Below are 129195 nucleotides of genomic sequence, written 5' to 3' on the forward strand. Positions count from 1 at the left end.
TTCTTGCCACCTTGCTTGCTTCGGACTCAACTTCTTTTGTGTTTGAAAGTAGCTTGTCGCTACGTTGTTATGCAGAAGCCATTCATCTTGAAGTGACGAGTTCGCTACCATGATTTTGGTGGATTCTGTTTTTATCATTGAATTATTTCTGAGAGATTATTACCCTAATTTCAGAACCGATGATGATCGCATATTTGGGAAATCAGAGTTAAGTCTCTTGGGCATAGAAATGAACGATGACTTGTACTTGCTGGAAAATCAGCTTCCCTTATTCATTCTCAATGAGTTGTTTGATCTAGCCAAAACCGCAATTTATCGCGACATTTACGAGGAAATTTCCTTCAAGACTATTACCCATGCATGGTTCAGTAGTGATCCCATTATTCCAATAGATGATATGAAAATCGAAACTCACTTTTCAAAAGCTCAACATTTTCTTGATCTGCTCGTACTCTGTCTCCAGCCATCCCCCCAGCCACGTGAAGACGGTGAATTTGCAGATTAAAATATTCCGGGGATAAAGGAACGACTATGCCTGGCTATCCCCGATATTTTAACGACTATATTGTGATCATGAGTTACCTTTTCCGCGCTCCAAAAGATGCCGATTTGCTGATTCAAAATGGAATTATTGGGCGTGCTAGTAGTGAAAGATTGTCGACGACTCTCCAGGGCCTTAGAAAAAATTCTCTGGTGGGTCGTTCTTTCAGGTCATGTCGCTAAAGATCTGCAGGCCTACTGCAAATCGCCATGGCACAGTTGGAAGGCAAACTTGAAGCAAAATTATTTCAACACTCCATGGGCATCTATCTCTGTAATTGCAGCTGTTATTCTCATTCTACTCACCGTCACACAAACAGATTGTTCTATCATTGCATTGTAGATAAATTTCTATTATTTTCGATAATTTTTCACTTGTATGGCTCTTTTTTCTGCTTTGTGTATCTTATTCATCAAAGAATAAGAGAGATCGATTCGTCATGTAGTTGTACAAGATCGGTTTGGTACGACTTTCGTTTATAACAACTTAATGATAGGAAAAAGAACTGAAATTGTAATGATCAATTGAATTCTAATTTTTGAGTATTCAAAAAAAGATCAAGAGCTATACCATTCAAAATCCAAATTTCAACTTCGAAAATTACTCCCAAGCAGCGACCTGGTGATTTTTTTGTAAGGTAGCTAGCTGGCCATTAAAGGAGTTTACTTTAGATGAAAGTTTGTGTTTTATCTTTCATAGTCTCAATCGACCAACTCCATATAGCCCAACAGGTGCAGTTATAGAGATTCTAAACACAACTCAACCCAACCCGAATTTGCTCTAAACCAGCCCAACAAATTCAGTTTGGGCTGGATTCAGTTTGGATCGCTAGTGTAGAGTTTTTATTCAACACACCTAGTTTCTCCTAGGATTTGCATCTAAAAACTAAAAAGGTTCCCTTGTTCCACACCTGCATGAGATTCGTATATATAATGGAAAATGATCATCTTATATATCTGAATTTTAAAATATTTTTTTGATATATATGTACTTTTATTTATTTATAATTAAAATTTACTTATTTATTATATTCTTATTTATTAATTATCAATCATGTCAATGTATTTATTCAACAGGTTGGGAGAACATGTGTCTCCCGGTTCGAGTGGGGACTTTTAATTTAGGTTGTGGTACGGACTTAAAAATGTCTTCCACAGTTGGGGCCATTTCCAATATACCTTGTGGTTAAGACCAAAAAAAAAAAAATTGTTGTGCAAAATGAGTTTAGTTACAAACTCATGTAAACTCGACTCTCACACGAGTTTAAATTATGCGGGTTTGACCGCATAAACTAAATATTTGACCACATTACAATATAATTGCCAAACATAGTATTATAACACTCCAATACTATGAGGGATCCTTAATACCTGTTAATGAGGAGCGCCGAATCTGCCCTGAGGCACACACTGTTTGTGACACGGTCAATATTATAAGGAAAATAACAGCTGCAATGACGGTCAATATTATAAGGAAAATAATAGCTGCAATGATGGAGATAGATGCCTATGGAATGTTGAAACAATTTTGCACAACTATTATTTGCAAATCAATTTCCATGACTTCTCATTTACCGAACCAACTCTTCCAAATCCCTAGAATCCTCCATCAACAAAGAACTCAAGACCATGAAAATCGAAAACCCAGCTAAATTCTCCACCAAAAAGTCCAAGACGAAAAAGGTCAACCGCGTCGAGACCAGCCTTAAACAATCCAATCGCGATTTGTCCTTGTTCAGGTTCAAATCTGATGCCGTTATCGCCTTCATTCTGTTCATCGTGTTGTTGCGAAATTACCGTTCAAGCCCTTTAGGATTGTCATGAAGATTAGCCATCGCGGGTTGCAAGGCAATGATGGCGTTTTTGTATTTTTTGTGCTCGATTAGTACCCACGATGACTCGGTATCTACCTAATGATGCAGAGATTGCATTTTAGATTCCAAAACGATAAAGCTTTTCCTTTTTTTAAAAAAAAAATTCTGAGGATCGGTTGGCTAAGATTCAAGACATATGGTTGACATAATTTGTGGAACATTATAGTATTGCATTTAAAAACAAAAAATCTCCCAATGAATTAGTGAATGAATGGCTTTCGTCTGTGCTATATTTGGGAAATGCTAAAAAAATAAGTAGTATGAGGTCTAAAATTTTAGAATTTGTTAATTTTAAATTATAATTTTTTAATTTAAACTAAAAAATAATGTTAAAATTTTAAAATTCTATATTTAGTGTTTTTTTCTAAACATTAATTAATATTGTTTTCTAAATATATAATTTCAAATAATTACAAAAAAATTAATACAATACAGTTCAGTATCAAACATAGAGTTAAAATTAATATAGTACAATGTAGCAATAAATACTGTACAATATTATTATAATACAATATTAATGTAATATATTATAATACAATACACCTATATTGAAATAATGTAATACAGTATAATGCAATATAGTGTGCCAACGTACTATCATTGCATTATAGATTAATTTATACTATTTTCAAATTAGGCGCCAAATGATGTTGCATCAACCTCAGAATTTAGTTCCTGCTTTTGCGCGATTAAAATATAGAAATCATACTCCTCAAGCGTACAATATTGAAATCATAAACCTCAGGTGCAAAATATTTTGGGTATTTTAAAGAATTACATGCCGTTAGAGTTTCTTACGAGTATGAAAGGATATTTTGGGTCTTCTAAACATCACCAGCTTAAATATAGTTCTTTCAAAACTAGTTCTTCTTTTAGTTGCTTCTCTTTGTCACTTGGAATATTATGAGAAGTGTACTATTACTAATTAAATTTATCACAATATGACTTGTTATTTATTTATTTTTAGTATTTTTGGTAATCTCACATTCGTTTTAAAGTTCAATTATTATATCCAACATTCGTCAACTTGACGTTAAAGAAATGATCCACATCAATTCCTTGGATCAATCTTTCATCATAAACAACAATAGTTTATTTTTTGGGATTAATGACAGTGTATGCTGAGGGAGCAAACACAAAGCAGTTGATGGTTTGGATCAAATTGATTGTTAAAGAAACATAAACAAGAGCAACATGCAGATAGTACTAAAGGGTAAATCTTCTTTGAGGTATATGTTTTATGCTTTTATATTTTTCATGGCAATCAAAAGCGAAACGAACCTGCTTTAATTTTTATATACTTAAGATGAGGTTAAGGAATATTCAATGCTTTATTCTTAAAACTCTTCGACGGAATTTATCGTGTTAATTTAATTATTTGTAGCGGAGGGGTTGATGTAGCTAAGTGGATCAAGGTAGTAGATGGTGAATCCGCAAGTTCAATTCCCGTCGTTCGCTCACAGTTAATAACTGCATTTTGATTTTTGAGAGTCTATCAGGATCAGATACCACTCGTACTAGCCCACCTATCCAATATGACCATACCACCCATACTAACCCACCTATTGAACATGTGACATTGAATTGCTCTAGCAAAAGCGTGTGTCCCTCCGTAGTCCTAAGGGTGGTCGCTGTCCCTACATAAGACCAATAAATGGGAATCAGGTAAAGCAGCCTGACCTTCATAGTCCTGAGGGTGGTCGCTTCCCCCCATAAGACCAATAGATGGGAATCAAGTAAAGCAGCCGCTTGATTGAATCCATAGAGCAATTCAGAAAAACGGAGGAAAGTTATAATTATGTCCTGAGGCAAGGAATTAATTATTTTTTAATCAATTCTGGACGTCTATAAAAATGAGTTGATATTTGTGCTGAAGTATAATTTTTGAGGCTGCAGGAAAATCTTTGAACGGTATGTATGCAATTGCAAATTTCTCCTTTATTTTCATTTATGTTCAGCGTTCTAGGATATTTGTGGATGCTAATTAGTTACCTTAACTAGTAACACTTCTTGATGGTGGTACTAAAAGATTATGATCAAGCTCCGCTCACATGAGAGAAATAGTAGATTGATTTGCCAATTCATCTTTAATGATCCTGGAAATGTATTTTATTAATTAATTAAATCCCTTTAAACGTATCTTTATTTATTTATTCATCTATAATAATCTTGTAAAGTCCAAATCAATTTTTCAATCCTTACCTCTCTCAAATAAGATTCAAACTTAGGTAGTCAGTGAAATAAAATTACCTGAAAATTAATCGACCAAGCTCCTACAAATATTTTGGAAATGTAACTTGATTATTCTATTATTAGTAGCTAGAGATAGTTTCAGTTATTGTTCCTAATGCTATTTTGTGAATTTTCCAGTTTCATATTTTTTGTATTTTGGAAATGTAACTTGATTATTCTATCGTTAGGTAGAGAGAGTTTCAGTTATTGTTCCTAATGCTGTTTTGTGAATTTTCCAGTTTCATATTTTTTGTTACTACTGCAGCGAGCGAAGGAGTGTAGATGGCAAGGACCATGCAGCGATTGATATGGAGAAGTTAGCAGATTCTTTGAGTGGTAAGTTCAATACTTACATTATCGAGAGTGCGAAATTGAGTGACTTGACTCAGATGAATTTAAGTTGGGCTTGTTTTATTATTATTAATGATAACGACTGTACATTTCTGAGACTCGAACTCTGAACCAACTGCGTTATAAAGAAACTGCGCCTTACCCATCGGACAAGACCTTAGCCACTATCGGATAGATGTTGTGTTGCTTGCTTTAATAAATGAAAGGGGAAAAACAATTTATTAGGCTGTACAAGAGAGCATCTAATGTTTCGTTTGTAGTGATGACTCTTTTTTTTTTATTTTTTACTTAATAAATATGTTGTGAAAAGAATTAACACAAGTCATGATCAGGAATTAACTACTTGACTAGAAGATTTTTATACCTCAATATAATATTTTCTTTTATATGTAGATAGCTAGCTAGACTGAATAAATTCCACGTGGCTAGAAGATTTTTGGATTTCTTCCATCACGGCTTCGTGGTAATGTGAGTTTTCTCATTCTTCAATCTTCGTTTTTATTAGCTTGTGATAGTTTTATTCTTTATGATCAATGTTTTCTAATAAATTACTGTTGCCACATTTTGTTTAGTTCTTGAAGATGGCTAACAGCGAGCATGTATCAGTTGATGTGAAAAAAATAGCAGCTTCATTGAAAGAAAACTTGCAGACCATGCATCCCTTATCCGAAGAGTGTTGCATATATAGAGTTCCTCAGAAAACAAGGTGTCTAAATGAAAGCGAATTTACTCCACAAGTGATTTCCATTGGCCCGCTTCATCATGGTAAAGAAGAGTTAAAAGAAATGGAAGAGCATAAAAGAAGATACCTAAAACATTTTCTTCAACGAACTAAGGTAAGTATCGAGGAGCTTCTTACGCTTATAAAGGATAAGGAAGCTAAACTGCGCAGCTATTATTCAGAAAGCATTGAACTTACAAGTGACGCATTTGTTACAATGATTTTAGTTGATTCCATCTTCATGATTGAGCACCTCCTCAGATTTTCTAATCGTAAGTTGGTAACTAATGATGATCGTGTATTTGGAAAACCCTATATAGATATTGACAGGGACCTGTGTTTGCTAGAAAATCAGCTTCCATTTTTCATTCTAAACGACTTGTTCATTCTAGCGAAAACCACATCACATGGTGAAGTGCTCGACGGACTTTCCTTGATTGAATTGATTATAAGTCTGATCAGTGATTTGGCTGCTGATGATCTCTTGATAGAGAAGAATATTTTACAGCAACATTTTTCGGAAGCTGAACATATTCTTGATTTGCTTAGACTCTGTCTTGAGCCGTCAGTTGAGTTGAATGATGATGATCAGGAAGAGTTGAATGATGATGATCAGGAAGATACAATCAGAACTCAAAACATACCGAGTGCAACGGAACTTCACCAAGCCGGAGTCAAGTTTCAGTTGGGGTCAACTAAGCATCTGCTCGAAATCACATTCAACAAAGGAATTCTGGAAATTCCATTACTGACAATATATGACACCACCGAAGGTTTGTTCCGAAATCTACATGCTTTTGAGACAGTGCATTGTGCCAGCTGCTATATAAATGACTATATTATTATGATGAAGAACCTCGTTGTCACTGCAAACGATGCGGAATTACTTGTTCAAAACGGAGTTATTGATAATTGGACAGGTGATAGTCAAGCAGTGTCAAATTCTTTACGCAATCTTGACAGACAGGCAACGTTGTATGCTAATAATTTTCGGTATTCGGATCTTGTTCAAGATCTAAAGACCTATTGCAGATACCCATTGCACAAGTGGAAGGCAAACTTGAAGCAAAATTATTTCAATACTCCATGGGCATCTATCTCTGTCATTGCAGCTGTTGTTCTCCTTCTACTCACCATCATACAAACAGTTTGTTCTATCATTGCATTGTAGGATATATCTACTCTTATTCAAAATTCCGTGTTTTATGCCGGTGTTTATGTTTTGTTGAGCTCAATTACACAAAGTAAATTAATAATAATAAAAAGAGTGTTTGATTTTGTAATTTTGATAATTATTTGGTTATCAATTTGTGATTAATTGTTTTTTTTAATTTTATTTTTATTGGTCCACTTGTTTAATTACACTGCAGTTATGCAAACATAAAAGGGAAAAAGCCCCTTAAATGTATACATAGACCCTCAAGATTTCAACAATTATCACACAAACCATTTTATATTATGATAAATTGACGATGACTTTTAGTTTAAATTCCAATCAATCTAGTTTTGTTTATTGTTTTTTTAAATTGTTTTATAGTATTTTTTAGTGTTACAAAGTTGTACACATTTTAATTCCATAAATTATGGCCATGTTTTTCAAGTGGCCAAGCCCAAGCCCGACCCAAGCACTTCTCTTGTCGTGTTGGGTTGGGCTTCGCTCAGGTTGGGCTTGGGTCTAAAAGCCTGAATTTATGTGTTATTTTTTAGTTTTTTATTGTTTTTTATAAATTTTTAATATATAAAATTTTGTTTTATTAGACTAGAATTTAAAAATTGCCCTAAAAGGATTTAAAATTTAAAAATGTGTTATGCCTAGGGCTAAATAAATATTAAAAGGTGTATTTTAATTAAAATAAATATTTTTTTGAGACATTTATTAGGCATTCAGGCCAAGCTCGCGTTTTTTAGGTGAAGTCGAGCTTGGCGTGAGTGGTTAGAAAATATAGTTGGGTTAGGCCAAGTTTGGTCCGAAAACACCCAAGCTAAACACGAGCCGGCTTTTCTATCATCCTTAGTTTTTTTTAGCCTTGAAGAGCCTTTTGTAATATATTTAAAAAAAAAAAAATTATATGGGCACTCGTATGTTATGAAACCATTTTTTAGATGGGTCATTATTGGTTAATGTGTCAAGAAAGGGTAAAAAATAATGGTGACATCTAAACCCCTCAATTGTCTTACCAACCCTCATTTATCAATTAACCCCATCCAAAACTTGGGAAAAGAAAAAAAGAAAACAAATTCTCTATCAATTTGCCCCATATAATTGCCAATTTATCTTTTTATCATTTTTCTACACTTCACTAGCTTAAAACTCCAAAACTCTGCTCAATAACTCTGATCTCATCCAAGCATAGTTTAGTATTTGTTTAAGCACTTGGAGTTCCTCATCAACAAAGAATGGGTTCAGAGTTGATCAGTTTGGTGTTCCTCATATTGACGAATGGTGGGAGTCATGTCAATGATAAGGCCTGTTGATAGTTGTTCGTCAGCTCAGTCCAAGATTTATATATTCAGTTCCTTTGCAACCAAAGGGCCACTTCTTATTATAGTTGCAACAATACTGGACCTACTGGCAGGAGAGATTGAGAACACACACATATATCCATTTTAATAATTTATCTAAGGAAAATATGGAAATTAACATAAAATTAGGAGCTGTGGAGAGATTAAATATCACTAGTCTAAGCGAAAATTACTGAACACTCTAATATAATTTATTTTTAAATTCTTCGGTGCTGATAGTTCCACCTTTCACACTGTGTAAACTCATTCTTAACAATTAATTAACTAAATCATCTTTGAATTTTTTTTTTTTTTACAATTTAAATCTCCTCGCGGTTTTTGAGACTTTGACTACTAAGATTCTGTAATATAAATTTAATTTTCACTATTTTTTATTTTTAATGTAAGTCAACGTGACAGCCAGTAGTTTAGGTCCACGTGTACTTCCATTGAAGTTTCCATGAAAAGGGGTGACTGGTGCAGCTGAAGCCCCAACTTGACCGGGTTCAGATAAACAATCGACGAAAGGTCGAAATAATTCGCCTGACAAAGACCTCAATAATTCAATGCAAGTGGCGGTCCCTTTGACTTTCTTCTTTTATATAATTCATGGCTAACCCTATGTTACGTTGGATGTAACATACACTCAAAAGTAAAAATATATGTTAGCACCCCTACATTTTATGGAAACTATATTAATTGAATTAAAAAAAATACTTTTAAATCTTAAAGAAAAAATGAGAGAAATTAAACAAGAAATAAGAAAGATAAAAATAGAATTATCAACAATTCAGATAAGCCGAAAGAAAAATAAAAAAGTTGAGAAACTTGAAATAATAAAATCAGGAATAATAGGGACAAGCATTGAAAAACATATGACAAAACCTCAACCAGGAAGTTATGATGACTGGTTTATAAAAAATCAGTATCCAAAAATATTAGAGGAATCAGAAAAGTTAAAAGCAGAATTAAAAAGAGAAGAAAAGGGAAAAGAAAAATTAGAGATAAAAGAAAATACACCTAGTGACACAGAATAATGGAAAATACATTAGAAGAATTAACAGAAAAATTTAGTGATATTAACTTTAGTGATTTAGAAGATTTTGAAAAAGAATATCAATTAAAGATGAATGTCGCTGGAGGTCCAGAATTAAAACCTGATATTGGAGAACCTAGCCATAGATATGAAACAAATAAAAAGAAAAATAGACCTTTTTATGAATACTATCCGCCCGTTAAAAATACCCCTTGGAAAAAAGATTACCAACCTAATAATGACCATTTGATGCCAATAAGCAATGCAGGTACATTTTTAGACTTAGATTGTAAAATAGACCCCCGAAAAGCTTTAGTAGAATGGGGAATGCAAATGAAATTATTTTTTATATTCAATGGATCCAAAGATGATTGGAATGTAGATACTGAAGAAGAAAAAATAAATATATTAACAGATATTCTAATAGCAAGTTTTACAGGAAAAGTATTTAATTGGTGGAAAGGATTAAGTGACGATACACAAAAATTAATAAAAGACTCAACCAAAATAGCATTAGGAAAAGATAAAGGATTAGGAATAGAAAGAATAATCGAATACATTGCTAGTGAATTCTTAGGAGAAGATTGGTTACAAAATACAGAAAATGAAGCAAAATATGATAAATTAAATGCTAGAATGAAATTAATAAACCTGACAATCTGTAATATGTGTTTTGTAAAAGAATATACATGTGAATTTAGTAAATATTATTATACACAATTCATGAGTCATGAAGACCAGAACATTTATAAAAATTTGTATTATTCTAAATTACCTTATCCATGGAATGGATATTTCATAAATGAATATGAGAAATATACTAATAAAAGTGATAGTAGAATCCCAGATACATTAGGATCTAGGATTAGATTTTTAAATACAAGATTAAGTGAAATTTGTATCCAAAGAAGTTTAATAAAAAAGAGTAAAAATATAACAAAAATATGTTGTGAAAAAACAGAAATGCCTACCCAATGGGGATGTTATGTACCTCATAAAAGACGCAGGAAATCTTATAATAAAGAAAAGAGATATAAAAAATATAATAATTTTAAGAAAAAATATAAAAAATCGGGAAGAAAATATTATAAAAGAAAATATAAAAACCAGAGAAAAATATTAGATAAGTCCAAATGTAAATGTTGGAATTGTGGAGAAATAGGGCATATAAGTACAGATTGTACAAGAAAGAAAAAAGTTAAACTCTTAAAAGAAGATTTTGAAAATATAGAAAGTGACTTAGAGAAAATAAATAACTTATCTGACTATATAGGAGAGGAAGTTTATATGGCTGAAGAATCTGAAAATGAATCAGAATAAAGAAGAGTTATTAGATAATGAAAAAATAGAAGAGATAGAAGAAATAGAAAAAGAAGAAAACAAAAGTGGATACAGTCTTGTTGCTACTTTTAACAAAGAAAAATATAATAAACTTTTAAAATTAAATATGGAAAAACCAGAATATGGAATAATCCATAGATTTAGAGATATGTTTAAAAGAAAACGAATAATATTACATGAATATTATGAACAAGAAAAAGCTGTGACAATTACACAAGCTGAAGGAAATATTAGATTTAGTTTAATAAATAAAAGATCCATAGAACTAGCACTGAGAAAAATAAAAAATGAGTCAACTAAAGAAAAAATTCAATATGTATATCTCGCTGAGATACAAATCTTAATAAAATCTCTTTTTAAAGAAGGAATAGATAGCCCAATAGTTTTATCATTGCATGATCAAAGATTTACAGATCCTAAGATAGGACATCTTGGAACAATAGAAGGAAATTTATGTTATACTAAATTATTATTTACTTGTCACCCTAGATATTGTGTACACATTAAAGATAAGAACATAGACGAAACATTAAGCTTACATTTTAAGTTATTAAGGAAAAATTAAATGAAAGAAGATAACAGAATAATGACAATACATTACTCAGCCTTATATAGTTTCTGTAATTCAAATTACGGAGAAATATATGGTAATAAACCTTACATCGAGATAAATAAAGATTGTGAAGATATCGTAACATTTATAGAACCAGTAATCCAAGATTACAAAATCCCTATAAATTATGAATTAAATATCGATGATAAAAAACAATTTTTAAATAATAGTAATGAAAACTCCATTATTCCTATAAGCTTTGCTGGAAGAACCTTAATAAGAGGAAGTTCTTCTAGAAGATTAAACACTGATAAGCAAATAATTAAATCGGTACCAACAAATAATGTGGTAAAAATACTTGGACAATACTTTAATGGAATAGATTATACAACAAAAGTACCTATACTATTAGACACTGGCACAAGCCATAATTATATGAATCACACAAAAAATAAAGGACTCTTAGTAAAAGAAAAGGAAGTTCCGTATGAGTATACTGACTTCAATGGGAATAAACATATTTGTAAACAAGAAGTTAAAGTCCCTATAATAATAGAAGGACTTAGAATAATAGTAGCCTGCTATATAGATTCATTCATGACTACAGACCCTGAAAAACATATAGTACTAGGTAATAGTTTTTTAAATGATTTAGAATATTACAAAATTGAACCTAATAAGATAACTTTCTTAATCCAAGGCCAAACAATAATTTGTTACACATGTTAAAACAAGCTTATGTAAAATACCCTATGTCTGTATATATACAAATAAACATAACCGAAAAAGATATAGATACTTGTGCTTTGTTAGACACTGGTAGTGAAATAACTATTATGAAATCCTTTTTATCTAATAAATGGGAATCAAATGGAAAATTAAAAATTATTGGTATTACAGGAGATAAACAACATGTCAATCAATCTATTTTAAATTTTGAAATCTTACTAGGAAGTAAAGTAGTACGTATTAACCAAATATTCCAATACAATAATATGGATTGTGATATCCTTTTAGGAAATGATTTCATCAAACAGTTCCAATATTATCAACAAACACCTTATATGATCACTTTAAAAACCCCTTGTAATCATATTCTCCGCATCCATCGCGAATTCAAACCCTACAGAGTTCAACCAGCCCAGCGTGGTGATAAGTATATTTATGAAAAACATTATTTAATACAAACAGGACAAAGTTATAATATACAACTAGAAACAATAAAATCACAGCTTGAGCAAGTTTATAAAGAGAACCCTTTAGCATTATGGAAACCAGATCATCCTAGAGCAAAAATAGAATTAATTGAAAATAGGATTATAAGACTTAAACCTATGTATACAGAAGAAGATAGAGAAGAATTTAAAATTCAAATAAAAGGATTATTACATTTAAAACTTATTAGAAGCAGTAATAGCCCGCATAATAGTCCAGCTTTTATGGTTAGGAAAAGAGCAGAACAGGTTAGGGGAAAAGCAAGAATGGTAATAAACTACAAAGAATTAAATAAATATACAAAATTTGATGGATATTTTCTCCCAAATAAGGAAGTACTGATAAATCTTGTAAAAAATAAAACATATTATTCAAAATTTGATTGTAAGTCAGGATTTTGGCAAATAAAAATGGAAAATGATAGTATCCCTTACACAGCTTTTAGTACCCCACAAGGTCATTATGAATGGTTAGTAATGCCCTTTGGATTAAAAAATGCTCCACAAATTTTTCAAAGTAGGATGGATAAAATATTTAAAGACTACAATTACATTATAGTCTATGTTGATGATATATTGATAGCTTCAGAAACAATAGAAGAACATAGACACCATTTGAAAGAATTTGCTAATACATGTATTAGAGAAGGGATAGTACTGTCTAGTAAAAAAGCAGTAATAGAGCATAAGAAAATAGAATTTTTAGGAATGATACTTGACAAACAAGGAATCAAACTCCAGAGCCATATAGGAAGAAAAATAATTGAGTTTCCAGATAAATTAGAAAATAAACAACAAATACAAAAATTCTTGGGATGTTTAAATTATGCAGAAGGATTTATAAAAGACCTATCAAAAAAGAGAAATATACTCCAAAAATTATTAAGAAAAAATAATACTAGGGGATGGAATGAGGAACATACAGAAACTGTAAAAAATTTAAAAGAAGAATGTAAAAACCTTCCGACTTTAAGACTACCAGATGAAAAAGATAGATTAGTAATACAAACAGATGCGTCTGACTTATATTGGGGAGCAATACTTAAAACAGATATAAATGAAATTTGTCAATACACTAGTGGAACGTTTAACCAAGCTCAGGTTAATTATCCTGTACATGAAAAAGAACTCCTTGCAATATACAAAGGGATTAAAAAATTCTCATTATTTTTACTCCAAAAATAATTTACTGTACAAATTGATAATTCTCAGGTAAACGCTCTTATTAATAGGATTTTACCAAATGAACCCCAGTATAGAAGATTGCATAGATGGCAAGTTTATCTGTCATATTATAATTTTAAAATTGTCCATATAAAAGGAATTAACAATTTTCTTGCAGATTTCCTAAGCAGGAACATAGAATTTGGAGAATGAATCCCGAAGTTAATAGAATTATCGGGAAAATAGAAGCTGAGGTACAAAGGCTCAAAACAGAAGCATCTGATATAATTGATGCAATAAACTATTTAAAAGAAGCTTCCGAGGCTCATGAAAAAGGAGTAAATTTGTTAGAGTCATACATAGACGACCTAACAAAAGCTCTCTCTATAAACACGAGCCCAATAAACATTAACCCAATAAATATCGGAAGCAGTAGTGGACCCTTCAGAGAAGATAAACCAATCTCTGACCCAGTTCCTAATAAAGTCATATCTATAGAAGTCCAGTCTCCAAAATCAGAACCTCCAAAAAAGTTCATAGAAATAAACAATCCTTATACAGAAGAAGAGGAGAAACCCCTGAATCCAAAAGAAGAAGAATATAAACAATTCTCCACATGGGTGTACTCCACTTGTTCCCACAAAAATACAATTTTCAAAGCACCAGGAAAAAATATGTATCCAAGAATGATTGCTACAAAAGGAGCAGACCCACTCCTTGTTGGAAAGATAGCAAAATACGGGTATTTAGATCTAGTCTATCCAGATATAAATCTTCAGGAAATAGCCAGCCTTGATGACTTATTAATAAAAGAAGTATCAAGGTTCGCCCAAAAAAGACCCATATATCTAAAATTCTACACCATAAGTCCAGAATACTATCAGAACGTAGAATATCAAGCCTTTTATATGATCTCTATAGGTCATCTCACTAAGAATTTCAAGGTCGAAGTTGGGACAGACTACACAAATGTTCCACACATAAATGAGCATTGGATCAGAACACGAAGAGTCAGAGGAATAAAAGCCATATGGAGCATAGCCAAGGATCTATACAAAAGAAATTTCAGAACCATCATCAAATTTCAGAACTATATTCTCATAACCTCTGAAGACAGTCATACACCATCAAACCTGTTATTAGATTTCATCAATGAAATAAGCACTATGCGTTTCCCCAGTAGCAGTAAAACAATGGATCAAGCTTATCAACTCATGGAAGTGGCAGACAACATAAAGAGGATGCCCGACAAGATAAGGCAGACAACATAAAGAGGATGCCCGACAAGATAAGGCAGACAACATAAAGAGGATGCCCGACAAGATAAAGCAGACAGCAAAAAGAAAGATGCTAAAATTAAAAATAAGTGATATGTAACGTCAGCAGTGGCGTAAGAAGCCAAATGAGTGATATGTAACGTCAGCAGTGACGTAAGAAGCCCAATTATAAAAGGGCAATAATGTAATAAAGCATAGGGAATAATGTAAAAGGCCCAAACATAAGAAGGCAAGAATGTAATCTTTTTAGATATAAATAAAAGAAAAAAGAAAAAAGGCTCTCAGAGCTTGAATCACGAAATCTCTTCCAAAAAACTCTCTAAAAAATGAATAACTAAACAACTTTTCAACTTAGAATCCAGAATCAAACCATCAGAAATCATAAACAAAACAACACCTAAGAAAGGAAAGAGAAACCTAAATTTGTTCAAAGTTTCCAAGCACAACGATCAAAATCCATACAGTAAGGCCGCTCGAGTCCGCTGATCCCGTTAAGGCAAGGAGGCTGTTGAGGGAATAAGGACAACCAGGCTGCAGGTCACTGGAAGAGGATCGAAAGGCAAAGAAATAAGAGCAACTCAGGTAATAATTCTCAAACCTTATCTTTTGGTGGAAGTTTGTTGATGATTGAAGATGAGGAGATTTATGGAGGAAGAGCTAATTTAAAACATGAATAACGATATTTTACTTGGGAATTCTAAAGAATATATGATAAACTCTACCACTAGAATAACATATAATGACTATATGATGATAATAGACTTTAACTTAGGATCTTTTAAACAAAGTTCATATCTTTTAAGTAAAAAAGAGCTAGTTAGAACAGAAGATCTACAAGCAGTATATACTCTTAATTTACCAAAAGAAATAAAAAGAAAAATTATAAACCATATCGAAATAGATAATTTAAAACATAATATAATTATGTTAACAATAGAGCAAGGAATTGACATAGCTTTAGCATATATAGAACATGAAAGTCGAGAAATCGGACCATCATATATAAATTACGTAGAAAATTCGGATAACGAAGAACTTGAAATATAGGAATTTAGTAAAATAAAACAAATAAACTGATTGTAAGGTATATCGGCAAGCAACCCATGACGTAAATTGGATAGACGATCCCTATTGGGCGTTAGTATCCTCTGCACTTTGGGATAACAAGCCACGTACCTGTAATCAAGATATTTTGTAAATATAGATACTCAAAGGGAAATTAGATACTATTTTAGTATAATAAATAATAATATATACTTTATACAGATCAAATTATTTTATAATATGACCAATAATCCTGCATATATTTTAGAAACTAATAATAATTATTATGATTTTTATTTTCCTACTCTTCTGAATAATATACCTAGGGTAATATAAGGAGAACAAGTTATTACCTTATATGTAAGAAATAATAGTAATAGTATTGATATGTATACCTTATAAAATAAAGATTTTTAACAATATTGTTTATTGTTTTATATTTTTTAATTTTCTATAATTCTTTATTCTATTATTTTATTTTTCTATTGTTTATATTTTCGTTCGTTACCTTTTTGGTTTGTTTTTACCTTTTTTAGTTTTTTTTTTAGCACACAGTGCAAGATGGTATCAGAGCCATAAGAACAAAATTATGGACCCAATACAGTCAATAGTTAATAGTTTGTATACATTAAAGGTATATAATAAAGAAGAAATAAAGAATTTGGTAAAAGCTTTAAAAACTGATAAAAATAATATAAGAAATATAGAAATTGAATTAACTGAAGAACTTATAGAAAGGAATATAAATACCACAGGAGGAGAAATATTGATAGAAAAGAAAATGAAATTTATTGATAAATTTATACAATTTTTAATATATTGGTATAAAACTGAAACATTATGAACCAAGCAGTTAATACAATACAGGAATTAATAAACAGTGCGGAACATATGCATTTAGGATGGGAAAATATAGTAAGTACATATATAAATTTAATAAATCAAAAAATAGATTTATTAGAGCAAGAAAGAATAGGTTTAATAAATTTAGGACCAGAAATATATTCTGAATTCATAGATCTATATGAGTTTGATAACCACTTGTTGTTATTAAAAGAAATAAATACAACTCTGGAAAGGATAAAAAATAGGTGTAGAAGAGATGGAAGGAGACAAATACTCCCTCAATTATAGAAAATAAAGAAACATCAAGGGACTCAAATGAAATTTACCAAGAAGAATAAAACAAAAAACGTAAGGTACATTGATCGTAACTTAGGCGCTCCCGTAATTCGTATATGACCCTTCTCTCTTGGAATCACACCTCTAATTTTCCAGAGAAAATCACATCTTCTTCCTAGCCAAACACCCACATCGAAAAATGAGATACAGTCGACAGTGGTAAACTACAGACACAGCAGTGTAAGTTTTCATTTCATCCTGATTTCTTGTACATGTAAGTTTCTGATTAGTACTTGATCTTTTATATCTTTAAGCAAATAAGCAAGTTTCTGGAAGTTGTTCTCATTAACTTTGTTGCTAAACACCTACACAGCAACAAGCAATAGAAAATGGAAAACATGGAGCATGCATCTATTGATATGGAGAAGTTAGCAGATTCTTTGAGTGGGAAGTTCAAGACCTTGCATCCCTTATCCGAAAAGTGTTGCATCTACAGAGTTCCTCCCCCCAAGCGGCGTGTTCATCCAAGCCATTACACCCCACAGATGGTTTCAATTGGCCCGCTTCACCATGGTAACCCAGAGTTAGAAGCCATGGAAGAGCATAAAATAAGATACATGGAACATTTTCTTCAACGAACTAAGGTACACATGGCACGTTTCCTTTCATTAATTAAGGAAAAGGAAGTAGAATTGCGCAATTGTTATGCAGAAACCATTAATCTTGAAAGTGATGAGTTCACAGCAATCATATTAGTGGATGCTATCTTTCTCATCGAGTACTTTCTCAGAATTGGTAAGCATGATTTCATAACTAATGATGATCGAATATTAGGAAAACCATGGCTGTTTAAGCACATCAGACTTGACTTATTGCTGCTAGAAAATCAGATTCCACTGTTCATCCTCAGTGACTTGTTTAATCTTGCCAAAACGGCAACATATGGTGACTGCTATGAGGGGCTTTCATTGATCACTATTATCTGCAAGCCCCTACTAAATCTTTTTGAGCTACGTCTCCCCATAGGGGAGAATATGTTCCAAACCCACTTTCCAAGAGCAAAACATTTTCTTGATCTACTAAACCTGTATCTCCAACCATCCCAACCGCGCGTCCAAAGTGCATTAAAAAAGCAACGCATTCCTAGCTCAAAGGAACTTCACCAAGCTGGAGTCAAGTTTAAGTCTGCGTCAAGCAAAAATCTACTTGACATTACTTTCAATAACGGAATTTTGGAGATTCCATTTCTGACAGTGTATGATTCCACGGAGTGTCTTTTCAGGAATCTTATAGCTTTCGAGATTTTGCATGGCCATACTCGCTACCTTAATGACTATGTTACAATTATGAGTTTCCTCGTCGACACTCAGAAGGATGCGGAGTTCCTCATGCAGAATGAAATTATTGGATTGGGAAAAACTGGAAGATTTTTAACAACTTTTCAGAGCCTTATCCCAGACTGCGAGCATAATAAAAATTTCCAGTACTCTGGTCTTACTGCAGATCTACATGCCTATTGCAAAATACCTTGTCATGAGTGGAAGGCAAATTTGAAGCAAAATTATTTCAACACTCCATGGGCGTCTATCTCTGTCATTGCAGCTGTTATTCTCCTTCTTCTCACCATTGCACAAACAGTTTGTGCTATCATCGCGTTGTAGGTTAATCTGATTCATGAATAAAAACATAGGTATATTGTTTACGTGTCACTTGACTTTTCAAATTGTGTGACTAGACTTGATTAATGATTTTAATTTGTACTGGTTTTGGCCTATTCTAGGATCTAGTTGCTAACGTGTTGCTTGCTTGAACAAATGACAGGAAACAAAATTATTCAATTTTACAAGAAAGCAACTTTTTTCATTTGTAGTATAAAGAAAGACTTGGGAGAAGTAAATTAAACTCAATTATGTCTTTATTTAATAAATAAAAAATGCTCAAGAGAAAATAAAGATTACATACAAGTCAGGATCAGATTTAACTACCTCTATCTATATAATAATTTCTTTTATAAGTGGATAGATTTAATTTTGTCATAAACTATTCCAAACACTTGGTAACATTTGATTGAACCCAAAAGAATTAAAAAATAAAAATTTCTATAGATAAATTCAAAGAGGAAGATTAAATCGATCACGGATTCAAGGTATGGGAGTTCTCTTAATCTTCTTCATTCTTGTTTGCTTGTGATAGTTTTATTTGAGCATGTTTTCTAATAAGTTATTGTTGTGATTTTGTTTAGTTTGGTAGAAGATGGCTAACTGCGAGCATGCATCAATTGATGTAAAAAGATTAGCAGCTTCTTTGAGAGAAAACTTGGAGACCGTGCAATCCTTATCCGAGGAGTGTTGCATATATAGAGTTCCCCAACAAACGCGGTGTCTAAATGAAAGTGATTTTACTCCACAAGTGATTTCTATCGGCCCGCTTCATCATGGTAAGGAAGAGTTAAAAGAAATGGAAGAGCATAAAAGAAGAAACCTCAAGCATTTTCTTAAACGAACCAAGGTAAGTATGGAGGAGTTTCTTACTCTTGTAAAGGATAAAGAAGCTAAATTGCGCAGCTGTTATTCAAAACACATTGAACTTACAAGTGATGAAATTGTTACAGTGATTTTAGTTGATTCCATCTTCATGATTGAGCACCTCCTCAGATTTTCTAATCGTGATTTGGTAACTGCTGATGATTGTATATTTGAAAAGCCATATATAGATATAGACAATGACTTGTGCTCGCTAGAAAATCAGCTTCCTTTTTTCATTTTAAACGACTTGTTCAATCTAGCGAAAACCGCAACGTGTGATGAACAATTCGAGAAAGTTTCCTTGATTAAATTGATTATAAGTCTGATCAGGGACTTGGCTGCTGATGATCTCTTGATAGAGGAGAATATTTTAGAGCAACACTTCTCGAAAGCTGAGCATATGCTTGATTTGCTTAGACTCTGTATTGAGCCGTCCGGTGAGTCGGATGATGATGATGATGAAGAAGAAAATACAGTCAAACCTCAAAACATACCTAATGTGACGGAACTTCACCAAGCTGGAGTCAAGTTTCAGTTGGGATCAGGCAAAAATCTTCTCAACATCACATTCAATAAAGGGATTTTGGAAATTCCATTATTGACAATATATGAAACCACCGAAAGTTTGTTCCGAAATCTTCTTGCTTTCGAGACGGTGCATTGTGATAACAGCTATATAAATGACTATATTATAATGATGAGGAACCTCGTTGTCACTGCAAAAGATGCGGACAAGCTTGTTGAAAATGGAGTTATTGATAATTGGACAGGGGATAGTCAAGCAGTGTCAAATTTTCTACGCAATATTGACAAACAGGCTATATTATATGCTGATGATTTTGAGTATTCGGTTCTTGTTCAAGATCTAAAGGACTATTGCAGATACCCTTTGCACAAGTGGAAGGCAAACTTGAAGCAAAATTATTTCAACACACCATGGGCATCTATCTCTGTCATTGCGGCTGTTGTCCTCCTCCTACTTACCATTGTGCAAACAGTTTGTTCCATCATCGCATTGTAGGAATAGGTTAATTTCTACGATTTTTCAAATTGTATGTTTTCGGACGGATTTCATACATTTAATATCCCAGCATTTCTTTTTTGTTTAGCTCAATCACAGTGTTAAAAAATAAGAGTGGTTGATTTTGTACTTGTGATTATTTGATTATGACTTTAGATCTGTAATTGTGCCAAATATTTTGACTTTAACGAAATCTTATTTGTTTTAGAACTTGGTTTTGTTCATCATATAAAATGGTTTGTTCTTGTACATACGCATTGCAGACCATACACAAAGCAATTCTTTTGTATCTTTAATTACTCTGGAAATGGATTAGCTCCAGATAAATAGTTTCAGAATCTTTTTAATTCTAGTTTTGTTTGCTCTCAACGGTTTTTCAATCAATTCTTATTTCTCTGTTGTAGTTTTCCTTTTATTTTATAGAGTAAAGTTCGTTGTATCCCCTGATTGACTGTACTGACTTTTTTTTATTTTTAATAAGTCTTCTTGCTCCGTCCAATGCATTAATAAAAAGATAAATTTATTTTGCATGTGAATAATCAAAGAATAAATAAAAGTGGCGACAACCGGTTTTTGCAACTCATTGTGCTTTAAAATAATAAAATAATAATATAAATTTTATATATGTGTGTGTATGTGTGTGTGTATAGTTAAATTAAAAAATGAAAAATTAAGTAATATTTAAATAATCAATATAAAAATATATACGTGAATAAAAATCGGTTTCATGTTTTATGATAGTGGTTTTTGGTTTAATGCTCGTGATTTCATACTGCCTATACTAGATGTTATATGATTATTAAACGATTTCAAATTATCGCTTAATGATTTTAGGTTTAACGGTAATAATTACAAGCTAATGATTAAAAGTTTCAAGGAAGTTTCATATTTAATGGTGTAATTTCATGTTTAATGATCAAGGTTCCAAATGTGCATTAAATGTCTCCATATTTAATGCTTTGAGGTTTCAAATTGATAGCTAATATTTCAAGTAAATGGTCAAATGTTTAAAGTTAGTATTAATTTCTTGTTTGATCAATGAAATGTAGAATTATTGCTAAGGATTTCAAGGTGTGGTTCTAGATTTGCATATGCATTAGATAGTTTCAAGTTTAATAATTATAATTTTAAATTAATGGTCCTAAGTTTCATGTTAACATCAGTCTCATGTTGATAGTAGAGTTTTCAAGTTCGGTAAAAATGATTCAAGTAATGCATATTAATTTCAAGTTTAATGATTACAATTTTAAATTAATGGTCTTAGGTTTCATGTTAGCATTAATTTCATGTTCAAGTAGAGTTTTTAGGTTAAATAGTAATACTTTCATTGAATCCTCAATAATTTTTAGGTTAGCATTGGTTTCATGTGTAATAATAGAGTTTTCATGTTCAACCGTTATGTTTTCATGTAATAGTCAATGACTTCATGTTAAATTATTACAATTTTAATTTAACGGTCTTAAGCTTCATGTTAGCATTAATTTCATGTCAAGTGGAGTTTTTAGGTTAAATGGTAATACTTTCATTGAATGCTCAATAATTTTAAGTTTATTGATTGTAATTTTAATTTAATGGTCTTAAATTTCATATTAGCATTAGCTTCACATTTCAAGTTAAATGCTAGCAATTTCAGGTTAATGGTTGAAAGTTTCATGTTACATTAGTTTCATGTTCAGTGGCATATGTTGATTGTTTAATGAGTAAAGTTTCAGGTTCTTGGCCCTGGGTTTCAGATGCGCATTAAATACTTTAGATTTCAAGTATGAATGAAAATATTTTAGGTTTCCTGGTACAAGTTTTTTGTCTAATGGTTAAAGTTTCAGGTCAATAGATTAGGACATTAGGTTAAAAATTTTATGTTCGTTGGTAATAGTTTTCATGAGTGCAATGAATAATTTTCGTGTTTGAGAATTTAATACTTTATTTATCGTTGACAATTAATTTTACGTAAAAATTACTTACGTTAATTCTTCACTGTAGTGTAACTCATGTGTCAATGAATATCATTTTTCTAATCGTGCAAACAAATTAATAAGTGACACTTAAAATGCTACAGTTGGGAAATAATTAATATTGTAAATTTAGCATTACCCTTATGAGTATTATAAATGTATTTGGTATAAAATATCATTATATATTTAATAGTTAGAGTAATATTAACAATGCACTTATAACAATGAGTAATGATATAGCCACAAACTCTTGTACAAACTTATTTTGTACAAATTGATGTGGCGTTAATTCATTGGTTGAATTAAATATCTCTTGGCCCACATGATTTATTTCTATTATTTTATATTTTCATTCAACCAATGAATTAATGACACATCAGTTTGTACAAGATAAGTTTATACAATATTTTTATCAATCTTACTATGTGTGAGAGTACCCGAAGTGAGCATTTTAAGAAAAAAAAAAATCACAAAATCAATAATGTTATATCAATCACATAAATGTATTGTTCGTGCATGTTGTGTTGGTATCATATTGACAATATTTTGAGTATCGAATGTGATAATTATTTTCTGTGTAATTTGTAATGAGTTTTGTTATAGCTATTTCATAAAAGTTAATTTTAATAAAATACTAATAATTATAATAAATACTAACTGGCTCTTTAATGTAATTTTCTCTATTCTCCAATACAAAATATAATTCAAATAATGTGTTTATTGGTGGTAGTTTACATGTTTAATACTAGTAATTTCTGATTTATTGTTGCAGATTTTACAGGTGCCCGGATATTCAAGTTTTCAGTCTTCTCAAATTTTTATTTCACTTAATAATAAATTCAATCCAAATTATTGAATCCAACGGTCGGCATCTACCCTTGTATCACACATACACCTGTACAGTAGCCACGCCCTTCAAATATATAGAACCAGTACAACGTCAATTCCTCAGAATTAATTAGGAAGACTTATTCTATTCAAATGGAATAAAGAAACTCCAACAACCAAGACAAATTCGACTAATAAATTAAAGATTAACTCGGGGCCACGTAGCAGATCAGTATGTAGCCACGTAATAAGCCTAAGGATGTACTCAAAGACACATGTTTATTACTCGTAATAATATTTTTTGAGTAATGATACAGCCACAAACTCTTGTACAAACTTATTTTATACAAACTGATGTGGCATGATAAGATTGGTTGAATTAAATATCACTTGGCTCACATGATTTGTTTTTATTAATTTATATTTTCATTCAACCAATGAATTAATGCCACGTCAGTTTGTACAAAATAAGTTTGTACAAGAGTTTGTGGCTGTATCATTACTCATATTTTTTTCCCCCAAAACTGCAGCGATCATTGTTTTGGGCAAATCCAAAGTTGCATTAAACTTTATGTTGTATTTTCTAAGCTTTTGTTACCCGTCTTTAAGTTACGGATGACATTTTCTGATTCTCTTAAAATTAATTATATGTAACAAAAATATTAAAAATAAAACATAACATTTGAAATATGTAACAAAAAACGTGATGTAAGGTATTAATAGACGGTCTAATTTTAATAATAAAAAATATTCTTCTTAATACTCAAGTTATAAAATCGAACCTCAGTAAATACTTGAGGTAATATAAAAATTAATATACCCGAAGTACTGTAGTCTGATTGTCCAAAATTTTGTCTCCAGGTTTCGTCATCCTAAATGGTCATTAAAAATTTATACTTTAATCCTATTTAAGCAACAACAAATTAGGCAGGTTAGGCAGGTAGGTCCTGGGCCCTCCGACATTGGATTTTAGCCTGGTAAAGGCCCCCTTTGGTCTCGTAAAACGATAAGATGAATAATAATACATTTTTCTTACAAAACTCCACTTTAAATAAAATTATAATTAAGGATAATTAAAAATTAAACATATATACATTTTTTTCTAGCAAATTACTTAATTCATAATCAATCATTTTTTTTTAAAAAAAAATTCTATATGTTACTTCCTATTTAACTAAAATAAATTGTACAAATTTAGAATAATCTATTGTTCTCTTTTGATTTCTTATCGATTAAATATTTTTATACTTAAAATTACTTTGAAATTATAATTTAAAATATGTGTTATTTCAGCCAATGATTAACACTAAAAAACTTATCACCCATATAACCTTTTAATTTGTGTGTAGATTAATTATAAAATTGAAAATAATTAAAAAATAGCATAATAATACTTTGAGTTTTAACAATAAAAAAAATCAAATGAAAATTAAGAACTTAAAAAAGTGTATCTAAAAAAAAGGATATTTTTGAAAATAAAATGAAAATAAATAAAATGGGAGTTTTATGAGGAGGGGTGCCAATAGTCCAACTCTAATAATAATAAAGAAACACGGACCTGTCTATGGTACAGTTTCTGTAACAAACATCTCACCACCTTATTTTGCATTGTTTAATTTCTCACTCCACATCCAACGGCTGATGCTGCAGTCTGTAGCGTACAGATTCTGTAAGCTAGTCAAGTCCAAGAAACACTTGTCGATATTAAATGGGTTTTGCTGACGTGGGACTTTTTTTTAAGTGGTGGAAGGATAACATCTTCCCTTTAAATATCTTGTATTATATATATCTTTAAATGGGGTCAGGTTTCAGTGTAACTTGATACCGTGTCACAGTTGCACCAGTCGTTGGATCCACTCAAATGAGTGGAGTCCACTTAAATAAGTGGGAATCCAACGGTTGGATGCAACTATGACACGGTACTACAGTTGCACCACAATTTTATCCCTTTAAATGATATAAGTAAGATTTAATTTTTATTTTTTTATTCTAATCGTAATGGAAATTCACCGAAACGAAGCGGTTAAATTACAATATGCATAACTTTAATTTTTCGTTATCCTTGAAGTGTTTGACCGACAATCATAGTCATATTTGTAGATTAGTATAAATTACACCATATTCACACACACACACACGCCCAGAAATTGTTACCCAATCTATCTATTGCTTGATCTGGTTTGCTCGTGAAAAACGTGTCCGTGAGACCAACCGATCACTTTATCATGATTAGAGAACTCAAAAAATAAAAATACCTGTATGTCAAAATTTTATCGGATGGGTGTAGGATAACTTGATATATCCGTCCCATATAAGTGTATTTCTGATCGTACAGCCTACCAATTACCAACGCTGCAATTGTAAGTTTACTAATTCTTGCTAACATTGTATGCTTCTGATTTATCATTCCTTTTTTTTTTCCTTTAACCAGTCCGGAAATGCATCTTGATCCCTCTGTTGTTTGCTAAAGACAGTTTCATTAGTTTTGTTACTACTGCAGTAAGCAATCGAATGTGGGTTGTAGCGAGAAGTTAGAAGATTCGTTTAGTGGGAAGTTCAAGACCTTGCATTATCTGGAGTGTTGCATCTAAATTAATATCATGAAATGTAATCTAAAGTAAATGCACAAATGTGCATTTCAAAATTAACACTGTGACGCATAAGGTATCCACGTAATCTAATGTTAGGTTCAATCTTTATAACATCTGATCATGCGAGCTAATAAAAATAAATAAATAAATAAAAACAATGCCTATTTATTATGGGTACTCGTTCGAACTGCATACCCATAACAAGTAAATCTAATTAAGGACATCTCTAATAAATTAGTATTTGGTTCATTTAGAAAGCAAATTAAAACATATATATTGACATTGTTTGACCTTATATATTAAAATAAACCTAATTGAAGACATAATTTAAGCCTTCAACAAATTCATAATGTAGGACAAGTTGTTGGATCCTTAATCCAACCTTAGGCTTATATATGAATAATTATATATCGCGAACAATCATATAAGATTAAGTTTAATTAAAATTGATCTATTAATATTTTTGGTAATTTTATCTTTAATGTATCTGATAGGTTGTGAGTTTTTAATGTGTAGAGATTTAAGGGTATTTTCAATTTTATGTTAAGCTAAAATAAAAATACCAAAATATAATTAGAAAGTTATTTATATACGTAGTTTTGGTCTCTAGATTACACTTACCGTTCTATTCTTTTCTGACGTCCTATCATCAAATAGAGTGCAGATAAAAAGTTAAAGGATTTTCTAAGAAAATGTGTTGATCTAAATGGCAAACTGCACCACCCTAGAAACAACATTAGTCATTATAGATTTAGGCATACTTTTACATATTCGATTATTGATTCTTAATAGTATAACATGAATATTACTAAAATTAGGTGATGGTTTTCACCAAAAGTTAATCTCTTAACACAAGTTTATGCCATAATTTAAGGCTAATTCTTTTGGCTTTACGGTCTTTCAGTATATAAAATGTATTCTGGGCCAACCGAATTTGTCCAGAGTACTAGTTACCTAAATAAGGGCAAAATCAGGATTAACGTAAAATTAATTACTTGGGGCCTGATTAGATAAATGGCCAAATATCACCACTCTTATTATTATTAATAATTTCCCCTAAATTTTACGAGATCAGGTAAAATGACTGCATGCAGGGCCGGTCAGTACCCGGTTAAAATGGAAGCTCTTACGGGCTGACTCATACATTAACTACCGAATATGTTAGGACTCATGTGGGATATTACTAAAAATGATAAATATAGTGTAAAATCCTGTTTTAAGATTAAAATTCTAATTGCACATAATAGAAGAAAAGCACATGTGAAAATTATTATCATACGGTCGATCCTCTGAAGAGATATATAATTGTTTGACTGCTATCTAGGAATATATGTTTTGCACGTATACAATAAGCACGCCATTTTTTTTCCCGGCTAAATGCGAGGCTCTTATAAACCTTTAATTTAAGCTCCCAATTCTCTTTAATTGTTTATTTCATTATTTGCATAGCCTGAAGAAACGTCTGAGATTTCCCATCAACCCAACTGGTCAACCGACCATTCCACAAAATTCTTCATAGTTTCAGGCTTATAGAGCGAAATTTGGGGAAAAGAAACAAGTTTTGAAAATCTGCAACCGGGCACTAAATTCTTCCCCAAATCACGACGGCTACGGCTGCCCCAAGGGATGGAAATGGGGCGGGTTCAAGATGGGGATCATGATTCCCGAACTGGAAGCAATCTTTGAACCTCCCCATACCTAAAAAAATTTAATTGAAGATAGTTTGAGGATATCCCAATAATCCCTGAATGGGAGCGGGGATTAAAACAAAGACACGATTCTCCTTTTTTCCCCATAAAAATTATAAAAGTATCCAAAATTATGACAATATTTAATTAGAAATGCCATCATGAATTAATATGAATTTAGTCCATTTCGATCATATATCAAACTAATCATGAACTAACCTTCATTTTTTTTTTTTTTTTGGCTAAGAAACAAAGATTAAATAAAACTATAGGAAATTTGTACAAAGATTAGGAGGATTACAAATCCACAAAAAAAAAATCGAGAAGTCCCAATATAAACAGAACACTTAGAAACTACAAAGATAAAATATCCCAAAACTCAAAAACACTAGCTCACTAAGAGTGCATCCCTGTTAAGATATAAAAGCTTCCCAATTAAGCAAAATAAAAAAAGAAAGAGATGTCTTTGAATTCAGTAGTTATAAATGACCAGAGGGAAGCCCAGAACTTGACTTTGTCCCATAGGTGTGAAGGATCTTCCCCAGCATTATTATCAAAGATTCTTTGGTTTTTTTCATTTCATATAACCCAAAAAATAGTTAAGACTGCACAGTCCCATAGAACCCTTGCTTTTTTTTGTCCCTCTTAAACAAGAAAAATTTACTAATTAGAGGGAGTAACATGATACAGGGGCTGACCAGCTTAGATTAAAGGTCTTATACAAGTTAAATCACAAAAATTGAGCATGAGTGCGTTGTGGAAATAGATGATCAACATTCTCTGAAGCATTTTTACAAACGACACACCAATATAGAAATAAAGCCATATTGGGTCTCCTTCTTTGAACCATGTCATTTGTGTTGATTTTTCTATGAGCAACAGACCAAACCATCATCTTCACCTTGGTAGGGACTTTAACTTTCCAAATCTGGTAAGAAGGAGAAAATAAGGGAGGCCTCAGGGTTATCTATGAGGTTAAAAAAGTAAGATTTCGTAAAGAAATATCCTTATTTATCCAAATTCCAAACTCTCTTATCCTCTTTTAGATTATTAAGAAAAACTCCTTATCGGATCCTGAGCATTTTAGCACATTGTTCATATTCTCTATCATTCAAGTTTCTAATGAAGTTAAAATCTCAACTCCACTGCATAATAGAGTACTTACACATATTGACTATAGAGCATTCATGACCTTGAGAAAGCCTATATAGTCGAGGAAAAAGATCACAGAAAGCAACTTCTTTAATCCAACAATCCTCCCAAAATCTAACTCTCTGGCCATTACCAACCAACAGCTTAATATTAGATAAAAAAAAATATGTTTTTGCTTTTGAAATAAACACCCAAAGACATCTACTACTCCCTTTAGCAACATCAGCTACATTCCAACCATTTTTATGCAACCTATACTTACTTTTTATAACACTATACCAAAGAGAATTAACTTCTAAAGGAAACCTCCATAACCACTTCCCAAGAAAGACCTTATTTCTGTTAATAATATTTCCTAACCCTAGTCCTCCCTTGGATTGTGGTTGAGAAACCACCCTCCAGCAGACCAAATGATCTTTTTTGCCTCCGCCATGCCTTCCCACAAAAATCCCTCATTGCCTTTTCTATCATTTTAGCCACTGACACAAGAATTTAAAATAAAGACATAAAATAAGTAGGAAGGCTAGATAGAACAAATTGGATAAGAGTTAGTCTCCTTCATTTGGAAAGACAAGCTTTCTTCCACCCATCCAATCTCCTCTCAATTTTCTCCAAGACTAGAGCCCAGAAATCGGCATTCTTAAGGTTCCCCTTAAGAGGTAATCCTAAGCAGTTTAGAGGCCAATTCCCTATCTCGCACCCAACTGAAGAAGCCAAATCAATTAACTTCTGATCCTGGAAATTTATGCCTACAATTGAACTCTTCCTCAAATGAATTTTCAAGCCAAAAATTGCATAAAAGAAATCCACAACTTTGGGAAGATTATGAAATTTCAGGGTTGAAGAAAATTGTGTCATCAGTAAATTGGAGATGAGAAACTAAAATTTTATCTTTACCAATTGAGAACCCCTCAACCAGCCCGAACTCTTGAGTCTTGTCCATTAATCTACTGAGAATATCAACCACAATTGTGAATAGGAAAGTAGAGAGAGGGTCCCCTTATCGAAGACCTCTAGAAGCATGAATTTTACCTCTAGGTGTACCATTCAGTAAAATGGAGAAACTAACAGAATTTAAGTAGCCCCTCATCCAACTTCTCCACTTTTGCCTAAAACCCTTAGCTTCCAACACAAAATCTAAAAAGTCTCAATCAACGTGATTATAAACTTTCTCAAAGTCAATTTTGAAGACAAGACCAGATCTTTTACACTTTCTATACTCCTCCACAACTTCATTAGCGACTAAAACTACATCAAAAATCTGTCTATCCCTCACAAAAGCGCCTTGAGAGTAAGAAATGGTCTATCTTAACACCTCTTTCAGTCTAAGAGAAAGGATTTTAGAAATGATCTTATAAAGACTTGTCACTAAATTTATGGGTCTGAACTCACTCAATTTTAAAGGCTCATTCTTTTTTGGAATAAGGCAAATAAATGTAGAATTAGTAGAAGGGTTCACAACACTAGGTTTGTAGAATTCCTTAAATATTGCTAGTAAGTCTTGTTTAATAACATCCCAACAGTCTTGATACACCGCCAACAAAAACCCATCAGGACTAGGAGACTTATCATTACAATAATTCTGAATAGCCATCTTAATTTCCTCATTCTCAAAAGGCCTCTCTAACCAAGATGCCTTGTCAACTGAAATAGGACATCATTGTAACCCTTCAATTACATGCCTTACAATATGCTCTTTTGCATAAAGTTGCTGGAAAAATTCTAAAATTTATTCTCAATGGCAGCCTCATCTTCCACAATGGAACCATCATCAATCTCCAAACTATTGATAGTGTTTTTGCCTAATCTTCCTTTCATAATCTGGTGGAAAATTTTTGAATTACAGTCCCCCTCTTTAGCCCAATGAACTTTAGCCTTTTGTCTTCATATAACCTCTTCTTTAAAAACTATGTATTCCAACTGTTGTTTGGTTTCACATATCTCCCTCCGCCTTTCCCCGTTCAACTTCCCTTCCCTCTCCATTGATTTTAATTCCAGAAGCCTAGTATGCAGTCTTTGTTTTTCCTTCTTCACATTCCCCAAATCTCTTTATTCCACGCCTTGATACACTGTTTTAACAAATCAAGCTTTTTCATAAATTTGTATCCTTCCCATCCATAAACTTGAGCTTCTTCCTACCAATTTTTAAAGCTATTCCTGAAAGTATGATGCAACAACCATACATTTTCAAATCTAGAAGGCACAGGACCCTATTTTATGAAATTTGAGTACATTAAAATTGGCCAATGATCTGAAGTTGCTCTCACTAAAGCCTCTTGCATAAAAGAAGGAAATAGCCCCTCACAACCACTGGAAAACAAAAATTTGTCCAGCCTACAACACACAACCTCTTCCTTTAAATTTGACCAAGTAAGAGAGGTATTAATTAACTCTGGATCTGTCAATTCAGCTTTTCTAATGAACTCATTGAACATCTTCATACTATTAGTCTCTCTACCCCTATTTGATTTCTTAAAAGGAAATCTAATCACATTAAAATCTCCACTGATACACCAATTAGGACTACATATACCATAAAGGCCATCCAATTGCTCCTAAAAAGCCATTAAGGACCATAAATTCCAGAAAACCAACAATCAACACCATTGCCTTTTTTAATTTTAACAGATAATAAAAAATCCCCCATAAGACAATCCGACACTTCCACTATTTTTGTATTCCAAACCACAACCATGCCTCTTGACCTCCCCAAAGAAGGCAAAGAAACCCACTCTTTAAATTTAGAACTCTAAATACTAGCTACATCTTTCCTATCAAAATTTTCCTTCTTGGTTTATTGAATCACTACAATGTCTAACCCTATTTTCTTCAAAATATCTTTTATCATCCCTCTTTTTCTAACATTCTTTAACTCCTTTACAATCTAAGACAAAATCTTCATAAAATATCTAAAACTCCCTTCCCACCCTCGTTCTTAATACACTTCTCGTAATTTATACTAGACTGTAAATTACACAGCTCTTTAACCCCTATAGTTTTCTTACTCCTCCAGAATTTACTACCTTTACTTCTTCCCTTTTTCATAAGAACCAATGACAAATTCATCTCCTCCAAGAAGGACTGAAAATTTCACCACAAGTCTTTATTATAAAAATCTTTAGAATCATCTTGCTCAGGAACTCTATTCCCAACACTAGCCTCTTGGTTTCCTTTTTCTAAAACAATCATTTCACTTTCATTGCGAAAGTGATTTTTCAGTGGTTGATCTTGAGTATTACAAGATTCTTTTCCTCTGCAGGATATAAAAAGCATGTCACTGTTATCAGAAAATAAGGCAATTAGCTCATTTCGATAATTGTGATCTTCCACAACTTCTTGTTGCTTTTCAGCCAACCTCAGTGATCCATCTTGTTCTGATTCAGACCATTCTTATTACTTGAATACGCATACAAGTGATTTTCAATGTCATTAACTCTACCCTCAGCATCCTCCTCCATAGAGTCATTCACCTCAAGAACATTAAAATCATTAGACATCTGGCCATTTATGTTCTCTTTGTCAAATTGACCCTATAAAATTCACTCTTAGAACTAACCCCATCGGCAATTTTTGTGTCTGTTGAGTCATAGTCCATGATTTTTTATTCAATTTTCATGTCATCCTTGTCTTAATCGGAAAATTGAAGACAAGGCTTTTTAGATTTAATGTTATTGGATAATCCATCTTCTCTCGGATTGGAATTTTAGGGTTTAACTCTAAAAAGGTTAAAAAACAATTTGTCTATTTGGGCTAGCCCAGCTTTTTTAGGAAGATGGATGTTTTAAAAAAATGAATTCTTGCTCTTGAGTCCTAGGATTATAGAGAATAGAGATGAGCTTTAAAAAGTTTTGATAACTAACCTTGTCAGGCCCACTTTGTATTCTCTTAGGTTGATTGCAATTCATATGAGTTTTGGCCTCAATACCCAACTCAAACCCATGCCTTTTATCTTTTTCAATCACCTTTAAGCATTTCAAAAATTGAAAATTCTGACACGGATCAGAACCAGTGGATTTCCCAGCTTTATCCACTTTGTTAGAGGATAATTGTACAAAAGGAACTTTATACTCATCTCTAATTTCACTTACACTATATGCACTTTGCTTTTCCTTGTTGCCACGTGTAGGAATCCACAATTTTCTTGCCTTCTTCAACCTTGCCATCACTGGAGGATAGATATGAATTGTCTTTTCTTTTTCTAATTACTCATAGCTTGACTTTCCACTTGGACCCATTTTCTTCAACATCAAAAAATGTTGGAATAAAACCATGCTCACCCTTCTTAACTTTGATCCTAGCCTCTCTAAGATAAGCAAGGCTTTTTGTTTGTCTATTAACCGTAACCAGCCCTCCATATTGCTGACCAATTTTCTCAAAGACTTCTTGTTTCCATAAATGAAAAGTAAGTCCTTCAATGTCCAACCATCCTCCCTATAATAATAATAATCTATCTTCTCTTGGATTAATAAACGTGCTCCATTTTTCCAACTTTATTCTTATATACCCCTCTGACATTAACAAAAGAAGATGGCTTTATCAGACTGATAAGGTTTAAGAACAATCTTTAAATTCACCATCATACTCAAACTCTTTTGGATCTTCCACCAAGGGTCCTTAATCTGCTCCCTAAAGCACACGGCAACTTCCATGTACAAGTTGTTCTGAATATTTGTTGCCTTAACCAAAAGCAAAAGCCTTCAATTCTTCTGATTTGATAAGCCTATTTGACCATGCTTTTAGATTATCTCTTCTATGCCCTGCACTTTTGTTAATAGATTTGCCATAATCACCCCGACTCAGCTTATCTACTACCTCTGCCAAAATCTTTTAACCTTCTACTTTTCTTCCTTGAGGAACTAAAATGGACCTTACAAACCCAGACTCATTATAAGAAATCCATAGGAAACTTCTAAAGGAATTGCTAAATTTCTCAACCCAAACTTGATAAAAGCTCCCTCTAAACATTCTAAAAAACTTATAAACATGGCTATCATAATGAGCCTCATATAAACACCTACTCAGCCACAATGTACAACCAATCTCAAGCTTCAGCACAAACTTCCTTTGTCTATTACACTCCATAATCTTCAAGACATCTAAATTTGAATTATCTAAGGTTTCCAGCAAGAAGTATTTATGATCAATCCTGACCTCTAAAGAGGAATTAGACCAGGATGACAAACATTTGAAAGACCCTCTCACATTCTCTCTCATGACTCAAAAAACTTGTGTAAGCTAGTATTCTATGTTGGTAATGTTAAAACTTCATATTTGATTGTACATTTTTACACTAGCCCTTAAACAGTGAACAAAAATCAGAAAATGCTTCCAAATGTAAGTTTACTTGTCGCCCTACTACTATTGCAAAATTTAAGGAGCCCTAGCGTGGCAAATTTATGAAAATTCTCAGATTATAGGTTTCAATTGCACATATTTAAGTGCTGCACCAACAAAATCATAAATTAGTTGTTTTCAAGTAGAAAACTCACCAAGATAATCACTGGATGTCTTATATATTATTGGAAAAGATAGACCCCCCCCCCCCAAAAAAAGGCGCTTCTCAAATGGTTGCTGTTGAGACGACAAATATTTGATTGTGAAACAAATATTGCTGAAATCTGTTAAAGAGCTTGTCTCAGTCTGTTGATAATAACGATGAATGTAAAAAAAAAAATTAAAGGAATACAAATAAAAAAAGTTTGAGTAAATACATGAAGAAAGAGGGAGAGTAAGGTGGCGTTTGTTTTTTTGTCTGAAATATGAATAGACCTGAATTAGTCTAAATTCTGAATAGATCTAAATGTCTGAATATGAATAATATGTTTATTTTTTTGTCTGAATCTCGAAAAATAAGTATTAAGTTATTTTTTTTCAACTGAAAAAACTGAAAAAATGTATTTTTACATTTGTATCCTTATTAAATTTGAATGTTAAATAAATAATATATTAAATACCACAATATTTTAACATTTATAAATAAAACTATATTTAAGTGAATACATAATTATTTTAGAATTTTAATATATAAAATATCATAAATTTTAAATTTTATCATATATAATATAAGAAAGAAAAAATATAGATATTTTTATGTGGAGTAAATGTCTATGGGTGAGTATGAAAAATAAATTATAAAACATGAATATTTTTGACATTAGTAAGTAATTGACTTAATTCAAATTTCTCCATTAAGTAAAAAGTCAAAAAAATTGGCTTATTTTATTAAGTCAAAATTATCTAAAAAATTTCATTAAGTTATAAAAACAAACACCTCTAGTTAACTTAATCAATTAAGTTAAGTCACTTTAAGTCATTAAGTTAAAAAAAAAATGCCAACTAAGACTAAAACAATTCAAGTATGGTACTGAGATTGTCATAATTAGTTTCTTCCAAAAAATTAACATTTTTAAATTTTTTATTAATTGATTAAATTAAACATTTTTAGTTGGGAGGACTTAAATATATTTTAATTTTAAAATTAAAAAAACATATCTCGAGTTCGGATTCAGGAGCCTGATAAAATCTTTAAACTCAAACTCGAAATATATTTAGAGTTTGAGCTTATTCCTAAAGAGTGGTGCTATTGTCACCCCTCAATAATTCTCTTACAGCCCCTTCCCTAAATATACCCCATTTAATCATTTCAAAATTGACTATTCCTCTTTTAACACCACCTTCAGTTCCCTTAACACCCTTGTTCACTATGGAAAAAAAATATGAAAAAGTCTATGTAAAGGACTGGGTCTTGTAATCTATTTTAAAACCTAAATTTACATCACAAAAGAGGGATTTGAGAAATAAGAAGACAATAGAAGAAATTTTCGTAAAATATATAATATAGTTTATATAGGAAATTATATTTTCTAATATATGGAGGAGTGGAGAAATTTTGGCAAAATAAGAGACTTCCATCTAGAAGTAGAAGGGTGATATCTTTGTTGTGAGAAGATTTCTCTTTCATACAACTTTCTTATTCTACAATGCTTGAAATGGAAAATTTTCTTGGCTGCTTCAATTCAATTGCATGCATCAATAAAGCATTAAATACAGATAAAAGCATAAATAATATGAGACGTGAGGATTTAGAGAGCTTTTAAAGAGAGAGATGAGTTCACAAATATTAGAAATTGACTCATCAAATTTGACTGAACAATTTATAATCTTGCCATAAGTCAGAAAATAATAATAAGAATTTGTGAACATATATAATCGACTGTTTATTATTTAAGTTTTTTCTTCGTTATTTGGAATGGGTGCAGAGAAGAGAAGTTTTGTATCTGAATTCAAACTTGAATTGTGCAGGCTCCTTGCAGGAGTTTCATTAGAGGTCTTTTAATGTAATTTCCTGCATGGTTAAAATTGGAAAAACAAAATTGGGGTTTTGATAGGATTATTGAGGAGTGCCAATAGTGCCACTCATTCCTAAAATGGATTTGTTTTTAATTTTAAAACTTTTTAGGAGACGACCGGATTAATCTGGAGCCCATGGGTGTGGGCCCATAGCTACCCCAATACTTCCGACACAAGTAGCAGCAAATGCACCACTGCCACCTCATGGAGGATCAAACAAGCTTACTTGTAATTCAAAGATATATTGGGTATGATATGGGGTATATTGAGAGATAATAATTATTTAATATTTTTTTAATGGAGTTAATTGAGAAAGAGAGGTTGGTGAGATGGATGAAGGAGGAAATATCATCACTTTTTAAAAAATAATAAAATTAAATATCAAATAGAGTATTGATATTTGATCCTTTAAATTCATCTCTTCAGTCTCAATTCTTAATTTACCCTACTCATTTTCAAAATTACCTTTTTCTCTAATTCTTTTACTTGGTCAAACTGTTCAGAGATTAACCCCACGAATGTTATACCAGTGTTCACGTTTCCTGAGTCGTTGCATAACTATCACAGTTTGCTCATTCGCTGCACTTCTAATTGTGGTTGTGAAGAGTATTTTAATTAAAAACTCCCTCGCCTAAGAAGCAAGAAGTGCACCAATGGCAAGCCAACGAGAAACCCCATAATTACTGATGCAAGAATGCAAAGCATCTAAACATAATATTTAAACAAAATAATCAGAAGCAAAATCAAAGCAAGTTGGGCTCTGGAAGCCATGAATTTGAGAAATGTAAATAAATTTTAATTTGTGCTAAGTAAATTGATTGCAAACTCTAAATAATGGAGACAAATCTGGAACTTTTTGTGGGTATTTTCAAGGCTCTTTTCTCGTTTTTTTTAAACAATGGAGTGACGATGAGGATGGACTTGAGGTGTGAAAAGGGGTGGTGGTGGTGGTTACGGTGATGCTCGAGAGAGAGGGAAAAATATATAATTTTGAAAATTAATAAAATTAATGAAAAGCAGGGATAATATAATAGAATAGAATACATTGAGGGTAACACATCACTTCTTTATCAAATTAATATTAATGGACAATCATTAATTTCAAAGGGGACTTTTTTGTTAGCGGTGAAAATCCACCCAAATCAACTGTGGGCTCGCCATGGTTGGAATTGAGACATAAAAGGCCAATACATTAATTGAGACAGAGACAGGCTCTAAGGTTACGCGGTTTCTTTTAAAATAAAAAAGCGAAGTTAGAAAATAAAAAGATTTTTTTTTTAAATGTATAAAATGACCTTCTATATCAACAGTTAATATGCAGTACAAGTCAATGGCGTGTGGTTCATGCACAAGAAAGTAAATCAATATGATTGAACGTGAGAACAATGTATGCGGACTGTAATTGGACCAGCAAAAATTGACCAGCGAGAAACAATACAAACAACAGACGTATTTAAAACGGTACATATTTCTTTCTTGATGTTTTTTAATGAATTGATAATCCTGACGATTTTTTTTGAGGAAGGGCACTTTATTGAAGTGGCAAACCAAATCAGTATCATCACCGACAAGTCAGCCTACCCTATTGGGAAGAAATAAAATAATAATAAGATAAGTGCTAAGTTACATTTAATGTAACTTACAAAATTTATCTCAACCACATAAAATTATGAGACCCATAATTTATGTGGTTGAGATGAATTGTGCATATTACATTAAATGTAACTTAGAAACTCCCTAATAATAATAGTAATAAACCTACCAAAAAGAAGTAAAAAAAAAAAATTGTTATAATAAGATATATCATACAAACTAATTTATATCAATCACACCTATATGATTATCTCTCTTATTCTGTGATTGAGGTACACAAAACAGAAAAACCGGCAGTATACATGCAAATTAAATTAACCGTTCTGAAAAAACATATAATATGAAAATTGCATAAATCAACCTACAATGCGATGAGAGCGCAAACTGTTTGTACGACGGTGAGTATTAGGAGAATAACGCCAGCAATTACGGAGATAGATGCCCATGGAGTGTTGAAATAATTCTGCTTCAAGGTTGCCGTCCAACCATGCCACTCTAATTTGCAGTAGTGAAGTAAATCTGTAACGACATTGGCATATTGGAAATCAGAACCCATTATACAACTTTTTTTAAGGCTTTGGAGAACACTTGACATTCTTTCACTGTCTCCCAGCCCAATGATTCCATTTTGAATGAGTAAATCGGCATCTTTCGGAGTGCGGATAAGGAAACATAGGAGTGCAACATAGTCATTAAAATATCGGGGATAGCCTTGCATATTCTCGAAAGTTAGAATGTTTCTGTACAGACGCTCTGTCCGGCCTCCAAATGCTGTGAAAGATGGAATTATCAGCCTCCCATTTTCGAAAGTGATGTGAAGTCGACTTTGTGATCTACCTCGCCCTGAGTCAAACTGGACGCCAGCTTGATGAAGTTCCTTTATCCCGGGTATGTTTTGATAATTGAATCGCCGTTTGTCACGTGACTGGGATGATGGCCGAAGACAGAGTATTATAAGATCAAGAAAATGTTTGGCTTTGGAAAAGTGGGTATCTATCAAATTCGTATCACCAATCGGAAGAAAGGAAGAGTCCTTGGAGAAGAAAAAACGGATGATAGTTATGAGGGAAATCTCCGAGTAGATGTCACCATAGGTAGCAATTTTGGCTAGATCAAACAACTCATTGAGAATGAATAACGGAAGCTGATTTTCCTCCAAATACAAGTCAAATCGCATTTGAATGCCCAGGAAACTCAACTCTGACTCACCAAATAAGGGATCATCATCAGTTCTGAAATCACCCTTATATTTTCTCAGAAACAACTCAATGAGGAAGACGGCATCCACTAAAATCATGGCCACAAACTCGTCACTTTCAATATCAATGGTTTCCGCATAACAATTGCGCAATCTCGCTTCCTTTTTCCTTATGGACGCAACGAATTCTGGCATGCTTACCTTGGTTCGTTGGAGAAAGTGATGCAAGTATCTTAGTTTATTATCTTCCATGGCTTTTAGCTCTTCGTTACCATGATGAAGCGGGCCGATTGAAACAATATGCGGGGTGTAGTCACTTGGATTTAAGCACCGTTGGGACTGAGGAACTCTGTAGATGCAGCACTCTTTGGATGAGGGATAATGCAGGGTCTTGAACTTCTTGCTCAAAGTCTCCGCTAACTTGATATCAATTGCTGCGTGGTCCTTATTGATGTCCATATTTCTGTGGCTTGGTGGCTGCAGTAGCAACAAAATTAATATATAAAACATGTAATTTCCAATGCGACATAAAAAGAAATAACTGAAACGATGTATCTAGTTAATTTAACAACAGAAAAACCAAGTTTCATTGAAGCCACATGGACAACACTTGCCTGCAACGAATTCATGCGTGCAAGTCAACATTTGCCTTCAGATTTTGCTACATATATATGATGGGTAAGTTGATTTTCTCTAAGTTTTGCGAGAGACTATAACATTTGGTATTTTACTACATATCCGTGCCTTTTTATTTTCTATTTTTCAGTGTACCAAAAGCTACCAAGTGTTAGGAATGGTTAATGACCTAGTTAAATTCATGTACTTATAAAAGAAATTATTATAGGGAAAAGAACACAGACACCCCCAATGTTTAGATGAGGGACACAAATACCCTAATATTTTAAAAAAGACATTCAGAACCCCATCTTTTAACGGGAACTGTTTTTTTAACAAAAATTATAATTTTAACATATAATTACTGTTATACCCTTCTAGGATATTAAAAAATAATTGGTCACTGTCCAATTTGTTCCTATATTATTAATAAAATTACAAATATACCCTCATTGCCCAATTCCTCTATTTAATTTTTTGTCCAATTTTCTCTTCAAGCCAAAACAATTTAATCCATTACTCAAGAATAAAAATAAATAAAATTGGTTATTAATGTCATAAGAATTAGTATAACAATAAAAATCAATAACAATTCCCTTGGCTCTCTTCTCCTCACTATATTTATGATTGATATATGGAGAATTGTTATTCTTATGGCATTAATAACCAATTTTATTTATTTTTATTCTTGAGTAATGGATTAAATTTATTTGGCTTGAAGAGAAAATTTGACAAAAAATTAAATAAAGGAATTGGGCAATGAGGGTATATTCGTAATTTTATTAATAATATAGGAACAAATTGGACAATGACCAATTATTTTTTAATATCCTAAAAGGTATAACAGTAATTATATGTTAAAATTATAATTTTTGTTAAAAAAAAGTTCTTGTTAAAAGATGGGGTTCTGAAATTTTTTTTTTAAATATTAGAAAATTTTGTGTCTTTTCTCTAAACGTTGGGGGTTTTTAATGAGCTTGACTCCACCGAAGTCTTTCTTAGTAAACGTTGGGGGGTTTTTAATGAGCTTGACTTCTCCCTTTCTTAGTACTACAAATGAAACAAGTTGCTTTCTTGGAAAATTGAATAATCTTGTTTCCCCCTCCGAAGTCTTTCTCAGTAAACGTTGAGGGGTTTTTAATGAGCTTGACTTCTCCCAAGTCTTTCTTAGTGCTACAAATGAAACAAGTTACTTTCTTGGAAAATTGAATAATCTTGTTTCCCCTTTCATTTATTCAGCAAGCAACACGTTAGCAACTGGATCATCGAATAGGCCAAAATCAGCTAAATTATTGTATTCATTTAAGTCAAGTCACACAATTTAAAAGTCGAATGGCGTTTAGAGAGAGGAAAAATTATTTTCTCTCAACAGTCAATTTCTATATGGTACAAGGGAACCTGGAACCGGATTGCAAGTATAGAGCCGGGGAACCTTATTAACCAAAAGAATCAGGTACCCCGAGTCACTGGGCATATGATATATGTAAATCCTAGCAGAAACTTGGGGTGTGCAACAAAAACTCAATAACTGAATCCATTCCAAACTGAATGTGTTGGGCTGGATTTAGAACAAATTCGGGTTGGGTTGAGTTGTGTTTGGAATCTGTACAACTGATGAATCAATCCCTCTTATTCTATGATTAATAAGATACACAAAGCAGGAAAACCAGAAATACAAGTGAAATTTTTTTTGAAAATAATAGAAATTAATCTACAATGCAATGATTGAACAAACGGTTTGTGTGATGGTGAGTAAATAATTTAGATTTTAAGATTTGTTTGGTTTTATAAAAAAAAAACTTAAAAGATATTTTCTTTTTGGGTAAAGTCTTATTTAAAGTAGTTAATTTCAATATATGAATTTGTATTTTATAAGCTGATCTGGGGTATTTTAAAATTAATTAAATTCAAAATAGGTGTTATAAGGACTTTTGTGGGGTGTTAAAAGCTTCACCCTTGACGCAACTCCTACTAAGAAGAAGTCATAAAACACAAGCTCGTGACTTCAACCCATACCACAGCCTTTTTGGACGTGGCAATTTGTGATATATCCATCATTTTACCATTTACAAGTTCGACTATTGGTGTCCCTCTAAAATCCTTTAAACCCCTTTAACTATTTTATAATTTTAATCTTTATCAAAATTATATGTAACGATAAAAATATACTTAAACCCTGAAATTAAACACATGCAAACAATTTTCCTTTTACAAACAAAAAATATAGATTTTAATAGATTAACAGACAAAAATGCATAGTTTCTAATGCATTAAAATCTGTATTTTATTCTCACTAATGGAGTGCAAGACTTTTACAATAACATATCATTTAAAAAAAAATAATCGAAAACTTAGTTGTTCCAAACGTATTCATATATCTAATGCACAAAGCTCATGTAAAATTCAAAATGAAACAAGAAAACCACAAATTAGTAGACATGATATCTAAAATAGATAGACAAACGACAATGCATATGGTTAAATTCCTGGGTAATAAAATATTTCCTAGGTGATCAATAGGGCCTTGCATCTACTTCTTGGCATGGGCGATCAATAACCCCTGTTGGCCAATATTTGAATTTTGCGTTGCTTGCAATTCCTTCGTCTCCACATACCATATTTCACAAAGGCAATTGCATGCATAGGATTGTCATTTAAAGGAATGTCCTATATATTTTTAATAGCATTAGTGATGGATGAGACATTCTCGAAAACGACAGAAGCTTGAGCTTCTTGAACGTTTTTCTTTTCCCCCTCTTTTCGGATAGGAGGCTTTTTGAATGTTAAAACCTCTAATATCATCTTGAATTGCTTGATATCATGGAAGATAAAAATGCCTAGCAATATGAGGAAAAAAATTCTTATTGAAATGGGATAATAATTGGAGTCGTGAGGAACAAGTTTTAGTAAGATCATCTTTGTCATTGATGGAAGTGTTAAACAAATTTTATATTATTTATAAACATTTTAATGGGTAAATAAAGAAAAGGGGTTTAAAGTTGTATTTGGAGGGATGCCACTAGTCAAACTTATCATTGTAATATGAAAAGGAGATAAAGTTAATGAATTGGTATTAGTTTAAAATAATACAACTATAAATCAAGGTATTCATAGTACTTATTTATTAATAATAAAAGCTTTTGATTTACGAGCTCTTTTATTATAAGATTAATTTCTTAACAAAATATATCTTCATTTTTAAAATAAGGAAATGTATTTAATTTTTAACTATTGTCGACTGATATATTCTGTCCTCAAAAAGTTTTTCAAAAACAGATTCTGTGATGATTTGATGTTAGTGTACTAACTTTTTAGAAAGTTGCTAGTTATTTGATCAGCATATAAAAATAATTAAACTTTATTAGTACATTCTTATAAACTATACATGACAAATCAAAATCAAAATTCGATTCAAATTAGTTCGTTTGCTTTCACGTAAGAAATTGAGAGATGCAAAAAATATGTATTGCATCAATATATCACAAGAGAGACTTTTTTTTTTTTACCATATTAACTTATTTTTTAAAAAAAAACTTTAAAGAGAAGTGAATCACATGTGAAGTCAAATCAGCAACAATCAGGGGCGGAATAAGCCAATTTTGGCTGGAGGGGTCAAAGAATTTTTTTTAAAAAAATGAATAAAATTTTTAATGCAAATAAGCAATTATTAATATAATAAAAAATAAAGTACTTTAATCAAAGTTCACATTTTGTTTCAAAACATACAGGCAAGTGAACAAACAAAATTATAAAATCTCCTAAACTTGAGCTTTGCATTCTTTCATGGAACAAAAATCAAGTACAATAGATTTTGTACTAAAGGTTCCTGCAATTTCTTTTTTGATGTGAACAACCAAATAGTTCACAAGAAATCTATCTCTCATCTTGTTACGAACGCTTGTTTTAACAATCTTCATAGTTGAAAATGCTCTTTCTGTAGTTGTTGTGGAAACTGAAAGTGTCAATATAAGACGAATCAATCTGTCAATTAGATGATAATAATGTGATTTTCTTGTTTCCACTAGTCCTTGAAATATTTCAGATAATTTAGATGTGATGAGGCACATCTAGCTCATAATGCTACAACTAATATTTCAAAATAATTCTCTCTTGCTCCGTGAAATCCTAGGGATAAAATTTTTCTGTAAGTTTGTATATATCATCAATATTAAATGATCTAAAACCATCTTTTGGGTCTAAAACTGAGCTAAGAGTAATCAATTCCATTGTTTTCTCATTGAATCTACTATTTAACTCTTGCAAATGAGAGTCAATTGTAGCAGTAAATAAATCACTCTGATAATGATGCTCAATTGTGATTTGGTCCTCTTGATGACAAGAACAACCAAGACCCATTATGTAAAGACCACTCATATCAGGTACATCAATTTCATACTTTTCACAAAATGATTTTGTAGTTTCAAGAAAAGAATCCCAACCGTCTTCTCTCATTTTTAGAATAAAAGCTCTTGTTGTCGACACATGGTGCATAGCATTTAAAATATCTTGAAACTTCTGTTGTAAAGCTTGACAAAGAATATCTGTAATTCCTAGAATCTCCTTCACTACATGCAAGATAAACACAAAATCAAAAGATGTAATAATATTATAAGCTGAATCAACATCACCTCGTTGAGAATAATTGGATCCTTTCTTGACAATGCTTTGAAGAGCTTCACAAGTTGCCTTAAACATCTTTATTAAACTACAAACAGAATGAAAATCATAACCCCAACAAGTATCACATGCTTTCTGCAAAGTTCCAATCTGGTTTGCTACTTTACCAGTCTCAACTTCATCAATAGCAATCATGTTAGCGATTTCATGTATTCGAACTGATTGTAGTTCACTATTATGCTTGCTAGATGCACTTAAAATTGATTTTTGTTGTGAACTTTTTAAGTGCATCTGAGATTTTGTTATCAACCCAACTCATCGACTGACCTTATCAGAAAATTCTTCATAGTTTCAGGCTTATAGAGAAAAAGTTTAGGGAAAAGAAACAAAGTTCTGAAAATCTGCAAATTCCTAATTCCACCGTTCTTCACAAATTTTGTATTATTGGGCACTAAAGTCTTCCCTAAATCACGATGGGTACGGCTGTACCAGCAACAAGCGCACTACAGCGACCTCATGGAGGATCAAGCTTAATTGTGATTCAAGGATATGTTGGAGTTGAGAGATAATAATTATTTTAAATTTTTCAATGGAGTTGATTGAGAAACAGGGGCTGATGGGATGAATGAAGGAGGTTAAATATCGTTACTCTAATAATAAAAAATTAAAAAGAAAAACTAATTGATACTCAATATCAAATAGAGTAGTGATACTTGACCCCCTAAATTTATCTCTTCCATCCTTCTTTTTTTAATTTACCCCACTTATTTTCAAGATTATCCTTTTTTATAATTCTTTTAATTGGTTAAATTGTTCAAAGATTAACCTCACAAAGTTATATCAATGCTCGCTTTTCCTGAGTCTTTGATTATCACAGTTTTCCATTTGCTGCACTTATAGTTCTGGTGGCGATTTTGATTGCAAACTCCCTTGTATGAGAAGCAACAAGTGCACCATTGGCAAGCCAATGAGAAACCCCATAATTACTGATGCAAAAAAGAAAAACTTCCGTCTGAATGCAAAACATCTAAACATATCAATTTAAACAAAATAATCAAAAGCAAAATGAAAGCTAGTTGGGCTTTGGAAGCCATGAATTTGAGTAATGTAAACAAATTCTAGTTTTACTAAGCAAATAGAATGCAAACTCTAAATATTGAAGACGAATTTTGGAATTTTTATCAGCATTTTCAAGATTTTCTTTTTGTTTTTAAAAGAGTGGTGTGATAATGAGGATGAACTTGTTGTGATGAAGAAAAATGGCGGTGATTACGGTCATACTAGAGAGAGGAGTGCATGTGAAAGAAAAAAAATATTTTCATAATTATTTTTTAATTTAGCCGATCCTGAATAGCCCGATCTTTATTTCAACCAATCTGTCGGACCTTTCCATATGGATTTGCGCCGAATACTCATACGGGAAAGTTGACTTCTGGGTCTGGTAATCTATTCTCTGAGAAATCCTTGAGAGAGTGTAGATAGGTCCGTAGAAGGAGGTAAGCCAGGGTGGACACTCGCAAAAGGTCAAACAGTCTCATAAAAAGCAACATGACCCCACTAGAGGTCAGCCGAAGTGGATTGGTTGAAAAGAAATTTTCTGGCTTTGCATCACATTATTTGACTCTTTGTAGTGCTTTGGGATTATATTCCACGCCAAAAAAGCCCTTGGTTGGGGAGGGGAGGAAATCTGTACACGCTTTTCCTCTTGGCAAGAAAGAACTCCAAGCGATCCAGACTCATTCAAACCAATTTACACTCCGTACCCATTCAAAGTAATTTACGCGAAGGGCTTTCTTTAACCTTCCGCCCTGTCTTCTTATCCTATCCCGACGGGGGGCATAGCTAGCTTCTTTTTGGTTAGCAGAGGGATGGCTATTCAAAGATTCGAAGCTTTATCTGGTTTCTGAGATTTGATTCTTTTATTTTGTTGTTCAAAATTCTTAAAAAAAGTATTCAAATGAACCACGTGAACAGAGAGTGGGCAGAATGCTTATTAAGGATAATTTTAAAAATTAATGGAGTTAATGCAAAAGTGAGGTTAATGAAACATATAAAGAGGATCACAGGAAATTTTTTTGAATATCAACAGCAATTGGCAAGTCCATCAGTTTCACTGGAGACTTTTTTCGTGCGGTGAAAAATTGAAAATTAATCCAAATTAACTGTGGGCTCACCATCATTTGAGTCGAGACATACAGGAATCCATATATTGAAAATTGAAAATTACTCCTCCTTGCCATCCACTTTCTTTGAATTTTTGTGATTTTTCCAGTTTTATTCATTAGGTTTAATACCCTTGACAATTGACGACAGAAGGATCTGCACTTCGTACTTCTTTGTTAGAATAGAAACAATTATTCGCAATACAACTCCGAGTTAGATAATTCGTTGATGAACTTAACCGACTTCACTGCTTTTCTCAAGAGAAAGATAGTCATCACATGCTGCTTTCCATTTTCTGAAATCACTTCAGAGTTTAGACGGTGTCAAAATACTTACACGTGTTATCATTTTCATTTTTCGAGTTTTGATTCCAAGATATTCTTTGTTAACGTTCTTTTTACATAACTTTGCTTCTCCAAATGCAGCATATTTAGTTGTATCTTTGCTAGAATTGCCACAGCATAGCAGCCACGGAAGAAAATCTAGGGCAGAAAAAAATTTCATAATCAGAATCTGCAAAAAAAGAGGTAATGGGAGTCTGTCAGACAACCGTGTGACCCCCCCAGCCTGGGAAATCCAGCTGAGAACGATCCTCTACAGCCTCAGCAACCTTGGGATCAATGACAGCCGTTAATCACGCTCGGATCACACGATCATACTAACATTATTTTAAAATATATATATCATTACATTTATTTTAATGTTATATTTTTATTTATTATAAACATTAGAGACAATTTTTTTAAGATACTAGAACTAGGTAAAAGATATTATGGTCTAAAAGGAATCTTAGTGTCTTTTTTTTAAAATTTAAAAGTGTTGGTGACCATTTCTCTAAATTTTAAAATGTAAATATTCCTTTTTCTATATTAATTTAGAAACAAGGCTATAAATTTACATGATATCTTTTTAAATAAAAAAGAAAGATCCTCTATAATGCTGTAATTTTTATTTTTTTTACAGCATATTACTATATTGAATATCAATGGTAGGTCCATCGGCTTCACAAGGGACTTTTTTTTTTTGTGCCGTGAAAAAATGAAAATCCATCCAAATTAATTGTAGGCCCACCATTGTTTGAATCGAGACATAAAGGGCGGGCCCATATATTAATTGAAAGACAAGGCTCTAAAGTTACACGATATCTTTTTAAATAAAAAAGACCATCCTCTGAGATGCTATAATTTTTTTATAGTATCAATAACGTAAAAAATATATACCGTTGATTTCAATGAGTAGACATATCTCTATTAATAAAAAAGATCTTGTTATCTTACATTTAATGTAACATACACATCCAATAATTGATAGCTATGTGTCCAGAAGAGAGAGAAAATGCATTGAAAAACAAGTAAGAGGAGTTGGCTGTAAGTTACATGAACTGTAACTTAGGCAACTCCTAATAAAAAAACATTAATTACATGGGTATCTATTTTTGAAATTGCAGTTGTTATTCTCCTAATACGCACCATCGTACAAACACTTTCCTCTCTCATCGCATCGTAGATTAATTTATACAGTTTTCAAATTATGTACTTTTAGAAGGATTAATTTCATTTGCATGTATTGCTGCTTTTTCTATTCTTTGTACCCCAATCACAAAATAATTAAAAAATCTTAGTATTGTATTAATCTTAGTATTGTACAATCATTATGATTGATTGTTATGTCTTTGAGATGAAGTTGCTGCAAATTATTGCAGTTGCTATTGATTGTTATACTACACCTATTTAATACATATATGACATGTATATTTGAATTAAATATAACTATTAATTAAGTGGATGTACAGTAAAGATATTTTAAGATCTCTCGTTATGATATAACTTTTTACATCTTTCATTTTTATCCTTTCTTTGTATTTCTTCCTGTGTAGGTTGACTTGTCCGGGATGATGGCTGATTTTTAGCTGATTTTTGGCCTATTCGGTGATCTAGTTGCCAACTTGTTGTTTGCTTGAATAATTGAGAGGGGAAACAAAATTATTCAATTTTCCAAGAAAGCAACTTGTTTCATTTTTTTATATTTAAAAAAAAAAACAACTTGTTTCATTTTTAGCATTAAGCAAGACTTCAGAGACATTAAAAAAAATAAAAACATTCAATCATGTATTCATTTAATTTTTACTACGTTGCTCTCACGTTCAATCACTTTAGAAACAAAATAGATTTAAAAAATGCAATGACAGTGAGGCAGCGTTGAACATTTTCCAAGTTGTGGCAGGGCCACATTTTGAATATATTGAACAGGGAAAAGAGAGACAAAAAAAAAAATAAAACAAAAGAGACGAAGAATAATATTCTAGGCAATGTCATTATAAAAATCAAGTAAAAGAAAAAACAAGCAAATTCAATTAACAAGTAAAAGATAAAATGAGCAGAGAATTTGAATCCAATTAAAAGCACCTGTAGCTATGGCAACTTTTTATCCAATAATTAATTCTTTGATTGCAATTACCTGTGGGTTATTCGGCTATCGCTTATCATTAGACTTAGGCATTAGAAAAGCAGTGAAATATTGGAATAAGTCCAATTTAGAAAGTGGCAGACAATATGTAATTAAAAAAAAAAAAGTGGTTGACAATAACAATATAATATTCCACACCAAACATGAATGAGTATCCATATGCAGTGCAAGCTACGGAGCAGAGCCTAGAGTCTTGGAATTTGTGTAAAGTTAGGGAAAAAAATGAAAAAAGAAAAAGTAAAAAAGAAAGTCTTTGTCTGTTAGACCGCGTCAATGTTCATGCGAGGGCCTTTTTGAGTCAATTATTGGATTTGTTCATAACTGCAGGGCATAAGCTACTGACAGGGAAACTGGAAGTCTCTTGTTCTACAACTTGCGATAATTCTCATTGTTATTTTGTTAATAATGCAGCAAGTGATAGAAAATATGGATAAAAGCGCGTATGCATCGATTGATATGGAGAAGTTAGCAGATTCTTTGAGTGGGAAACTCAAGACCTTGCGTTATCCCTCATCCGAAGCGCGCTGCATCTACAGAGTTCCTCAGACCAGGCGGTGTTTCCATCCAATTGATTACACTCCGCAACTTGTTTCAATCGGCCCGCTTCATCATGGTAACCCAGAGTTACAAGCAATGGAAGAGCATAAGCTAAGATACTTGCATCACTTTCTTCAACGAACTAAGGTAAGCATGGCACAGTTCCTTGAATTTATAAAGAAAAAGGAGACGGAGTTGCGCAATTGTTATGCAGACACCATTGATCTTGAAAGCGATGAGTTCATAACGATGATTTTAGTGGATGCTGTCTTTCTTATTGAGTTCTTTCTTAGAGCAACTCGTCTTCCTACTTTTGTAACTGATGATGATATCTTATTCAAGAAATCACCAGAGTTGAGTGTCCTGGGTATTGGAATGCGATATGACATTTACCTCCTAGAAAATCAGTTACCATTATCCATTCTCAGTGAGTTGTTTGATCTAGCGAAAACAACAACCCACGATGATGACATTTATGAGGGAATTTCCCTTAGGACTCTTACCCGTTCATGGCTCTCCCGTGATAGCAATCTTCTAGCAATAGATGCTGAGAATTTTATAGCAGTCCACTTTTACGAAGCTAAACACTTTCTTGATCTGATTATACTCTGTCTTCACTCTCTTCAGCCACCCCACTCACCCGCCCAAAGTGAATTCCCTTACCGCAACATACCTGGTGCAAAGGAACTTGATCGAGCTGGCGTCAAGTTTAAATCAGGACCAAACAAAAATCTACTTGACATCAAATTCGATAAAGGGACTCTGGAAATTCCGATTTTCAGTTTGTTTGATTCCACAGAGCGTTTCTACAGAAATCTTCTAGTTTTCGAGACTATGCATGATTATCCGACCAAATATTTTAATGACTATGTCATAACCATGACTTACTTTCTGGTGACACCAAAAGATGCGGATCTACTCATTCAAAATGAAATTATTGGTCTAGGGGATAGTGAAAAATTGTCAACTGTTTTCCATAGCCTTAGCAAAGATTGTGTCAAGGGTGGGCATGATTTCCAATATGTCGATGTCGCGAGAGCTCTACAGGCCTATTGCAAATCACCATGGCAGAGTTGGAAGACAAATTTGAAGCAAAATTATTTCAACACTCCATGGGCATCTATCTCTGTCATTGCAGCTGTTATTCTCCTCCTACTCACCGTCACACAAACAATTTGTTCTATCATCGCATTATAGATTATTTTCTAGAGCTTTCCAATTATGTGTTTTTCTGCTGGTGTACATCAATCACAGAATAAGAGAGATTCATTATGTAGTTGTGTTGTGTTAAGTTTGATTTTCAATAATTACTCTATCACTGGTAATTATAGTTTGATTTTCGTTATAGCTATCCGATAATATTTTCAAAATTATTTTATTAAACCTGAATCATTAATTCAATCTAAGGACTCGAATTCATCCCGCTATCATTAATTTTATTGGAACTTTTATACAGGACCATTGAATGAATTATTATACATCCTGTGATTGAGCGACACAAAACAGAAGCGCTATTACAAGCTATACAAGCGAAATCCTTCCGAAAAATATACGAACAGAAAATAGTGAAAATTAATTAGTTAACCTATTTCCACTGATAGAACAAGTCCATGGAGTGCTGAAATAATTTTGCTTCAAGTTTGCCTTCCAATCGTGCCAAGGCATTGTACTAGCTCAGTTTATCTTCAACAAGATCACCATATCCGAAATTTACATTCAGGAGACACTCTTTGATACTGTTGAGAGAAACATTTCACAATCTTCCATCATTCCCCACTCCAATAATTCATTCTGAATGGGTAATTCCCCATCTTCTGGAGGGGGCACAACATAACTCATGATCATAATATAGTCATTAAAATAACAGGTACAGCCATGCGTACTCTCGAAAACTAGAATATTTCTATAAAAGCTCCCGTGGTATAATATACTATAAGAAAAGAAATTTCAAGGATCCCTTTATTAAAGTCAAGTGGAATCGACAAAAGAGAACATCTGTGTAGAAGGGTATGGTAAATTTGTAATAAATTTTAATTTGAAGGGCACCTTTTTTTTTTAAATCAGCTGATGTGTGAAAAAGCATAAAATAGATACGTGGCAGAAGGAGACCAGCCACTGACGCAGAGAGTGTTGCTAGCGACTGTGGCTAGCACTCCTCGAAGATCAATAATAATAATAATAAGAAAGCCCGTCTTAAAAAAAAAAAAAGAAGACTTGTCGAAGTCAATGTTCAGTCCATTGAATGCATGTTTTTGGGTGCGCACTTTTTTTGTGTGGTGGAAATCCACCGAAAATTGATACGCAATCTACGTATTGATTGATTTGGTTCGTTCATCAATGATTAGTGGCACGAGAAAAACGTGCATATGGAACTGTTTCAATATGACCGACCGTTCAATATATATATATATATATATATATATATATAACATAGAACATAGAGAGCTGGATGAAATTTTACCGCCGTTAAGTTACTGTAATTTAGGCGGTCCCTCTATATATATATATGCTTTTCAAATAACTTTTTTTTTAACACTTTATTATGATTAGAGAATTCAAAAAAGAAAAATATATACATGTCAAAATTTTATTGAATGAGCGCATGGATAATGTAATATACCCATCCCATGTAAGTGTATTTCTGATTGTACAACCTAGCAAGCACCAACGCTGCAATTGTAAGTTTACTAATTCTTGCTAATATTGTGTGATTCTGATTTATTATTCTTTTTTTCTTTAATCAGTCCGGATATGCATTTTAATCCCTCTTTTGTTTGCTAAAGAGAATTTCATTAGTTTTTTTACTACTGCAGTAAGCAATTTGAATGTGGATAGTAGCAAGAAGTTAGAAAATTCGTTTAGTGAGAAGTTAGAAGAGCCGTGTAATCCAATGTTAGGTTCAATCTTTATAACACTTCATCATGTGATCTAATAAAATAAATAAATAAAAATAATGCCTGTTTATTATGGGTACTCGTTCGGAGTGGATACCCATAACAAGAAAAATTAATTAAGTACATAAATAGATAAAAACAATGATTTTTAATTATGGGTACTCGTTCAGACTAGATACCTATAATAAGAAAAATTAATTAAGTACATCTTGGGGTAGATCCAACGAGTTCGATTAGGAGCGTTTAGTTAAAAAAAATTAAATTTTTTTGAATGAGTATTACCAATAATTCCATTTCATTCGACTGACAATACAAAACAACAGCTATATTTGCTAAAATAATCCTTCAGCCCCAATTTTATAATTTACCCCACTTATTTCTAAAATAATCTTTTTTTTTATAATTCTTTTAATCGGTCTAATTGTTCAGAGATTAACCCCACGAGTGTTATACCAGCGTTCACATTCCATCAGTCGTTGCATAATTACCACAGTTTGCTCTTCCTCATTTGTTGCACTTCTAGTCATCTGGTGGCGAAGTGTATTTTAATTACAAACTCACTCGTATAAGAAGTAAGAAACGCACAAATGGCAGGCCAACAAGAAACCCCATAATTACTGTTGCAAGAAATAAATTGAATGCAAACTCTAAATACTAAAGATGAATTTGGGATTTTTTTATGGGTATTTTCAAAATTTATTTTTCGTTTTTAGAAGAGTGGTGGGATGATGAGGATGAACTTGTTCTGATGAAGATAAGTGGTGGTGACTACGGTGATGCCATAAAGAGAAGTGCATATGGAGAGGAAAAATGATATTTTTATAATTTTTTTTATTTTTTTATTAAAGATAATTTTAAAAATTAGTGGAGTTAATACAAAAGAAAGGTTAACGAAGATCAAATATTAATACTCTATCGAATATCCGTTGTCAGCCCATTAATTTCACATGGGAATTTTTTTGGTGGTGGAAATCCACCCAAATTAGCTGTGGGCCCGCTTTGGTTTGAATGAAGACATGAAGAGCCCGTATATTTATTAAAGAATAATGATACAATCATAAATTTTTATATAAATTTATTTTGTATAAATTGATATGATATTAATTTATTAGTTAAATTAAATATCACTTAACCTACATGATTTATTTTTATTAATTTATATTTTTATTCAACTAATGAATTAATACCCTATCAATTTATATAAAATAAATTTATAAAAAAATTTATACTTGTATCATTACTCATTTTTTTTTTTTGGTTTAAACCATTCGATTTCCGATGGCCGCATTGGGTCCCGACTAATTCAGATTCGGGATGTAGTCACAGTTAAGACTCTTTACCTCTCCCAAATGGTGTGTTTAGTGGGGATCAAACCCGAGAGCTCTTCCCATTACTCATTTATTAATTGTGAGATGAGGCTGCAAAATTATGCGGTATCTTTTTAAATAAAAAAGTAAAGTTAAAAAATAAAAAAAGACTTTCTATAGTACAAGTCAATGGCGACTTCTTCAAGTCGCCCTTTCTGGGTCCATTATATCAATAATACAGGTATCCAGTTTCTTTCGCACGTTTCTTATATCAATTGGTTTCTTCGCGAATCCTTGTTACAGGCTATCGACGGGATCATTGTAAGTTTCTGTGTTCTTCAACTTGAGATCACTCAGGAGATGCACTTTGATTATTACTCTGTTGTCAGCTAGTCAAACATAGCTTCAGCTTTTATGCTGCGTTTTTGTTTTGATGCCGTTTTCTTAATTTTTCTGGTCTCACTTTTTTGTCGCCACTGTCTGCAGCAAGCGATACTAGAAGATGGATGATATAAAGATGTTGGCAGATTCTGTGAGAAGCAAGTTCGAGACCTTGCATCCCTTATCCAATGGGTGTTGTATCTACAGAGTTCCTCAGGGCTGGCGGTGTTTGCATCCAAATGATTACACTCCAAAAATGGTGTCAATTGGCCCACTTCATCACGGCAATGAAGAGTTAAAAGCCATGGAAGAGCATAAGCTGAGGTACTTACGATGCTTTCTTCAACGAACTAATGTGAGCATTGAATATTTTCTTACATTCATAAAGGTTAAGGAAGCGGAATTGCGCAACTGTTATGCAGAAACCATTGCATTTAACAGCGATGACTTTGCAACAATGATTTTTGTGGATGCTATCTTTCTCTTAGAGTTCTTTCTGAGAGGTTTTCTCCGTGATTTTATAACTAGTGACGACCGTATTTATGGAAAACCAAGGCTGATTGATCAATTAATAGGTGACCTGTGGCTGCTAGAAAATCAACTTCCATTATTCATCCTCAATGAATTGTTTGATCTAGCCAAAACAGCAACCTATGGTGACTATTACGAGGGACTTTCCTTATTCAGAATTAGCCGTTGGTTCTGGAGATCTGGATTTCCCAATCTCCCAATAGATAAGGATTTGTTAGACACTAAATTTTCAGAAGCAAAACATTTTCTTGATTTGCCAAGACTCTGCCTTCAGCCACCCCAGTCCCCTGCCCAAATTGGATTCAGAGGTCAAAAAATGCCTGGTGCAATGGAGCTGCACCAGACTGGAGTCAAATTTAATGTGGGGACTAGCAAAAATCCATTTGACATCACATTTGATAAAGGAATTGTCAAAATTCCATTTGTTACAATATATGATAATACGGAAAAATTTTACAGAAATGTTCTAGCTTTCGAGAGAATGCACGGCTATACCCGATATTTGAATGACTACATTATAATCATGAGTTATCTTGCACACACTCCAGAAGATGGGAAATTACTCATTCAAAATGGAATTGTTGGACTGGGTAATAGTGAAAGATTGTCAAATTTTTTTCTCAGCCTTATCAAAGAGTGTCCGATGGGTACACGTTTCGGATACACCAACCTCGTTGAAGATCTACAGAGCTATTGCAAATCGCCTTGGCACAGTTGGAAGGCAAATTTGAGGCAAAATTATTTCAACACTCCATGGGCTTCTATCTCTGTCGCTGGAGCTGTCATTCTTCTTGTACTCACTTTGATACAAACAGCTTGTTCTGTGATCGGATTGTAGGTTAATGTAATTTCCACTATTTTCAAATTGTGTGTTTTCGGAAGTATTTCACCTGTATTATTGTTCGTACTAATAGTGCTTTTGTATTGTATAGCTCAATGATTCACAGGACAGGAGCGATGTTAAATAAAATAATAAGAGCGCGAGTGATTATGTTCTTCTGATTGGTTGACTATGACTTTCAGGTGAAATTTTACTCGATCGATTAAGAACTTAACCTGATTATGATCGATACGAGAAGTAGCAAGGCAAAACAATTTTTTTTTTAATAACTTTTAAATAAACACACTTGTTTTGTACGGGAAAACAACAACCTACGGTGACATTGACGAGGAAATTTCCTTCATCAATATTATCCTTTGGTGGCTTTCGAATGATGATGTCACACTTCGAATAAATGATAGAATTAATTGAATATAAATAATAATAGAGTTACAAATAATTTTATTCAAATATTCATGTGCAAATTAGTATAGCATTAGTTGTATAAAATCATTATGAATCCACAAAATAAAAAAATAAAATAAAAATTTGTTTTGCCTCCTTTTAGTTAGCTGCCTTAAATTAAATCACCATACACGATTCTGACTTGAGGGCTCGTGAAATTAGCTTGGTTCCCTTGCTTCTTTCGTACTGAATTTGCTTGGCTCAATCTTGTTCTCCTCTTCTGCCTTTGTCTTCTTTTGTAGTGTAATAAACACATGCCATCTGTCGGTGTTATGTAACGATCCTCCGATAATCACATGAAAGTTACCACATAATTAATCTTGGTTAAACTATTATTTAATTCTTATGTGACACTAATGGGAATTAGTCTTGGTTTTATTCACATGAGAGTTGGGCCTCACGTAGTCATTCACATGAAAATTGGGCCTCATGTCAACAATGTGGTAGAGTGGTGCTATTGGCACCGGTCAATAATTCTCTCGCAACCTCTTCTCTAAATATACCTCGTTTAATAATTTAACTCTCTTCAAACACCACCTTCAATTCCCCCAATAAATAAATAAGAAACTGCATTTTATAATCTATTTCGAAATCTTAAATTTACATATATAATCAACTCTTTATTACTTAATCTTTTTCTCGATATTTTGAAGGGGTGTAGAGAAGAGAAGTTGTATAAAAAATGAATTGTGCAGGCCACAGGGTTTTCATTAGATTTTTATTTGTCTTTTCATCTTTACATGTAATTTCATGTACGGTTGGACAAAAAAATGAAAACGGGGTTTTAATAGGACTATTGAGGTGGTGCCAATAGTTCTACTCAATGTGATATCTCTTTCGCACCACAACTATTTGTTTTTTATAGGTTCCACGGATCTGTTTCCTGCTGCTTCATCTAGGAGAAAAGAATCATAGATATATCAATCATTAGAAGGAAGAATCACCATAAAAAGATTTCTCGTGTATCATTCGTGGCAAAATTATGAACACCAATCAAGACCTCTTTGAAAAAGAGGTCTAATGGGCCAAGCAACTTGAGTAAGTATGAGTAGGGATGGTAAAAAAAGGGGCTTGGACTTTATTTATTTTTAATTATTGTAAATTTGAAATGAATGAATGATTAAGAAGTTGTTATAATAATAAATAAATTAAAGAAAATGAATAATTTAAAGTAAATAATAAATAAAGCAAATAAAAGCTTAGAAATTTTTTTTTTTTTAGTGCTGGATTTTTTAATTCAAACACTTTTTTTTAATCAATGTATAAGAGAGAATTTAGTATCATAATTTTAGTTTTTTTGAATCATCATTAATTTATAAATTAAGAATTTAAGTTTTTTTAATTTTTATATTACTTTTCAATTTTAATTATATTATTTTAATTTATAAATTTATTTTTTAAAAATTTTGGGCCTGAACTTGGTCCGAACCTTTTTTTTTTTATATTTTTTTAGCTCATGTCCAAACCCTCATGTGTGAGGGCCCGAACTTTTTTGCCCACCCTATGTATGAGTATGGAGATTTCATTTAAAAAATAAACCTGAGTATGCATGACGATGATGACTCTAATTTCATCACGCATCATAAAGTTAATTAAAACTTACCTGTGGATTGATAAACGCTTAGACTCACTCTCCTTATAAGTTAGTTTAAGAATGACTCCAAATAAGACAAATGAGTTTGAGTTTTTCCATTGTAGAGAAAAGAGTTTGAGTTCTAAATAAAATCCAATAATAATGTATATACAACAATTAGTACTAAATTTATGAGAGATTTTTTTTTAAAAAAAAAGTTTGTAGTATAATGAAATTCTTTTTGTCTTTTAGTAAAATTCTTTGTCCCATATTACTGATGTACTAACTGTAATACTAAGTCCCATAGTAATGATGTACTAATTGTAGTACTAACTATAGTAAGTATATCATTATTGACTAAAATAATTTAAGGAGAGAAAAAAAAAACACCATCTAACTATAACTGAATTAATCACCATTGCCAATTTGTATCAATCTTTCTTAAACTAAAATTGATGATCTCGACTGGATTAGTAAAGAGTTGAACTTAAACAAGAATAATAGAAAGACGATATTAAAGCTTTATATTTTTTGAACTTAAAGAGTTGAACTTAAACAAGAATAATAGACAGATGATATTAAAGCTTTATATTTTTTGTAGCAATATAAAGCGAAACGAACCAGCTCTAAGTTGTACATAGACTTAAGATGGAGTTTAAGAATATTCAATGCTTTATTCTCAAAACACATCTTCCGGCATTTACTTGTATTTTATCATTTGAGGGAATCAACTAAAGCAGCCACTTGAATATTGTACCCAAAGAGATTCAAAACAAGAGAAATGTTATGTCCTGAAGCAAGGAATTAATATTTTATCAGTTCCGGATGTCTATAAAATCGAGTTAATCTGTGTGCGGAAGAACAATTTCTGAGGCTGGAGGCTTTCTATCTACGGTATGTATACAAATTTCCTCTTTTCATCTTCACTTCTCATGATAGTTATTATTCTACCGAGTTGTAGCATCTTTGCCAACGCGGGGTATTGTTCACGTGGGTCTTTTTCAGTCCATTATTGTTAAATTTACAAAGGATGACATATAGATTAAACTCAGATAAAAATAGCGTATACACTTGACCGGAGTTACTGTGTTGGTAATTAAGTACATATATCCGGTCCATTGAAACGTTGTTTTTATCAATTATTTATTTATTTATATATTTTTGTGGCAATTGTAAGTTTCTTGTTCTTCAACTTGAGATCACTCTAGATAGATGCATCCTGATTACTCTGTTTGTTAGTTAAAGATCGCTTCGGTTTAATATTTTTTGTAATATCAACAAACTTCTAGGAGTATCAACACTTTCTTTAAACTACCCAAGTTATCAGTTAATAATACCCAACTAGTTTTCTATTAGCTTGTGTTAGAGAATCTTGATAAAGAGACTACTATGCCACTGCCTCAATAGTTTCAAACAATTTTTTTTTTTCATTATATTTTTTTTAAAACGACGAGGGACGGGAAAATAACTTTTTTTTTCCTCCTACTTCCTTTAAAATTTGCATTCGGCTGACCTGTCATATAAAGCTGCTTGGAACTTGATAATTTTGTAGTTAACTAGTTATACAGTTTCAGTTATTTCCTTTTACGTCGCATTGGAGTTGACTGGGTTCACATATTCTTCTCACTGCAGCAAGCAACCGAAATATGGAAAGCAAGGACCATGCATCCGTTGATGTGGAGAAGTTAGCAGAATCTTTGAGTGGGAATTTCAAGACCATGCGTTGTCCCTCTTCCGAATCGATTTGCATCTATAGAGTTCCTCAGAGCATGCGGTGTGACCATCCAAGTGATTACACTCCAATGATAATTTCAATAGGGCCGCTTCATCATGGTAACCCAGAGTTACAAGCCATGGAAGAGCATAAGCTAAGATACCTGCGTCACTTTCTCCAGCGAACTGAGGTAAGCATGACGCGTTTCGTCGCATTTATAAAGGAAAAGGAAGCAAAATTGCGGAATTGTTATGCAGAAACCATTCATCTTGGGAGTGACGAGTTCGTTACCATGATTTTGTTGGATTCTGTCTTTATCATTGAGTTCTTTATGAGATCTTATGGGCCTACTTTGATAATTGATGACGATCCTTTATTTACTGAATCGGGGTTGGGTTTCCTGGGTTTACAAATACAAGCTGACCTGTACTTGGAGGAAAATCAGCTTCCATTATTCATTCTCAGTGAGTTGCTTGATCTAGCCAAAACAGCAACCTATAACGGTGACATTTATGAGGGAATTTCCCTCATGATTGTTGCCCATTCATGGTTCTCCGCTCATATCCCTCTTAAAATAGTTACTGAGGATTTGATAGGAGTCCAATTTTCCAAAGCTAAACACTTTCTTGATCTGATTATTCTCTGTCTTCACTCTCTTCAGCCTCCCCCGTCAGTCGCCCAAAGTGAATTCAATTACCAAAACATGCCTGGTGCGAAGGAACTTCATCGAGTTGGCGTCGAGTTTAAACCACGGTCATACAAAAATCTACTTGACATCAAATTCTACAAAGGGACTCTGGAAATTCCGTTTTTCCGTTTGTTTGATCGCACAGAGCGTTTCTACAGAAATCTTCTAATTTTCGAGAATATGCATGTTTATCCGGTTAAATATTTTAATGACTATGTCATAATCATGAGTTACTTTCTGGTGACACCAAGAGATGCCGATTTACTCATTCAAAATGGAATTATTGGGCTGGGGGATAGTGAAAAGTTATCGACTGTTTTCCGTAGCCTTATCAAAGATTGTCTCAAGAGTCCTGATTTCCTGTATGCCGATCTCGTTAAAGTTATACAGGCCTATTGCAAATTACCAACGCACAGGTGGAAGGCAAATTTGAAGCAAAATTATTTCAACACTCCATGGGCATCTATCTCTGTCATTGCAGCTGTTATTCTGCTCCTACTCACCGTGACACAAACAATTTGTTCTATCATCGCATTATAGATTGATTTCTAGAGCTTTCAAATTATGTGTTTTTCTGCTGGTGTACATCAATCACAGAATAAGAGAGATTCGTTATGTAGTTGTGCTAAGTTTGTTTTTCAATAATTACTCTATCACCGGTAATTATAGTTTGATTTTCATTATATCTATCCAATAATATTCTCAAAATTATTTTATTAAAATTGAATCATTAATTTATTCTAAGGATTAGAAATTCATCCCACTATCATTAATTTTATTGGAATTTTTATTCAGAACCATTGAATGAATGATTTGTTATACATCCTGTGATTGGGCTATATGAAACAGAAGCACCAGTACAAACAATACAAGCGAAATCACTACTGAAAACTATACGAGCAGAAAATAGTGGAAATTAATTAGTTAACTTGCAAAATAATTAGTTAAGATAGGATCGTACCTTCAGTCATGTTGTTCAAAAGTTGTTCTCTACATTTACTAAATTTCATAGAGGTGTCTTCTAACCTATTCCATTTTATAGCCATTCTCTTGTGATGAAAATCAAGTTCTTAGCAAGTAGGGACCCTTTATATAGTAATAATTCATAACCTAAAAGACTTTACACTTCCTTCCATCAAAGAAGTGAAATTAAAAATTCTTATCAATTCCATTATGAAAGTGATTAATAAACCCTTCCCCTATCCTCAAAACAACTAAATGGATTATTAATATGAATTTATCTATTCATTTATTCAAACAAGTGACTCGCAATATGAGCCACATAATGAAAATTCTTACATTAACTACTATCCGATGACAGAACAAGCCCATGGAGTGCTCAAATGATTTTGCTTCAAGTTTTCCTTCCCACTTGTGCCAAGGCATTGTAATAGCTCAGTAGATCTTCAACAAGATCACATATCCGAAATTTTTATTCGGGAGACACTCTTTGATAAGGTCGAGAGAAACGTTTGACAATCTTTTACGATTCCCCAGTCCAATAACTCATTTGGAATGAGTAATTCCCCTTCTTCTGGTGCGGGTACAAGACGATAATGTTGTCATTAAACCATCAGGTATAGCCATGCATACTCTCTCGAAAACTAGAACATTTCTATAAAAGCTCTCTAAGGTATCATTTACTATAAGAAATGAAATTTCAAGGATCCATTTATTAAAACTGATGTGAAGTGGAACCCAACTTAAATTTGACTCCAGATCGGTGAACTTCTTTTCACCGGGTATTTTAAACCTCCGAATTCACTTTGGGCATGGGACGGGGGTAGCTGAAAACAGATTCTAAGCAAATCAAGAAAATGTTCTGCTTCTGGGAGAATTACAAGACAACTATTTTGGAACCGACGGCTACTTGATATCGAGAAAAGTCCCTCGTAATAGTCACCATATGTTGCTGCTTTTGGCTAGTTCAAACAATTCATTGAGGATGAATACCGGAAGCTGATTTTCTAGCAGCCATAAGTCAGCCGACAATTGATCAACCGTCCATGACTTTATGAAATCTGGGTAAAAACCTCTTAGAAAGAGCTCGATGAGAAAGACAGCATCTAGTAAAATCATTGTCACAAATTCATCACTGCTAAGTTCTAGGGTTTCTGCGAAACAATTCCGCAAATTCGCTTAATTAATCTTTATTGATGTAAGAAAATCTGCAACTCTCACATTAGTTCGTTGCAGAAAGTAATGAAGGTGCTTTATTCTATGCTCTTCCATGCCGCTGAACTCTTCGTTACCATGATGAAGTAGGCCAATTGAAACCATTTTTGGAGTGTAATCACTTGGATGTAAGCAATGTTTGGGCCGAGGAACTCTGCAGATAAAACCATTTGGATAAGGATGCATCACTTGGTTGTTTATTTAATGAAAATCACCGAACTTCTTTCTCAAAGAATCCACTAACATCACGGAACTATCCATCAATTAATTGTTTGCTGTTTGGCAGCAAACAAAGTAAATGAAAACATTAATTGCATAAAATTGAAAAAAAAAAACTAGAATTAATGGCTAGGATTCGAGTGTTCACGATGTGAATGCACATCACTCAAATATTAATCGTTTATTTAATGCTTAGCACAAACTGATCTGAGTATTATATCTTTATCCATAAGTGTTTAAAGAGAAACAAATAGAAAATTGGGATGAAGGAGAACACGGACATTGCCATGCATCTACGCCTCTGTTGTGCAAAAACAAGTTCATCTAATGTCCCTTAATGAGAAATTCTAAACTACATTAAAAATATTATACTCAATTAATAAATGTATAGCATGTGCAATTCAATTAAATAGAACTATCAATTACATAGTGATTTTTTAAAATAAATGTATATATAGCATACATATATTAATTGAATGTAGTACCTCTAATGCATCCCTTAGGAGATAGGACTATTTTATAACTTGTTATATAGTCCTTCTCTAGTGCGAGTATCCTCATTTTTTTTTCATGCAAACATACTTTCGATTCGCGCAGTATAATAGAGCCAAATTTAATGTTATCAAACCGCAAGCTTTATTGTGCATTAAAAAGGAACGATATTAAGCCACACGGCTTAGTAGCGTGTATAGATTAAAAAAAAAAAAAGGCACCCACACTTGAGAATGAGCACACACACACATATATATGGCGCTGTTCCAATTTGGAAATCACGAATTAGAATGACATTAAGGAAATCCAACGACCCCCCAAATCTTTTTTTTTTTTTGGTTGGTTGCACATGGTGGCTATCCAAAGGCCACCAACATCATCTCTCTCTCTCTACATATATATAGTCCAAGATCTTAGATTCAAATAAAAATTAAATGATCATATTTGAAATATAAATATTATTTTAATGCAATATAGCCTAAACCTATCGCTACGGGTTTATTTTATATACATTTTATTGTGTTAGTCACTTTTCTAATGCAATGCAATCAAAAATTGCATCCAAATTTACATTAGTATATTTTAATACAATACAATATAAGGTAAGGTAAATTCTCAAACACACCGTATATGTATTCTTTTTATTCAATATATTTATTGAAAAAGAAGAGATCTGAGTCTTTTCCAAAGTCTTCTTATTTCTACAACTAAAGCACGTTGTTTACTTATAAAATTGAATAAATTTGCTTCCCTTTCTAAATAACACGTTAGCGACTAGATGATATTCAAAAAATCGATTTAAGTAAAGTCAGACAAATTAAAAGTAATTATGTGGGATTTAAAAAAATATATATTATATTTTAAACCACTCTCTGGGCCCTCACGCATCAAGACTAGCGCTGGACTTTGGGCCTATTCTCCCCCCCGCCCCCCCCCCCCAACACCCCAGGACCTAGACCACTGTAGATTTCTGAGCCGAGCCCAAACCGGGCTGGATCTGCTTTTGAACAATTGGTTAAAAAATTTATAACCCACATTGGAAAGAAAATTTCAACAATCTCCTTCTTATGAGCACTCATTCTGCAGCCCGCCGATATATTTGATCGAGCGTCTGACGAATAAGAATGAATGGGTATTCCATAACTTATACCCCAAAAAAAAAAAATTTGAAATTTAGGAATATATTATAACTATTGATGTTAAACAGATGCAAAATTTGAAGGTGGACCTTTTGCATACAAAATTTGGGTTTTCCTTGAACCCATAAACTGACATGGCAGAATACAAAAGAAGAGCGGAACATGATTTGGTCAACTATCTCTTGGTCAAAGCCCTAACTCTCAAGAAAGACCAATAAACCAAAAATACAATAACCAAAATGAAAGCTAGGGCTTTAAATTTTCTCAGCAAAGCAAGACCTACATCTCTTTGTTTTGGGATGAAAGTTCAAATTCCTATTTGCTTCCAACGTCAAAAAAGGAAAAAAAAAAAAAAAAAGAAGCATTGTAAATTGTCCTTCAGAAAATGATCATCAGTCAATCGTTCCACATTGTGAAAAACCCTGCATTCGTTCCCTGAACTGAATCCCCAGACCAATTTGTATAGCCACCAGAAGGCATATCATAATCAACTTTAACCATCCCAAGTTCCTCGGCAGCGGTTCCGGTGGAAGAATTCAAAGTCATACCAATGCCACCATTGCCAATATAACCTCCAGTACTGTAGCTCCCACTTGAGCTCCCATTATTGTCAATCACAGAAGATGAATTAGATCCCATGTTCACCAACCCATGAAGCAAACCAGGGTTGTTTTGAAGATATGTATTATAAAAATGACTGTTCTGGCTTGATTGTTGCAAGTAATTAGACCCAGCAGATTGCTGCTGGTGGTGCAATTGGAGCTGTGTCTGGATATAACTTTGGTGAAACGAAGGGTCTTGTGTGTATTGAGATATTTCCTGGTTCTGTAAATTTAGTAAAGGTGGTTGCGGTTGCTCAAATGGGGTTGTTTGCATTAGTGGATAGGCCTGTAATCTGCTGGAGCTTGAGCTTCCATATTGGAAACTTGAACCAAGAGCTATCATTTCTTCACGTCTTCTTGATGTTTCAAGAGCTTGAGCCTCCTTCAAGCGCTTGGCTGCGCCTCCTCCGATTGGTAGAGTGTTGCTTTCGAGTATTGCCTTCACATCATAACGGCTCATGTCGAAATTGGTCACCGCGTTTAGGCCTCTGAATTTTATCGCCGCAATATCATAAGCTTCTGCAGCTTCCTCCTCCGTACCTAAAGTAATTAAATAAAATAAGAATTGTTTGATAATATTTCTATTTTAGAAAGCTTTATTACTCATTACGTGGAAGTTTAAAATATAAATACTTACTGAAAGTTCCTAAGTAAAGGTCTTTGTTTCCTGCAACTCTCCCGATCCTCGCTTGCCATCTTCCATGCTGGTGATGCCTGCTTGAAGACCTTTGATTTATTAATGAATATGAAGGAGATAAGAGGGGTAAAAAATTTTAAAATTTCGGTCACCTTGTAACTCCACGATACATGGATGCACCTCTAGAAAAGCCACTACTCTTCCTATAGTTGATCATCGAATAGAATTAATTAGAAAGAGTAGAATTAAACTTATTCGTTTCGAAATTATGCGAAGAATTATAATTGGTAATTGGACTAATATATAGATTGCTAAGTGTTTATCACTTACCTTCTGATGGAAGCCACAAATTCTTGCCTAGTCATGTGCTTCATCTCCTCGAGTTCCTTCTCATAGTTACCGATCTGCAAATTTAAGAAAGATTAGCTTGCATTCACAAAGAATAAGACTATTTATACTCGAGAACAATCTATACAATATTCATGGGATTAATAAATACAATAGTAGAAAGTTACTGGGAAGTTGGTAGTGGTGGAAGTTCCCCAGTATTTGAGTGCTGCTAGGTCATAAGCCCTAGCTGCTTTTTCTTCTTTATCATACCCACCTGCCCAGAGCGAAATAAAGAAATGTTTTGCAATAAGAAAATGAAGCAAAAGGAAAAAAAAAAAAAAAGAAAGAAGGAAAGTTCCTTGAATTAAAGACAATAAAAAGAGAAATTTTACTCACCCAAGTATACTGCGAGCCATAATAGATAGCAAAACAAACGAGGAAAGCAAAAGAAATAGTTAGTAATAATTCAGATGCTAGCGCTACTTATATTAGGTGAAAGCCAATAGCAATATCAAGTGAATTATAGTATTTGTAAGGCTGACCTTGTCGCCCTTTCCTTGATTGCCCTTCCCTCCTACAACTATTGTCCCAAAGATGAGCTTCATATCTTCCTGTCCACCTATGCCTGTAATTGCACCACAAAACCAAATTCAAAATCAAAATTAGACACATAAAATTGCAACATATACAAGGGGGAAACAAAAAAAAGTTCAAACTTACCTCGTTACGCCGCGATATATTGATGTTCTTTGGCCAAAAGTATCCAAAGTCCTTCTAGGGGCAGCAGCCTCAACAATACTAGTACTATTTTCACCACTTGTTTCACAAGTTGAACTTGAACCCTTATTATTACCACTGCCCATTGACAATGTCAGTGACTGCAGATTGTTAGTATTTTCTTGAAACTCATAGGTACCAGTTGAGGCAGCTACTATAGTATTTTGCACTGGCACTATGCTGTTGTTTTGGAATAGGTAATCAGATTGGTCATTAGCCTGAATTTCATTGAAGTCCACAAGATCTGACTGATTATCAGATTTGCTAACACCAAGAAAATCCGCAACCTTTGGAACTTCACCACTTCCATGTGTATTAATCAGATTCCACTCTGTAAATTACAAAGTACGATTATAGGACAAATGAAGAGAGTTAGAGAAATGAGAAAATTTAAAATAATTATATAAAGGAACATAAGTAGGGATTGGTACCTTGGCCTTGAAATGGGTTGTCCATACCGTCATTTACTAACCCTAGATTGAATTGATGAGACTGAGAGGTGTGAAGCTGTGCTGGTAGTGAAGCATGAGTAGGAGAAAGGGGAAACGAAAGCCAGTTGTTTGTATTCATTGAGCTCCCAATAATCTTTGCTAACAGTTTAGAGAAATTTTCTTGCCTTTACCTTCAACAAATCAGTCAGTCTCCAAAATGCAACAAAACAAAATAAGAACACACGTATAATATACAAATATTCTTGAAAGAACAAAGAAGCTCAGCTAAGTGGTGAATAAAGTTAAAACTCTGAAACCCTAAGTGGCTTGAAAAATGACAGAAAAGAGGAAGAGGAGGTTGAAAAGAGAAAAAAATTTGTGGAGAATACAAGCCTTTTTAAAACTTTCTCTCTCTCTCTCTCTCTCTCTCTCGCACTCAACAAAACACGTCCGCACAAGCACACAAATATCGACTGGGCTAGCTGTTCATAAACAAAAACAAACCCCTATTGTAGTGGTGATTTTAAGTGGTCTGACTCTTCAATAACATTTTCCAAGACTTGGAAACTAAGTCATCTTACCATAATAATAATAAATGTTAATCTGAATATGGACACGAGTGGCATTTTAAACTAAACTAAAATAAAACTATAAGCTAAGTGAGATCCTTTTTCAGTCTTTGTACTAAAACAAACCCACAAATTCCAATCGGAAAAATCCAAAACCCACCTCTCTCTTTCTTTTTCTATTTGTAATTTAATTTCTCTCTCAGTACCCCACTTGGTTTGTTGGAACTCTCGTCCTCGTTCAATGCAAAATATGACTCCTCAAAGCCCAGCATTCCCACACTCAGCAAATCATCTCTTAGTCTAAATATTGACCACTCTACGCAAAGTTACTTTCTCTTTCATAACTACAAATTAAATTGAAATTTATTTTTTTAACTATTTAATTATTTATATATCACAAGATCGATCAAATTCATTAACCAGAGAAGATCCCCCAAATGGGTTTCTATAGACTCGTCACCAAGAACCAAATTCGTAGATCCCCGAGTCACTGCTAGCTGCATTGTTTAAAATTGTTGTATGTACGGACATGCAATATTATAAGGTAAAAATCCGACATATTAAATATTAAAAGTACTGGAGAAAGAGTAAAAATTACTATCTTGTTCAAAATTACACCAAACGTAGCATACTTAAAAAATAATTTTCAAGAATTTTTTCTTTTTAAAAAAGGGGAGGATTTCATTTGGCTCCCCAAGTAGAAATCTGTTGACCACCTAATTGGTTTTCGGACCCGTCAAAAGTTAAAATCAGATTAAATTAATGTTCTTGTGCATGTCTCATACACATATAGTAGAAGTTTTTATTTTATGTGTCTTGTGTGTGCCCTCCAGTTAGGCTAACTCTAAGAAAATTTAAAGATCTAAGCCGTCCGTTCATAAAATTAAATGAAATGGTTACAATCCCAATAAGGAAAATTGCAAGATCAAGTGAATTTTTTTTTAAATAAATATTCAAGAAATAATTGGTTCTAAAGTAAAAAAAATACCACAAATATATTGCCCTAGCTTCCAAAGTTTTCTTTTTTCCCCAAACAACAAAAAGTTTCTCAGTGTTGCATGCGTGTTTGTGTTTCCTTCATGCATATGTAAAACTTTATTCAATATTTAGCTATGTCGACGCACACAAAATCTCCATGCACATAAACAAATCTAAGGATATATAATTATATATAACTGGTTAAGATATATGGGTCATCATTTGCGGACTGAACTTTTCAGAGATTTAGATTGTGCTTTCTGTGCTCGGAGAAGAAACTTATTAATACTTAGAATCTGGATTCTGATAACACAGAAGAAAAATAATAAACAAAACATTCTAAAAAGATAAAAAAGAAAACAAAATCACCTGCCATTTTTTGTGACACAGTTCCCGCCAAATTCTTGTAGACTGATACATATATATAAGGTTCGTTGACTGAAGTGCACCACAATAAGGGGGCAAGGACCCACGTCTCACGCCTTCTTTAACCTTTTTTCAAATAAAAAACCTAATATTATCAAAACCCTAAACACATATATGCAAATGAATTAAACCCAAACAATAAAAGAAACAAAACAAAAACAGATACCCTCTTTGGAATAAATCATTCCATTAGTTCTGTTTTTTACTAAACAAAAACATTTTTGTCCAACATACTCAAAATAAGCCCATTAAGAAAGGCAAAAATTATAATAAGGAATTATTGTTTTCGACACAATTTGAGAAAGAAAAGAAACTTGTTCATTTGATCAGAATCAAACAAGTTAAGAGAAGTTGAATAAATTTACTACACTTCGCTCTTCTCTCTGATAATCAAATTTTTAATCAATCTTGATTATTGGAAAATGTGTTGAGAGGGTGATGGGGATTCGCCACCGGCCATATTAGGTAAGCACATTAAATCGGTAGAGTCTTCACGACGTTTCAGTTTCTGATATTGCGGCCAAATTCGAAGGAATGTGACTGACACGTGTCCGTTTCACATTTTAGGCTTTCTGTCTTTCTTGATTCTGAGAGGTGCACCCAGGCGGGCCAATTATCCGGTTTGCATGCTTTGCACAAAAAAACATAAAATAGAAGCAAAACTTTGACCATGCTATGACCTTGGTACCGAATTTCCTTCTTTGTATCACGATATTGCCCATGTCATTAACCCCAAATTAATTACTAATCGAACTAATTTCCACTCTCTTCATCTAATTGAATAAATGAACATAGCATCAAAATGTTTTTTTTATCTCTTCCTTTTAATTAATGCATTGTATTTTCTATATTTTTTATTTAATAAATTCTCCTCGTTTCGTCAAACTTTTTTTTTTCAATATATATATTTATCTACACACGATATTATAACACAACAGAGGTATATCTAAGTTAGCTCGAAAACTGAAAAATAATATGAGAATTCAAACTCATTTTCCTCATAAAAACTTGAAGCATAATTGGATTTGCACTAGATAATCTTTCTTGTGGGCATATGCTACAGAGGTTGGAATATGCGTCTAGCTCTTTCTTTTGCCTAAAAAATAAATCCGTTTGCGACATTAAAATACGCTAAACGAAAAGCAAATAAACGGAAAAATTGCTTGAGTATAGAAGTTTAATTTTCAAATTACGTTTTCTTAAGGCAGATACTTCCTAAAATTCTTAATTTGCATGGAACATACCAATTCAGAAGTTCTAAACTCAACTTCTGGATTTCAGCTTTAGTTCCCCAATGGTCTTTTGGGTGTGAAAGTTAATTGATCAAATCTTGTGATCCCAATAACCAATTAGGCTCCTGCATGCTTTCATTTCTACCAAGTACCAATCATGTGTATTTCACTTTTTTGGTCTTTCAGATGATATTTTGAGCAGACTCAAGAATTCCTGCCTTGTGCTTTGAATCAATTTAATTTGACATGCCATATATTGAGACAATAAGCCACAAAAGGGAAAAAAAACATATTAAACTGTGGAATCCATTAATTTTGGGTGCATGCCCATGATAACTAAAATCTATATGAATTTGATGGCAGTGAAGAAGGGCATGCTTATATATAAAACGAAGAAATGAGGGCATATATGGTCAAAGAATCAAGTGATCATCATGAGAATCAATTAATATAATGTTGGAAAAAAAGATTTTGAGAATTTCCAAGAAAAGCTAGGAGGAAACGCCGGGAAAGTGCTCGTGTCGCCTTGAAGTGAAGCAATTTAGAAAGGTAAACCTATTTTCGTGTCACCCAGCTTGTTTTTTCTTATAGATTAAAAAAATTTAAAAAAAAACACCTAGTTAGGGTTAGGGTTGGGGTTTAATATTAAAGCATTGTTATGAAAGAAAGCGCCTAAAAATTGTTTTGTCTCAAATCCAAATTAGTTTATACAGCGGCCTCTCTACTGGATCACGTGCTGTAACACAAACACATTGCACACATAATGTTATTAGATCGAAGATTGTAGCTACTAGCTTGGTCGAATTAGCTTCATTTATTTAATTTTATTTTTTAACTAGAAACGCCATAAATAGAAATTGTGGCATTCAATACTCTAGAAATTAAGAAAGGCCTTAAACTCTAGCGGAATATTAAAGCAAATATTGTCATATTCTTTGATCATGATCATGCTTTCTGATCCAATAACTATACTATAATTAATTATCTATGCTTCCAAACAAGAATGAAATTAAATTATATGTAAAGAAGCTATTTTTTAAACTTTTTATTGGTTCCAATACGGAAAATAACAAAAAAAATGCATTTACTGTTTTCAATTAATTTTGTGTTCCTTTTAAACTAAAAAAAAAAAAATTATTGGAAGCAAATTAGATACAAAGTAACATCGTCTTAGAGGATAAGTAGGCATTTAAATCAACAAAACTATATTGACACTATTTCAACCTTTCGATTGGAGGCATGCCAACAGTGAGTATTAGACATGGAACTTATAACATAATAATAAATCAGTTAACCTTCTCTTCCTCCTTCCATCTCTCTCGAGAAAACAAAAGTGCATACCAAGTTTAACCTTGGGTATAAAATTTATATCTCCACTCATGTATAATTAATACCTTATACGTGTTAAGTGAATAATATATACTTGTTAAGGGTGTTCGCGGATCGGATTTTAGAGATTAGACATCAATCCATATTCGATCCATGATTTTACAGATTATAAATTTTTAATCCAATTCAATTCATGGATTGGTGAAATTCAATCCAAATACAATTCATACATCTGCAGATCAGATGGAGATTTGACTCAATTCATATCTAGGGATGGCAATGGGGAGGGGAGGGGAGGGGACCAATCTCTCCGTACCCATCCCCGATATTTTGCGTATGTCCCCGTCCCCTCCCCATCCCCGTCAGAATTATTTGAGAGAATCCTCATCCCCTCCCCGAATAATAACAGGGGACCCCGAGGGTCCCCGATCCCCGAATAACTAATAAATTTTTTTTTGTTTTCGATTTTGAGTTAATCATATTAAAATAAAAAATTCAAATAAAAGTAAAGTTCAAAATATATCTTACATTAATATGCATTACAAAAATCACATACATTAAATTAGTAAGTAACGCAGCATGCAAAGGATACAAACTATCATGAATAAATTAATAGTCTAATACAAAATTGTTACAAATAAAATCGAATTTAGATTCAAAATTAACTTTTTCAATGGTGGCGTGGACACTTTATAAATGTGGACTATTCTCTTTACAACACAATAGTTAAATCGGAGCAAATCAAGAGCAAATGTTAGATTAGATTAGATTAGATATTAAAATTGTGATTCACTGTGGGCAATTATAACATCTAAAAATAAATAAAAAAATAGATTTAAGTTTAAAATATTTAAAGACTATTAAAAAAAAAGGCTAATAGAATCTACTCGGTCTTTTTAATGTCCTAAATAAAAATTTAGGATTTTAATTAGTTAATTAGGCCTAAAAGTTTAATAATATAAATATTTTGATATTTTTTATTTTTACCAATATTTATAATTTTATAATTTAAATTTTATTATTTATTTACTAGTAATTTTAAAAAATTAAAATAAAATTAAAAATTAAAATAAAATTAAAAATTAAAATGGGGAAATGGGTAGGGGATGGGGATTCCACCTCATCCTCGTCCCCTCCCCGAATAAGAAATTGGGGAAAAAAATTTCTCCATCCCTTCCCCGAATAAAGAATTGGGTATGAAATTATCCACATACCCTCCCAAATGGGGAAAATCCCCGAGGGTACCCGTCCCCATGGGGATTTTTGCCATCCCTATTCATATCCAATTCATCATATGGCAGATTGGTTTGCAAGTTATAAATTTTTAATCATTTCTTATCCACCAACTAATTAAATAAAAAAATTAATATAAATTTTTTTTACTACCAATCAAATTTAAAATTAAATAAGATTTAAATAAATTAATTATTTAAATAAAGCTAGAAAATACGTTTAAAGTTTCAAAATACAATACACCAAAAAGAAAAAAAATCTCATTTATTTAGATTAGTACATAAATATTAACTACTTAAGAAGCTATTTTGTTATTTAATTATTTTATTTTATATTATTATCAGATAAGATATAATATGGTGTTAATGTAACGATATTTTAACTTATTTATTTGTTAGCGAGTATAATTCCATATTTACAAGTTTAAATTTTTATTTAATAAATATATTTTTTATTTTTTATTTTTTTGGGAATTCACGGATTTTGTGGATTTACAGAAGTAAATTCATATCCAATCCACCGACTGTGGATTTTTAAATTTTCAATCTAATCCAATCTACCAATTCACAGATCGGATTTCTACAGATTAAGTATATCAGATTGGATTCTAAAGACCCCTATTACTTGTTATGCAACCGTTAGAAAGATAATAATATTGCACAGTTAATGGATTAGATGTCCCAAGTTTTTGTCAGCGTAGCATTGAAAATTAATATAATTCATTAGTCATTAACTATGTTTCATAAGCCTTACTTGTCAAGTAGTTTGTTATATTACATATATTGAATTAAAAAAGATAAAGAGACAAAAGGTCCAATGAATTTGATTATCGTGACAAAGTGATACACTGAAAACAAACTAGCCCTTTCTATGTTATAAACGGAGCAATAATCCAATTTAAATCAGAATCTTTCTGAATCTTCAATTATACATAGAAGAAGAATATTATCATCAAAGTCATGCCTTAAAATTTCCATGAAGGTGGCATATATTTCATTAGTAACTTTCCATTTCGCATCATCAAGCAATTAAATTCTAGTGGGTTGGCAATTATTTTATTTGCTCATATATCCTCCAATTTTAAAATCTACAAAATGGAAAATATCACAGACTTTATTAAGTTTTTGAATGCTGCAAGGCAACTCTAAGACGGTAGTGTCAGCATCATTTACGCTTCATGAAAGTTCTAACTCTTTCCGTAGCCAAGGCCTGTTATCAGTACCCAATGAATTGAACAGTGTATATAATTTAGACATTCTTGTTTTTAATAGTTTATTCGATTTTTAATAATTAAATAAAAGATCCAGTAAAGCAAACGAAACTACAGTCTTAATTGTATAAGAAGCAAGGATATATCGTTACTTAAAAATCAAATTCGATTCTGCACCAGCTGGAATTATAAAGTAATTTAATCTCTCGTATAGAATGTTTCTGAAAATGTGATCTGGCCTAATAATGTAATTAGAAACTAGAAGATTGCAAATATCTCCATTGTATTCCCATCCACACGAGTGCATACATTTAATTGTAGAAGTTATAGAACCCCATGGGCCTATACTCAGAGTGAGGGTTGTCGAATCAATGCGATTTGATTGTAGCATATATTTCATTACTTAATATTCATTCTCAATTGATTTGGGATATCTCTTCAATACCTTCATCCCGTCAAACATTGTCCTTTTGACTATTTCTCATCATGTGGTAAGATAGTATGGCCCTATTCATGCATCAACTTGGCTTTAAAATGATATAAAATTCATGGGTCTAATTCACTCTCAAAGGCTGTTATTATAAGAGAGAAAATGTTTTATCTATAATAAATGTTATATTTATCACTTGTGTCCCTACTAAATTTTTAATTATCCATCTCATCCCTCACGTTAAGAGATAATAGAACCAATGTGAAAACAAGGGCAAAACAGTCGTTCAAGGTGTGATATTTTAAAATTTAAATTAAAACATGAAAAGTGAAGAATGAAAGTGCTCCTTTAGTAATTACATAGGACTAATCCTTTTCATGTTCTCTTTAATTATGGTGCCGAATTACTTAGAAATGTCATAAATTTTCTAAGCAGGAGTAGGATAGTAAATGAAAAAAAAAATGTTAACTTTATTTGTTATCTCTTAATGAAAGGAATAAAATTGTTAATTAAAAATCTAGTAGGGATATAAGTGGTAATATGATATTTATCAGGAATGAAACATGCATTCTCTCTTACTATGAAGGAAATAAATTTTAATTCAGAAAATTAAGCATACAGATCAAAGATTACCTCAAAATTATATTTTAGTCAAAGATTAATTCTCAACCGATGCAAGAATTTTCCCTTTACATCTGGTACATAAGCTTTGTTTCAATCTTAACTTGGTGTCTTGAAATTCACATGACCTAAATTCGGATACATATTTTCCTCCGTGATTGTATGTTACAATTCAAATGTAAATCCAATTTGAGGTTACATCGAAGAGGATCTAATCCAATGCATGCATCCATACAACTATTGTTTCTTTCAACCTTCTCAAATCTTACACTTCTAAACACAGAGACTTGAACCCAATTGACATCCAAATTCAGGTAACAACTTGGTACAGATGCTACAATGATTGCAGAATTAAAATTGCGAAAAGAATGAGATCTTTATATTGGGCTAGTTTAATATATATCTAATATTAATTATGTTATATGTATTTGTTTATTTTAAGAAAATCAGCATTGAGTGAATTGGCAACAACTTCTAAGTCTAGATTACTGATATAGAATTCTGGTTCGACATTATCAAAACAACAATGTCGACAAGCATGTGGCCTGTTTTTTACCGCTGTATATAATAATATTATTCCCCCTATTATTGCTGTACAACAAGAAATGATTATATAATTGACCAACTAGGTGTATAATAAAGAACGAAGAAATTAGATGCACTCATTATATAACATGGCATTAATGCACCAACTCATTAAATATTATTTTCAGAGAACTATTTTATTTTTCACTCTTATTTTTGTGTTATTTATATTTTCGATTAGAAAGGATGAAAGAAATGTTTGCATCTTCCATTTGAGCATAATACACACACACACACACACGCACATACATTAACATCAATAAATCGAGGAAATCTTTTAATTGTCATTTCTTTAAAAAAGGATTTGAGAGATTGATTCTTCAAAATAGTGCATTCTCTAATCTTAAAACTTTTTCCCCAAACTTTTTTTTTTTTGTGAATTGTGAAGTATTATTGAAGAAAAAATTCAAGGAATAAATAGAGAAACGGGACCATCTTTAAGTGAATAGTTTTTATTTTAATTTTTAAATTACATTACGATTTACCGATATTTAGGATTAGAAGTTTATCATAATCTCCTAAACCTTACCATTAAACCAATGAGTGGCATGCAAACTTGCTCGCCAATTTGATATTGAAAATGATTGATAAAATTCTATATAATCAAATAATTAGGCGAAAATAATGATAATGATGAAAGAGAAAAAAAAAGATTGTGAATATTTATATAAGTAAAAATGTTAAGTAAGAACCACTTGCCAACTCTTGAAAATCGGAGGAAAGTATTCGGAACTCTTCAACTTTATTAATAACATCTGATATAGTAGGAGATGAATAAGCTTATTTTTAATTAAACTAATAATTAAGGTAATATAAACAAGTCATGGACTCATGTGCATGGCATTGTCTCGTTTTGTGCAAAGGAACGAAGAAGCATAAAACAGGCAAATAAAATTTTAATTCGGAGTATACAAAAATGTTTTAGGAAAATCAGTAATACATGAAGATCCTAGATTGCAGGGAGCAGAAAATCATTTTTCAAATATAATTTGACTTTCTTCATTGATAGATTCAATCGCATTTTAATTAGTTTCGTTAATGTTAAGGCCCGAGATTTGGATCTTACGGGCAATATCTCGTTATCTCACCAAGATGTTATAAACTAGTGACCATAATCATATCATTTAAACCACAATTATTAAAGTAATAAAATGAAATCATAAACAATCTTCTTCTTAGATGTTTTGTGACCAATAAAGAGTTTGACGTATAGTAGTTCTCATAGTTAACAACTAAATACTCATTATTAAATTTGCTTGATTTGAAAAGCAGTTTTGATTCTTTTCTATGAATATACACCACCATTAGAATATGGGTGAGGCTATTTATTCTCTAAAAATTACTGTGAACTCTCATTCATTAAATTTAAAAAAATTTACTTTTGCTCTATACCCTCATTAAAATTCTAAACATACCCTCAATGCTTTCTCTTTGTTTGTTAATACATTCAGGACACCATAACACACAAGCCAATTCTACTCTCGGCTTGCAAATTATATGTATATTATTTCTTCAGATCATGGATAAGAAATGACATTTTTTTCCTTGTTAAAAAAAATCGTTTTTTCTTTTGTCTTTTTCTCCAGAATTGAAATAACAGATATGCAATTTTAAACTAGTAAAGTATGAAGTATTCCAATATTAATTGATTTTTTAGGCCATTATCGAACAATAACCTATCATGGGATAGTCCCTCTAATGAGAAACAAAATGGGAAAATTTGATTGAATTTGAAAAGCACTTGACTAATTTTTGATAACTTAATTTTTGGAGGTTATGCATTTGATATTGAGAATTAAAAATAGGATTTAAATTCTTTAGTTCTACAATATTTCATGGTTGCATTAGATGGGTGTCTAGAGTATTTTTACTATTAAAATGCCTTTAATGGTAAATGGCATTATGGGCATATTTGTAATGTTGAGGTAGTGGGCTGTAAAATAAATTGAGCCCCAAACTCATTTCTTTCTTAAAACATTAATATTGTTGTGGTGGCTTAGGCCGTATGCAAAAAGCCCAGATTCTTCGGAAAGGACATATTTATTCAAACTTAAAAAAGAAAGGGCCTTTTTTAGTGAGCCGGAAAGCCCACGTCTATGGGGCACCAATGCTCAATTAAACGCTGTTAGGCTATCAGAAACTAGAATAAATAGATTGAATAATTAATTCGCTTGAGCTTTTCCTTACTAATTGATGTTCGTTTGTAATGGCCAACAAGAAGAAAACAGGAACAGACCATTAAAAGAAATCTATCAAATAGATTTTTGAATGTGATACAAATAATTGTGATTTCCCGGAAAACAAAATGGCCTAAACTATCCTAAAATCAAGCAAAATTATCCTTAAACTAAGCCAACACAATCCCAAAAATTGAGGAAAACACAATTTCAAAATATTTTCGGACACACGGCTCGTATTTTTTCTTTTGCATTTTTAATTTAATTCACGGACTCATTGAAACTTACACTTACCGCTCAACTTTGCATTGTTGTTGATTAAGCCTTTTAGAAGTTTTAACTCTTGTTATTACTGTTAAGGTTTCAACCTCGAGTGAAACCAGAATCTTGATGAAACTGATCAAGATTGATGAACAGTTATAAAAGCAAGAACAACAGAAACCGCTCAACTTTGAAGAAAAATTCTGCAGCTCTTACTGATCAATTCACCACGAAGAAAAAATGAATCAATAACAAAGCTTTCTAAGTTCTCGCCCATGTCCAAGGCTTCATGCTTCATTCCATTTGGAAGTTTCCAGTCAAAATGGTACAATAACATTGCCAGTGGGAATCTCAATATTGGCACTGCCGAAAGCTACTCCCGGCACATCCACTGACCAGAACCAAATGCAATGTATTCAAAATTATTCACCTGAAAATTTATAGAGGAATCAGGGAATCTCTCTAGAATAAAGCTCTCAGGTTCAGTCCAATATTTCGGATCTCTTCGTATGGCCTATGCATCGATAATGAGTCTGGCTTTGGACGGTATATCGAATCCATTAATCTTACGTTTCTCTCTACATTCTTTCGGAAATCACAAAGAACCGGGAGGGTGTAATTTCAGGGTTTCTTTGATAACTAGCTTCAGGAATTGCAATTCTTCAATGCCCGTTTCATCGACCTTCCCTTTTCTATTGAAGACTTCTCTTACCTCACCTTGAACTCTTTTCGGAACTCTTGGATTTTTTATTATTTCGGATAGCGCCCTATCTATGGCTATGGCAGATGAATCAGTACCAGCCGCAAAAATTTCCTGAAACTGGATTTGATGCATTGCCAAATCACCAGCAAAGATGAAGTGTCTGAAACGATTATATTATTGACAATGTGATACTAAATACGATAAAATCTCAATTAATTAAAATTTTTGGGACCAAGGCGGTAATTAATGAACTATTAATTTATGAAGTTTTTTTCCTTAAATATGAAAATCATAGCAACCAAGCAATTAAGTGGAGATAATTAAAATATCATATGATTTAGATAATATTGGATTCAACATGTCTTAAATTAATTAACATATTGACTATTGGAATGTAAAAATTTCAATACCCATCAAGTGGATAAATAAAAATCATTATTTAATAGAGATAATAATTTATCGAGTATTAATTTATCAATGTTTTACTACTTTTTAAAAGAAAAGAAAGAACCAAAAAAAAAAAGACTTAAACTTTTCACAGTCAGTCATTCTCACCCATTTGGTAGACTAGATATTAATTGTTTAGCCCATTATTTTCTCATAATTCAAACTCAAGTAATGATCAGGTAAAAAAAGTTGCTTAAAAAACACTCACTCTTAGACAATTTCACCTGATTTTAAGTTTCCGTATTGGAAGAGAAATTGATTGAAGCATTAAATTCAAATGAAGGGAAAAAATAATTACAAAGATTACTGCTTTGATAGTTTTGATAGTCATGGGAAATTGAAGGTTGCCATTTTCTTGATCTCTCAACAGAACATCTACAAGATCTCCGTCTTCCTCACTTTTACCAGTCTTTAGTCTTGTCTCACGTTCCTCAATAATGTTTGAAATTATTTTGTCTGCTTGTTGATGAATTTTCTCCACTTGAGACTTGACCCCAGCTATCAATTGTAGAAATTTGATGGAAGGAAACAGATCTGCAGTATTGGAACCCGCTGCTGCTACTGCAAATTCCTTCACAATCTATCGGAGAACTTCTTTATTCTTTGCATTTGCTACGAAAGGCTATTTTCAAAAAAAGATTATATGCTAATGATGAAACTATATCGCTAAGGTTAGTCACTGATCCTGCTTTTGAAGCAATCGATCTAATGACTTCAGAAACCTCTTCCTCTCTATCATATCGAAAAGACTGGTCTCTTTTCTTGCTTGAAAGCTCCATTGTGCAAAGTTTTCGTAGCTCTATCCATTGTTCACCATATGGTGCAAAAGACACAGCGCTGAAATCATATGTCATGATTTTTGTTGCCACCGTTTCAACCCTTGTTGCAAAAAATTCGTCATGAGTTTGCATCACTCCTTTGGCAGATTGGGGTGATGAAACCAAAATCGTTGGATGCTCTCCAATCTGTAGGTACATAATGGGACCATAATTGTTTGCCAAGTTTCTTAGCCGATGGTGAGGTAGCGAGCCGACAAGGTGATGCAAGTTTCCAATGATAGGTAATTTCCATGGCCCTGGAGGTAGACTTAGAGACCTTTCAATATTTGCTTTCAATCTCCATGGCCCTATTTTCAGGACCATGAGCACAAAAATAAGAAAGTTGAGAAGGGCTGGGATGGAGAAGAAAACGAGCCCCACGAAAAATATAAATGACAGCATCATTTCTTTTTTTTCTTTTGTCATTGATTTTTTTTTTTTTAATTTTGTCGTTGATGTTTTATTTAGACAAATAAAAAATAACCAACTTGCAGGTTATTGATGTTAACTTTAAACAAATTAATTAAACAACGATCAATCTTTTTATATACTAGAATCTCAATAGATTTTAATCTATTACAATATTTTTGTAGATTATGAGTCCGCTTGGAATTATTTTTGTGAGATTCAAAAGTGATTTTGAAAAGTTAAGAACTAATTTTGATATTTGGTAAATTTTTAAAAAATTATTTTTGACAAAAATTACCCAATTTTACAACAAATTTTAAAAAGCAAAACATGAGTAGATTTTCAAATTTTAATTTTGAGAATCCATCGTACACTTATTGCAATTTCATATATATTCTCACATATGTTATAAAAATCTAAAATTATCCTCAAAATAAAATCTAAAAGAATTAATATTATTACCAATTATATTGAGATAACAAAATAAAAAAAGATAAAATAATAATATTTATTTTAGTTATCAGTTATCATAAAAATACAATAAATTGATATGTGTAAAAAATTATATATTTATAAATCTGTAAAAAAATTAATATTATATATATTTAAGTCATTTATATATTTACAACAATTTAACAATAAAATTTACTAAATATATATATGATTGTTTTTTAAATTCATAATATTTTTGAAAATAAATTTTACTAAACATATAACTGATTCTTTCTTAACATAACTAAATGCAATTATTTTAAAAAGTACTGCCCTATAAGCAACAGTCAAAAAAATCATATTAGTATGAGAAAATTTAAAGTATTTATGTGATCCAACGGAGCAAAAAGTTTATACTCAAAATAAAATATAATAGTAAAAAGAGATATTGAGTCCAATTTTTAAACGTGAATATCGTTCTAAGTGTTCTTTCTCCTATTTTCAATAATTCTAAAAATATGTTTCAAATTTCTTTAAAAAAAAAATGCTAAACCAACAAATTCACTCTTGATCGTAAAGGAAACGAGGAAGGATAAAAGGTAAATTACCGACGATACCCACATTCTCAAAAAATTCATTAACGCAATGACCGCCTGACCGACGACTCTAGGGGTACATTTGTCCTGAAGGTACTTGATGTACGAATACAAATAATTTTTAAAAAAAATTAATTGTCTCTCTTCTGAGATCGTTTTCAAGGGTTTTAATGCTCTGCGGTCTGCAATTCTGTTTGTCTTAAAGGTGCGTCTTTACTTTCTGATTCTCTTCTCTGCTTGTTTTTCTGATCTGGGTTTAACGGATAAATGCATAACGTTAGACTATTTTGAAGAATTCAAGGAAGAAATGATTAAACATCTCTTCTTTCTGTCTTTTCAATGCTGTAATTAGTAATGAAACCATTGAAATACTTTTACTTCGTATTTTGGCTCTCTGGGGTTGACTAGAAGATGAATTTTATGTATCTGTGAGACCCATTTGAGCTTTTGTATACATGTTGAATCATCATCTATATTGTTTTCTTTTTTTTTTTTTAATTAAAAAACCTCGATTTTTCTTTGTTAACTATCTTTGCAATTGATACTTGATGTTTCGTAATTTTGCAAGGCACATCATTGGCTTTTCTTTCAAATTGTTTAAATTTTTACCTCTTATCGTGTTTAATATTATGGGACAGTTGAAGAATAATTGCTTTGAACGACAATAAAGTTGAAGAAATGCTTGGATTCTGTGTTTTGGATTTAGAACAGTATGATTATTGTTATATACTTTACTAATTCGATAGGAATCCTTCATTACAATAGGATTTAGGTTTTCTTTCACTAAAAAGCAAACTGGGATAAAACACAATGACCTTCCTCGTAGTAAATCTCACAATATAAGCACTTCAATTGTTGTGGGGAATTCATGATTGTACTATACCCACCCAAATCTTTAATGTTGCACAGCAATCTTACTGTGCCTTGTTCTTTTGTCAAAAAATGCTCAATAGATCGTGATGGTGAAAGCATACACACAAGAGCACATTTACAAGCACCCGTGGGAGCGTGTTACTTCTGCATCTTGGCGCAAGTTTGCTGACCCTGAGAACAAGCGCACGTTATCCCATATACTTGAAGTGGACACTTTGAACCACAAGCTCGATCCTCTATCTGGCAAGCTATACACAACGCGTGCACTCACTGTCCATGCCCCTGGACCTTGGTTTGTTCGCAAAATTATTGGTCAAGATATATGTCACTGTGTTGAATCAACGGTTGTTGATGCCCAGTCAAAGTCAATGCAGCTCACTACTCGCAATGTTAGTCTAAAAAAGTATATAGAAGTGGAGGAGAAGATCCGATACGAACCCCATCCTGATAATCCAACTGGTTGGACAGTTTGTAGACAAGAGACAAGTATAAGGATTAAGCCATTATCGGCACTGGCATCAATGGCAGAGAAGGTGGAGCTACGATGTGCAGAAAAGTTCATGCAGAATAGTGTCAAGGGTAGAGAAGTAATGGAGAGGATCTGTAAGTACCTTGAAGCTGAATCTCGTGGAATTTCTCTCTAGTTTCTAGTTTTTGAGTTCAATTTCTGAGTTTTATAGTACTTGGAGCAAAGGGCTTTTAAGTCCTTCTAGAGTAGGAAAAACTAATAATGTATAAGTATAAAACTAAGATTGTTATACTTTAACTCCTGAAAGGAGTTGATTCAAATTTTGATCTAGTTCAAATGTAATTTCAGGGCGTTATGCACTCGCTTTTCATTGCAAGACTGTTTTTTAAAATTGTTTCGTGGATTTTTGTAAGTAGATGGGCATATTTTAGTAATATTTTGCTCAAATGCTACAGGCATACAATTTTGATTGCTGCAAATTTTATACAGCACTTTCTCTTTTAGCACTATCTCCTCTGCAACGCATGTCTCGTATTGTGGAGAACCATATATCCTTCTCCATTGAAGGGTGTTGCATTTCCTTCTCAGATCATTGCATTATTTTAATTGGTTTAAGTAGATTTCCTTCCGGCCACCTCTAGAAATTGAATTCTGCACTTATTTTGGGAGAATATGCAATGTCCTTTGGTGTCATTCCTTGTCAAGAAATTCGGATCCCTTCTACGTTGCAGGTCCTTTGCTGGTTTACCCATATATGTTAAGATATATACTGGTGTTCATTTTATTATTTCAAACCTTACAGAACCAATCTAGTTATACCACTTTATGTTGAATTTACAAATTGCAGCATTATTATTGAAGACACCATTATCGACTGATTGTAATGAGAATCACTTTGAAGTCTATCTGAAGTTCTTCGCAGTTTGTTGAACATGTTAAACTGGAGATTTGAGTGCAGCCCATAGGAACAAGGAAGTCAAAACCTGACGGTAGATTTGTTTATCTTACAAAAAGTCCCCATTCGGCCAAGCTGGTTGGTAATTTTGGAAGGACTGTTGGATAGGGGAGGTTACTCCTGGCGGTCATTTCCCTCAGGTTACATGACTTCTTTTACAGAATTATTGTTCCACACTAGTATGGCTAAATGTTCTGCTTGAAAATCATTCAAGCAGACTCCTAGGGCAATGGAGTTGGGATTTCAAGTTCTTAAGTAATTGGAATGATGGAGGTTCTCAACCGTGCGCTGGAATGCTAAAGACCTTACAAAGGGTCGAATTTAATGATTCAGATCTGCATTTTCAAAAAACTAGGGTTTTTTTTTTTCGGACCAAGTCTCTCTCTCTCTCAAATTTCTTTTACCATACGACACTTTTTAAAATTTACAGTTTGAAGGAAGTCAACGATGCATAAAAATCGAAACCAATAAAAATCATCACACATGAGAAATAAAGCCGATAGAAACCATAATTAAAAATTTACAGAGGCTAAGCGCAAGAATTGTCCATGTATGTTTTCCACATCATATGGAAATAGCACAACCATCTTTTTCTGAATTTTTTTTTTTAAGCAGAAACTAATAAAGTGAAATGCCATATGAAACATAATGACAAATTGGAAAGCTATCCAAAAGTCCATAAAACCAGAGCACAGATTCACTCTTAAACACTGAAGCCAACATATAAGTTCTCGCCAACACACGACATAGAGTTCTTCATACTGCAGAGATGTCCTATAACTGATAATGGGCCCCCAGCATATATAACATTAAAGGACACCTGATAAGATACGTGGCCTTCTCAGAAGAAGCCTCTAACAGATGAGCAAGATCATCATTCTTTGATTATTGAAACCTCATCCCATTGAATCTAGATTTTATCTAGCTTCTCAGCCTTGATCACAGGGTTTGCTTTAATTATAGCATCCCTAGCAGCAGTGCGGTAGTCAAAGGGGCAGTTATGTTTGTCCGAATAGCGATGTGACACACAGTATAAGTTACCACAGCGACATTTGAATCCTGTTAAACCAACACGCTTCTTGCAACTGCTGCACCGGCTGGGACCCTCCTTCGGCTTTGCCTCCACACTCTCGCTCAATTCTGAAGCACATGATGGCTGCACAGAGATGATTTTTGGCTCCACTGAACTAGCTTGCACATCAACAGTGGCAGCAGCAACAGATTCACTTCCATTGCTGCTTGACGTTTCATTCACAATGCTTCCAATAGATGAAGCAGCAAGCTTAGCTTGATCCTGTTTCAGCATTATATCCTTGTAGCATTTGGAACACATATTCATAGTAGCCACACTTCCAAAGAAACCACAATTGTTGATGCACAAGATAGGGCCCTCAGGAGGAGCTTGGCATCCAGTCTCATCATGGTCCATGTTTTCACCACCCCTGCACCAATACAATTGAAAAACTTGAGATCTTAGAAAGAAATAGACAATAATAAGAATTAGAATAAAATATTGTATCTCAATCCCACTACATCAACATTGAATCGCAAGAACATGCCAAAGAACACATATATACATATGGACAGAATTTCAGTCAGCCAGTGTTTTAACCAAAAAGCGGAACTCAAGCGGTTCTTAACTGGTCAGGCTTAGACTCGTATAAATTTGGTTGATTCAGCTTAGCAGTCTCAAAGCCCACAAGCATCATTAAGTGCTTGCAGATTAGCCCAAAGGTTATAAAAATGGTTCCATGTCAAAATCACAAAATGCTCACATTAAATCTCTTCATCTGTGTTCATTCCACAGTATCATTTAAAGATATTTCCTTCAGTTTGGAAGTTTGCCAGCCTAAGAGGTTCAAAATCCTAGGACAGACCTTGAGTATTTAACCAATTAATATAATCTTGCTCAGTTACCAATACATGCTCTGTTTGCCAGATGCAAGAAATTTATTAACCCACTACAACAGCATCTGGAAAAAACATAGAGCTGGCAAACAGATATCACGTCTGCCAAGTCCTTCCACAGCTGACTTGCAACAGCAGGTTGTAGAAGAGGCTGTGTATAGCTGGTTCAGTCTATTAATCTCTTCAAACCAAGAACCAAACCAGTCTAATCACCGATCACAATAACAGAACTTGGAAACAGACTGATCATTCTAAAACTGCACATTAACTTCTAACTGATTTGGTTCTGCTTGATTCTTTGTATGATTAACTTCTGCTTGCACCTCTAAATACAATATTTAATCAATCATAAAATGTAAATCAGTTGTATTGTCTTCGGCAAACAGCCATTATCTAATAGTAAAGAGACAACTCAAGCACCACACAATTTTCAAAACGACATGATGCCACAAATTATTTTCTCAGAGCATAAAAGGTCAAATCTTTCCATGTCTATTTTCTAACATCATACATCAAATGGGGGAATAAATTCATGAACCACTAAATAACCCATCAGAAAAATCAAGCGTGAGAGAAGTCTTCAACAAGAAAGAAGGTGCACGTACAAACAATAGCCATAGATTACAATCACGGCTTCCTATCTTGTCATAATGCATACCACATGGCAAAGTCAACCAACCATGAACGCCACAGTCTTCAATTGCACTCTGTGACCATGTCTCAGTTATTTCCATATAAGAGGCTACAACGTAACTACTTACTTAGAATAAGTGACTTGCATACACATATCACAAACATATTACAACTATTCTAACAACTAAAACACCAGTCAGTCATGTAAATTATGAACTAAAGTAAATACCCAGCTGGAACAGCTCCATCATTCAATTCAAAATTTTACAGCATATCTAGAACAGTTAGCAACAATCTGAAACTAATCCTACAAAACGGAATAACATTCAAATAACATGACGCCAAACAAAATAACAAAACCCAACTCAAATCAGCTCATTACAAAATCATACGTGTCACATATCAGTATATCAGGAAAACATGATTTATTTATTAAACAACATCAAAAACCCTAGCTTTCACTTGAACAAAAATACCCAATATAAAAAACGCCATGAATATTAATAAGTAAAAAAATTTAAAAACAAAAACCAGAAACCCAATAAATCAACAAAAAAAACAAACCTGCGAGCAACAGAAGAAACAGCAATGAATCCCTTAAGCCGATCCCCGAGCTCAAGCCAGCATCCAATGAGCCCTGCTATCCATCAAATCAAACGAAAATTAAATAAAAATTAATCAAAACAAAAATCAATCCAAAAATATTTAAAAAAAACACTTGATATTAAAAGAAAATAAATAAATAACAAGGATCAAAAACCCTAACCCTAAAATTAAATGGACCAGATCGGCCTATCGGGGAGAGAGCAGGCAAAAACCGATGAGAGACGTCCTCGTTTCCCTTTCCGGGTGTCTCTCTCTCTCTCTCTTTGATTTTTTTTTAAAAAGGCTTCGCTGCTTCTCTGCCAGCGAAGGCCCTTTACTGATTAGGGAATGACGTGGTTCCTTCTCATTGGTGCCGCGTGTTACTTTCTGTTCCCCATTTTGTCCCCCGCTTGGGTTTTAACTTTCAAATAACTAGATAATAACATCTGGCTCCCTGAATGATAAATAAATTCCAAAATCACTGGATAGTTTATGCGTCGCTTTTTAATTGGTCTCCAGTCTCCACAGTCATTTTTTCTTAAATTTGACATATGGATTATTTCAGTACAAACTAAATATAAAAGACTTATACAATAATTTTACATACTATATTCATCATTGAATTTATCCTCATATTTGTAATATAATATAAATTAATTTTTTCATGCACACCTTAGACTTTTTAGGAGAACGACTATAATTCTTGATTAATTTATATAGAGATAATCAAATTCTTCTTTAAAGTTAAGTCTGTAAATAGCAAAAAATACTGCAGCACTCAACTAGATTGATATGCCTTAACTCTAAAGGTCTTGTTTCATTTGTATGCGTACATGTGTAATTTAATCAATTTAAATCCTACCGAATTTTATATTAAATGATGAATTTTAAAAAAAAATGAGAAGAAGAAATAAATAGTTAGGTGTTAATTCATAAGAGTATTTAAACTATCACTTGAACTTTGAAGTAGATGATCTCCTGGATAAATCAATTTTAGACACATAAAATTCAAATAATTTATTTTATTAATGGATTTTTAATGTAATTTGGTGAGAGACATTCATATCAATTTGCAAAACATGTCCTTAATTACAATTTTACAAAATAAGCAGGGGGCTAACTGTTATTACTCCTACAATAAGCTCGGTATATGATAAAGTGATAGGCAGTGGGGAATGTGAGATAGACCGTCCAATAATAGTTGAAGCAAGTGAATGCGATGGTATCGTGGAACTAAATTAAAATATCTTATACCATTTAAACAGAAAAAAATAAAAATAAAAATTATTTTTTTGGTAAATCAAGAGTTTTTTTTTTTCAAACAAGTGAGTGAACAACCCCAGCCTCCGTGTACTAAATTTGAAGTTCAACATAAAACTCGGAAGCTAAATGAAAACAATAAATATATAACTTACATATTTATGAGGAGATTTGAATCCTTCATTTGAATAATGAGATAAAAAAAATATTTATTAATTGAGATACACCTATCAATTCAACTAAAACTATTTGATAGTAATTTCAAACGAATTTTGAATTATTAAGAGAGTGAATCTAATTGTTTCACCGCTACAGCCGAGCTCTTTCAATATATTTTCACTCTTAAGAATACGTGAGTTCTTGTAAATTATAATATTATATATATATATGTATGTATTCTTTCTTTTCGCCAAAATATTAACAAAAGTATGTCCTAAAATTGTATCGATTATCTCTTACTCGTGCTCTTGAATTAATTGATACTATTATCTATTTTTTCTTATTTAATTTTTTTAGAAAATAAAATTTTATTATGGAGATGGCATCAATTCTATTTGTTTGATTCTTTTTATTGGGTGCCAAAAAAAAAAAAGAGAGAGAGAAATTGGGTGGAATGGGATGATACTTGAAAATTTCGAGATGGCAGTAAATTCTTTTTTTATTTTTTTGGTGCTAAATTCTTTCATATATATTGCTTGTTTGCTTGACAACTCAACTTTATTCTTAGCCTGGACCATCTTGAAATGTCTCCTTCAAAGCAAAGAGAAATTGATTGCTGTTTAATAAACATTTGTCGATTTTCTATAATAAATAAATTCTTATATATATATATATATAATGCAGATTTTTCATGCGTAAAAAGTTACTGTACCGAAAGATTTTTTTATAAGATTTTTTTTATACCTTATAAAAATAAGATATTTTTTTTTATACAATTTGTGTTTTATTAAATTCCACAGTTAAGAATTGTCGTATATGTTTAATTTTTCCTTGGATGCTGGGCTTCAGGGCTTACATATTTTGATAGTTGAGTTGGACACACTCAATGTTGTTGGGCTCATTAATTCTTAAATCAGAAAGCCAACTTTTTTTTTTTAAATAATTGATATAATCATATATTTATCATATTCTAATTATAAAGTCAATCAATGAGATAATCTCAAACTTCAAATAGTTACCATACAAATATCTAGAAGACTGCTTGGTGGTGGGATGCCAATACGAACTAAAGTCATCTTAAAAATGTAGGCCTACCAAACATTGTACAGTCAATAAAATATTAAAATAAATGAAATTTCATAAACCCGAATGTGAAATGTCCAACAATTAGAATCTGAACACATTGAACACAATGAGCACAGCACATTCTATGATAATAATAATAATTAATTAACGCAAAAAGAATAAAGAAAACCAATCACCTTTTTTATTCTGGTTATTTCCTGCAACATTCCTTAAGTACGTATGAAAAAATCCCAATTGAAATCTTTTAGGTGTTGAATTTTGAATAGTCCAAGACGGAAGAAAATTTCAGTTATGGAAGAAAGTGACATGCCAACTACACATGGTGGTAATGATTCCCCAACCCCATGAGTCTGAAAATAGAAGCAAACTATAGCAAAGATAAAAAGCTTTGCCTTTATAATTTTTTATGCTGTGTTTGGCAAACTGTCGCAGGAAACTTTTTTCTGCTTTTCCTCTCTTTGCTTTTGCTTCAAATCTTGATCTTCCCTCCTTTTCCAAATTAAATTTCAATTCTTTTTTCCCTCATCAGTTCCAAGAATCTTCCTTGGCAGAACTTTTCTGGGAAAATTTTGAATATTGTATTAATATAGGATTTATTGCTTTGTTGTGCTCATAGTTTCTGCATGATTCATATTAATGGTTTGGTGAGCAACTGAGCATGTCTACATAGAATTTATTTCAAAGTTTGAACCAGCCGGTATAGAAAATATTCAACTTTGGAGATGGCTATGGAGATTATGAATGATGACATGGTATCGAAAATGGAAGATTATGAAGTGATAGAGCAGATTGGAAGAGGAGCTTTTGGTGCTACGTTTTTGGTTCTTCACAGGGCTGAGAATAAGAAGTAAGAAAAATCTCTCTTCTCTAGTATCTCTTCTTTGTTTTTCATGATAAAAAATTATCGGTTTAATTTGATTTCTGAATTATCTTTCAAGTTTGGTTTAAGGACTAAAATATGGTTGCCCTTGTTATATTATATGTGTATATTAGGTATGTGTTGAAGAAGATTAGATTGGCTAAGCAAACGGTGAAGTTTAAGCGCACTGCAATTCAAGAGGTTAATCTTTTAAGCACTACTCTTTATGCATTTTGATTCACTGAGTACTAACCATCCCATTTGAATCACTGGGAATCGATACATTTTCGCAAATGTATGTACCTTTGATGCTTTGTGCTTCATTAATCGACAATTTTATTTCAGTTTGTAACAGATGCAGTTGATTCATATGAAGTTGTTGATATATGAAAACAAATGATCGATTGAAAGTGATTAAGATGTCAATAACATGTGTTAATGTTGCAGATGAATTTGATAGCAAAGCTAAGGAACCCATATATAGTTGAGTACAAAGATGCTTGGGTGGAAAAGGTACTCAGCCTATCAGCAATTTTTAGTTAATTTTCTGCTACCATTAAAAACATAGTATGTTTTGTTAATGTCATGTGCTAGAAATGCAGTTGCTTGGGATGCTTATCATATAAACGCCATGAAAATGATCCTAACTTTTTCTCTGTATGCATTCATGTTTTGCAGGAATGCTATGTGTGCATTGTAACAAGTTACTGTGAGGGAGGAGACATGTAAGTCTTTTGGTTCCTTTCTTTTCCTCGTTGATTTCTGTACTATTCTGTTGATTTCTGATTTTGATTATGCAGGGCTGACATGATAAAGAAATCTAAAGGAAAATTTCTTCCAGAAGAGGTAAGGAATTTGGAAATTGCTCAAGAGCTAATTTTCTTGATCATAACATAACTTGATAATTAATTTTTTTCTTGCTGCACAATATCTTGATACCGGCATTGCTCTCTTCCAGACTCTCTGCAAATGGCTAACTCAGCTGTTGCAAGCAGTGGATTACCTCCACTTTAATCGTGTTATTCACAGGGATTTGAAAGTATGTACCTCTATCTACAATTTTTATTTTTCTAATAAAAGAGCCTAGTACAAGTCTGATATTAAGACAATGTTTGTATCATGTAATTTCAGTGCTCCAACATATTTCTTACAAAAGAGAATGACATAAGGCTAGGTGAGAAGGCAAACACATTGATTGTTGCTCCCGAGATTGCACTTTGTTTTCCTTCTAAAACTCGTCCATTATGCATTTGATTAACAGGTGACTTTGGACTTGCAAAACTGCTCAACAAAGACGAACTTGCTTCCTCAGTAACTTCTGCTCTTCATTTCTAGTCTCATAGTATCCCAGTGCAATTTTAGCCTTTTTATGTGTTTAATTTTCTGATGGGATTAATCTTCCTCACGTTTGTATATCTACACAGGTTGTCGGCACTCCCAATTATATGTGTCCAGAGCTTCTTGCAGATATACCCTATGGATACAAGTCTGATATATGGTCCTTAGGTAATAAAGAGCAATATTATATTTTCATACAAGCTCATTTTATAGCCACTAGTATGACTTTTTTCGCAGAATGACATTTCACTATTCTCATAGGTTGCTGCATGTTTGAAATTGCTGCGCATCAACCTGCTTTTCGAGCTCCTGTAAGTGTATCCTTGACTTAAGCTTGTTAATTCTCCTTATTTTCCTGCTAAAGTACAAATCTTTAATTTTGAATTGTCAATGGAAGAGAAAAATCTGATAAAATTTGATCAAACAGGATATGGCTGGACTTGTTAGCAAAATAAACAGGTCCTTCATCTCGCCACTTCCAACAATGTATTCCTCTACATTGTAAGTATCTACATACATGTTCTGATAATTCTCTGTAACCTCCCTATCACATAAATCAAAGTAGCAAAATTTATATATATAATTGACGTAATGAGCTTTATGGACTGCAGGAAACGGTTGATTAAGAGCATGCTAAGAAAGAACCCTGAACACAGACCAACGGTGTGTTCAATTAATAACTAGACTCTCATCTTGTCGTTTTGAAATCATTGGAAAACATATTCTAATGACCTCATTATGCTACATTGCAGGCTGCAGAGCTATTGAGGGATCCACTTTTACAGCCATATATCGATCAATCCCACAAGCTAGCTCCTGTTTTTCTCCCTGTAAAGTCTGAAAACAGCTACAAGGATAAGCCAAAAGCATCTCAGTCACCTGCCAAGTTCAGCAGTGGCAAAGAAGTGAAAGGTGGAAAGGCAATCCCACCAGCACCAAGGAAGTTATTAGTGAACCCGAAATCCGACCCTCAGCATCACCAGGTATTGCAGAAGGAACTGCCAGTTATTAGTGAAGCTGCGACATTCAGTAACAAGGAAGAACATGGTATGGTTCCACGGTGCTGTTTACATTCAATAGCAAACAAAAACTTGAGTCCAATATGTGCTTCATGTGGGAACAACGAAAGAGCAATAGAGAATTTTCTCAGACTTCCAAAGCAAACAATAAAAGAAGATATTCAAGAACTGATTGGAGCATCAAATGACTCATTGATGAGTACAATAACATTGTTGCATAGTCAGGAAACAAGGATAAAAATGGATCCACAGAGCAAGAAAAGAGCAGAGGCTCTGGAGTCACTACTAGAGATTTGTGCAAATTTGCTTAGACAGGAAAGGTTGGATGATCTTGCTGGTGTATTGAGACCATTTGGTGATGAAGCTGTGTCATCTAGAGAAACAGCAATTTGGTTGACAAAGAGCCTAATGAATATTCAGAAAAATGGCGCCTGAGGTAATTGATTAGCAAGGAGGCCATGATCAATCTGACGCTTATACCTTGTAAATGAAACCCAAAAGTGTTGTAAAGTCTTGACATACAATTGGTTTATTGTGTTAACAAAATTACTCCACAGAAGTGAATTTGATTGAGTAAAACCGAGTAGATTAAATATTGAGTCTATGAGATACAACTTCAAGTAATTAGATATAAATGATCTGGATTTTGAATCTTTAGCCACTTTGTTGTTGCAGACTTTATGCAAAACTCTTGCTACATCATTTTCAACAATGATAGTCTTCTCGAGGATTTTATTTTGAATGGGGCTATAATGGTGAAATTATAATCCTGACTAGGCTATGTCATAAAATTATAAAATTGAAGAAGCTAATATTGAAGAAGTTAACGTGGGAGGCCACAGATGGAAAATCATAAAATTTAGCAGAATAGAACATGATTAAACAATAAAGGCACCAACCACGAAATGGGTAAAAACTTCGAGTAAAACGGTGCGTTTCTGCATTCTCTTCCTCGTAACAATTAAGCTAACCGCTAACGCTTTCCATTATTCCATACAACAGCTCAAGTACACGGTGAAGTGATCTTTTGCTTCTCAAAGGCTCTGCTTGCAGCTTGGAGTTGGAGTTCTAATCAGGTCTTGTTCTCTCTTTTAACTTTTCTCCATTATTATGTTTTATTTTATTCTGTGTGCCCTGCTTCGTTGCTGTCAAATCGAGGGATATGACTTAAGAAAAATTTACTATTAGCTGAACTGGGTGTATTTTTAGTCTCAGAATTTTGTTCTCAGTAACCAAACACTGTTTTATGAAGAGCCCCTTTTGAGAAACATAACAAAATCATATCTTTTCTTTTTTTTTAGTTTTAATTAACTCTATGTTGCATCTATCATCAGGTTGGCTGAGAAGTTCATCATGAATGAACATGAATCACTTTCAAAAGAAGACAGGATTAGTCAGTTACCTGATGGAATCCTTTGCCACATTTTATCATTTTTGCCTATAAAATGTGCTTTGGCAACTTGTATTCTATCTTCAAGATGGAAGTTTGTTTGGACTTTGCTTCCAAATCTTTGCTTTGATGAGCGGTTACACATGAGGCCCGTTTATGGCCAGCATATGGGTTATATTTTTAGGAAGGATGGATTTTGTTTTTCTGAGGATCCTAACCCTGTGTTTGAGAATTTTGTTACTAGGGTGCTTCATCTTACTAACCCGACAGCTATTGGCAAGTTTTCTCTCGACCGTTGGGCGCTAAGCGATTTGACTCGTTTCAGATCCTGGGTTGATTCTATAATTATGCGTAATGTTTGCGAGATTGAACTTTTTCTCGGATCTCACAAGCTTGTTCGGTTGCCTGAGAGCATTTGCACTTTGAAGACACTTGAAGTTCTAAAACTTTACTCAGATTTTGTTATCAAGATTCCTCCCTCTGGATTATGTTTTCGAAGTTTGAAGGTTCTTACTGTTGTACTAGAATATCCTGATAACAACCTGACTGAGAGACTCTTTTCTATTTGTCCTGCTCTTGAGGATTTGTCAATAGGACATCTGGATGATAAATCTTTGATTAACTTCAACATTTCATCCACTACTTTGAAGAGGTTATGCTTATCGTTTACAAACGGAGTAGCTTATAGTAACAATTGGCACAAAGTTATGATTGCAACTCCAAATCTTGAGCTGCTCAATATTCATGATTTTTGCATGGTTTCCTATATGTTTCATGAACTACCTCCCTTTACTAAAGTGTTTATTGATATTTTCTATGACGATGGATGGTCATGGGTTCAGTCTGGCCGTGCTCAACGGCTACTTAATAGTCTCACTAAAGCCAAGTTTCTTGCTTTATCTGCTGACACTGTATATGTAAGTCCACTCCATCATGTTCTAAGACCCTCATACATATCTTATTCATGTCTCTACCTTTTTTTTTTGGTTTAATTTATTATTTTGCTGTAAGCCAGCTAACAGCGACGACATTGTTTTAAAACTGATTGTGGGGACATTTTCTGTTAAGGAAATTAAATTGCAAAAAGTTTTATTTGTAATTTATTCGTTTTAAAGTAATTTTCTTTTTCTGCATGAAAGGCCCTTGACAAAATTTATAAGGATGTCTTTCCAAAGTTTCCAAATGTGACCTGTTTGGCAGTGAAAGTTGAACTGTTTGGATGGCGCCTGCTTCCTATAATCCTCAGCAGTTTGCCTAACTTAGAAGAGTTTGTTTTTGAGAAGGTGAGGATATGAACTTTTGAAGCAAATGGTACTCAATTTGTTGTTTCTGATATCTGTTTGTTTCTTTGTGAGCAGAAATTAAGTTGTCATTTTGAAGAATTTGGGTGGATTGAGCAACCAAATATACCCCTTTGTTTGCTCCTACATGTTAAGAAAATTGAAATTAAGAAATTTGAAGGTCAGAAAGATGAACTGGGACTGGTGAAGTACTTGTTGAAGAATTGTAAAGTCTTGAACAAAGTGATCATTAGATGCAAGGAGACTGCTTCAAAGGAAAATCTTTGCCAGAAGTTAGATAAGTTACAAAGAGGCTCTATGACTTGTGAAGTTGAAATCTTTTGAAAGTTTTTAAATACGGTCTCTTGGTGTTTTTGGCATCACAAAGCCGTTAAAATACTCATGCTATCTGTTAAAGAATACTAGTTAAATTTCTTGACATGTTTTTTGGGATGAAATACTTGTATATACTTTGTGATACTGGATCTTTATCTGTTGATGTAGATTTCTGTGGTTATCTACAATAAGAAGTTTTAATACTTCCAAGGGTCCCTGAGTCTTGCTAGTTGCAGCTATGATTTCATTTGAATGTTTGTCAATCATGCTGGAATGCTATTTCTCTTGAAGCCTTGTTGTTTCATTTCAGGTTCTTGAAAGAGCTGCCTATTGATGATTTTACCTTGGTCCATGAACTGCATTCCTTAACTGAAGTGTTTATTTTATTTTATTTTTTTCTCTGAGGGATCATAATGTATCCAGGCTGGCCATGCTCTACAACTTTAAAACAGTATGTATGTATAGTTATGTGTTGAAAATGATCGAATAGGTATGTACGGCCGTGAAAATGGTCCTAGACTACTACTGCTTCTCTCTACTTTTGGGTTGCACACAATATGGCTCATTGCTGGCAGGTGAATTAACATTCAATAAATGTTGTATGAAATGGTATTGTGCCATTAATATTTTCTCTAGCATTGGAATCATCTCAACTTTTGGTTAGGCTTATGGCTTAGGCCCTAAGCAATAACTATGACTTATCTTTGTCTTTCAATTAGAGGGGCTTGAATTTATTCTCATTTTCTTCTGTTTCTTCAGCTAAATGCCACTAAAGATATCAAAATTATTGCCTGCTTGTTTCAGAATTTTAGCTATCTGTATGATGCATCCAATGAGACTGCGGGTGCATTTCTTCCTGCTCGAATACTGAATAGCCACTAACCAATATGAATTCTTGAAAAATAACCGTATAAAGAAAATGATTCTTTTATTGTTATGTCTCAAGAGAGAATGAAGAAACAGATAATTAAGAGATGAAACTATGTGATATAGTTATTGTCAAGAAGTTAAATGCGGTGATACATAGTATATAAGTTCCCTCACGTTCAGATATATCATAATAGTACATGTTAATCCATGCATGGTTCACTTGTAATATTATGATCTTCAGCTATATCTATGGTTGATCACTGTAAGTAAAGAAATTAAGAATGACAAGAATGAGGCCCCGAATAAGGACCCGAAAACGGGCAAGGTTGCTGTAGAGTCAGTCACTGGTAGATACCGGTGCTGGTGTTGGTGCTGATACTGGTGGTGGTGTTATTGGAGCTGCAAGATCTCTGGACGAGAAAACTACAGTCATGGAGGCAGCGACAACGACAACAACGACAATGCAAGAGACATTCTTCTTCAAGTCCGTGGTCTTGCAAGAGTTTATTTCTTTGTTTGCAATAACCGAAAACTGTGCTGGGGAAAGCGTCCATATAAGGAGTATTTAGGGTTAGTACAAGATTGAGTTTGGTAGGGGTTCTGTTAGTGGTTTTAAGGATCTGTGGATGTGATTTCTTTACTTAGAATTTGTTGTATGATGAAGGAGTTGGAGGGAGTTGGCGTTGTGGTGTATGCATGGATTTGTTAAGCAAGCATAGAAAAATAAGTGTTTGGTAATGCTTTAGAGCTTTATTGTCTTTTTTATTTTATTTTTTTTAATTATTATTAATATTTTAGTTTATTTAGTAAAAGAGAGGAATTATTTAGACCGGAATCCTAGGATTCGGACGCATGGTGGGTTCCAACATACATGCAGTAGATAAATAAAGAGAGCAAAGGCTGTTGGATTTCAATACAGAGATTCAATTCCTAGATAATTTCCTAATAAAGTATATTTATCTTATCAGTTTTGGTGGTTTATAAATGTTGAAAGTGTGAATTTTGCAATTTCACTTGCATTTAATTAAATTTTAAATAATCTAGTTTTCAAATCCTAAGATGAATTTTTATGATCCAAAAAAAAAAACAGACATCCTTATTTAATAATCGCTTTTAAAAAAAAGCCTACTAGTTATTTTTTTGTAAAAATTTTTTTTTTATTCCTTTGCATACAATAAATTTATAGTTTATTCAGGCTCGATCAAAGACCATACGTCTATTCCTAAATAAAATAAGATGTTCATAATGTCGTTATCTAAAATTTTTGAATTTTTAAACCTCCACATTTTTAAAAGTAAAATCAATAAAAAAAATTGCATAATTGAAGATCAATAACATCCTAAGATTATGTTTGTGATAACGATTGAGAATCTCTCTGATTTATGATAAAGTTTATAAAAAAAAAATTAAATTTACAAAAGTAATTACAAACATTATTATTTTTAAAGTTAAATTTATAAAAATTTTAGTTAAAAAAAAGGGGGTTAAATTTAAATTTTTAAAGTAATTTGGAAAGAAAAGACGTCCGTGACCGTTGTATCTAACGGCTGGTTTGCAACTAAAGCAACCGGGTCAAAAATTCTCTTTAAACAACGAAACGACAGCACAATGGCTTTTGAAGAATTGAAACGCACTTTTGTGCGCCACGTGTCATCCTGTGTTCCTCTTTGCGGTTACGTCGCTCTGGTCTCTGCGATCTTTGTTGACTTTTGTGTCAAAAGAGCAAGCTTTCCTCAATACATAGCCGTTAGATTACATTATTTTAGCTATCCGACGGTCAAAAGGTAACAGACCAGACGTAAAGAGAGCCGTTGTGGGATCCGCTTGAATGATGCCGCTATCAAATTTCTTTTAAAATATGTGGTGCTATAGTGGTCCCTAAATTTTTAAAACATCGTAAGTAAAGACATAGCTTGCAAACATCATAAGTAAATATAATTTTTCCTCCATTCTTCCTCAAAATTTGAATTCGGGTGACCATGAAACTTCATAATTCTATTGTTAACTACTTATACAGTTTCAGTTGTTTCCTTTTATGTCGCATTGGAGTTGACTGGTTTCACATATTCTTGTAACTGCAGCAAGCAACCGAAATATGCAAAGCATGGACCATGCATCCACTGACATGGAGAACTTAGCAAGTTCTCTGAGTGGGAAGTTCAAGACCTTGCGTTATACCTCATCCGAAGCGAGTTGCATCTACAGAGTTCCTCAGACCAGGCGGCGTTTTCATCCAAGTGATTACACTCCAATAATGGTTTCAATTGGGCCACTTCATCATGGTAAGCAAGAGTTAAAACCCATGGAAGAGCATAAGCTAAGATACCTGCATCACTTTCTTCAACGAACTCAGGTAAGCATGGCACATTTCCTTGCATTTATACAGATAAAGGAGACGAAATTGCGCAACTATTATGCAGACACCATTGATCTTGAAAGTGATGACTTCATAACGATGATTTTGGTGGATGCTGTCTTTCTCATTGAGCTTTTTCTGAGAAACGGTAGCAGTGATTTCATAACTGATGATGACCCCTTATTCGATAAATCGAGGTGGACTTTCCTGACTGTGCATATGCGATTTGACTTGTACTTGGAGGAAAATCAGCTTCCATTCTTCATCCTCAGCGAGTTGTTTGATCTAGCCAAAACAAAAACCCGTAATGGTGACATTTATATGGGAATTTCCCTCATGACTTTTATCTGTAAGTGGTTCTCCGCTGAGCCCGGGCTTCCAAAAATAAATGCTGAGAGTTTGACAGGAGTTCAATTTTCAGAAGTTAAACACTTTCTTGATCTGGTTATACTCTGTCTTCACTCTCCCCAGCCACCCGAGTCACGCGCCCAAAGTAAGTTCAGTTACCGAAACATGCCTGGTGCGAAGGAACTTTATCGTGCTGGCGTCGAGTTTAAGTCAGGGACACACGAAAATCAACTTGACATCAAATTCTGTAAAGGGACTCTGGAAATTCCGTTTTTCGGTTTGTTTGATATCACAGAGCGTGTCTATAGAAATCTTCTAATGTTCGAGAATATGCATGTTTATCCGGTCAAATATTTTAATGACTATATCATACTCATGAGTTCCTTTCTGGTGACACCAAAAGATGCGGATCTACTCGTTCAAAATGAAATTATTGGGCTAGGGGATAGTGAACTATTGTCAACTGTTTTCCATAGCCTTGTCAAAGATTGTGTGATATATAATAATGGGTAAAAGCTTGTTTAGTCCCTATATTATGAGGTTAGTGTCCATTTAGTCCCTGTATTTTTAAAAACACCTCAAAACGTCCCTGCTACTAAATATTGACACTTATGCCATTATTTTTTTTTATTTTTAACTTGCTTTTACAATATTACATTTTTACAATAATGTTTCTTTTTTGGATATTAATAAAAAATTAAATTATCAAATTAAACTCAAAAATAAAATAAAAACAAAAAAGGTATATATTAATTTTTGTGGAAGCTCACGTATGTCTAAAAAATTAATATCGTAAAAAATTACATTATCAATTTTTTTAGAAAAATTAATATTTTAACTCAAGAGTGTGTTCCACAAAAATTAATATATATTCTTTTATTTTATTTTATTTTTTGGTGTTAAAGTGGTAATTTATTTTTTTTCTTTTTAATAATGTCTAAAAAAATTATTATAATAGGGTTATTTTTTTCTTTTTAATAATGTCTAAAAAATTATTATAATAGGGCAATATTATAAAAATAAGTTAAAAGGAACAAAAGATAATGGCAAAAGTGTCAATAATTTAATGGTAGGGATGGTTTGAGGTATTTTTAGAAATGTAGGGACTAAACGAGCACTAACTTCAAAATATAAGGACTAAACGAGCTTTTACCCTATAATAATTTCCAATATACTGCTCTCGTTGAAGATCTACAGGCCTTTTGCAAGTCACCAGCGCACAGGTGGAAGGCAATTTTGGATCAAAATTATTTCAATACTCCATGGTCAACTACCTCAGTCATTGCAGCAGTTATTCTCCTCCTACTCACCGCCACACAAACAATTTGTTCTATCATCGCATTATAGATTAATTTCTAGAGCTTTCAAATTATGTGCTTTTCTGTTGATGTACATCAATCACAGAATAAAAGCGATTCATTATGCAGTTGTGTTAAGTTTGATTTTCAATAATTATTGTATCACCGGTAATTGTAGTTTGACTTTCATTATAACTATCCAATAATATTTTCAAAATTATTTTGTCAAAATTGAATCATTAATTTAATATGAAGGACTAGAATTCATCCACTATCATTAATTTTATTGGAATTTTTATACAGAACCATTGTATGAATTATTATACATCCTGTGATTGAACTACACAAAACAGAAGCACTAGGACAAACAATACAAGCGAAATCCTTCCGAAAACAATAGGAGCAGGAAATAGTGGAAATTCATTTTTTAACCCACTATCCGCTGATAGAACTAGCCCATGGAGTGCTCAAAGAATTTTGCTTAATTTTGCCTTCCACTTGTGCCAAGGCATTGTAATAGCTCAGTTTATCTTCAACAATATCACTATATCCGAAATTTTTATTCAGGTGACACTTTTTGATAAGGTCGAGAGAAACATTTGACAATCTTTTATTATTCCCTAGTCCAATAATTCATTTTGAATGTGTAGTTCCCCATCTTCTGGAGGGGGTCCAAGATAACTCATGATTATAATGTAGTCTTTAAAATATCAGCTATAGCCATGCAGACACTTGAAAGCTGGAACATTTCTATAAAACTCTCTGTGGTATCATATACTATAAGAACTGAAATTTCAAGGACCCCTGTATTAAAACTGATGTCAAGTGGATTTCTGCCAGACCCCAACTTAAATTTGACTCCAGATTGGTGAACTTCTTTTCACCCGCTATTTTTAACCTCCGTTCACTTTGGGCACGGGACGGGGGTTGCTGAAAACAAATTCTAAGCAAATCAAGAAAATATTCTGCTTCTGGGAGAGAAAAGTCCCTCGTAATAGTCACCTTAGTTGTTTTGGCTAATTCAAATAATTCATTGAGGATGAATAACGGAGACGGATTTTCTAACAGCCACAAGTCAGCCGACAATTGATCAACCATCCATGGCTTTATGAAATCTGGGTAAAAACCTCTTAGGAAGAGCTCGATGAGAAAGACGGCATCCAATAAAATCATTGTCACAAATTCATCACTGCTAAGTTCTCGGGTTTTGGCACGTACTGGGGATTAGTTCTTTTATTTTTGTTAGAACCTGTGATGAAAGGACTATAAACCTAAGTGTTTAAGGTTAACCGAGGAACTTGGCCTCAACAACACAAGTTGGTTTGATTTAAAATAACTTAATAATGCCTTTATTCATGTCTTTCATGGTTTATATGGCCGTCAAATACAAACTGAAACTAACTTATTGATCAAATTCCAAAGAAACAAGAACCTTGGCCTCAACAACATAAGTTGGTTTGATTCGGAGTAACTGAATAATGCCTATGTTCATGTCTTTCGTGGCTTATATAGCGGTCAAGTACAAACTAACTTAAGGTTAACAAAGGAGCCTTAGTCTCAACAACACAAGTTGGTTTGATTTGGAATAACTTAATAATGCCTTATTCATGTCTTTCATGGCTTATATATCTGTCTAAGTGCAAACTGAAACTAACTTATTGATCAAATCCCAAAGAAACAGGGAAAAAAAAAACTAATTCTTCCCACAAGACTTGATCCAACTTAACAACACTTGACTCACTAGACACAGATTCAACTTATGGACAAATAATTAAAAATACAATAAGACATTGAAAATATATATATAAAAGACTCGTAACAATTCCTCGCCTCTTTAGAAATAGCATTGTCCTCAAGGTTATGACTAGGGAATTCATTTTCAATAACTCAAATACTAGTGGTAGCTATGGTGGTATAAGGTTTTATAATTTCCATTTCTTCATCGGCATCCCTTTTATTGAAACAAGCTTGAATCATGAATAATTTTTTGCAATGATGTCTAGGGCCAAATTGTTCATTACACTTGAAGCATAGTCCTTTCTTCCTTCTCTCACTTATCTCTTTTGTGCTAAGCCTTTTAACAGGCACTGATACGGAATTGTTTTGAGCTTCAGGAAGTTTAAATAGCCCTTGAGAGAGATTACGGGCTTCATACAAGAGAGCTAACCCAATGGCTAAAGATAATATTGTCGGACAACATGCTAATACATTCGCATTGATTGAATCATGCAACCTGCTAATAAAACAACTAACTTGACGATTTTGAAGAAGGTGTCATACTTTTGCTAATAATCTCTCAAATAGAGTTTGATATTCACTGACTGTCCCAGCTTGACTAACTTGATTAACTCTCCAAAGAAATCTTGGAAACTTGTAGCTCCACACCTCTAATTTAAGCCATCTTGAAAAATTCTTGCCAAGTCATCTCTTTTTTCTCTTGCTTAAGTAGCTAATACCATAACTAAAGAGAGCTTTATTGTCTTTTTTATTTTTATTTTTTTAATTATTATTAATATTTTAGTTTATTTAGTAAAAGAGAGGAATTATTTAGTCCGGAATCCTAGGATTCGGACGCATGCTGAGTTCCAACATCCATGCAGTAGATAAATAAACTTGTTGGGAGAACCTGTGCCTCTCGGTTCAAGCGGAGACTTCTAGTCTGGGTTGTGGTACGAGTTTAAAGGTGCCTCCTACAGTTGGGGCCCTCCCCAGAATACCTCGTGGTCAAAACCAAAAAAAAAAAAGAGAGCAAAGGCTGTTGGATTTCAATACAGAGATTCAATTCCTAGATAATTTCCTAATAAAGTATATTTATCTTATTGGTTTTGGTGGTTTATAAATGTTGAAAGTGTAAATTTTGCAACTTCACTTACATTTAATTAAATTTTAAATAATCTAATTTTCAAATCCCAAGATGAATTTTTATGATCGAAAAAAAAACAGACATCCTTATTTAATAATCGCTTTTAAAAAAAGGCCCACTAGTTATTTTTTTGTAAAAAGATTTTTTTTTTATTCCTTTACATACAATAAATTTATAGTTTATTCAGGCTCGATCAAAGACCATACTTCTATTCCTAAATGAAATAAGATATTCATAATGTCGTTATCTAAAAATTTTGAATTTTTAAACCTCCTCATTTTTAAAAGTAAAATCAATAAAAAAATTGCATAATTGAAGATCAATAAGATCCTAAGATTATGTTTGTGATAACGATTGAGAATCTCTATGATTTCTGATAAAGTTTATCAAAAAAAATTAAATTTACAAAAGTAATTACAAACATTATTGTTTTTAAAGTTAAATTTATAAAAATTTTAGTAAAAAAAAAGGGGGGGGGGTTAAATTTAAAATTTTAAAGTAATTTGGAAAGAAAAGACGTCCGTGACCGTTGTATCTAACGGCTAGTTTGCAACTAAAGCAACCGGGTCAAAAATTCTCTTTAAACAACGAAACGACAGCACAATGGCTTTTGAAGAATTGAAACGCACATTTGTGCGCCACGTGTCATCCTATGTTCCTCTTTGCGGTTTCGTCGCTCTGGTCTCTGCGATCTTTGTTTACTTTGTGTCTAAAGAGGAAGCTCTCCTCAACACATAGCCGTTAGATTACATTATTTTAGCTATCCGACGGTCAAAAGGTAACAGACCAGACGTAAAGAGAGCCGTTGTGGGATCCGCTTGAATGATGCCGCTACCAAATTTCTTTTAAAATATGTGGTGCTAGTGGTAATAACTCTAGGTCCCTAAATTTTTAAAACATCATAAGTAAAGGCATAGCATGCAAACATATTCATACAAGTCCTATCCTCAGAATTTGTTAAAAATTCACTAGTAAAATCAATCATTTAATTGTTAAATGTTTGAAATCAGCTTACAAATAAACTTATTTATTTTAATTTTTTCCGAAATATATTATTGAACTTTCAACAAAATTTAATATTAAATATGATATGATTCATGACACGACTTATTATTATGAAAATGATATAAATTACGTTTATAGATTTGAATTAACCTAAATTACACAAGTATAAGTCGTATAAAATATGTATCATCTATTTACTAACCTGTTTGGTTTTGAGTTTTTTTAATATTATATATGACATGATAATTATGGTATTAACCATGTAGCTCCTAAATAATATGCAACAAAAAATATTAAAAGGGTGAAAATTAAAACAAAAACTAATTCAAAAATATGATAATCACACATTTATTAATCTTGTGCTAAATTAATATTTGAAAATTTTTTAACTTGGTTGAACTTGTCTCACCTAAATTTTTCGTGATGAAGAACACCATAAACAATTTAACCTAAACTACCACAACAGGGTCTTTGTAAAAGTACTATCACTTATGCGCTTTTATTTAAATTTTTGTAGAAATTAGGGACCTTCTTGCTATTATCTCAAAAGAAATCAGGTTCTTCAAGCCTATAAATACCAAGAGAGTCATTCACGGGCTACTCATATCACAAAACCAGAACAAGATATAATTTGGAGGGGGGAAAACAAAAATCCGAGTGATAATTTCCAAATCTCTCACTCTCTTAAGCTCTAAGACAGAGATGGCGCAAGTTAGCATTTGCAGAGCTGTGGCTTTGGTTCTCTTCATTGCAGCGCTTCTCTCAATGACAGCTGTCGTCAGTGCACGGGATGTCGACCTGGCGCCGTCGCCGAGCATGGACGCCGGAGATGCGTTCCCGGTGACTGTTTCCGCTGGCTTTGTTTGCTCCTCACTCTTCTTCTCAGTCATTGCTCTACTATTGCAGTAATAGGTTCTCGAGAGACTCAGATTTTATATTATTTTATATTTTATTTTTATTATTAGGATAATTATTATTTTTGAAAATTTTGGGTTCTTTTTTTAATTGCTATTTGGTGGGAGTGCATGTGTTTGAGTTGCTGTGAGTGAGAATGTATTAGTTTTAATAATGCAATTATTTTATCCCCTAATCTTTGGTTAGGGTTATTTTTTCTTTTTATTTTTTTTTAATGGTCTTGATATTATGTTCTCTTTTAATTATAAAAATTGGTATTATTATTTATCATCTTGCATCTCTCCTTAATATTCATCGGGCTTTAAACTTAAAAACTCCCAGAGATCATTTCTATTATAAGTATTGTTAATTTTAAGTATATTAGTACAAAAACTAGCTGAAGGAAATTGACTTTTAAATAAGAAAAAAAAATCTATTTGGGTGGTTAAAATCTAATAAAGTTAATTGAAAATCTATTGCAAATTAATAATTCAAAATCCGTGTCATTATTTTAAGCAAAAAAAAAATTCTCAAGAAAAACTGACTTTAAATAAGAAAAAAAAATCTATTTAGGTGGTTAAAATCTAATAAAGTTAATTGAAAATCTATTGCAAATTAATAATTCAAAATCCGTGTCATTATTTTAAGCAAAAAAATTCTCAAGAAAAATTGAACTGGGGATAGTTTTATGTAGTTTCGTACTTTCAATTTCAAATGGGCCGGTTTAATAATTAGACCATCTAATTAAATCATCAATCTTGAAATTCATTTTTTTTTCCTCGCATACTTTATATTAATCAACATATATAAAAAATTTAATAGAAACACGATGCTTTTCCAAAATCCTAATGGCATCCGAAGTCTTCGTCTTGATTTGAATTCTCAACCATTCGCAAATGCATATTGAATCGCCTTAGGAATTTGCAAAACCTGTGAGGTTGATACAAATTAATTAACAAATCTTGGTTTCCAGACAATTGATTTTAATCAGTTTCCAACTCTTTTCATTATCTTCTGAAAGCAACACTTGCATCTGTTGAGGTTAACCGATGAAGAAGATACTCAAAAACACTTTGTTAACAAAGAGCAATAAACTAATAATAACAAAGGCAACACAAGCAAATTTAGAGTGCTTGTGTTAATTAATTTGGCACTTAAAAATTAAGAAAAAAAAAAAGAATATTCTGGATTAAACTTGGAAAGAAAATTTGGAATACAAGTTCTTAATTTTCCACAAGAATATAATACTGAAATGTAATTCTCAAACAATTGCTGTCGGTGGTCTCTAGCTCGTTTTAGACGTTTAGATTTTGTTAGAACTTGTAGAAGGACAATGACTTGTCATGAATAGAAGACCATTTATTTATACATGGAATTATGGATTAATAAAAAATAATTTTTATTGATTATTTTATTATTTGATTATATATATTGCCAGAATGACACCAATTGAAAGCTTAGGTAGAAAATGACGAAACAAACGTAAATAATAATAATAATAATAATAATAATAATAATAATAATAGTAGTATTTATTTTTATTTTTTTTGTGGATGATTGATACCAATTATATAACTTAGAATAAAAAAATTGAATGAATTTAAAATTTATATTACTTTTGATAACAAGATAAATATAAATAGATGACTAATAGTTTTTCTACAATTAATCCTAATTCTCCATTTTTGAATTTGGGCGGCCAACAAATAAAATTATTTGAAAACTACTCTACCCTGAGAGTTGCTAACCACCAGAAAAATTAACAAAAAAGAAATTTAATTGAGGACAATGAAATATCTAAACAATATTGTACACAAATCGAACTCCCTCTGAAGGCCAGAGAAGACCTTGACTCACTATTGTGTTTGAAAACGAGTGTTGCTATTCAACGCGGGAAGAAGATGATTATGGGCCTGCTCATGGTGTCCTTTTCCTGGGTTAAAGTGTCTGTATGAACTTTATAACAACTTGGAGAATCCAATCAACCGAAAAGTTAATTATAAGCATGGATCCGGCATCCTCCATTTTCAGATTGGCGGCCCTTGTATGGGTTGTAATATTTACTTGCGATAACGTTGCTGTTAGAACTGTTACATTTGTGACGGCATCTGCTTTGTCACCCATACAGTTAGAAAAGAAAGCTTTAATCAATACTGGCTGGTGGAACAGCAGCTTCTGGACGACGGACCATTGCAAGTGGGAAGGCATCACTTGCAATTCAGCAGGAAGCATATTCGAGCTATACTTATCAGGGTATTATGCTGGCTTCAATTGGCGGCTTAGCCAATTAAACTTCTCTTGCTTTCCGAACCTCGTAAAGCTGACGATCCAGTTCTTTGCTCTTACTGGAAGCATACCACCAGAAATTAGTGCTCTTTCAAAACTCCAACTGCTGGACTTGTCCTCGAACGGGCTTACAGGTAACATACGAACTTAACTTCATTACCGCATATTATTTGAGCAATCATATTTAAATGGATTAAGTTTGAGAGAATACTGACAAAAACAAAGGTAAACCAGCCCTATTTTATCATATTAATTGAAAAAATAATAATAATAATTAACACGGTAGACACACCTGTTTACACCATTGTTTTTATTTATGCTCTATCAACGTTTAATTTCTTCAACATTTTTTTTCATTATTTTCGTAGACTAATAACATAAATGTATAAAATAGGTACAATCCCTCCAGAAATTGGGAACCTGAAGAATTTGATCGAGTTGAATGTGGGCAGTAACAGCCTAATTGGGCCTATTCCTTCAGCTCTAGGGAGTTTGACCAATCTGAGCAATTTGGATCTTTCCTCTAACAAACTTTCTGGAAAAATTCCTCCAGAGATAGCAGGTATGAAGAATCTAACCTGGTTGGACCTATCAAATAACAACATAAAAGGTTCAATTCCCGGTGAGATCACCGAATTATCTCGACTTGATTATCTAGATCTTTCCTCTAACAAACTTTCTGGCCAAGTACCGTTTTCAAATGAACAACTCTCAAGCGTGTATATAGTAAGACTCTCTCCTAACAAGGGTTTATGCGGCGGCAATTTTCTTGATCTTCCCTCATGCGATACAACCAAACCTGCCACTCTCTTTGTTGAAATTTTTCTTCCCCTCGCCATAGTCCTCTCAGTCATAGTCTTTGCATGCTTACTACTTGCTAAACGTAAGTACAAGAAACCCAAACTCGAGGAAAGAGCAACCAATAACATAGATGTATTTTCAATATGGAATTATGATGGTAGAATTGTCTACGAGGATCTGATTGAAGCCACGGAAGATTTTCACATTAAATAATGCATTGGTACCGGAGGCTATGGCAGCGTCTACAAGGCACAGCTTCCCAACGGCAAGGTATTTGCATTGAAAAAGCTTCACACTTCAGAAACAGAGGAATTGGCGTTCATCAAGAGTTTCCGAAACGAGGCTCAAGTGCTTTCTCAAGTACTGCACCGTAATATTGTCAAATTATACGGTTTTTGCTTGCACAGAAAATGCATGTTTCTCATTTACGAGTACATGGAGAGAGGAAGCTTGTTCTGCAATTTACACAATAATGAGGACGCCGTGGAGTTGGATTGGGCTAAGAGGGTGAACATTGTAAAAGCCATGGCACATGCTTTGGCTTACTTGCATCATGACTGCTCACCATCAATTGTTCACCGCGACATATCGAGCAACAACATTCTACTTAACTCAAAATTGGAGGCATTTGTTGCTGACTTTGGCACTGCCAGGCTTCTACATGCCCCGATTCGTCCAATCGAACTCTATTAGCAGGAACATATGGATATATAGCTCCAGGTTTACCCTTATGATATCTATTATTCTCACGATCGATCCTTTATTTGGTTCAATTTTATTTTATTTTGCTTTATATTGCAGTCATATCCCATAACATCTCTCTTAAATAGATAGCCAGCTGGCTAGAGAAACTCACAAATGAAATTATCTCTTTTATTAGCGGGAAGCTACATTCTATGATTACATTTTTTTGTTTTGGGCAGAACTTGCCTACACCATGGTTATGACGGAGAAATGTGATGTTTATAGCTTTGGAGTGGTGACACTTGAAGTATTAATGGGAAAGCATCCAAGGGACCTTCTTTCGTCATTATCATCATCATCTGATCCAAAAATCATGTTGATTGATGTTTTAGACCAACGTCTTCCACCTCCAGTTGATCGAAAGGTTATTCGAGATATCCTTCTTGCTTCAACAATTTCATTTGCATGCTTGCAATCGAACCCAAAGTCTCGACCTACGATGCAATATGTATCTCAAGAATTTCTCATCACTCGCAAGACTCCATTGGTAAAGCATGCTGCTATTCAAGATATTTCCATCTCAGAACTTAGAAACTAATAAAGGATGATCAATATAATTGCTAATCTTAAATGTATTTCGTTGGTAGTATTTTGTAAAACTTTGGTGAGGGTGAATATTGGTTTCATGAAACCGTTGTTTGTCTTGAATAAAAATGAAAGTAACTCTTCTATAGTGAAATTGATGCTTCCAATCTAAACGATTACATCTTTAATTATTGTTTCTGAGTGAATTGCATGTGCAAATAAGGTCAGCAAGTTTTGCTATTGTGCTTAGGAAACCTTCTTCCATCCGCATTATTTTTATAAATTAATATCGTGTGCAATAATTATTGTAACTCATGAGTTGTCAGAACAGTAAATCAAAGTGGGAATATTTCCATATTGTGGCATGACATGGGCTTTTCTTCTCAATCAAATTTTAAAAAATTTTGGATTCTCTATTTCACTATTTAATTGAGTAGACTGCAGATATAAATGTAGACAAATCGTTAGCCTTACTTCACAGAAGTTTCATTGCAAGTCGTTTTGCATTGCCGCATAAGAGTGATCAATTGAATAGGAACGGCAATGTTGAAGTTGATATGATAAAAGTGAAAATGACTAGATATTCCGCAAAGTCTAAAATTCAAGAAATTGAAGCACCAATCAAGTGATCAAATTCTCTCATGTAATTAATTATCATCAATTGGCTTGAAGGTCGTCAAGAAGGCAGTGGGTTGACAAATTAAATTAAATTGTTCTTTCATAAATGGTAAATAAATATAATCAATCAAAGACCTAGGTCATATTTGGTATTAAGGTATTGTAATTTCTAAGTTATAACTACTTTGGAACAAAAATGTAATTATAAAATAAAAGCTGAGAATGTATAATCAATATAACTTTTAACTAATATTTTTGCCAAAAATAATAAAGATATTATAGGTTTCTCATCTTATAAGTGTGGGATCAAATCAACTTAACTTTTATACCACAATTGGCAGTACTTAATCTAAATAATGTTTTGCTATAACTTAGAAAACTATAACTACCCAACATCGATATCAAACAGGACCTTAGTCTGTAAGTATCTATCATTCTTTCCTGTTTTTAAAATACTAGTAGTAGTAAGTCTTGAACTTGAAATCAATCTAACGGTACATAGTTTTTTCCAAGTTCCATCAGCAACAAATTTTCCTCTTCTTCCTCTGGTTCTTCAGCTAAATGCCACTAAAGATATCAAAATTAGTGCTTGTTTGTTTCTGGATTTTAGCTATCGGTATGATACATCCGCTGAGACCCCGGGTGCATTTTTTCCTGCTCAAATACCTAATAGTCACTAACCAACCAATATGAATTCTTGAAAAAGAACCATAAAAAAAAAAATGATTCTTTTATTGATATTTCTCCAGAGAGAAAGAAGAAACAAATAATTAAGAGCTGAAATTATGTAACTGTAATTATCAAGAAGTTAATTACGGCAATACATAATGTACAAGTTACCTACGGTTGGTCACTTGTAATATTATGATACAATTATCTACGGTTAATCAATGCATGGTTCACTTGTAATTTATTGTCTTTTTATTTTAGTTTTTCAATTATTATTATTATTAATATTTTAGTTTCTTTAGTAAAAGAGAGGAATTATTTAGTCCGGAATCCTAGAATTCGAACGCATGGTAGGTTCCAACATTTATGCAGTAGATAAATAAAGAGAGCAAAGTGTCATGGGATGAGTGTTTTGCGCAGCTAACCCGTGCGGCACTTAGACAACTTTGCCGAATGTTGCTAAGTAAGCCTAGAGATTCTCGAACTAGAGAAGAGAGCAATTGAGCCAAAGAAGAAAACTTGTATTGCACAAAGAGAGAATACAATGCTTGAGTTGCTTACAAAGCTTGTTGGATACAAATGCCTAATGCCATCCCATATTTATTGGGGAGGCTTTGCCTAACTTTGCCTAATTTTACCTAACTTTGCCAAACTTGGTCAAACTCTAGAGTATTTTACAATTTCCTAACTATTTGCATGTGTTGGAATTGTATAAAGTATTCTAGAATATTTACATGTTCACATGTGCTAGAGTTGCCTAGAACCTTCCGGAATTGGGCCAAGCTAGCACTCTTGGCCTTGTGTTGGCTCTCTAGCCCGAAATTGTGGGCAATTGGGCTAGCGGATTGGGCGGTCCGCAACAAAAGGCTGTTGGATTGCAATACAGAGTTTTCTAGATAATTTCTTAATAAATTAAACACGTTTTATTCATTAAATTTCTTTTTTAATTACTTAAAACACATCAAATATCAATTAGTTTTGGTGGTTTATAAATGATGAAAGTGTAAATTTTGAATTTCGCTTTCAACATTTAGAACCTTAATTTACAACATTAACTTTTTTTTGTCAACAAAGTTAAATTTAAATTTTTGGGGAGATAATAATAAAGTAATTTCGAAAGAAAAAATGAAAAGAAAAGAAAAGACGTCCGTGACCGTTGGACCTTAACGGCTAGTTTGTCAAAATTCCTCTTTAAACAACGAAACGACAGCACAACGGCTTTTGAAGGATCAAAACTCATTGCTCTGCGCCACGTGTCCTCCTATGTTCTTCTTTGCGGTTACGTCACTCTTGTCTCAACAATCTTTTTTTCCATTTTTACTTTCTGTCTAAAGAGCAAGCTCTCCTCAACTCACAGCCGTTAGATTAGATTCTTTTAACCATTCGACGGTCAAAAGGCAACAGATGATGAAACCCGACATGTTGCTATTCATAGAAGTCATATCCTTAGAATTTGTTAAAAATTCACAAGTAAAATCAATCATTTAACCGTTAAATATTTGAAAATCGGCTAGATTAACTTATTTATCTCCATGTTTTGAGAAACATATTATTAAACTTTCAACAAAATTTGATAATATATATGATATAATTTGTAACACGACTTACTGATTAAACATGAAAATGATATAAATTAAGTTAATAAATTTAAATTAATCAAAGATTACACAAGTAGTAATCGTATAAAATATGTGTAATTTATTTACTAACTTGTTTGGGTTTAGATTTTTTTTCAATATTATATATGACATCATAATTATAGTATTAACCATATAGGTCCTCAATAATATTTAAATAAAAAATATTAAACGGGTGAAAATTAAAACAAAATCTAATTTAAAGATATATTAATAATACTTTTATCAATCGTGTGCTAAATTAGTGTTTTAAGCTTTTTAGTTTCATCGAACTCGTGCCGCCCAAAATTTTCATGATGAAGAATACGATAAATAATCCAACCTAAACTACTACAAGTCTATAACAGGGTCTCTGCAAAAATATTATCTATCACTTATGCCCTTTCATTTAAATTTCTGTAAACATTAGGGACCTTCTTGCTATTCTCTCAAGCCTGCAAATACCAAGAGTCATTCGCAGTCTACTCATATTACAAAAACCAAAACAAGAAATAATTCGGGCGGGGAAAAAAATTCATATCACAAAATCAAAATTTCTCACACTCTTAAGTTCTAATACAGAGATGGCGCAAGTTAGTATTTGCAGAGCTGTGGCTTTGATTCTCTTCATTGCAGCGCTTTTCTCAATGACAGCTGTCGGCAGTGCACAGGATGTCGACCTAGCGCCGTCGCCGAGCATGGACGCCGGAGCTGCGTTCCCGGTGACTGTTTCCGCTGGCTTTGTTTGCCTCTCACTCTTCTTCTCAGTCATTGCTCTACTATTGCAGTAATAGGTTCTTGAGAGACTCAGATTTTTATTTTATTTTTATTATTAGGATATTTATTACTTTTGAAATTTTTGGGTATTTTTTTAATTGCTATTTGGTGGAAGTGCATGTGTTTGAGTTGCTGTGAGTGAGAATATTAGTTTTAATAATTCAATTATTTTTCCTCTAATCTTTGGCTAGGGTTGTTTTTTCTTTTTATTTTTTTTACGGTCTTGATATTATATTTTATTTTAATTATAAAAATTGGTATTGTTATTTATCATCTTTCATCTATCTTTAATATTCATCGTGCTTAATATTGTTAGCTCCATTTTACTTCGCTACTAAAAATGTCCCAGAGATCATTTCTATTTTAAGTATATTTAGTACAAAAACTAGCTGAAGGAAATTGACTTTAAATAAGAAAAAAAATCTATTTAGATGGTTAAAATCTAAAGTTAATTGAAAATCTATTGCAAATTAAGAATTCAAAATCCGTGTCATTATTTTAAGGCAAAAATTTCTCAAGAAAAATTGAACTGGGGATAGTTTTATGTAGGTTCGTACTTTCAATTTCAAATGGGCCGGTTTAATAATTAGACCATCTACTTTCATCATACTTATCTTGAAATTCAATTTTTTCCTTACATACTTTCTGTGCTTTTTCCAAAATTTTTTCTTTTTTTTTTTTCAGGTTTCATTTAAACCAAATTTTCTCCATTATCCATTCGCAAATGAATATTGAATCACCTTAGGAATATGCAAAACCTGTGAAGTTGATACAGAGCAATTAACAAATCTTGGTTTGCAGACAATTTGATTGTAATCAGTTCCCAACTCTTTTCATTATCTTCTGAACGCAACTTGCATCTGTTGAGGTTAGCTGATGAAGAAGATACTCAAAAATACAAACAATAAATTAAAAACAAAGGCAACAAGCAAGAGACATACAAATTTAGAGTGCCCCTCTCTGTGTGAGGCTAATGGTCAATTTTGGAATTATTGTTCGTCAAAATTGATTGTTTGAAAATAACTACAAACGTGTGTTTCGGTAAATTATTTTATTTGATTTCAGCCCGAGATATATTAATTTGGCACTTAAAAATTAAGAAAAAAAAAAGAATATTCTGGATTAAACGAAACTTGGAAAGAAGCCCCGAAAGACCTTGACTCCAAAAGAAATCTACTTCAATCTTTGGAAAATTTTGATACAAGTTCTAAATTTTCCACAAGATATCCCCAAATGTAATTTTCAAACAACTGCTGTTGGTGTTGTCTAGCTCGTTTTAGACGTTTAGGAATTGTTAGAACTTGTAAAAGGACAATGACTTCTTGAGTCATGAATAAAAGACCATTTATTTATACATAGATTTATGGATTAATAAAAGTCTGTGCGGCTCCAAAACCAATTTTTACTGATTATTTGATTATTTTTATTACAAATTTATAGGGTAGAAAATAAGAAAACAAAGTAAAAAAAAAAAAAATTATAGTACTAGTTATTTTACAAGGGTAATTCTGTCAATTTGAGGATAATCAAAATATTTATGTAGATTTATACCAATCATATACACAAATCAAACTCCCTCAAAAGTCTTAAAGGCCAGAGAATACCTTGACTCACTATTGTGATTGAAAAACGTGTGGGCAATTAATGTACAGGAGGAGGATTTAACGCGGGAAGAAAAATAGAAGACAACTATGAGTCTGCTCATGGTGTCCTTTTCCAGGGTTAAAATGTTTATATAAACTTCGTAAGAGCTTGCTGAATCCAATAGCTCAATCAACCGAAAAGTTAATTATAAGCATGGATCCGGCATCCTCCATTTTCAGATTGGCGGCCCTTGTATGGGTTGCAATATTTACATGCGATAACGTTGCTGTTAGAAGTGGTACAATTGTCACAGCATCTGCTTTGTCACCCATACAGTTAGAAAAGAAAGCTTTAATCAATACTGGCTGGTGGAACAGCAGCTTCTGGACGACGGACCATTGCAAGTGGGAAGGCATCACTTGCAATTCAGCAGGAAGCATATTCGAGCTATACTTATCAGGGTATTATGCTGGCTTCAATTGGCGGCTTAGCCAATTAAACTTCTCTTGCTTTCCGAACCTCGTAAAGCTGACGATCCAGTTCTTTGCTCTTACTGGAAGCATACCACCAGAAATTAGTGCTCTTTCAAAACTCCAACTGCTGGACTTGTCCTCGAACGGGCTTACAGGTAACATACGAACTTAACTTCATTACCGCATATTATTTGAGCAATCATATTTAAATGGATTAAGTTTGAGAGAATACTGACAAAAACAAAGGTAAACCAGGCCTATTTTATCATATTAATTGAAAAAATAATAATAATAATTAACACGGTAGACACACCTGTTTACACCATTGTTTTTATTTATGCTCTATCAACGTTTAATTTCTTCAACATTTTTTTTCATTATTTTCGTAGACTAATAACATAAATGTATAAAATAGGTACAATCCCTCCAGAAATTGGGAACCTGAAGAATTTGATCGAGTTGAATGTGGGCAGTAACAGCCTAATTGGGCCTATTCCTTCAGCTCTAGGGAGTTTGACCAATCTGAGCAATTTGGATCTTTCCTCTAACAAACTTTCTGGAAAAATTCCTCCAGAGATAGCAGGTATGAAGAATCTAACCTGGTTGGACCTATCAAATAACAACATAAAAGGTTCAATTCCCGGTGAGATCACCGAATTATCTCGACTTGATTATCTAGATCTTTCCTCTAACAAACTTTCTGGCCAAGTACCGTTTTCAAATGAACAACTCTCAAGCGTGTATATAGTAAGACTCTCTCCTAACAAGGGTTTATGCGGCGGCAATTTTCTTGATCTTCCCTCATGCGATACAACCAAACCTGCCACTCTCTTTGTTGAAATTTTTCTTCCCCTCGCCATAGTCCTCTCAGTCATAGTCTTTGCATGCTTACTACTTGCTAAACGTAAGTACAAGAAACCCAAACTCGAGGAAAGAGCAACCAATAACATAGATGTATTTTCAATATGGAATTATGATGGTAGAATTGTCTACGAGGATCTGATTGAAGCCACGGAAGATTTTCACATTAAATAATGCATTGGTACCGGAGGCTATGGCAGCGTCTACAAGGCACAGCTTCCCAACGGCAAGGTATTTGCATTGAAAAAGCTTCACACTTCAGAAACAGAGGAATTGGCGTTCATCAAGAGTTTCCGAAACGAGGCTCAAGTGCTTTCTCAAGTACTGCACCGTAATATTGTCAAATTATACGGTTTTTGCTTGCACAGAAAATGCATGTTTCTCATTTACGAGTACATGAAGAGAGGAAGCTTGTTCTGCAATTTACACAATAATGAGGACGCCGTGGAGTTGGATTGGGCTAAGAGGGTGAACATTGTAAAAGCCATGGCACATGCTTTGGCTTACTTGCATCATGACTGCTCACCATCAATTGTTCACCGCGACATATCGAGCAACAACATTCTACTTAACTCAAAATTGGAGGCATTTGTTGCTGACTTTGGCACTGCCAGGCTTCTACATGCCCCGATTCGTCCAATCGAACTCTATTAGCAGGAACATATGGATATATAGCTCCAGGTTTACCCTTATGATATCTATTATTCTCACGATCGATCCTTTATTTGGTTCAATTTTATTTTATTTTGCTTTATATTGCAGTCATATCCCATAACATCTCTCTTAAATAGATAGCCAGCTGGCTAGAGAAACTCACAAATGAAATTATCTCTTTTATTAGCGGGAAGCTACATTCTATGATTACATTTTTTTGTTTTGGGCAGAACTTGCCTACACCATGGTTATGACGGAGAAATGTGATGTTTATAGCTTTGGAGTGGTGACACTTGAAGTATTAATGGGAAAGCATCCAAGGGACCTTCTTTCGTCATTATCATCATCATCTGATCCAAAAATCATGTTGATTGATGTTTTAGACCAACGTCTTCCACCTCCAGTTGATCGAAAGGTTATTCGAGATATCCTTCTTGCTTCAACAATTTCATTTGCATGCTTGCAATCGAACCCAAAGTCTCGACCTACGATGCAATATGTGTCTCAAGAATTTCTCATCACTCGCAAGACTCCATTGGTAAAGCATGCTGCTATTCAAGATATTTCCATCTCAGAACTTAGAAACTAATAAAGGATGTATTTGATTGATCAATGTGATTTGCTAATCTTAAATGTATTTCATTGATGGTATTTTGTAAAACTTTGGTGAGGGTGAATTTTGGTGAAATTGGTGTTTCCAATCTAAACGATTACATCTTTAATTATTGTTTCTGAGTGAATTGCATGTGCAAATAAGGTCAGCAAGTTTTGTTATTCTGCTTAGGAAACCTTCTTCCATCCGCATTATTTTTATAAATTAATATCGTGTGCAATATCTGCCTCTCGTTATTATCTTTCAACCGCACAAATAAATAATCATAATAATAGCAATAATTATTGTAACTCATGAGTTGTCCGAACAGTAAATCAAAGTTGGAATATTTCCATATTGTGGCATGACATGGGCTTTTCTTCTCAATCAAATTTTAACAAATTTTGGATTCTCTATTTTCACTATTTAATTGAGTAGACTGCAGGTATGAATGTAGACAAATCGTTAGCCTTACTTCACAGAAGTTTCATTGCAAGTCGTTTTGCATTGGCGCATAAGAGTGATCAATTGAATAGGAACGGCAATGTTGAAGTTGATATGATAAAAGTGAAAATGACTAGATATTCCGCAAAGTCTAAAATTCAAGAAATTGAAGCACCAATCAAGTGATCAAATTCTCTCATGTAATTAATTATCATCAATTGGCTTGAAGGTCGTCAAGAAGGCAGTGGGTTGACAAATTAAATTAAATTGTTCTTTCATAAATGGTAAATAAATATAATCAATCAAAGACCTAGGTCATATTTGGTATTAAGGTATTGTAATTTCTAAGTTATAACTACTTTGGAACAAAAATGTAATTATAAAATAAAAGCTGAGAATGTATAATCAATATAACTTTTAACTAATATTTTTGCCAAAAATAATAAAGATATTATAGGTTTCTCATCTTACAAGTGTGAGATCAAATCAACTTAACTTTTATACCACAATTGGCAGTAATTGGTATTAATTTATTGACTATCTTGAGTCAATAAATTAAGGACAATGACTATCTTGAGTCATGAATAAAAGACCATTTATTTATACTAATAAAAATCTGTGTGGCTCCAAAACCAATTTTTACTGATTACTTGATTATTTTTATTCCCAGAATGACACAAATTACAAATTTATAGGGTAGAAAATAACAAAACAAAAGTAAAAAAAAAAAAATTATAGTACTAGTTATTTTACAAGGGTAATTCTATCAATTTGATTGATGACTGATACAATAAACTTAAGGTGAAAAATTAAACAAATTTAAATTTTTAAAGTATTTTTTATAATAAAGTAAACTTAAGATGGATAACCTATAATTTCCATATCATTATTTGTCCAAATCCTCCATTTAGACTAGCCAAATGAAGTTATTTGGAAGCTACTCTACCAGGCCCCAAGTTTACTAGTAAACATGTGATTGCCAGTCACTAATAAAAAGAGAAAAATAACAAAAAAAGCAATGTTATTGAGGATAACCAAAATATATGTGTAGATTTACACCAATCATATGCAGAAACCAAATTCCCTCAAAAGTCTAAAAGGCCATAGAATACCTTGACTCGCTATTGTGATTGAAAAACGTGTGTGGCGATTAATGTACGGGCGGAGGATTTAACGCGGGAAGAAAAATAGAAGACGACTATGAGTCTGCTCATGGTGTCCTTTTCCAGGGTTAAAATGTTTATATAAACTTTGTAAGAGCTTCATGAATCCAATAGCTCCATCAACCGAAAAGTTAATTATAAGCATGGATCCGGCATCCTCCATTTTCAGATTGGCGGCCCTTGTATGGGTTGTAATTTTTACTTGTGATAACGTTGCTGCTAGAACTGGTACATTTGTGACAGCATCTGCTTTGTCACCCTTACAGTTAGAAGCGAAAGCTTTACTCAATACTGGCTGGTGGGACAGCAGCTTCTGGACGGCCAACTACTCTTCGGATCATTGCAAGTGGATTGGATTCACTTGCAATTCAGCTGGAAGCATAATCGGGCTACACTTATCAAGGGATTATGGTAGCTTCGAGGAACCGGTACAGCTTAGCCAATTAAACTTTTCTTGCTTTCCGAACCTCGAAAATCTGACATTCCAGTCCTTTCCTCTTGCTGGAAGCATACCACCAGAAATTAGTGCTCTTTCAAAACTCCAACGGCTGGACTTGTCCTCGAACAGGCTTACAGGTAACATACGAAATTAACTTCACTACCGCATATTATTTGAGCAATGATATTTAAATGGATAAGTTTGAGAGAATACTGACAAAAACAAAGGTAAACCTGGCCTATTTTATCATATTAATTGAAAAAAAAATAATTAACATGGTAAAAACACATTTCTACCATTGTTCCTATTAATATCAACGTTTAATTTCTTTAATTCTTTTTTTTGGTTATTTTCGTAAATGGATAACGTAAATGTATAACAGGTAGTATCCCTTCAGAGATTGGGAATTTGAGGAATCTTGTCTATCTAAATATTTCTAAAAACATCCTTACTGGAACTGTTCCTTCAACTCTTGGTAGTTTAACCAACTTGAAAAATATGGGCCTTTCTTACAACCAGCTCAGTGGTCCGCTACCTCAGGAAATTGGGAACCTGAAGAATCTAATGGAGTTGGACTTGGGCACTAATAGCCTAATTGGGCCTATTCCTTCAACTCTTGGTCGCTTAACCAATTTGAATTATATGAGCCTCTCTCGCAACATGTTCGGTGGTCTACTACCTCAGGAAATTGGGAACCTGAAGAATTTGATCGAGTTGAATGTGGGCAGTAACAGCCTAATTGGGCCGATTCCTTCAACTCTAGGTCTTTTGACCGATTTGAGCTATTTGGATCTTAGTTGTAACCAATTCAGCAGCTCAATTCCAAATGATACAACCAAACTTCTGGTAGAAATGTGTTTTTACCAGAAGTGATACAACCAAGTGATACAACCAAACTTCTGGTTCTCTTTATTGAAATTTTTTTTCCCATCACCGTAGTCATAATCTTTGCACGCTTGCTACTTGTTAAACGTAAGTACAAGAAACCCGAACTCAAGGAAAGAGCAACCAATAGCATAGATGTATTTTCAGTATGGAATTATGATGGTAGGATTGTCTACGAGGATCTGATTAGAGCCACGGAAGATTTTGACATTAGATATTGCATTGGTACCGGAGGCTATGGCAGCGTCTACAAGGCACAGCTTCCCAACGGCAAAGTATTTGCACTGAAAAAGCTTCACACTTCAGAAACAGAGGAATTGGCATTCATCAAGAGTTTCCGAAACGAGGCTCAAGTACTTTCTCAAGTACTGCACCGTAATATTGTCAAATTATACGGTTTTTGCTTGCACAGAAAATGCATGTTTCTCATTTACGAGTACATGGAGGGAGGAAGCTTGTTCTGCAATTTACACAATAATGAAGAAGCCGTAGAGTTGGATTGGGCTAAGAGGGTGAACATTGTAAAAGCCATGGCACATGCTTTGGCTTACTTGCATCATGATTGCTTGTTGAATCAAAATAGAGTAAAAACTCTAATTGATCAAGAAGAAGAAAAACTCTCTTTAGAATAATCTCACAAAATTGCAAAAAGAGAAGAACTCTTAAGAAAGCTTTCAAATGCTTATAATAAAGCTTTTTATTGTTGAATAATAAAACTCAAATACAAATGAGGTATTTATAGGTTACAAGAAACAATCTAAACCACTCATTAAAATAACCACAAACTAATTTAAACCATTGAAATTAAACATGGGAAAAATACCTAATTTTCACCTAACTAAATTGATGTAAGCAATGACATCAAATTAATTTAGGTGTGGACTTATTTGGGCTAATATTCACCTAACTAAATTGATGTAAGCAATGACATCAAATTAATTTAGGTGTGGACTTATTTGGGCTAATATTGACTTCTCAACACTCCCCCTCAATGTTAGCCCCCATTCTTTGAATCATGCCAAGCTGACGACGGAAATGTTCAAACTTTCCAACACTCAAGCTTTTTGTAAACAAGTCAGCAATTTGTTCATCTGTCTTGACTTGCCTCATCTCAATCTCTTCTTGCAGAACTTTTTCCCTAACAAAGTGGTAATGCACTTCCACATGTTTAGTTCTTGCATGAAAAACAGGATTCTCCGCCAGCCGAATTGCCGATTGGTTGTCACAGTACAACAGAACTGTATAATCTAGTGGTTGATGTAGATCATTCATTAGTTGTATCAGCCACGTGCTTTCTTGAGCTGCCATTGCTGCTGCTCGATACTCTGCTTCCGTAGTTGACATGGACACAGTCGGTTGTCTCTTGCTACACCAAGAAATCGTTCCAGATCCAAGGGTAAACATATACCCAGTAGTTGATCTGCGAGTATCGTGATCTCCTGCATAGTCAGCATCACAGTAGCCAACTAGTTTGCAATTTCCACCTTTCTTGTATAAAAGACCATAGTCTATTGTACTCTTCACATATCTGAGTACTCGCCGAACCGCTTCTAAATGAGACTTCTTCGGATTTTGCATGTATCGACTCATCACGCCAACTGCATAAGAAATGTCAGGTCGAGTCAAGGTTAAGTAGATTAGACTACCCACTAATTGTCGATACATCGATGCATCTTCCAGGTCTTTGCCTTCATGTGCACACATCTTGGCATTTGGTTCCATCGGTGTTGAGATCGGCTTACATTCTAGCATCCCAAACTTCTTCAACAAATCTTTGGCATATTTCTGTTGACAAAGAAATATCCCTTCTTTCGTCTGATCAACCTCTAGCCCAAGGAAATGCTTAAGTTGTCCAAGTTCTTTCATTTGAAAACGAACTGACAAGTTCTCCTTTGTTCGGAAAATTTCTTCAACATCATCTCCAGTGATGATTAGATCATCTACGTACACGAGCACAATAGCTATCCTTTCTCCATTAGCTTTAGCAAACAAGCTGGAGTCTGCAGATGTTACTGAATACCCACTTTGAGTTAGAAATTCAGCAATCTTGCCATACCACGCCCTGGGTGCTTGTTTTAGTCCGTAGAGAGCCTTTCGCAGTTTACACACATACTCAGGATGACCTCGGTTCTGAAAACCCATCGGTTGAATCATGTAGATCTCTCTATCCAGCTCTCCATGGAGAAAGGCATTCTTCACGTCCATCTGCCACAAGTTCCAGCTTTTGTTGGCTGCAAGTGCAAGTAAGACTCGGACGGTTGTAAGTTTTGCCACTGGACTAAACGTTTCGTCATAATCTAGTCCATATTGTTGAGAGAAACCACGAGCTACCAATCGAGCCTTGTACCTCTCGATTGACCCATCTGGACAGTGCTTTATTTTGTAAACCCATCTGCAGGATATGGGTTTCACATCTTTTGGCTTTGGCACGAGTTCCCAGGTCTGATTTTGCTCAAGTGCAGTGATCTCGTCTTTCATAGCTGTCATCCACTCAGAACTCTGTGACGCTTCTTCGAACGTCTCAGGTTCTATTCCAGTTGCTTCTTCAACTATGGCTGCATTAGCGTATTTGGGATTTGGCCTTCGGGTTCTTGTTGACCTTCGTAATGGAGTTGATTCTTCTGTTTCACTAGGCACACCTTCTTCATCTGGTTGTCGATACACCCCAGATTGCCAAGGATTTAGAGTTACTCTTCGTTCGCTATCACTATCGCATAGATCCCCAGCTGAGCTTAGATGAATTTGGACAGTATGCTCCCCCATCTTTTGTTGTAGCATGTCTCCGAATTCTTTCGAGTCTGGCAGCACTTCTTTTTCTGAGGTCCACCATGAGGATGCTTCATCAAACACCACATCTCGTGATGTGTAGCACCTTCCATCTACTGGATCACAACACTTCCACCCTTTTCGCTGATTGTCGTATCCCACAAAGATACATCTGACTGCTTTCTTATCGATCTTGCTACGTAGATGGTCAGGAACAAATACATAGCATACACAACCGAATACTCGAAAATAGCTAACTGTAGGTTTCTTGTTCCACAATTTCTCAAAGGGTGAAACAAACTCCAACCTTGGTTGAGGAAGCTTGTTGATGACATGAGCTGCAGTTCTCATACCTTCGGCCCAAAATCTTCCAGGTACATTCTTCGCATGTAGCATACTCCGGCAAATTTCAGCAAGGTGCCGATTCTTCCTCTCTGCTACACCATTTTGTTGTGGCGTATTGGCACAAGTATACTGATGACGTATTTGGCATTCCCGTAGGTATTGAGAAAACTCTCTCGAGCTATACTCACCCCCGTTGTCTGTGCGCAAGCAACGAATCTTTTGCTCCACTTCTCCTTCGACTATCTCTTTGAACTCTTTGAACTTTGAGAATGCTTCAGATTTTTCTTTCATGAAGAAAGCCCATACATATCTGGAGAAATCATCAATGAACGTAACCATATACCGCATTCCGCCAATTGATGGTTGCTTAACTGGTCCAAACACATCAGAGTGAATTAACTCTAATGGTTTCTTTGCTTTAAACTTCGACTCCTCGTATGGCAATTGATGTGCTTTACCATATTGACATCCCGCGCAAACAGTATTTGTTCTCACGTCAAGTTGTGGAAGTCCCTTAAGCATCGACTTCTTCACCATCACACTTAGCTTGGAATAACTAACATGACCTAGCCGCATGTGCCACAGATCTGCCGTCTCATTCCTTCTTGTCTTGTCTACGTATGCAGACTCAGCTGACATCACATAAACTGACTCCAATCGTCGTCCCTCCATCGTAGGGTTTTCTGAGATCTTCAGGTCTCGAAATACCTTCACATTTTGTGGACCAAACAAGACATAGTGGCCTGATGATGTCAATTGAGCTACGGATAGCAAATTTTTCTTCATTCCTGGAACATGGTAGACATCTTGAAGTGGCACTTGGTTGGGACTATATCGAGGTGTAACGATCGCTTTACCGATGTGAGCTACCGGTAACCTTGAGTTGTCAGCTGTTACCACCACACGATTTCCCTTGTACTCAGAACAGTTTTGCAACTTCTGTCTATCACCCGTCATGTGATTTGAGCAGCCTGAGTCTACGATCCAATCATTCTCGTAGTTAATCTTTTCTGGTGTTGTTACCGTGAGAGCTAATTCTTCTTCCTCCATAGCGAGTAATGCTTCGGCATCCCAGCTATCTTCACTATCTTCTTTAGAACTAGAAGTAGCAATATTGCTTTCGGTAGACTTCTTTTTGGACCAACAATCTCTCTTCATGTGGCCCTTCTTCCCGCAATTGTAACATTCGCCATCAAACTTTCTATTACTGTCACGATTCTTCGAAGCTCCCCCTGGACGAGAGCCATTCCCTCCCTGATGACTTTTTGTCTGTTCACCAGTCTTTCTAGATCCGCCTTTGTTGTGCTGTCTTGAACCACCTCTGCTTTGGTTGGTGTAAAGCGCTTCCTCTTCACCCTTTAGTGAGACTCCTCCCATTTTCTTGGCCATAGTTTCTTGGCCTGTCAGCAAATTTTCAAACTCAACAAGTGATGGTTGTGTCGGCCATCCTTGTACAGCAGCTACAAAGCTTCGGTATTCGGGTCTCAAGCCATGGACAATTATTCTTTTTATCCTGGCTTCCCCAATAGCAGCTGTCGGATCTAATTCTGAAATTTCACGGCATATCGACTTCACCTTGTGAAAGTATTGGGCAACCGCCATGTCGCGTTGCACCATTGATAGAAGTTCATTCTCGAGAAGTTGCAATTTTGTATCGTTCCTCTTCGAAAAGAGTGTAGCGAAGGTGTCCCACGCTTCCTTCGGTGATTTAGCATCCCGAATGTGCTCCAACATTTCTTCTTCTATTGTGGTCTTTAAAGCAAACATTGCTTTGCCTGCTTTAATTTTCCACTTCCGCAAGACGCCGTTAGCATCTTCCGCTGCCGGTTGTGTAACTTCACTACCACCGACAACCTCCCACAAGTCTTGACCTTGAAGGTAAGATTCTATACACGTTGCCCACGTGTTATAGTTTTGGTTGTTGAGCTTCTTGATTCCTCCAACAACTTGAAGATCACCCATCGTATCGACAAGACTTTGACTACACCGAACAATCTTGAGTGACTACCGTGCAGAATAATACACTACTCTTGACACAAAGAAGCTCCCTCTCAAGGTTTGTGATAACCCCAGCAATAATCTCAAGAAATCTTTTCTGATGTGGAAGATCAGTCAAAACTGCAACCACAGAGCATACTCGGAATTTCAAGAGACTTTACAACCAATGCTCTGATACCAAATGTTGAATCAAAATAGAGTAAAAACTCTAATTGATCAAGAAGAAGAAAAACTCTCTTTAGAATAATCTCACAAAATTGCAAAAAGAGAAGAACTCTTAAGAAAGCTTTCAAATGCTTATAATAAAGCTTTTTATTGTTGAATAATAAAACTCAAATACAAATGAGGTATTTATAGGTTACAAGAAACAATCTAAACCACTCATTAAAATAACCACAAACTAATTTAAACCATTGAAATTAAACATGGGAAAAATACCTAATTTTCACCTAACTAAATTGATGTAAGCAATGACATCAAATTAATTTAGGTGTGGACTTATTTGGGCTAATATTCACCTAACTAAATTGATGTAAGCAATGACATCAAATTAATTTAGGTGTGGACTTATTTGGGCTAATATTGACTTCTCAACATTGCTCACCATCAATTGTTCACCGCGACATATCGAGCAACAACATTATACTTAACTCAAATTTGGAGGCATTTGTTGCTGACTTTGGCACTGCCAGGCTTCTACATGCTGATTCGTCCAATCGAACTCTATTAGCAGGAACATATGGATATATAGCTCCAGGTTTACCCTTATGATATCTATTCTTCTCACGATCGATCCTTTACTTGCTTTAATTTAATTTTTTTTACTTTATATTGCAGTCATGTCACCTAACATCTCTCTTAAATAGATAGCCAGCTGGCTAGAGAAACTCACAAATGAAATTATCTCTTTTATTAGTGGGAAGCTACATTCTATGATTACATTTTTTTTTTTTGGGCAGAACTTGCCTACACCATGGCTATGACGGAGAAATGTGATGTTTATAGCTTTGGAGTGGTGACGCTTGAAGTATTAATGGGAAAGCACCCAAGGGACCTTCTTTCATCATTGTCATCATCATCTGATCCAAAAATCATGCTGATTGATGTTTTAGACCCACGTCTTCCACCTCCAGTTGATCGAAAGGTTATTCGAGATATTCTTCTTGCTTCAACAATTTCATTTGCATGCTTGCAATCGAACCCAAAGTCTCGACCTACAATGCAATCAGTGTCTCAAGAATTTCTCATCACTCGCAAGACTCCATTGGTAAAGCATGCTGCTATTCAAGATATTTCCATCTCACAACTTAGAAACTAATAAAAGGATGATCAATATAATTGCTAATCTTAAATGTATTTCGTTGGTAGCATTTTGTAAAACTTTGGTGAGGGTGAATTTTGGTTTCATGAAAGCGTTGCCTTTCTTGAATAAAAATGAAAGTAACTCTTCTAAAGTGAAATTGGTGCTTCCAATCTAAACTATTAAATCTTTAATTATTTTTTCTGTGTGAATTGCATGTGCAAATAAGGTCAGCAAGTTTTGCTATTGTGCTAAGTCATATTTGTTATTAATGTATTGTAACTTTTAACAAATAACTACTTTAGAACAAAAATGTAATTATAAAATAAAAGTTGGGAGTGTATAATCAATATAAATTTTAACTAATAATTTTGACAAAATAATAAAAATATTATAGGCTTATCGTCGTACAAGTGTGAGATCAAATCAACAAACAAGATACTCAAAGGCAACAAACAAGAGACATGCAAATTTAGTGATCTCTGTTTGTGTGAGGCTAAGGGTCAATTTTGGAATTATTGTTCAAATAGTCAAAATTGATTGTTTGAAAAGCGACAAACGTGTGTGCGTTGCTGTTCGGTAAATTATATTAATTTGACACTTAAAAATTAAGAAAAAAAAAAGAATATTCTGGATTAAACCAACTTGGAGAGGTTGCACTTGTAATATCTATTCTTAAAAAATTAAAAAAAAAAAAAGATAAATTATATAGCCCGAAAAGACCTTGACTCCAAAAGTAGTCTCTACTTCAATCTGTGGAAAATTTTGATACAATTAAGTTCTAAATTTTTCCACAAGATAATTGATGTTGGTGGTACACGATAAACACGTCTGCCTAGGTTTGTGGGAAAACTGGAATAGATTACAAAGACTGGAATAAATTATAATAAGGCTAAGCAATAAGACCTGGTGCTCAAATTCTAAAAGTATTACAAAGACTTTTGGTACCTTCCTTAAATTCACTTTATACTTGAATAGCCATATCTGTTCTTGTGATTTCCTCAAGGAAAAAAGATAATATGGATCATTTAACTCAGCCTTTTCAACTTTTGATTTGCTTTCAGCTATTGCACTTATATTTTCAGTTTTTTTTTTCAGATTAATTAGTAACATACAGTAATATATTCTAATTTGGACACTGCTAGCTTCTTCTAGATGATTAAACATGGAATTGAGACATCTTCTGCTCTGGGTTGTGGAACCAAAGTTACTCCTATCGTTATAAGCACTCAGTATAGTTTGGAATTTTACAAAACTGGCGACAAATTCACCAATTAACAAGTCTCCATAACAAGATTATGAGCTAGTATTAGTAACAAGACTTTGGCACTGCCAGGCTTCTGTATGCTGATTCGTCCAATCGAACTCTATTAGCAGGAACATATGGATATATAGCTCCAGGTTTACCCTTATGATATCTATTCTTCTCATGATCGATCCTTTATTTGGTTCAATTTTATTTTATTTTGCTTTATATTGCAGTCATATCCCATAACATCTCTCTTAAATAGATAGCCAGCTGGCTAGAGAAACTCACAAATGGAGTTATCTCTTTTATTAGTGGGAAGCTACATTCTATGATTACATTTTTTTTTTGGGCCAGAACTTGCCTACACCATGGTTATGACGGAGAAATGTGATGTTTATAGCTTTGGAGTGGTGACGCTTGAAGTATTAATGGGAAAGCATCCAAGGGACCTTCTTTCGTCATTATCATCATCATCTGATCCAAAAATCATGTTGATTGATGTTTTAGACCAACGTCTTCCACCTCCAGTTGATCAAAAGGTTATTCAAGATATACTTCTTGCTTCAACAATTTCATTTGCATGCTTGCAATCGAACCCAAAGTCTCGACCTACAATGCAATATGTGTCTCAAGAATTTCTCATCACTCGCAAGACTCCATTGGTAAAGCATGCTGCTATTCAAGATATTTCCATCTCACAACTTAGAAACTAATAGAGGATGATCAATATAATTGCTAATCTTAAATGTATTTCGTTGGTAGTATTTTGTAAAACTTTGGTAAGGGTGAATATTGGTTTCATGAAACCGTTGTCTTTTTTCCTCACATACTTTCGATGCTTTTCCAAAATCTTAATGGCTTTCGAAGTCTTCATCTTGAGTTGAATTCCACCAAATTTTCTCTTTTCAGGTTTCATTTACACCAAATTTTCTCCATTATCCATTCGCAAATGAATATTGAATCACCTTAGGAATATGCAAAACCTGTGAGGTTGATACAAAGTAATTAACAAATCTTGGTTTGCCGACAATTGATTGTAGTCAGTTCCAAACTCTTTTCATTATCTTCTGAGAGCAACTTGAATCTTTTAACTGATGAAGAAGATACTCAAAAATACAAACAAGAGCAATAAATTAATAACAAAGGCAACAAACAAGAGACATGCAAATTTAGAGTGCTCTCTCCGTGTGAAATTAAATAAAATAATTTACCGAACAATAATTCCAGAATTATATAGCCCCGAAAGACCTTCACTTGTAACTAAATTATATAGCCCCAAAAGACTCCAAAAGAAATCTACTTCAATCTTTGGAAAATTTTGATACAAGTTCTAAATTTTCCACAAGATATCCCAAAGTGTAATCTTAAATGTATTTCGTTGGTAGTATTTTGTAAAACTTTGGTAAGGGTGAATATTGGTTTCATGAAACCGTTGTCTTTCTTGAATAAAAATGAAAGTAACTCTTCTATAGTGAAATTGGTGCTTCCAATCTAAACTATTAAATCTTTAGTTATTTTTCTGTGTGAATTGCAAGTGCAAATAAGGTCAGCAAGTTTTAATATCGGTAAATTATATTAATTTGACACTTAAAAATTAAGGAAAAAAAAAGAATATTCTGGATTAAACCAACTTGGAGAGGTTGCACTTATGTAATATCTATCCTTAAAAAATTAAAAAAAAAAGATAAATTATATAGCCCGAAAAGACCTTGACTCCAAAAGTAG

At 33.2% G+C, this 129195-nt stretch overlaps 16 protein-coding genes and 2 pseudogenes across 27 annotated transcripts; 13 read left to right on the forward strand and 5 right to left on the reverse strand.

Annotated features, from left to right (window-relative positions):
• Nucleotides 1-3871: 3871 nt before the first annotated feature.
• On the forward strand, nucleotides 3872-7001 carry LOC107174955 (UPF0481 protein At3g47200-like). The gene is made up of 4 exons (XM_015526230.3): nucleotides 3872-4325; nucleotides 4912-4982; nucleotides 5391-5465; nucleotides 5570-7001. Exon 4 carries the CDS (start codon nucleotides 5579-5581, stop codon nucleotides 6887-6889), a length of 1311 nt encoding a protein of 436 aa, XP_015381716.1. The 5' UTR covers nucleotides 3872-4325; nucleotides 4912-4982; nucleotides 5391-5465; nucleotides 5570-5578; the 3' UTR covers nucleotides 6890-7001.
• Nucleotides 7002-17072: 10071 nt separating this feature from the next.
• LOC102616339 (putative UPF0481 protein At3g02645) lies at nucleotides 17073-20682 on the forward strand. Of its 4 annotated transcripts, none has more exons than XM_006467134.4 (3): nucleotides 17073-17211; nucleotides 17345-18661; nucleotides 19214-20682. In XM_006467134.4, exon 3 carries the CDS (start codon nucleotides 19225-19227, stop codon nucleotides 20515-20517), a length of 1293 nt encoding a protein of 430 aa, XP_006467197.2. In that variant the 5' UTR covers nucleotides 17073-17211; nucleotides 17345-18661; nucleotides 19214-19224; the 3' UTR covers nucleotides 20518-20682. The 4 variants fall into 4 exon arrangements, with proteins under 4 accessions (XP_006467197.2, XP_052289094.1, XP_052289097.1 ...); XM_052433134.1 differs by having other exon boundaries at nucleotides 17345-17615; nucleotides 17806-20682; XM_052433137.1 differs by having other exon boundaries at nucleotides 17345-17615; nucleotides 18254-20682.
• On the forward strand, nucleotides 17361-18632 carry LOC107174222 (UPF0481 protein At3g47200-like). The gene has a single exon (XM_015526223.1). The coding sequence runs from the start codon at nucleotides 17361-17363 to the stop codon at nucleotides 18630-18632; it is 1272 nt and encodes a 423-aa protein (XP_015381709.1).
• Nucleotides 20683-37850: 17168 nt separating the features above from the next.
• On the reverse strand, nucleotides 37851-39652 carry LOC102616058 (UPF0481 protein At3g47200). The gene is made up of 2 exons (XM_006467133.4): nucleotides 39484-39652; nucleotides 37851-39346 (listed from the first exon to the last, which is right to left on the reverse strand). Exons 1-2 carry the CDS (start codon nucleotides 39496-39498, stop codon nucleotides 38033-38035), a joined length of 1329 nt encoding a protein of 442 aa, XP_006467196.1. The 5' UTR covers nucleotides 39499-39652; the 3' UTR covers nucleotides 37851-38032.
• Nucleotides 39653-43609: 3957 nt separating this feature from the next.
• Nucleotides 43610-44296, reverse strand: LOC107177992 (uncharacterized). Its single transcript, XM_015532593.1, has one exon. It carries the CDS (start codon nucleotides 44294-44296, stop codon nucleotides 43610-43612), a length of 687 nt encoding a protein of 228 aa, XP_015388079.1.
• A 4860-nt stretch (nucleotides 44297-49156) lies between these two features.
• On the forward strand, nucleotides 49157-50464 carry LOC107174939 (UPF0481 protein At3g47200-like). The gene has a single exon (XM_015526211.1). It carries the CDS (start codon nucleotides 49157-49159, stop codon nucleotides 50462-50464), a length of 1308 nt encoding a protein of 435 aa, XP_015381697.1.
• Nucleotides 50465-53686: 3222 nt separating this feature from the next.
• On the forward strand, nucleotides 53687-55388 carry LOC102615549 (UPF0481 protein At3g47200). 2 transcript variants are annotated; one of them, XM_006467132.4, is made up of 3 exons: nucleotides 53687-53789; nucleotides 53955-54173; nucleotides 55005-55388. In XM_006467132.4, the coding sequence occupies exons 2-3, from the start codon at nucleotides 53971-53973 to the stop codon at nucleotides 55216-55218; spliced, it is 417 nt and encodes a 138-aa protein (XP_006467195.1). In that variant the 5' UTR covers nucleotides 53687-53789; nucleotides 53955-53970; the 3' UTR covers nucleotides 55219-55388. The 2 variants fall into 2 exon arrangements, with proteins under 2 accessions (XP_006467195.1, XP_006467194.1); XM_006467131.4 differs by having other exon boundaries at nucleotides 53955-55388.
• A 2703-nt stretch (nucleotides 55389-58091) lies between these two features.
• LOC102615268 (UPF0481 protein At3g47200) lies at nucleotides 58092-60314 on the forward strand. Its single transcript, XM_025095563.2, has 2 exons — nucleotides 58092-58132; nucleotides 58871-60314. The coding sequence occupies exon 2, from the start codon at nucleotides 58885-58887 to the stop codon at nucleotides 60178-60180; it is 1296 nt and encodes a 431-aa protein (XP_024951331.1). The 5' UTR covers nucleotides 58092-58132; nucleotides 58871-58884; the 3' UTR covers nucleotides 60181-60314.
• Nucleotides 60315-63738: 3424 nt separating this feature from the next.
• Nucleotides 63739-68826, reverse strand: LOC102614977 (AP2-like ethylene-responsive transcription factor PLT2). 7 transcript variants are annotated; one of them, XM_052433044.1, is made up of 11 exons: nucleotides 68582-68826; nucleotides 68359-68481; nucleotides 66443-66627; nucleotides 65955-66342; nucleotides 65777-65859; nucleotides 65631-65639; nucleotides 65420-65508; nucleotides 65235-65308; nucleotides 65057-65107; nucleotides 64905-64993; nucleotides 63739-64807 (listed from the first exon to the last, which is right to left on the reverse strand). In XM_052433044.1, exons 3-11 carry the CDS (start codon nucleotides 66579-66581, stop codon nucleotides 64062-64064), a joined length of 1668 nt encoding a protein of 555 aa, XP_052289004.1. In that variant the 5' UTR covers nucleotides 66582-66627; nucleotides 68359-68481; nucleotides 68582-68826; the 3' UTR covers nucleotides 63739-64061. The 7 variants fall into 7 exon arrangements, with proteins under 7 accessions (XP_052289004.1, XP_052289001.1, XP_052289003.1 ...); XM_052433041.1 differs by having other exon boundaries at nucleotides 66443-66633; XM_052433043.1 differs by having other exon boundaries at nucleotides 66443-66652.
• A 9040-nt stretch (nucleotides 68827-77866) lies between these two features.
• On the reverse strand, nucleotides 77867-79785 carry LOC107174934 (desmethyl-deoxy-podophyllotoxin synthase-like). The gene is made up of 4 exons (XM_015526205.1): nucleotides 79324-79785; nucleotides 78951-79223; nucleotides 78206-78313; nucleotides 77867-77923 (listed from the first exon to the last, which is right to left on the reverse strand). Exons 1-4 carry the CDS (start codon nucleotides 79783-79785, stop codon nucleotides 77867-77869), a joined length of 900 nt encoding a protein of 299 aa, XP_015381691.1.
• A 1151-nt stretch (nucleotides 79786-80936) lies between these two features.
• LOC102614484 (uncharacterized) lies at nucleotides 80937-82615 on the forward strand. Its single transcript, XM_006467127.4, has 2 exons — nucleotides 80937-81102; nucleotides 81851-82615. Exon 2 carries the CDS (start codon nucleotides 81857-81859, stop codon nucleotides 82412-82414), a length of 558 nt encoding a protein of 185 aa, XP_006467190.1. The 5' UTR covers nucleotides 80937-81102; nucleotides 81851-81856; the 3' UTR covers nucleotides 82415-82615.
• Nucleotides 82616-83685: 1070 nt separating this feature from the next.
• LOC102614197 (zinc finger A20 and AN1 domain-containing stress-associated protein 8) lies at nucleotides 83686-86666 on the reverse strand. The gene is made up of 3 exons (XM_006467126.4): nucleotides 86502-86666; nucleotides 86300-86372; nucleotides 83686-84636 (listed from the first exon to the last, which is right to left on the reverse strand). The coding sequence occupies exon 3, from the start codon at nucleotides 84621-84623 to the stop codon at nucleotides 84105-84107; it is 519 nt and encodes a 172-aa protein (XP_006467189.1). The 5' UTR covers nucleotides 84624-84636; nucleotides 86300-86372; nucleotides 86502-86666; the 3' UTR covers nucleotides 83686-84104.
• Nucleotides 86667-88943: 2277 nt separating this feature from the next.
• LOC102613697 (serine/threonine-protein kinase Nek6) lies at nucleotides 88944-92698 on the forward strand. Of its 2 annotated transcripts, XM_006467125.4 has the most exons (14): nucleotides 88944-89150; nucleotides 89442-89672; nucleotides 89819-89885; nucleotides 90132-90197; nucleotides 90363-90409; nucleotides 90485-90530; nucleotides 90643-90723; nucleotides 90816-90858; nucleotides 90946-90995; nucleotides 91109-91190; nucleotides 91284-91333; nucleotides 91450-91523; nucleotides 91634-91685; nucleotides 91775-92698. In XM_006467125.4, exons 2-14 carry the CDS (start codon nucleotides 89548-89550, stop codon nucleotides 92474-92476), a joined length of 1485 nt encoding a protein of 494 aa, XP_006467188.1. In that variant the 5' UTR covers nucleotides 88944-89150; nucleotides 89442-89547; the 3' UTR covers nucleotides 92477-92698. The 2 variants fall into 2 exon arrangements, with proteins under 2 accessions (XP_006467188.1, XP_006467187.1); XM_006467124.4 differs by having other exon boundaries at nucleotides 88944-89672.
• A 130-nt stretch (nucleotides 92699-92828) lies between these two features.
• Nucleotides 92829-95282, forward strand: LOC102613410 (F-box/FBD/LRR-repeat protein At5g56420-like). The gene is made up of 5 exons (XM_006467123.4): nucleotides 92829-92971; nucleotides 93044-93117; nucleotides 93376-94348; nucleotides 94571-94714; nucleotides 94790-95282. Exons 3-5 carry the CDS (start codon nucleotides 93395-93397, stop codon nucleotides 95054-95056), a joined length of 1365 nt encoding a protein of 454 aa, XP_006467186.1. The 5' UTR covers nucleotides 92829-92971; nucleotides 93044-93117; nucleotides 93376-93394; the 3' UTR covers nucleotides 95057-95282.
• Nucleotides 95283-98021: 2739 nt separating this feature from the next.
• On the forward strand, nucleotides 98022-99134 carry LOC127900212 (UPF0481 protein At3g47200-like). Its single transcript, XM_052434548.1, has one exon. The coding sequence runs from the start codon at nucleotides 98022-98024 to the stop codon at nucleotides 99132-99134; it is 1113 nt and encodes a 370-aa protein (XP_052290508.1).
• A 7473-nt stretch (nucleotides 99135-106607) lies between these two features.
• On the forward strand, nucleotides 106608-109198 carry LOC102613113 (probable leucine-rich repeat receptor-like protein kinase At1g35710; annotated as a pseudogene).
• Nucleotides 109199-114368: 5170 nt separating this feature from the next.
• LOC102618765 (MDIS1-interacting receptor like kinase 2-like) lies at nucleotides 114369-117635 on the forward strand (annotated as a pseudogene).
• Nucleotides 117636-118631: 996 nt separating this feature from the next.
• Nucleotides 118632-120444, forward strand: LOC102615974 (probable leucine-rich repeat receptor-like protein kinase At1g35710). Its single transcript, XM_052434549.1, has 3 exons — nucleotides 118632-119064; nucleotides 119310-119726; nucleotides 119867-120444. Exons 1-3 carry the CDS (start codon nucleotides 118632-118634, stop codon nucleotides 120442-120444), a joined length of 1428 nt encoding a protein of 475 aa, XP_052290509.1.
• The last annotated feature ends 8751 nt before the right edge of the window (nucleotides 120445-129195 follow it).

Source organism: Citrus sinensis, chromosome 2, assembly GCF_022201045.2.
Source record: "Citrus sinensis cultivar Valencia sweet orange chromosome 2, DVS_A1.0, whole genome shotgun sequence".
NCBI classification, from domain to species: Eukaryota; Viridiplantae; Streptophyta; class Magnoliopsida; order Sapindales; family Rutaceae; genus Citrus; species Citrus sinensis.

Coding starts and splice junctions, on each gene's coding strand:
- LOC102613410 (XM_006467123.4), top strand. CDS start 93,395: ATGAATGAACATGAATCACTTTCAAAAGAAGACAGGATTAGTCAGTTA. Junction 94,349..94,570: donor TATCTGCTGACACTGTATAT/GTAAGTCCACTC, acceptor TCTGCATGAAAG/GCCCTTGACAAAATTTATAA. Junction 94,715..94,789: donor AAGAGTTTGTTTTTGAGAAG/GTGAGGATATGA, acceptor CTTTGTGAGCAG/AAATTAAGTTGTCATTTTGA.
- LOC107174934 (XM_015526205.1), bottom strand. CDS start 79,785: ATGGTCCTGAAAATAGGGCCATGGAGATTGAAAGCAAATATTGAAAGG. Junction 78,314..78,950: donor CTATCAAAACTATCAAAGCA/GTAATCTTTGTA, acceptor CATCAAATCCAG/TTTCAGGAAATTTTTGCGGC. Junction 77,924..78,205: donor CGAAAAGAGTTCAAGGTGAG/GTAAGAGAAGTC, acceptor ATAAATTTTCAG/GTGAATAATTTTGAATACAT.
- LOC127900212 (XM_052434548.1), top strand. CDS start 98,022: ATGGACCATGCATCCACTGACATGGAGAACTTAGCAAGTTCTCTGAGT.
- LOC102614197 (XM_006467126.4), bottom strand. CDS start 84,623: ATGGACCATGATGAGACTGGATGCCAAGCTCCTCCTGAGGGCCCTATC.
- LOC102615268 (XM_025095563.2), top strand. CDS start 58,885: ATGGAAAGCAAGGACCATGCATCCGTTGATGTGGAGAAGTTAGCAGAA.
- LOC107174955 (XM_015526230.3), top strand. CDS start 5,579: ATGGCTAACAGCGAGCATGTATCAGTTGATGTGAAAAAAATAGCAGCT.
- LOC102614484 (XM_006467127.4), top strand. CDS start 81,857: ATGGTGAAAGCATACACACAAGAGCACATTTACAAGCACCCGTGGGAG.
- LOC102614977 (XM_052433044.1), bottom strand. CDS start 66,581: ATGAATACAAACAACTGGCTTTCGTTTCCCCTTTCTCCTACTCATGCT. Junction 66,343..66,442: donor CAACCCATTTCAAGGCCAAG/GTACCAATCCCT, acceptor TGTAATTTACAG/AGTGGAATCTGATTAATACA. Junction 64,994..65,056: donor ATGTATCGTGGAGTTACAAG/GTGACCGAAATT, acceptor AATAAATCAAAG/GTCTTCAAGCAGGCATCACC.
- LOC107174222 (XM_015526223.1), top strand. CDS start 17,361: ATGGAAAACATGGAGCATGCATCTATTGATATGGAGAAGTTAGCAGAT.
- LOC102613697 (XM_006467124.4), top strand. CDS start 89,548: ATGGCTATGGAGATTATGAATGATGACATGGTATCGAAAATGGAAGAT. Junction 90,410..90,484: donor TACTGTGAGGGAGGAGACAT/GTAAGTCTTTTG, acceptor TTGATTATGCAG/GGCTGACATGATAAAGAAAT. Junction 91,686..91,774: donor ACCCTGAACACAGACCAACG/GTGTGTTCAATT, acceptor GCTACATTGCAG/GCTGCAGAGCTATTGAGGGA.
- LOC102616339 (XM_025094611.2), top strand. CDS start 19,225: ATGGCTAACTGCGAGCATGCATCAATTGATGTAAAAAGATTAGCAGCT.
- LOC102615549 (XM_006467131.4), top strand. CDS start 53,971: ATGGATGATATAAAGATGTTGGCAGATTCTGTGAGAAGCAAGTTCGAG.
- LOC102615974 (XM_052434549.1), top strand. CDS start 118,632: ATGGATCCGGCATCCTCCATTTTCAGATTGGCGGCCCTTGTATGGGTT. Junction 119,065..119,309: donor GTCCTCGAACAGGCTTACAG/GTAACATACGAA, acceptor AATGTATAACAG/GTAGTATCCCTTCAGAGATT. Junction 119,727..119,866: donor GAGCTATTTGGATCTTAGTT/GTAACCAATTCA, acceptor CCATCACCGTAG/TCATAATCTTTGCACGCTTG.
- LOC107177992 (XM_015532593.1), bottom strand. CDS start 44,296: ATGATTGCTATTGATGAAGTTGAGACTGGTAAAGTAGCAAACCAGATT.
- LOC107174939 (XM_015526211.1), top strand. CDS start 49,157: ATGGATAAAAGCGCGTATGCATCGATTGATATGGAGAAGTTAGCAGAT.